This window comes from Astatotilapia calliptera, chromosome 12 (assembly GCF_900246225.1).
Source record: "Astatotilapia calliptera chromosome 12, fAstCal1.2, whole genome shotgun sequence".
Classification (NCBI taxonomy): Eukaryota; Metazoa; Chordata; class Actinopteri; order Cichliformes; family Cichlidae; genus Astatotilapia; species Astatotilapia calliptera.
Genome location: NC_039313.1, coordinates 25,337,260 through 25,475,646, shown reverse-complemented (window position 1 = coordinate 25,475,646; position 138,387 = coordinate 25,337,260). Strand labels below are relative to the sequence as shown.

Here is a 138,387-nt window from a genome sequence, read left to right as displayed (position 1 = left end):
GATTAACTACTGTTTTCACGGAGGAAACCATAACAAATGATTTGTACGCTGTCTAACAAAAAATCACCACGGGGACAGTAAACAGAAAATTGAATCCACTTTTACTTCCTGCTGGGTTGTATTGCGGAAAATACCTCGTGGAAAGATAAGGCTACTGAGAAATGAAAATATGTACAAATCAGCGCCAAGCCAAATACTCTTATGCTTGATGCCTTTACATAATTACTGAATAGTTTGAATGCTTGAATGCCACAGTCAAGGTCCTAATCGAATTAAAGAGTGGTGATTTGTGATGAAAACCTGAAAGCAAAGGGATGCAGTAAAACTTGCAAGAGTGCAAGCAGACCTGCTTCAATGAAAGTACTCAAAAAAAGTGCAAGAAAAGTCTGCACACACAGCTGATTATCTGAGTCACTGTCACAACAGGGGATGATAACTGTACGGTTTTTGCATGTGAGTTCTGCTCAGAGGGAAATTCAGTCACATATTAAGCTCTTAAGTGCTGAGTATAGAAAACTGTCAGGTCACAGAGGCCGATTGTGTAAGTTCTATGATTTGACAGTGTTTAAAGAAATTTGAGTAAAATAGTTTGCCCCATTCATGTTTTTACCGCTCAAAGCATTTCGCACTACGATCCATATTCACCCAAGGATACTTCAACAACAAGGAGGAGCTCCGGGGATCAAACCGCCAACCTTTTGATTAGTTGACTATTCGGTTGCACCTCTTGAGCCACATTTCTATATGAAAGGTGTCTGTTACTACAAAAGTCAGTATTTGGGGGGAAAATGCTTACTTACCTCGTGGTGGGGGGACATCACCCCAACTGATCAAGGTGGATGGCGCACCCCGAATCTGGTTCTTACAAAGGTTTCTTTCATTTAAAAGGATGTTTTTCCTCATGATTGAGGTGCTGGCTCATGGGCAAACTGTTGGGTTTCTCTCTGTGGTACCTTTTCCTGGTTCAGAGTCGACTTTTGGGGGAGGTGACTATGCTTTAAACCATAACCAGTCTCCACACAGACAAGGCAATAATTTTCTGTTACTCTATTAGATAGAAATGTCTTTCTGTAGTTTTTGAAAATTTTATAAACAAATGCTTATCGTGCGTGAGTAAATTGAACAAATAAACGAAATTTCATGTGCAAGAAAAGATGGTCTTTTTTCTAATGTAATTAAGTGCAGTTTTAACCTTATTAACTAATTAATTAAAAAGAAATTTGAGCATTGCTTTATTTTACTGTAATGATTGTAGTGTATATATGTGTATGTACCCTATCTCCCTTTGATGAGTGGCTCAATTTGAACAAAACTTTGCACATCGTCATAATTACAGTGACGATGTATCTTATGTCCATTTTATGTCCATAAATATGTCTTATGTCCATTTCGTCATCAACCTGATACTTCAGTGTCCTGCACTCTGTTTACAAAAGTAACTGTTAGCAGACAAACAGGAATCTTTCACACAAACTACAGGTGATCGTGACAATCGGCCGCTTCCATCAACCTCCCGCCTCCTGGTGAGGAAATACACATTTCGCCCTAGCAACTGGAGGTTGCCAGGAAGTGCTGACCATTGTTTAATCAACAGAAGAACGAATGAGATTGCAACATGTGGTTAAAAATGAACAGTTTCCTTTTGTTGCTTCCCCCTCAGATGTCACTGTAATCTGTGCAACTCTTTCTAATGGAAGATCCACAGCCAGCCAATTTTTTAATGCTGTGTTTATGTCAAACCCATCAAACTGCTACATCTGATATTATTATATCACCATCTTATGATTGCCAGGTATTAGCATTCAGGCAGTCCAGCAATAGATGTGATGTTAAATTGCATCTAATGTTACAAAAAAAGCTAAATAATGTGTAAATGGAGGAGGTCAGGCATTAAATCCACTATTTATTCACATATTATTCAAAACAAATACAAACTTGAAATCTAAATTACACTTTTGCTATCATTATGTGTAAATTTTTTATCTTGAATGTTTAATGCATAATTACTCTATTTTTATAGTAAGAGTTGGCATTTTGGAATTTACATTTTACAACATTTAGTGCTGGTATTTAACATTCTTTCCTGATTTCACAAGCTGTCAAGGCTAACTAATGGCGACATTAATCCTGGCTGGTAGACTTTGTTAAAGACCTTCTTATTTGGGTATCAGGTTTAGATTCAGGTCATTATCCTTCAGCACTCAGAAGGTTTCACATATGTTGAATGCAACAACTGTTCTGAAGACGGCCGGTGGTCGAACGCTTTACTGAGACTTTTTTCATTTGTTATGCAAGTTCAAACTTTAAAAGGCTTGATGATAAAAGAATTCATAAAAAGCATCTACTAAGTTTTAATTAGCAGTGCTTTAGAGCTCATTAGTAGCACAGCTAATTAGCCTCGTAGATTTAAATTTAGTAGGTTAGCAAGAACTTAATACTCACAGCAGTGTTCACGTTTTTACGAGAATCACACAAACACACATGTACTCTACTGAAGGAATGGAAAAGGCCACGCTTGACTGAATTTAGTCACATAAACCGGAGTACATATACTTTGGGACTTTCAGGTCAACGGCTTTCATTTGGAAATCTCGTCATTAAGGCTGAAGTTTACGATACAAAGCAAAGAAGAATAAAAATAACAATAAAAGCCATAATCCAAGAATAATGCTGCATTTTTGTGCTTTGCTTGTTCATTATTTCAGATTTTGTTAGGAAAAAAAGTCAAATGACGAATGTTGTTCAATATTCATCATCATCAAACTGATCAAAATGAATTCAAGATATTCAGCTTACAGCTGCCTTTGATTTGTGGGATGACAATAAATGTGTATGTGTAGTTGATGCAAACATCTATGCTTAAGTCTGGATCTGTTTCCTCCCGTTTTAAAAAAATACATTTGTATATCAGGTCTAATTTTTAATGTTTCTGTAATTCATTTTTTCTCTAATTTTGTCTAAATGTAATAGTCTACTTATAATGTCTTCTTTTAGTTTTGTTGGACTCTCTTGTCTACTAGCTTTTCAAACTTTTATCACCAGCCTGTTTAGAATAGGAGAACACAATTATTAAATCAGCCTGAGCCTGGTTCTGCCGGAGGTTTCTTCCTGTTAAAAGGGAGTTTTTCCTTCCCACTGTCGCCAAAGTGCTTGCTCATAGGGGGTCATATGATTGTTGGGTTTTTCTCTGTATCTATGAAGCGCCTTGAGGCGACTTTTGTTGTGATTTGGCGCTATATAAATAAAATTGAATTGAATTGAATTGAATGGCCTGACCAATATTTTTATTGTTATTCATTAATTCAAATGTAATATTTTTATTTACTCATCGCATGTAAGCATGTCAAACCTGAAGCCTACTATGTCACAAACTGAGTTCATCTGCAGCTCAAGTGAACGAGCTGCCCTGTGTTTGAAAGGTGATGCCAAAATTTTGACTTGCAAATGTATAGTTTAGTATACATTATAATGATAGTATCAGTATAAAATGCTGGTTTTCCATCTACTTACTAACACCAATAACTGGTAACTGATGATCATCATTGTGCAGCATGAAGGTGTAGAAAGCCTGATACTGTTCCTGAAAGTGGAGTGACAATCAAATATTTGGACAAACACATACATGTAAACATATGTGTAACATCTCTTTGTCATAAAAGCAGCATTATTTATGAAGTGGTATTAAAAACAAAACTTCCAACTGTTTTTTGCACAAAGGACATTATTAATAAGAACTTCTCTGACAGAGTGGAGGCTGCAAATTTTCAACAAAGTTCCTTACATTGGAATATGCCCATAAACTCCATAAATTCCTGACTTCTTTGACATAATGTCTCCCTAGTGCTGCTACTAATGTGTTAGGCAGTATAGCATAGTTGCAGTTGAGTTTTAAAGGCACCCCCAGGCCTCCTGGGGTTTGGGGGTGGCCCTGCTATCATCAGTATTTCCATAAACAGTAATGAAATGAGCTATGGGCCATGCTGCGGCAAGGTGCCTTTCCAATCTTTCCTCATGCTGCTTTTCATCCAGAACTTCAGCCATTAAATCTAGTGGACCTGAACCTAAAAATATAGCAGCAGAATACAGTTTTCACAAATAAAGGAGGCAAAACTAGAGGAAACTAGAAGGAATTAGACAATAATTCAAGGATTTATCGAGCTTATTCAAAGAAACGTGTCCTATAAATGTTCAGTAAGACTGGAAAGAGACAAAAAGATAACATTTAAACAGTCATCAATGCAACCGTGGAAAAAAACTGTCAAAAGTCCAGATATACTTGTTTCTAATCTTGTCCATCTCTCACAGTGAAAATCTAAACATCTTTAACTCTGCCATCTCCAGGTCTGTGTTTTCATCAGTGCTACTGTCTCCAAACCATTGCAAACTTTCCCTTTAAATACTGTTGCCATTCTTTACCAATCACCCCTGACGTGGGTGTTTAAACTCGTCCATGTTCACTACCTTTACTCCTGGCAGCTTCACGGTTACACCTGTCTAGCTCTCATTCACGCAAACATATTTTGTCTTGCTTCTACTGTTTTTATTCCTCTTCCCTTTAGAGAATACCTCCTGCTCTCCAGGCTCTCTTCCACCTGCTCCCTACGCTCACTGCACATCATAATGTCGTCTGCAAACATCATAGTCCACAGAGAGTTCTGCCTGACCTCAACATGCCTCCCCATTTTCCTTTGCCAATAGTAGCACAGTTTCCACTTGCACCCTGTTGTCCAACAGTAGAGACAGTAGTTGTTAACCCGGGCTCTGTCCAATTGGTCATGGAAATTTCATTTTTTATGATCCACATGTTTGATTTGGCCACGATTTTTCACCAGATGCCCTTTCTGACACAGCCCTCCCTATTTACCCAGGCATGGGACCGGCACTATAGGAGTGCACTGGGTTGTAGGCCTCTAATGGCTGATTTAATTGCTAATACACCCACAGACACACACATATATATACTGTATGTAGTGATTATGTAGTATACTATTTGCTCTACCAGGTGAGTTTTAGGGGACATTCTGTTTAATTGTGGAAATAATGGTCATCAAGCTGAAAAACTAGGTCAAATATGCTGCTGACATAACTCACACAGAGACTTACCAATTTCATTGTGAGCTGTGAAATCTGAACTGCACCACAGCCAGCCGGCACTAATGACAGAGCTATATGTGTTATGCGTGAAACACATTCCCATGTCTAGATTTTGACAGGCCACCGGGATGGCCTATTAAAACTTATCCATGTACAACACCCGTAGAAAACAAGTGGGATTGCTTTTCACCTGTACATTAGGTCACACTTAATTATATTTTCAACTAGATCTTTAGTTGTTGTCCTGCTCTGCATCCATGGATCCCAAGGCACAGCACCTGCAAAAGCCTTTACCTGAGTGCTCCTTTGGATTCTTTCCAAGTGATGTAAGGAAGACCAGACTTGTCTGGAAAGCACACAACAAATCTTTAATGCTCTCGAAAAATACATACGGTAACATCAATCTTTAAATTCAATGTCATGAGACAAGATGTATTTATAGCTTATTGAGATTATTTAGGGTTTAGAAACAGGGAAAAAGGTGAACATCAGGCAAAGTTAGTAACTTCTGAATTCCTGAAGTTTGGTCACAAGCTGCACATGTGGACAGATCTCTTAATGTTATTAGCAGTAAACGCATTGTTAGACCGTTACACCGTTAAATCGCTGCATGAATAACGTTGAGTGAATTTCAGACGGGGCCACACAGGTTGCTCATTCCTTCAACGTCAGAATAATGAAGTCTGAATGAAATCCTGTTCCTCTGAATTCTCACACGTTGAATATTTACTAGTCTCATTTGGCGGTTTTGTGCAACAGTTGGGGTGAGCTCGACAAAATCCTGAGCCAGTCCCATTCTTTCCACTCAGATCATAAAACTCAAAGTTTTCCTCCCAACAGAATGGTCCTTGTAGGTCCAACCACAGGGAACAGTAAGCCCTACACAGCAAGGCCATGAAATAATTACGCAAACTCTTTCCATACCACATCATATTTATGAAAATATGAATATTTATGTTTTAATAGCTTTGTTGGAGTGCCATCTCATTAGAGCGGAGAGATGTGTCAAAAAAGGCTGTTACAGCAGCAGCTTCCAAAGGCGAAATCACAGCTCTAATAGGCTTGTCAATCAAACACTGATAACAAAGAAGCAACAAGCCGCGGGTGACAAGGTCGACGAAGGTCACCACAGACCCATCCATCATGCCAGGCAGACAGGGAGAAAAGCTGGCCTGTACAAGACTGCGTTTAAACAAAGGTCGCTATGGAGACACATCTGCTACGGACGTACACTAACTGCCAAGATACAAATCAGTGACTTAAATCATCTGATTTGCAAAAAAATACAGATACATGAAAACATTATAACATTTTGTCAAGGATGAAAGTAAATGGGACAACTACCTGAAGTACATTTTATGTTTGACTAATAAACTGCTGACTTCAGAATCCATTAATGAAAGTGCACTAGAAACGTCTTCCTGTGAAGATTTAGTTTAGGGTCATTAATATCTAAGGTTTAAAATTTGAACCAAACAGCAACCCTGAAACTGAACAATCAAGAAGACAATTTAACTATAAGTTTAACAACCTGGTTGATATCCATTAAAAGATACAGGAGCATTTCCCCATGAATACAATGCCCCTAACAGCTTCGTAAGTCTTTTCTGCTTTATTTATAATTCCTAACCTCTCATGCAGAGCAGCCTGGCAGAGCTGGTACGGACCATTTCGTTTTTCAAATTCCTCAAAGAATTTTCTCCATTAAAGTTGAAATATCTGGTTCCTGTAGAAATATAGTCTTTTGTTCAAATCCTCATGGGGGCTCAGAGTCATACTTGTGGTATTTTCCTAAACAAATACCAAATTGTGGTAATTTGTTTAATCAAATTCATTCTGGTTATATATCTGCACTTTCACTACATATTAAAGAATACATGGCCTTAATAGTAATTTGTAACTATTTTAACTAAACAAACAAACATGCTTTTGTCTTCCTGTGTATTTGTACTACGATCAGCTGATTTCAGTTTGCGGAGGAGGAAAATGGCAGAGTGAGCTACGTCTTCTGAGGAGGTGATATATGGACATTACTTTTATTTTTATCCCACAAAAAGACAAGAGCGTGATGTTAAAATGAAACCTGCATCCAGGACATAAACAACCACATTATAGTGCTAACAGAACTTGGACTCTATCCAACTTTTTGCACAGACAGCATGCTAACACAAAGCTAGCCAAGAAGCCAGAGCTATTTTAATGCTGACTGCATGCCGACCACAACCCAGCAGCCAGAGCTGATCGTCAACAGATAATAAAGGAAGTGATGAGCAGTCAGGCTGCAGCCGCCATTTCTGCCTGTTCGTGTTTCTAAAATAATCACTGATGCGATTGCTTTGAAGCCTCTTTGGGCTGATTGCGTGGCTTCATGTTTATATGTTCAAAGCAAAGGAAAGATTGCATGTGTGTACTCTTTAGGATAAAGTCCCTAAAGGAATAAAGCCTCAGATTTATATCACTTTGTTAATAATTACTAATGAATTACTTGACAGTACATTTGAGGTCATTTTATGGAGTGAAGAGAAAGAAATGTAAAGAGTAGTGTAACAAATTACTGTTTCCGGCAAGTAATTAAGTAACATACTGCATTACTTTTAACAAATCTTACGAGTAATGCATTACCCTTTTTTGAGTAATGACCCTAACACTGTCTTCACAATATTATGAATCTTCTGTAACATTATGTGCTTCCCTTATTTGTATTAATTTCTCCTTCCTCTGATAATGTCTCTGAGCCAGCAGTTAGACATCAGACACCCCGTTTTATGTGGGCGTATACAGAGCCTGAAGCGGAAGCTAGGGTTTAACAGAGAAAACTAATTATACACAATTGTACTAACGAGGGTTTTAAGTGTTTTCAGGCAAGCTAAAACTAAGAAAGCCTGACAATCTTGAACTTTCTTTGCATATTACCCCCCAAGAAAGCCTTCAAGTACACAACAGTTTCTTTAAACTATTACTTTCACAGAATGAAATACTCCTTGAAAAAAAAGGTCATTTATTGATTTTAATAATGTAGTCTTTGCCACCTTACCACCTTTTTTTTATATCTAATTCAAAACAATCTGTCGTATTAGTGCCGAGACGGATTTTTACGCACCATGCGTTTACGTTCCCTAGTGCATGCAACAAGGGGACAAGCCCAGGCATGTCTGAGAGCAAGAGCACGTCTGCTTCCTAAAAACGGAACTACTTTAACAACCTCCAATAAAGTACTTCCAAGTAAAGTGCAGGATGCTTTCACAACTTGAGGCAAAAACCCGACATTGAGTACAAACAGGCTATAAAGGTGACGTGTGACCCAAATCTAAATAAATGAGTTAGTCATAGATTTTTTTTCCTATATCATGAGAAATATTCTAGGTCACCCAGAGTACATAAATGGTACACAGTAGTAATAATACAGTACACACTCTGTTAGTTCTAATGTTTTAGATATATTAAAATGTAATAACAAATGATCTGGTCATTAGTCGGTGGAAAAATTAAGAAAAAATGTCATAAGTGTGTCATTATGTGTCAATGACCCTCTACTAGACTTTACAGGCCTCAGTTAAATGTTACATTTCATCACAGTACAGTTAGAAAAGGACCAAACAACTTATTTAGAAGAGCTATTGTGAGAAAGCCTCTTCTCTCTAAAATGAACATAGCAGCACAGGCTCAGTTAACAAAGCTGCATCTGCACAAAGGCTTCTGTAGCGATGTTTTCTGAACCGACCAGAGCAAAGTGGAGTTGTTTGGTCACATGTTTGGTCAACGTGTACTTTTATACTTTTGTATTTAATAGTGTCTCACTGACCCACTGATGTTAAAATCTTAAAGTCTGAATTGATTCCACAGCATGTTATGTTGTATGAGTGCAGCGATAAGATTTAATTGCCTTCAGAGTTACTAAAAAGGAGGGGAAAACATGATGTCATGCTTTTCCTCCCAGTTCTCAAGGGAAACCGCTGTTGATGAAACATCAGCTCATGGAAAAAAAAAAAGGAAAAACATGTCTATTGATGTAATCCTAAAGCTCTGTTTTATTGAAAACTGTAGCACTTGTATTTTGGCCAGTAATATTTCTATCAAAGTAGAGGGCTACAGTTCTCTTTCAATAAGCTTTCATAATCAACCACATCAACGTTCAAGTCAGGACAACGCAAATCTTTTAAATACAATATGTTGTAATATTTGAAACACATGGGGACTAGAATAGTTTGCTTATATGAAAAAGCTGTTTTTAGCTGTTTCTTTCTATTTCCTCTTATGTGTGTGGACATGTGTTCAGAGTTGCTGCAGGAATATGTCAAAGAGAAGAAGACGCTACATTTTTTATCTTAAACAGATCCAAAATGTTCTATACAGCAGTTCATTTCGCTTCAATTCAATGTTATTTATATAGCACATCACAACAGCAGTCACCTCAAGGAGCTTTATATTGTAAAGTAGAGATACTGTAATAATACAGCAGCAATTGGCGACAGTGGGAAGGAAAAACTCCCTTTTAGCAGAAAGAAACCTCCAGCTCAACCAGGCTCTGGGAGGGGCTTTGTCAAAAAGGAAAGCTTTGAGCTTAATTTAAAAGCAGACAGTGTGTCTGTCTCCCAAATGCAGCCTGGGAGTTTGTTCCACTGAAAGCTGAAGGCTGCCTCCTATTTTACTTTTACATTATAGGAACCACAAGTAAGCCTGCTCGCTGTAAGTACAATGCTCTGTTGGGGTTATATGACACTATACGGCCAATAAGATAAGATGGGGCCTAAGTATTCAAGACCATGTATGTGGGGAGCAGGATTTTAAATTAGATTTACAGGGAGCCAATGAGGAGAAATTAATATGGGAGAAAAATGCTCTCACTTTCACTCTTTTCATCAAATGATGACTTTACAGGGAGCTTTTAGGACAACCTGATAAGAATAACAAAAGAAGTAATAAATACATCATCTAGGTTTTGAGCTTTTAAGCATCACTGATGCAAGAAAGCATATTTGTTTGACATGCACATCCTGCTACATCTGTTAACCTATTTACAACATTCACCGAATGTCAGCAAAAAGAACCAGAAAAACTTACCTTTAAATCAAGAAATAGACACTGTTAAACTCGACTCCATTTCTAGTAATAACAGGAACTTTCCTGCTGCAAAACCTGCAAAACCCCAAACGATGTACTGGCAAGCAACCAGGCTCTCAAATTATTAACTCATTCACCAACATAGGAGGCCATCTGTGAAACATTTCCAAACTGAAGATCCTTTCCACACTCTCTCCCATGTGGTAGCAGCTTTAAAATGCATTGATTGGTCACCATTTCAGCATGGGTGCAACATTTTCCCACTGACTTCAGTGTTCCTCCCACCTGCTAGAGATTAGAGATGGAAAGAGACCTAATCACTGCACCAACACGGTGGTTTTGGATGAGATTCAACAATGAGTCAGGCAAAAACGCTGAAAGCACTGTCATTCATGTGCTGACCACATTCAGCTGCAGCTGTCATATAAGACAGGGAAGAAAACAAGGAGGGCATTAGAAAAAATGCCAGTGTAACATGTGATCCATGAGATCTAAGTGGAATCACAGTTTCTTTGATCACAAATCCCTTTAAGGGATTATTTTGTCAAATGAGTGACTACTCCATCAGTCTGCCTTAATCCAGGATGTTGCTGGTCCAGTATCTTTTGCCAGCAACTTTGCTCCACAAACGCAGTTTTACATTCCCACTGTGTCCTCAGGAGGAACATTTAGACTGTTCTATTCACTTTAGGAAGAAACTGAAATCAACATCTGTCAGCCTGTAAACACTGAACCACACGTGATCTGTGCAAAGAAACCGACAGAAGAATGTGAAGCGAATATATCAACAGTACCATGCTGCTTATTGTGGTGATGAGGTTAACCATTACACATATTCAAATATTTGTTGTCTTTTGCTTGATTTCTTTCTCTGTTTCTCATTGTACTTTCAGCACGCAGCCGTTTGCAGTAATTTCTTTTTATTAACTGCAAAAATGCATGAAACATGAGCAAGGTTCAACAGTGCCTGATGTGCATAGCTTTTTTCCTTTCTTGCTAGAAGTTATTTAATAGTGCACTGAAACATTTCCGAAAACTGAGGTATGACTTTTTTATGATTGGCCTATTCCTCGGAGAGAATGAAAACCGTACAACAGCCTTGATTTCAGAGGTGTATTCAATCTGCAGGCTTAAAAGGAACTTATATAACCAAATAACACAATGGAAAATGCTGATTTTAGAATACACAATTACTGGAACAGCTGCATACATAGTTAAGAACAAAAAAAAGGGGAGGGGGGGGGGGGTCATATAACTGTAAGACCTCAGCTATTAACTTGAACACCACTTGTGGCCCCTTTATTTAGCATGAGTGGATTTGGACATGTCCAATAATGGAGATGTCTGCTGCTTCTAAATTTAGGGCAGTTGATGAAAAAAAATAAGGTGGTGGTCGTGGTAGGTTGAAGTTGGGGACTCTTAATCCACACGGGCTGGCCAAATCTTCCCTGCATCAAGGTAAATTCAAGATGGCTGACTCAGCTTTCCTGAGGGAGCGACAAGACTCCACCCACCAGAACGTCACTAATATATGCTTCTTAAACTTTTTGAGCGTTCCGAACAAATTAGCTAAAAAATATTGAGCCCTATTCAATTAAAGTTGCATAAAAGCCAACAGAGCTCAATACTTTATAGTTTGCTCAACTACAAAACGACATTTGAGTGTTATGAGCTTATTAGTTATGAGCTAGAACAACTGTTAGGGATTACAGTGTACTTAACTCTCAAATTAAAGCTATGTTGCAGAAACTTCATGAATTTCTTCCCCATTCTTTCCTTTTTATATGCATCCCAACACTTTTACAGGTTCGTTAACGCGCATAAAAGGTAGTCGCCATCTGCAACATATTTAAGGTTTATGTTCCAGAAGGGAGAATGAGATATCCCATAAAACAAACCCAGCAGCAGAACTGACAACTTTAGACAACACAGAGTCAGAAAAACACAATGATGTTTGCACATATACTATTTAATTATTCAAAGCATGACAAAATGAATACTTAGAGTAGTGATACCATCTTTTTATTCACTAAGGTATAAAAAAGGCTCGAAGCCAGTTAAAAGAAGATGATTGACAATGAAGCCCATCTGCAAGTTTAGAGATGCAGCAATTTGTGAGTCATAAATCACTATAAGTCAGTTTTGGCTTTGCTGACTGCTGCTGACCTGTCATTAGATAGGATGTGATCACCTCACTGTCACATTATCTAATGCTAAAAAACTGAATATTGGCCAGATTAACAGTTAGCAAGTCTTTGTAATACAAGCTGGTTTGAAACAATTTAAACAGCTGACTACAGTTTTAAGAAGAAGAAGAAATTAGATTAAGAGCAGCAAGAGAGGGATAAATTCCTCTGTTGTTATGGCATTGTATGTGTTTCTATGATACGTCCTTGCTTTGAATAGAAAATTATGAAATGGCAAAAATCTTAGTAGAGACAGGAATCCCACATTACCGGCAGGGCAAAATGCAAAACAGGAAGACAACACAAGAACAACAGACAACCAGCCACATGAGACCAATTGAGGAATTTGTAGATTGCTGGCAGCGCTCTCCACACGCACATCATCGTGTTTTTCATGTCGTCTTGTTCAGCCCCGTATGATTGATACACTCCTGAAGTTAATTCATTTTTACTATCTCTGAGCAGCATCACAATGCAGGAATCCAGCCTGCTTCAAACACGTCATGTCCACGATGTGAAGCAGACCTGGCTTTAGTCAAACACCTGGATCTGCTTCCCATCCGTCAGGCTGTTTCTCAGGACGGGCGCTCATTCACGCACAGTTAGGATGTGATCAGTCTGACGTCCCTGCTGTCCAACACCAGGAGAACCGTGCAATCCAAGCCAGAAATAGTGGTGGTGGTAGTGGTGGTGGTGAACCAGTAGCCAGGGGGCAGGGGTTGGAAATCTGAGTAGAGTGTGTGTGAGTGTGTAGCTTGTGTTGTGCGTGATTGTGAATCTCTTCTGTGCCATGGGGGGAGGGGTAGAAGACAGAAGGCTTTTGCTTTAAAAAAAGAATGTGTTCATTTAAGTGTGTGTGTGTGTGTGTGTGTGGAGGGTGGGGGTGCGGGGCTCTGACTACTGAAACTACTACAAGATTTTTCATCATTTAAAAGCACAGAGGAGAGAGAGAGAGAGAGAGAGAGAGAGAGAGAGAGCGGGTGGGTGAGAGAGAGAGAGGTGCAGTGGAGAGAGACAGCCTCTTAGAGCTGTGAGACAGAAGTGATGGATTCAGCCCACAGGAAAGTGACAGTCCTCTCCTAACGGGCCGCGGGCAGCACACAACCTGCCTCAGACTCTCACTGTTGATCAGGAAACTACCTCTGCCACCTGGCTGACGTTACCAGCTGTCCCTTTTTTCTCTTCACAACTTTTTTTTTTTTGTTAAAGTGGATCTGGGAGCAATCTCCTTAATGTTTGAAGATTCGTTTCAACTTGACGTTCTGTTTGGCTACTGACAGTTTCTTTTTTTAACAATTACAACAATAGGCTTTGAAACGCCACCTTTTCACCGGTGGAGTGGACTAAGGTGAGAAAAGGCTGAGTAACTATAGACAGCCAGAGCGCAGAGAGGACTACGCGGGGGTGCAGGTTTCACCCTTGGGATGACGTTCAACCATAAGAAACTTCAGACAAGTCTGGCAGGAGGGCAAAGGAACTGAAGGAGCCTCACCAGTATAGTGCAATTATCTCGTAAGCATGATGTAACCTTGTCATGAATCTGCAGTTACCTTATGATCTGGTTTATTTCAACAGGGTGTTGCATTCATTCAAAAATGACTTTACTCGTTTTTAGTATCTTGAGGTAGCGAGTTGTGAGTAGACTCGGTCTCAATAACTAGTTCTAGTAGTGTGGTTAAGCTCACTTTGCAACAGCAGGCTGAAGTCAGACTTCTGTACTTGGTTTAATGATTTCTGCCTAATCCTGAATTCAGCAGTCATCATGCAGCATCCGTCATCTGACTCACTGCTTGTAGCCAAAAGGTAATTATGCTTTATGGTGACTAACTGGACTGATGCTGACTATGACAGATTTGGCCAAGGGGAGGTTAATTCAGCACAGGGGGATGCTGGTGAGTGAGCCTCTATAGTGAAGTGCCTCTTTATTACTCATTAGGAAAAAAAAAACTCTGTGTTTTCAAAACACAGAGCTCTTAAAGTTTAAAATGAAGGGACATGCCCTGTACGTGTTATATGTATGAAGAGCTCTTTATGATGGTGCCGGACACAAGACTTCTTTTTATTATCTATAAATAACTGCTCATTTATAAAGAGGGGGGAGAAAAAAAGGGACAACTTTACTATGTTAAGCACACTGCAGCTTCAGGATGTTCCCCTGGACTCAAGAGGACAGGGAAGCAGGCGGTTGAATCTAGTCTTTGTTTCTGTTGCCAGGGTGGTGTTTGGATAAGGGGGCTTTGAGGTAGAATGCTGGAACTTATCGAAACAATTCCCAAGACCCCCTGCCTCCCCGTCTGAAATCACAAGAGAGAAAAAAAAAGAGTATTGAGTGGAACAAAACCTACATTAAAAAAACAACAACTTTATCTCCGCTTTTCAATAGACAGTGGAAATTACAAAAATAACCCCAGTTACCAGCTTGGTAACTGGGGTTAATCATGCCTCAAATGACATGTTACACGCTCATAAGGATTACATGCTTGAGGAAAGAATGAGGTTCGCCTCAAGGTAAAGCAATAGTGCAGATTACCATGAGCAGATTGAATTTGACTCTGATCCAACACTTATTGGGTGTCATGCAGGAGACTGCCAGTTCTCAGCAGCGGTGGCGCTAATTTGAACATGCAGCACAAAGCCACGCGGCAAAGTGTCCGCTTCTTTTTTGGCAACTGGCAAATGAGATGCTGTGTAGCCATGTTGTGATCTCCTGTTGAGGGTGATGATGGTGTGATTGTGATGCATTCACACAGAAAGTAGGACAATGAATGAAGTGGGTCAGCAGCTATGGAGCATCTTACAGGTAGATGATGAGGGGCGGGGGGTGGGGGCGTAGTAGTGGTCCTCCATCTACAGGGTCCGGCGCTCTCGGTTCCGCCACTGCCACTGACTCTCGGTGTGAGTATGGCGGCTCGCTCTAATGAGGTGACGAAGAATGTTTGGAATGCCATGCTCAGTCTGAAATGAGAGGGGCTGGGGTGAGAGGCACGGACCAGCCGGAGCAAGGCAGCCCACCTTCTAATTAATATGTGCTGAGCATGACCATGGCGCTGGTCAGAGACACAGTGACCTCGCCCCCTTCACCCACCCATCACACTTAATTTAACACGGAGCAAAATCCAGAAAGAGGAGTCGTGTAAACACAGACTTACCACCTGAAAACAGTGAAACCAAAACATGTTGGTGTGAAGCAGACTCGAAAAAATTACCTAAGAGGAGCTGCCAATCATACTGCAACAAGAAGGCTCACTCATTTCATTCGATCATATGCCTTCAGGCCTAGAGCAGAGTATGTATGGATATGGCACTTTTAAGGACCACTCAATAATTGCAGCGTTTGGTGGTCAGTAGCAGTTTGTTTAGGTGGACTGATCTTAGGACTATAAAGTCCACGGGGTTTTAACAGGAAATAAGGAGGTAAAGGCTTTTCCGCTGATCCCCCTGGCAGACTATGGATAAGGTAATAACATGCTGCCTCTGCTGGGGCAGATGAGACTGGCTATTGTCCCCAGGATACTGAACGCCAGCAAGTGTTGTTATTAGAAACACATTAACAGGGGGAAAAACATTCATAGACATGCACAGACTGCATCACACTTGCGAACACACGTTTCACAGCAAGCTGCAAACATTTTCCCCTCAGCTTTGAAGTGTAGAGAAGCCTAGAGCAGGAGATTCCAGGCTAACTACGTCCAAAATGGGAGTCCTCCACAGCAGGGGCAAATCACACGGCATTTCTCTGAGACAGAGCTCATGTTCCGGGGGGGAGAAACCGCAGGAGCCGTGGACAAATACAGTCATCAGCACATTGCAGGACAGGCCCTGAGCTGCTCTATTATCATGCCGCGGGCTTACTTGTAAGCTATTATTAGTCACTTCTTCAGGGTTTGATCTGTAAGACTTTAAGACTATATTTGTCAGACTTGATTAGAAGAATCTCTTTGCATAGTGTGAAAAATATTTTGACACTACAATTTCGGCGTCAATCAGTAATAGCAGAGATGCCCTCACTGAGCCGGGCTTTGTCAGATGGATTAGCTTTTCTGAAAGACAGAAGAGTTTCGTGCTTTATCTAAAGAAGAAACTGTGCACTTATTTTTTTTATTTTTATTTTTTTGCATAGGTGACGAGTGCTTTAAAGTATTGTATTACCAAAGTACCTCTGAGACCTTGTGCTCTTTTGTACTGTAATTTAAAAAGAAAATGTTCTGGCTGAGTAAACGATGACATCAAAAACACAGGTTACATAAGACTAGCATGAACTGTGCAGAAGATCATTTCTATTACTTTTTTTTCCCCCAGGAAGAAAGTGTTTACACATTTGATTCTAGACAGATAAAGCCAGAAGAGTCAAATGTGCCAAGGGTCATGATCTTGGACAGTGCTGCATTTCTCTTCTCCAAGTCTCCAATCTAATGTGCTGGCTACACGCCCGGATTAACAAGACAAAAACATTTCTGCTCTCTTCCCAATTTTGTGCTCACCGTTATATGGTAGATGGTCTTTTACACAAAGATAAGCAATAACAAATGGAAGTCCTGAAGGCAGGCAATCGTTACACAGCCAATTTAGGTTTCTCTGTAATGCTTTATGATTAGGCCGGCCCACTTTGACTCCAAGGAGGTGTTAAACAGGACCCCTCTGTAATCCAATATGCAGCAGCTTTCAATTATGCTGCCCAAGGAGTTACAGGCCTTGTTATCCTTATGCAGGAGTTACATTTACCTCAACAACCAGTAGCACATTCCTCCAGATCTTCAAAAACTCTGAAAACTTATTTTACTAATAATATAAATGAATTCTAGGGGAATAGCTCATATTTTAATTCTCCTGAACTCTTGAGGAAATGCTTAATTACACACAGGAAATATGATTTTAAAGAGATTTTAAACTGAACTTTATCTCAGATTCAATCAAGCAAAGATGAGGATAATATTAGCTGCCTTTATTCATTCATATTCATGCTGAATGCTAGGGTAAGCTTTCAGTCTCGCGGTCAAAGCAGAAACAGACGCGTTTAAAGTCTGCAAATTAAGATGAATTTCCTTCATGACTTATGATTAATCGTCTGAATGCAACCAATTTCCCAGTTTTGGTAGGAGCTATATATACACAGAACTGATGCAACATGCTCAATACTTTAAACAGAGCTTTGAATAGCATCATCTGGTGGTGTCTCAAATTTTCCATGAGTTAAGATGTCCAGGCCTGCAGAGTGGAACAGATGCATGTTGGAGTGCGTAAGGGACAAGTGGTGGCAGTCGCTCAAGCGGAGCCGACGCCAGAACGACAAATTAAGCTAAGCGCATGCTCCTACCAGCGACTTAATAAACCAAAGTGATCAGCACATCACTGTTCGGGGCAATGAGGTGTATTAGTAACTATCAAACCACGTGTGCATGTATTGCTTTTGAAGCTCGGACTTCAATTTTAAAAAAACAGGCTCAGCACATTTCGTAAATTACACTTAAAGCCAGAGGCAAAGCAACAGTGTCTGCTCACACCAGCAGTGATATGAACAGCAAAGACACTGAGACACTCAGATTTATGGATTACGCATGAATATAATGCATCTGTGACACTCAGCAGGGCAAGTGAGCCATTTTCTTTCAGTTGACTGTATCTTTGCCAACTTCTGCCCAGCCTACACTGACATGTGTATGCATGCTGCTTCTGTACCTGTTTGTTTCTTGTGGTTAATGAAGACAAAACCAGTGTATCTTGATGAGCAAGCTTTTTCTGGTAATAGACCTATGTTAACATCAAGATTCTCTTGATATTGCAACAAAATAAGGTTTTAGTTTATTCCTATTTGTGCTTTTAAATGTAGAAGTAACAGATTGAGCATAGCTGTGTCTTCTGCTTAACAGTTGATAGTTTCCCCCTAAACATCTCCATGTTTTCCATTTTCTTACTTGCATTCTTTAGAGTTGGACACTAACTCATGGAGCCCCCTTCAGTGGTCCTGCTAGGGCTCCTTCTAGTTTATGGACTAGCCTGTGGAGTCCAGCAGACGTTGGGGAGTCGCTCAGACGGCAGCCGTGGCAGGGGCAGTACCCAAGAATTTGAGAGCAGCGAGGAGGGTCTGGAAAGAGATTTTATCTATGCAGGAAGGAGCAAACGTGCTCCAGCTGACCAGCAGCAGGACAAATGTTCCTACACTTTCATTGTACCTCAACAAAAAGTGACTGGAGCCATCTGTGTCAACTCCAAGGAGCCAGAGGCCATGCTGGAGAACCGGGTCAACAAACAAGAGTTAGAGCTGCTTAATGTGGAACTACAGAAGCAGAAGAGGCAGATCGAGACCCTGCAGCAGTTGGTCGAGGTGGATGGGGGCATCGTCAACGAGGTCAAGCTTCTGAGGAAAGAGAGTCGAAACATGAACTCCAGGGTCACTCAGCTGTACATGCAGCTGCTCCATGAGATCATCAGGAAGAGAGACAATGCGCTAGAACTGGCACAGATGGAGAACAAGATCCTCAACCAAACCTCTGAGATGCAACAGCTCACCAGTCGGTACAAAGATCTCGAGCACAAATACCAGCACTTGGCTTCTTTAGCCACCAACCAGTCGGCTCTCATTGCCGTGTTGGAGGAGCAGTGCCGGAGTCGACCTCCTCCTCGCCATGTTCCCGTGCCCCAGCCCCAGCCGCGGCCTCAGCCTCCACCACAACCCTCACCCCCTATTAACAAGCCCTACCAGCCGCCTGTAATCCCACGCATCAACAACCCAATCAGCAATGAAATCCAGAGTGACCAAAAGTCTCTTCCACCAGTTCTTCCAACAATGCCCACTGGTACGCACAGTCCATCTACCACTGACAAGCCCTCTGGTGAGTCTAACAGTCCAACAGAAAACATTTGTATTTGATGCATTGGTACCAAAACAAACCAGCTGCCATGACAAACAGCATTCGCAAAACAAAGACCGTGTTTGTGAGTGAACCTCTTAATCATTAACACCCATTCTTCGTAGTCACAGCAAATTTAAATTTATCCCACACATTCCTAGAGGAGAGAGCTGGCCGTGAGAACAGAAACGCTGTTGTCTTCTGCCTTTTCAGATGCATATCATCAAATTGCCACGATTTAACCCGCATAAAAACACAAGCATGGCTAACTGTGTGCGCCTAAATGGATACCTGGCCCTAAGCCCATTGTCTTTTTGAACATGTGCGTGCAGATTTAAGAATTGATGCGAAGGGCATTTGATGGGATCAGTTGCAGTGAATAGTACACCGCCACTCCTTTTTATTAAAAGACTTTCGTTTTGGTGGAAAAACAGCGGACTATTCCCAGCATTTCCAGTGGGAGCATTTTCCGTTGACATTTCGTGCCACTGCATGCCACTTTTCACCAGGCTGCATGTGAACAGTAGCCTTTGTATGAATTTTTGAAAGGAGGCAAGTAATTTCCTGCCCACGGTCATGCAACTAACACCCCAAAAAGTTATTCAAAACTGTAACAGAAAGCTACACGCCACGAAGAAGTAAAGAGAGGAAGACAGGGATTTGAAAGGCAAACAGAAAACATGAGGATGAAGTCTAACAAAAAAGGGAGGGTGTAACTACAAACAGAAAGAGATACCCTGAGTCAATGATGTCATTTGTTCCAGCTGAACCAGGCAAGACTCGGTCATATGTTCCACCGAAGAAGCAGACTTTATCAGGCAGAACAGAGCAAGGGCAGGGCAGGGCAACTTTCTGGCTTGTATCGGCCCAACACAGACATTCCTGAGAGTAAATGGGTGGCTAAGAGTGGACTATGAAACAGATATCATCCACAGTGATTTCTTGAAACCAGAAACATGTGTATAACAACACGTTCTTTGCTTCTTTCTTTCATATGCTTGCTTTTTTTCCTCGTGTAAAACACTGATGGACCTCATCCTCAAACTCCAATGCTCCGTGCGGCCCATAATTGTCTTTCTTTTTGCATTTAAAAACTGTAACACGGGCCAGTTAGCAAACCACTCAAGCATGCAATCTTGAGAACTTAAATACATTTTAACATTTTTGCAGATGAGTGTTTTTACCATATTTGCTATGCTTGGAAGAAATACAGGCACATGTTCAAATTAGGGTAGATACAGCTGCTGAAAAATAATGCAGTTTTGATGCTGCTCAGGCTGTTCTGTGCAGTTTCTTTCCCCTCTGCAATAACATTAACATCTTGGTAATATAAACACACACGGAACTCTAACGTGTTATACATGACTGAAACGTTTTTGCTATTGTTTCATCATTCAGTAGTCAGGATTCCCTTTGCCCTCATGCCAGTGTTTCTTTTGGCTGCGCAATCAGCAGCCATTTCCCTTGTGATAGTAGAAGCCAAAGTCAATTCTACTGTTAAAATGAGCGCCTGTGCAGAAAACTGGGATTCCCTGTGGTAAAGTACAGTAACTCTTTGTGTCACTCTGAGTTTTTCTTTTTTTCTGACTCTCAACCTTTGAGCAAAGACTTGCAACTGAGTGTGTTTTACATGCTGTGTACACATTATGCTTTAATCTTTCTGTCTAGGCCCGTTTAGAGACTGTCTGCAGGCTCTAGAAGACGGACACGCAACCAGTGGCATGTACCTGGTGAAGCCAGAGAATGCCAACCGACTTATGCAAGTGTGGTGTGACCAGAGGCACGACCCAGGCGGCTGGACTGTGATTCAGAGGAGGGTGGACGGCTCTGTCAACTTTTTCAGGAACTGGGAGACGTACAAGGTGCGGCAACTTCACACCAGATCAAGGACTTCATGGTCTGGAGGGAAGCTGGTTACTTATGTAGGGTGTTTTGACACTAACCAGATGTCAGTGACCAATGAATAGGTGACTGTTAAGCTTTCCACGTGTCTAATATAGTCTGATTGCCCCTGCATACGTCATAGCCTAATACCTCAATAATTTCAGCAATGAGGTATTTGTCTCAGTGGTCTTCTGAGACAAATTCACACATACAAAACTATTGGATTGCATTTGGAAGTCATGTTAGTGTGTTGTATTATCATTACTGACATTCTGGAAAAATACTTTTTGAATATTACACCAGAACTACCAGATAAATGGCTATGGAGGGCTGTGGAGAACATTACCACTTACCCAGGGGAACTAATTTCCTCTATCTCTTGAATGGGAAACCTCTTACAGTGGAAGATGGAGTTCATAGGTAAACATTTATAGGCTGTGACTCCTGATTAAATCTTAGCTCAGAGGAACAAAAGAAACTTTTTTGCAAAAAGACCTCTAAACCACACAAGATCTCAAATTGCCTTTGTGCACTCATCAAAAGAAGTGTTTCCACAATTTGAAACACCACAAACCAACTTATAATATGACCAGAGCCAGAAAATAGTGGCGCGCCAGGATCAAGTATGTTGGCTTTCACACTAAATGCACTGTATCCTGCTGCATTCTCAATAACAACATAACAGTGGAAATCTGGAAAACCGACTGAAGCTATAAATTCGACTCAAAGGGTCCATTTATGATAATGTTCCTTGACGATAAACAACCACAAAAAAAAAAGAAAAAAAGAAAAGAGAGATAAAATTCACAATTATAACCAGAGCAGGAGCAACGACCCTGAATCATCCCCCGGCCGTCCAATCTAACCATTCAAAGCTTTTCAAACAACATTCAGAAGGGATTTACTAATTGTACTGATAATGTTTTTTTTTCTTAACACTGCACTTCACAGCAAGGTTTTGGCAATATTGACGGCGAGTACTGGCTGGGTCTAGAGAACATCTACTGGCTGACTAACCAGGGAAACTACAAACTGCTGGTCACACTGGAGGACTGGTCTGGCAGAAAGGTGTTTGCGGAGTATGCCAGCTTCAGGGTGGAGTCTGAAGCTGATTTCTACAAGCTGAGGGTAGGCCGCTACCATGGAAATGCTGGAGACTCGCTGACCTGGCACAACGGCAAACAGTTCACAACACTGGACAGAGACCACGATGTGTATACAGGTAAAAATCTGGGTGACGTTCCGGCAGATTAGCTCCAATAATTTCTCCATGTTTATGAGCATAGCTTGACTGTTTCTCATTTATTTTCCACGTTTTTAAGGAAATTGTGCCCATTACCAGAAGGGAGGCTGGTGGTACAACTCTTGTGCCCATTCTAATCTGAATGGAGTTTGGTACAGAGGAGGACACTACCGCAGCCGCTACCAAGATGGAGTCTACTGGGCAGAGTTCAGAGGAGGAGCTTACTCATTAAAGAAAGTAGTCATGATGATCCGTCCAAACCCCAACACCTTCCACTGAGCATCCGAGGAACATATACTATACTGTATGCCTCCCTAAACAAACTATTTACAGGCCATTATTATTCTTTTTTTTTTCTTTTTTTTTGGGGGGGGACCTAGAACCAGGTCAAGGTAAATTGAGATAAAAGTGCAATATCAAACATTAGGGCAATACTCATCTCCATGACAACTTTACACATTTGCTCCCTGCTTTTTCTGAGGTGTGTACATTCTCAGTGTAAAATATGAGACAAATGAAGGCGTGCTCATTGCTCAGAAGTTATTATAGAGACAGGAACCTTAGGTGACCCTTTAGGATGTGAGGGAGTAGCTTTAAGTTAGGGACCCTACAATATATAGAGTTGACACAGGAAATGTATCCAGTGATTTTTTAAAAAAATTTCATTCATTTTTCAAAAGTGCAATTTGTAGAACCAGTTAGATTTATTAACTTGTAATAGAGCCTTGATTTTTTTTTTGGCCAGTTTTTTTTTCTTTTCCAATTTGAAAAACTGCACAGTTCATGTACCCGGCGACATCTCCTCTTTTCCTCTTCTCTCTCTGTCTCTGTCTTGTTTTTTTTTTTAAACCTTAAACTGTTAGCGAGTACAAAAACCTGATTGACAGTATTTTATGGAACTTTTTTTAAGATCAACGTTTTTTTTATATTCATTTTGAAATCTTGAATAGCTTGAGCAGGTATCATAAAATTTGCTTGTATAAATCAAGCACTGTATTTACTGTATAAATCTCGTGGTTTGTTGATGTCAGCAGATCCAACAAATTGCGTTTGTACATAAGAAATTTGTAAAATAATGTATTAAAAATTGTCATGACACTTGTAATTGCAATAAAATATGTACAGCTTGTGCACGTTTTTGTTATTTGTGCCTCGTGGGTCAGTAACGTCAGCGAGTAGGCACTCAGTAGTCATAATGTACAGTCAACTAGACAAGGTTTTTTCCTTTTTAATGCAACTTTCTATGTTTCTTATTATACTGAAGCATTAAGAATGTGGCTTATAAGATATAACCTAATAATCTGAGCAATATTCATTAGAATAACTGTGTAAAATACTTTGTGTTTTTACTGCGGATAAATGTTCATCTACGTAAAAGGTTTCTAATCAAATTACCCCAATAACTGACTTATAAGTGGAGTATTGCTCTTTTAAACTTCTTCTGAGTCCTGTGCTCACCGTGCCAGTATTTTATGTTCATCATAATTGCTACCTTGCAGCATACAGTGCTTTTCACAAATTTGCTTTTATGATGTCTTTTACTGCAATAACCACATTCTGTTCTGCTTTAATTTGCTCCAAAACAACTCAGCAGCTTACATAACATCATTAAAAAGCTTAAAAACAAGATGCTTCAAACACTGTCGAGAAAGAATTTGCATAGGACAAAGAGTTAGCGTACCAAATATGACTAATGCAATGTGACAGGCTCGTAAAATTAATGCATCCAGCAGCCCCTTTACTCTGACAGCAGAAACCACCTTTAGCTCGCTATGTGTCAATGAGATTTCTGGAAAACAAAGCAAAAACGACTCAACACTGACATGAACCAAACTCCATTAATGTCATATTTGAGATCAAATTGTAGCTGAAAAGGGTCTGGACAGAACGGAGAGCATTTCAAATCAATTTAAACTAAATTCCTCTGACTGACAGCTTCAAAGATCATCGAAGATTGTCTATTGAGACCGATTATTACGGAGTAAATCTTTGCCACTTGCGGTTTAAATTGCCTCACTTCAAAATTTACCATCTTAGCATTTTTGGGCTGCCAAAGTAAAGATATATGAATATGTGACAGCAGCCAAGACACTTGTTCAACATTAAACTGACAAACGCTGGCTGCTATATCTGGCTTATGAGTCAAAAGTTAAAAAGCTTTCTCCTTCATAACAAAGAGGCTGTGGATGGGACAAAGGAAGGCATTCATCCCAGTGACTGAAACGCTTATAAGCTATGTACTTAGTAAAGACGGATGGGACAGTAAATTTTACTCTGTACCAAGTCCAGTCTTCCCAGTTAGATTAACACCATTTTTTAGAGCAATTACATCTTATAACCAGTTTAAATCTGCTTTGTCAATTAACCTAATCGTGGTAAAACACAGGATGGTGTTTCATCGTCTCCATAAACACAGACGACAGACTCTCTGGATGCCGGGTATGTCTGAGGACTCACCACTATGGAAAACCTTCAGTAAGGGTGGCCCCAACTCCTCAACCAACATGGAAAACCTTGAGCTGACATAGCGCTCGCTCAGCACAAAAAGAACCACATTTCCTGAACCTTCAAACCTGAACCTTCAAACTTGGCGTCCATTGTTGTTTCACATCTGTAAAAGTCAGTGTCCTTGTGTTTTCAATTGAAAAACTTTTTTGTTTCCTGTCCCCCCACCATCACCACCACTAGCCGTTTCACGTCAATGTTGGAGTTAATGTAGTCATAACAATAAAAACCACCGAACAAATTTCTCTCTGGAGGAAATCAACCATGCACATTTCATGCTTTTACTCAGAGCAAAACAGACACGTCCACCAAGGGGACTGTCCAAGTCACATAAGTTGTAATTAACTGTTAATTATTTAGAGCTCAACTAAATATGATGAACAAATTGAGGTGAATTATAGGCTTAAAGAAATTATTCTATTAGAACTCCTGTGTAACAAACGTTCTGAGCATAAAACATCCTTGAACGGAAGATGTCAACACTTATTTTCAGGATGTTAAATGTTTTGACATCCAGAATTATGAAAGGACTGTGAAGGGGAGGTGACTTTTCAACTGTATCCTTTTTCCATTTTCCAGTGGCTGTGAGCCAGTGTCAGGGTAACGCTTTTTTTAAGAAGATGAAGAAGCCAGTATAACTGCAAAATAAGATTGAATAATAAAATCAAGAATGCTGATAGCCTTTTCAATAAATTAAAATAATAAATTATATATTTAATTGAAAATGCTCCATATACAATTTATGACGGCATACACAGTATTTTGTTTAAAGTGAGAGCTCTGGTGTGTTTTCTGGAAAATATGCGCTCATTTTGATTTTTTAATGCCAGCAGTAGGTTTCAAAACAGTTTGGGCAGGAGTAAACTCCCCTCCGTGTTGCATCATGCCTTCTGTTAACAACACAGTAACAATTGAAAGCATTTGGTAACTCAGGACACAGACAGCTCTGGTTTTGAAATCAAAGGGCTAAATAATTTTTTGCTCAACAGGATTTAGGTTGATCAACAAGTTCGGGGCCTCCATATTTCTGATTCACTTTGTGCCAATTGGTGTGAATGGATCTAAAATGATGTTTGGCACCTGGATTCTTTTACTATTAAAGCTCTACTAGTGTTACATCAGTACAGAATGTGATATGGTATCGTCTTGCTTTAGTAAATAGGGATGCTTTGATTCCATACGTGGACTGGAGATAAATCCAATCCTGACTCTTAAAGCTAGACTGAGTATTGGTGAAAATAGGCCAAAGTATCAGGTTGATCTTTTGAATTCAGTTCTATATTATTCAGGGTTTGCAGCACAGTGAACAACTTAGATTATACAGAGAAAGCCAACAGCTAAAGAGTCTGTTATGGATGCTACGCCAACAGCTTTTCTTTGCATGCTTGCAAAAGTTTTCAGTTATTTTCATTTAAATGCAAACTCAGATGAGTTGACCAGTCTGCTTCTCTCTGTACCTCTGACATCTCACAGAAGGAAAAGGTCAAAACTAGTGCAATTTTTCAAAGTGGTCTTTAGCAGTAGTTCTCCTGGCTTTCTGAAGGTTATTCAATGATTTTTTTCAAATTTTTAGTTCAGTCCCTGAACCTGATCACTTTCAGAGGAATATTTTTTTGTTTGCTCAGCCACTTAACGCTGACCTATGAATTATTTAAGCAAAAAAGAAAAAAAGAAACTTATTTTAAGGGATTAACCAGTGTTGAGTCTACACATAAAAGACAACTTCGCAAAGAACTAATTTTAACATGCAGCTTTAGGCACTTTGTCACAATCTGTTGCACAAACACATCATTTGTTACCATTTCATTAGTTGAATCTATGTAAAAATGCCAAAGATAGCACATTCTGACAGGTATAAGTAGAATAGCATTTTTACAGCAACAACGTGATTTCCATAGAGTTCTAGATCAGAAACTTGGCATATCTTGGCATGGTGTGCAGTGTGTCTTTAAAACATCTGAGGAAACTGGAAAAGTGGAGAATAAAAGAAGAAATGGTGGGTCTAAAACACTATCTAGAGCAGATAAAAAGTATCTGAAAGTCATGTCCTTAAGAAACAGGAAAAAAAACCTGAAGATCCAGATGCATCTGGACCTTCAGTTGATCCATCCACAGGTCACTGACCTCATTAAAAATAGTCTCAGAGGAAATGTCGCTGTCAAGAAGCCATTCTTAAGGAAGGGAAAAGCTGAAGTATGCCAAATTACACAAGAACTAGGCTGCAGCCATCAGTAAAATATAATGGAGGTTTGGAGCTGCATTTCAGTCAGTGGCTATTGGGATTTTGTTGAAATTTATGAAACTGTACACACAGGAAGGTACAGTCAGATTTTGAACCACGATGTAATACCATGGTCCACACACACTGCCAGTGCAGTAAAATATTACCTGTATAGAAAAACACACAGCGTAACAGTATCAGTCGTGGATTGGCCTCCCCAGAGCCCGGACATCAACATTACTGCACCAGTGTGGGATCATCTTGACAAAGGACGGAACTAAAAACACCCAACATGCAAACAAGACCTTTGAATGCCCTTCAAGAATTCAAGAACTATTCCTGAAGACTACTTAAAGAAAGGACAAGAACGCTTGCCTAAGAGAGTTCAGGCTGCTGCACCTATGTTTAAGCTGATCCAGATGTTACACATTAAAGAACCTCTCCCTGTTCTTTCCTCAGAATGATGAATAAAATTGATAAATTTAGCAATCATATCAGATCCCTTCCCGAAAACCCAATTTAAAAAAAAAAAAATCTCAGCAGCAGCATTTGTTGCTCTAAAACCTGTATATCATCGGTCAGTATTAATGGGGCCTTCACAGATGTGCACTGAAGCATTTTTGCTGAACTCTATGCTGATGCTCTCTCTCCTCTTAAACCCAGAGGACACAATTTCCATGATTTCCAAAGAGAAGTTCAAATTTTGATTGCATAGACCACAGGAAAGTTTTCCGCTTTGCCTCAGTCCATTTCATGTGAGCTTTGGCCCAGAGAAGGCTGGGTCTTTTTTTCTTTGCATGGCAGCATTTTAATATCCATCAGTGAAGCGCAGTACAACTGTATTCACTCATAGTAAGAAGTGTTCCTATGTGAGCCTTTGTGGTGATTTCCACTACAGGACCATGCCTGGTTTTATTGCAGGGCTGTCCAATGGCTGGAAGATCATGGCTTTTCAATGGTGTTGTAGTTTTGCCCCTTGAAGACATTTCTACTATTACTCTCTTGTTATTCTACAATTCCTGGACCAAAAAAAAAAAAAAATTCTTTGGATGCTATTGTGATACTCAGTCAACTCACTGACCTGTTGTTTCCCATCCCAAGTTTCCCACTGAGTTTATTGTTTGTTTATACTGCTTCCATGATAAAAATGCAATTTCATCATTTGATAGATAGTATTTGTACTTTTATAACCTTGAATATAGGCTTTTAATGTTTCCCAGATCATTGCATCTTTCTGGTGTGTGTGTGTGTGTGTGTGTGTGTGTGTGTGTGTGTGTGTGTGTGTGTGTGTGTGTGTGTGTGTGTGTGTGTGTGTGTGTGTATAAAGAAAGCATAATTGCAACACATTTTAAACTAACGGTAAGAAAGTGGAATCAATTAATCCTTTTTTTTTTTGGGGTCTGCCATCTTTTGTTTAATGTTACTGACTGTCAGGTATCCTGAGGTATGAATGCTATGCTATCGTTTCAGAGTCTGTCTCTGAAATCAGTGCTGACATCTGTTTAATGGAGCATTCCTCTGAAGTGACCCGACTGTGACTCGACTCGAGTCCGTCACTGTCACCATCTCTCTGTCAAAGAGCAAAAGCCAACTCTGTGCGCAACCCAGTACCAAAAGGAAAAGGAGTAAAGATTTTTCCGAGTCGTTTATTTGACCCCTTCCTAATTGCTGAAGTAAAATGATTGTGATGCATATGGGAGTTATTAAAGAAGCTTAAAAATAAAAACACATAATAACGCAGCAAGGCTTTCCTTTGGAAGAATAGCCACGTAATTGTTTATCATACGTATTCAGTCTAACTATGGTGGATTTAATAACATGCCCCCCCCCTCCCACCATTTTTCCCATTGTCCCCATTTTCCAAAGGCTCAGCGTTTGAACTTTGGAGATGTGCAGATTTACTTTTAGCTTTAGAGCACATGTCGTGACTATTGTTTCATATTCTTCCACAATGTCTACAAGTTCTGTGCAGGGCCTTAAGAGGAAATTTCTTAAGGGTCAATAAGAAGAATTTTCCTTAGCACAATGGAAATTTTTATGCAACACAATGCGGAGACCCCCCCCCCCCCTCCTCCCCTCCCCAAAATACTGCAGGCATGGCATCTTTATTGATGGAAAACCAAAAAATCTCTATCAGTGTAATTTATTGCATCTTTGAAGATATTGATGCTTCACTTTCGTGCACCGTAAATTTTTTTCCCATGTGGAACCTGTGACCTCTAGAAGCCAAACTCTGTTCTCCCTGCATTTTTATTCCACTGCTCCCTCAATCAATAATAGCTCACAGATGCCGGACACAAAGACCCACATACGAACTTCTTTATTATCTGGCATTAGTTTGATAAACTCATTTACAAGAAATTTGGAGAGCAATTAATTTTTAGCTGAATCCAAAATCCTAAATGTTTGTGTATTGGTATATAAAAGCAAAACATGTGCCACCGCATGTCTGTTGGAAACTATTAAAATTTAATTTAATATTGTAAAAAGCTGATGGATTTTTGCTGCCAAATACTTAACCAAACCCTCAAAAAAACAAAACAAAGTTCTTATTTCTTTGGTTTACTACTACTTTTCTTTGGTTTGTCTACTCTATAAGAAAGCTAATCAGCCAATCACATGGCAGCAACTCAGTGAATTTTGGCACGTAGACATGGTCAAGGTGACGTGCTGAAGTTCAAAATGAGCATCAGAGTCGGAAAGAAAGAAGATTCAAATGGCTTTGAATGTGGAATGGCTGTTGTTGCCAGATGAACTGGTCTGAGCATTTCAGAAACTGCTGATTTACTGGGATTTTCTGCACAACTATCTCAAGGGTTTACAGGGAATAGTCTGAAAAAGAAAAAGATATCCAGTTCCCTGGCATTTTTGTGGGCAAAAAATGCCTTGTTGATGCCTATGGAACGCCAGGACTGCCATAATGAATTAATTAAATACACCATTAAATAATTAATTAAATGTGGCAATAATTAATTAAAATTGGAATTAATTAATTAAATAAATAGTTATGATATATGTAATTAATTAATTATTGACACATTTAATTAATTATTTAATGGTGTATTTAATTAATTCATTATGGCAGTCCTGGCGTTCCATAGATGCCAGAGGTCAGAGGAGAATGTAGAAAGTAGAGATGGCACGATACCACTTTTTTATGTCCGATACCGATACCGATATCATAAATTTGGATATCTGCCGATACCGATATGAATCCGATATAGTGTTTTTTAATCAACAAAACTGTTTTTTTAAATATCTTGCTGCATTTTGTATAAGTTCATACTCAAGTTTAAAACAACAACTACACTAAAGCTATTCTGTTATACCTGTATGCAAAAAAAAATATTTCATAGTTCAGCAATACTGATCAATCTAATAAACTTAAACCTACACCATCCTCCCTATTCTGGTATTTTAAAGAGTACTTAGCATAAATATTAAGCAACCTAACTAATAGGGTTCCAACTCCCAGCAACAACAAAAATAAATAAATAAAAAATAGGGAACCACCCCTCACGCTCCACCTCATGATGCTTAATCGACGTAATCAACCTTAATTTGATGCAGTGTGAAAAAAAATACACAGAAATCAATTCTTTTTCAAGAAATATTAAATAGATTCAACATCTTTCTTCAACAAAATTGCAGACTGCACAGATGGTACCTTCCCAAAGGAAAAAGTACTATAGCTTACTAGGGTATATTAGACTTAACAGTTACTATATACAATAATGGACTTCTATACATTTTACATCAGATTAAAACTTTGGGTGTAAGATTCAGATAAATATTAAATAATTAAAAGCTCGACATTTTAAATGAGAATAAGAAAGAAAAGTATGTCTTTGTGCCCCCTTTTCCCCGTTAATGCCCTATCGGCCCCCCTGGCTAAACTTTGCTAGATCCGCCCCTGCACAGTTACCAGCCGTCAGCCACGTAGAAAAAGATCCTGGTGTAGAAAGTAATAATAAATAAATTCTAACAACAGCTGATCAAGCTTAAACGTGCTGCTGTTGTTCAGCCGCTGGTTTCCTCTGTCTGGTGCAAAGTGGGCCAAAAGCAAACAAGAGACACGGACTCGCGACAGAAAAGCCGATCAGCTGATCATTAAGCAGTTTCATGATTGAAGTAGCAGCAGGAGAGGCAGTCGCTTGTTAAGCTTAACGCAGGAATGCTTTACAAACATTCAGAGATGGACTTACACACTTGCTTTACTTCTCTCAGGATAACTTTGTCGGAGATGAAATGCCGGGTTGCTAGCGAAGCTCCAAATGCTATCCAGACCACCGACAGGTCCCGCATGCCACAGCCGCTCTATCACGTGATGCATAGTGCTCCGACGTGCTAACGTTCTGAGGTGAGTTACGGCGTGTTGCAAGTTTTGTGAGGTGCTTTCGTGATATTTAATGGATCGGATTACATTTTTTATTTTTCTCCGATATCCGATCCAGTAATTTAGGTCAGTATCGGACCGATACCGATACGTAATATCGGATCGGTCCATCTCTAGTAGAAAGCCAACAGTAACTAAAGAGCATCTCTGAGCACACAACAGGTCAAACCTTGAAGCTTCCACTCCTGTCAGCTAGAGCAGGGCGATATGGCCAAAAATATTTATCGCGATATATATTTGAAAATTTGCGATAACGATATAACTGACGATATAATTGATGCGAGACAAAATACAACTCCACAACATTACTAGCACAAAAAGACAACCTTCCATTTATTTTCACTTAAACAAGAAGCTTTTATGTACATTAAAGCTTTAGAAAAATGTAACAGTGCAAATGCAAATTCCTTGCTGAAAGTTTAACCAAAAGGCATTTCCAGTAGAAATGGGCTGACATATCCTGAGCATAACCATGTATAATATCCACTGAAGTTAAAAAGAGGTGCTTTGCAACATTAAACTGCAGTGTGCAGTACGTATTTTTCGGACCATAAGGTGCACGGGATTATAAGGCACATTAAGCGAAACAAAGCAGTCAGATAAATCAAACTTTATTAAACTCATTCTTCTTGCTTCCTCCACTTCTGTACCATTGATTCATTAATGTTGAATTCTCTGGCTGCTGCTCTATTCCCATGTTGTTGCAGTATATTAATGACTAACCTTGTATTGTGGATGGATTATCTCAGTTGTTCTCCTGACTGAAGTTTGGTCCGTTTACAGCATCCTGCCATGCGATTGCATTTGTCTCTAACTATCAGGAACCTTAACGTTAACTTTTATAAGTGGAAAAGTGTTAGTGTTCGTCCTCCAGCTTCACTGTTTATGTTATGCTAACGTAGCTGTGTCGCTAGCGATCACGTAGCACATCATTATATACCAGCTAGCCCAACTTCAGTAACCCTACAAACGTCACTGCTGTTTAGTTTCCTGTCTTCATTTATGTTGGAAGTGATAGCAGAGCTGTACGTTTGAATTTTTTCAGAAATCTCTCAGTCAGAACATGCAATATCATGCTTAGGTAACTAGCGAAACTAGCGAGCTAACTTCCGCTAGCTTCCTGCTAACTTCTAACTCCGTTAAATGTAATAAATTTTGTTTTCATGGATGCCTGGAAGTTAAACTTCATAGTTACACCTGGTAAAGCAGCAATGCTGATCGTTTTATTAAAGATGAAAGAATTTAGACAGTTTTTAACTCTCAGTGATGCTGCAGTGTTCGTTTGACCTGAATCATATGGAGTTTAGGACCCAGATTACTCCCAGACAGTGTTGCCAACTACTCAGTAAGGAAAATCCTAAAAGTCGCTAGAAGTCGCTACATGACGTCATCGCCTAATTTGCATAATCGGTCATGCTAATCTAATTGTAACCTATGTTGTTGGAGAGAGAAATAACATTGTGGAAGAGACATAAAGTGAGTAAAAAACGTCCTAAATTCATTTAGAGTTTATTTAGAATTACAAATTAAATTTCTTTTAGCAATTATTGTTTTTTTTAATGTCACAATTCCAACCCTGCTCCTTTACCCGGGCTTCGACCAGCAAAAGTGACCCGAAATAAGCACTCTGGTGGAGTTACTTTGTGTGTGTGTTTATAAGTAGTTTTAAACCTTGTGATCCACAAAACAGCATAAGAGTAAAAGAGTAAAAGAAGAACTGACTGCGTTACAGCACCCGCTGCTTGTTGAGAGTAAAAGCGATACACGCTTTCACGTCTTTTTTTAGCGACTTTTTTTTAGAAAAAAAGTCGCTAAGGGGTCTGAAAACTCGCTAAATATAGCGACAAAGTCGCTAAGTTGGCAACACTGCTCCCAGATTTAAGAGCATCTTAGTCCGACAAATAACGACGGCCGCTTGCATGTTCTGCAAAAAAATGTGCTTTGTCCTGTATCTGACGGACAAACACCAAACCAGTTCCACATCACTGAAGTTGCACCATTTTTACAAACCAATTCTGGTTCATCTGTTTCACTCAATAATCGGCCATGTGCGTAAGAAAACAAAGGCATGCGCGTTTTACTCATATTCTATCGCGATATTTCATTTTCCTATCGTTGCCTAACCTTATACCGGTATTACCGTGAACGGTATAATATGGCCCAGCCCTACTGTCAGCTAACAGGAAGCTCAGCAGAGCTGCATGATCTGATGGGTCTTGATTTCTGATACGACATTTGGATTGCAGGGTCAGAATTAGAGATAAACAACATGAAAACATGGATGCATCCTGCCTTGTATTAACAGTTTATGTTGATATTAGTGGTGTAATAGCGTGGGGATGCATTTTGCTCCTATTACTACCAGTTTAGGATGATATGTGTAACTATGTCTATCCCAGTGTGTGTATTTTCTGATGGCTGATGATTATCCTGAGCCGTGTCACAAAGCTCAAATCGTCTGAAAATAGTTTCTTCGGCTTGAAAATGGACCTATAATGACAGTCACCAGAGCCCGTTTGAGATGAACCACATCATGGATGTGCAACTGACAAATCAGTAGCAACTGTGTGATACTGTTGTGTTAATATGGACCAAAATCCCTCAGGAATCTTTGCAATACCTTGAATCTATGCCACAAACAATTAAGGCAGTTCTGGAGGAAAAACGGGCTCTGGCCTGGTGCTACCAAGATTTACCAAACAAAGGGGCAGATGACTGTAAGTTGTGGCCAAATCGCTTATCACAAAGACAGCCTCTACACCATCATAAAGTTCGCGGATGACACCACAGTGGTTGGACTCATCTCAAGGGGGGATGAGTCGGACTACAGAGATGAGGTCAACAGACTGACTGAGTGGTGTTCAGTTAACAACCTCCAACTGAACACCACGAAAACTAAAGAACTTATCTTGGACTTCAAGAAGGGCAGAGCAGACCCGGCCCCACTTTACATTCACGGGAGCTGTGTGGAGAGGGTACACTCCATGAGGTTTCTGGGCGTGCAGATATCTGATGACCTCTCCTGGACTGCAAATACTACAGCGGTGGTTAAAAAGGCCCAGCAGCGTCTCCACTTTCTGAGAGTGCTCAGGAGGAACAACCTGGAGGAGAGGCTGCTGGTGACATTTTACAGAGCCACCATAGAGAGCATCCTAACGTACGGCATAACAACATGGTATGCAGGGTGCTCAGCTGCAGACAGGAAAGTACTGCAGAGGGTCATCAACACAGCCCAGAAGATCACTGGCTGCTCTCTGCCCAGCCTGGAGGTCACTGCAAACTCTCGGTACCTCAGCAGAGCTGGCAATATCATCAAGGACCACTCTCACCCCAGCAACCAACTGTTTGAACTATTACCGTCAGGCCGACGGTACAGGTCACATAAAACCAGGACAAACAGATTCAGGGATAGCTTCTTTCCCAGAGCTATCACCGTAGTAAATAAGCACAAAAACAATTGAACCTATTCCATACCGTCACTGTCATTATATTAATGCTGCTATCCTGTATATATTGTACATACTATTGTTTGAGTACTTACGATTGTTTTTTTTGTACTTTTTATATTTTACATTTATATTTATTATTGAAACTTGCACCAAGGGAGTGGCACTCCAATTTCGTTGTACTCTGTACAATGACAATAAAGGCTATTCTATTCTATTCTCTAAACCGTAAGTTTCCTGTGAGTCAAAATGACCTGATCATGAATCATCGTCATTGAAACAGCTTGACTTAGTTTTAATAAAGGAAAATATGAACAACATAAAAGGGTTTCTGTGGGAAAAGGAGTGGTTTCTGGGAATCTGACAGAGGTTCCTCTCACTCTCATTTTTTTTTTTTTTTTTTGTTAATCTCATGCCAGCTCACGAAGACGCTAACTCACAAGTTACAAAAGGTTTATTTAAAAAGCTGTTACAGATGCTACAAAGGTTGCTTTGGAACCTTTTCAGCCGAGCCTCAACAAATCTATTTAAATGATATCATTCCGAGCAAATGGTACATTTAAACAAAACACCCCGCCCCCCACCACCACAAGATTTCACACATGATTAACCATCAGAGTGGTTTCTCATTAAAACTCACTTTAGCCGATCTCACTGCATTTCTGTCTTGCTTTAGTTGGCATAAAAATGCACTATCCACATAAACAGATGTATTCTGCATGTATTCAGTTACTTCTTCATTAGTTCAACCAGTTCCAACTTTCTGTTGTATCAGGTAAAGATAAAAGACACTTTTTGAAAAGTTTGACAGAGTTTTGAGGCTTTAAGCTTATATTTGTCCTCTAATCACTTCCAGTCTTCTCTGCTTCCTGAAGAGAAGTCCCCAGTTTGCAGTTATGTTCACTAGCTCTGGGCCTTTTTTAAGATTGTTTTTCCACAGCAGCAGGACTGCAGGTGTTATTCATAGCAATGACAATGGCATTACTGTGCCACAGTAAATGTTCTTGTTCCCAGCAGAGCCTTTGACTTGCCACCTTTAGGAAAAACACACATGGATTTAAGGATGACGCAGTATTCTCATCACCTGTGCTTTCTGTGGCTCCACACGTCAAAAAATAAGCTTATTAGGTCATTTTTGATATTAAAAGTGTGCATTTTTTATATGTCAATATTCCAAAGGCATACATATAAGAAAGCAGAAGTTTAGAGATTCCCCAACTAACAAAAATGGCCAAAGATTTCATGTGAAAGGGTGAGAGCAGAGCAACAGCTAGAAGAAGATAAAGTGTACTATATTTCCAAAACTATTCACTCAGCCATTCAAATCATTGGTAGGGTCAGGGGGCGGAGGGTACCCTGCATCCAAGCCTTACCTAACAAAGTGCAACGCAAAGCACTGGATGCAGTGGTGCATTGAACGCTGCCACTGGACTCTAGAGTTCCTCCATCTGACAATCTGATGGACAATGGTACTTGTCTAAATGTGAACTGCATCGTAAAGTTTGGTGAATCAGGGATTGTGGTGTGGGGTTGTTTTTCAGTAGTTGGGCTTTTAGTGAAAAGACCTCCTAATGCTTGGGGATAACAAGTAAAGATGGGAATTGATAAGAATTTAGCGATTCTGATTCCATTACCGATATCACTTATCCATTAGATTTCTTGTCAGTTCTCTTAGCGATTCTCATTGAGTTCTCCCTGGCTCCTCTTTGAGCGTCACCACCATCTCTAAGCAGCATATCAAGTACATTACATTCATGCAAGTGAATTACATGCTGTGTGGTAAATGTTTCTGCATGTTGGAGGTATTTCTCCTCTTGTTGTGATCAGTGTTGGGGACATTAGTAAAAAAAAAAAGTCATGTATTACATCGAAAACTTTTTTTAAGGACAAAGCAGTATGTTACATAATTACTCCCAGGAGAAGGTAATTTGTTATATTACTTACTCCCTACATTAGTTTCACGTTTCTTTGTAAAAAATGACCTGAAACACATAATTGCCATTTATCAATATTAAACTAGAGGCTACAGTCGCACACACCAACACAAATCCTTATCCGAAGGAGGAGACACATACTGTATGATCCTTGTCTTAGTATTTAGGTATGAACACAAAGCAAAGATGAAAACCAGCACAAAGAGACATTTAAGCAATCGCCACAGTGATTCTGCTTTAGAAACATGAACAGGTAGAACTGAAGGCTGCAGCCTGACTGCTCATCTGTTTGTTACCTGTTGAAGCTCAGGGTCTGTCTCCAGGGCTGGGTTTAGCGTTCACTCAGGAAATGTTACTCTGGGTTCTTGGCTAGCTTACCGTTAGCATGCAGATGTTTGCAAAGAGCCAGAGTTGTGTTAGCAGCATAATGCAGTTGTTTCTGTCCTGGATACAGTTTGCATTTTACCATCGCACTCTCATCCTTTTGTGCAATAAAAATAGTCATGCACACATGCATGCTGTAGACTGTCTATTTTCCTCCTCCAACACACAAACTGAAATCAGACGATTGTAGCAAGTGCAAGTAGAATGATAAGAAGAATCGATAAGCAGGCAGACTAACAATTCTAAGGAACAGTAATTAACTTTCACATAGCTTCTGTAATATGAAGATATTAAGAAAGATTGTAACCTTGCCTTGTGGTTGACTGCTTACTTTTCGTAACATCTATTCAGTCACATACTACTGGGCCTAAAGAGTTATGGTACTGTTTCGAGTCAGGAGGACAGATGTCAACTTTGCTGAGTTGTTAGTTAGGTTCTTTTAAACAAGAAATTCATTCAAACAAGACCTGTATTACAGAATAAAGTCCTTTTTTTCTTTAAAAAGACTCCATCACTTATCTTTCATATATAACACTTTGGGATTAAGTGAGGAGGTAAGTCAGGAGTATCTGTGAACTCTAGGCCGTAGCTGAGTCTTCGTGGCCTTTGTGGAGATGATACAAGGCAACTATTCATGACTGAGCCAACAACTTGTCCAACAAACACCCAGCAATCAGATTCTAACTCCAAAACTGTCATATTGACACTAATGAAACAGCTACCCACTATTTACTCGGATCCAGCTCAGTTTGTGTTACGAAGCCGCAATACATCATACTCACAGAATGCAGCAAAAGACGCCTTGTGGAAACGGGACTACCTCTGGGTTCCTGGCCTTGTATTTTGTGGTTCTTTTTATTCTCTTATTCCACTGAACAGAGCACTTTAGGGTGTTATTTTAGGATCACATGTCTTTGCAGTCCTATAACGCTGTCATTTAAATAATTCGTCCAATTTATTAAAACCTCCAGCAACGAGTGATGCATCACCTACTGCCAAGTATTGTGTTATTTACTTACCAAAGATAATTGAAGTTTATGTCAAGCTGATACAAACTGCCTGACAGCGTGGTAAACAAATTCAAAAGAAAGCTTAATCAGCATTCTTGCACAAGCTCACACAGAATTAATGAATGATTAAGGTCTCCTATTCTTGCTTGTACGTACACACATATAAAACCCATAACTACATGGTGCGTATGCAACTAGTGTAATAATCCCTACAACATAGTATTTGATCCTTGTCTTTGTCACACGTGCCAATAAGGAGAATATCTCTGGATTTTGGAAAAGACAAAACAAGGAATTTTAAGACATCACTTTGATCTGTGGTTTTCACTATTTACTGTTCAGGGTATCTGCCAGTGTATTTAAAGCCAAGGGGCTCAATTTTTCCATGTGCGAGGCAGCTGTTGAAATGGCAATGGAAGTTAAATGTGTTACCCGTTCAGAAACACTGCAAAAGTCAAAGCATTCTAGTCGTCAGCATTTGTCTCACACATCCTTAATATTTCTAATGTGACGTCAACCATCCAGGCTACAGGTTGAAGCACGCCGTGTAATGCATAGCAACGCCTGAATGGAAACGAGTGTAACGTGTGCCTATGTAACTGCCAGATCAACTTGTGATACATGTTCTAGGCCTTTTCCTTTCTGTGAAAGAGCCCACACAGGTTTAACATGCACTCAGAGCTCACCGAGGTGCAACAGAGGAAGCTGACAATGTTTTATCACAAAAGCAACACACATGTCAGACACTCACATTTGTGAAGGTTTCGCACATGTGCACTATCATTTAATGTATACATTACTCCCATGACCTTAACACAGTACGGACAGGAAGAACAAACAGTTCAGTTGGGTAAAGACTTTGACTGGTGATAAATGTATCAAAATATTTGAGACTAATCAGGTTTATTGTTTTATGTTTTTCAACTTCTACAAGCATCACAAAAAATCATGCTTACCTAACTCAAAGTAGCTTAATTTTCATATTTCCCATTGTTTGCTTTAAAGTTTTCTAACATTTTAAAAGTGAAATTAAATTTCCCTGTTTTCAGTGACAAAGAATCTGACACACTCTCCTTTCTACGACTCTCCAAACTAATCAGTAACCTTTTGATACTGACATAACTGATATTATATTATTCTCTAGCTCCCTCTTGAGGGTAAAAGTTGCACATGCGTAACAAAGAATCACTGCAGTGCATTTTAACATTGTTCAACATAATAAATAAAGGGTGGGTGAGTAGAGTTCTCCTTTTCCCCGTTTTCTAAGAAAAGCGTTAATATTAAATAACTGATAGATCAGTTCAGTTAAGAGAAACAAAACAAAACAAAAAAAGACAAAGCAGAGCCAAATCAGCGTCTTTATTTTACAAACGCATTATTCTATTGACATTTTTTATATAATAAAAAAGCAATTTACAAGCTTAAGAACCAAAATGAAGCAGCACTGAATGATTATGAGTAAAATATATAATTTGAATAAATATATTTTATTTCATGCTATAAAATAAATTCATAAATGGCAATAGATACAACATCAGCTCTAGCTAGCTTCATTTACTTCATAGTTGTACAAAACAGTAGAGTTCTGAGGTTCACAGTTGGGTTGTGAGGTTGTGTGTAGAGTGGACAAAACAGGAGCGGAGGCATTTCTGCTATCATGGTTCAGTTCGTGGGCTCAAATGCACCTCATGCTTCAGCTCTGTGGAAAATATGGGCTCATTGAGACCTTGAGGCAGAATGTTTGGGAACAACTGACTGAGGACTTGTTTCCCCACCTGAAGAGAAGTGCACAATTATACTACGGACATATGGTAGAACGTATGTCCAGTGAGACCACTTTTAATGCTATATACCCTGAGTTCTACTTTTTTTTTTTAATGTTGTTTTTTGCCTTGTCACCAAATGCACACGAACCAGAGACATACTAGTGCAGAGTTAGGGGGGATTCAAAAACGAAAAGGAACAACAGGTAGACTGAAAACGTCCCCTCTGATCCTGAACAACTGCACCTACTGTCTCGGAGCCTGAGGAGCAAAAGGAGACCACTGAACTTCAACATAGCAACAGAGAGCCCGGTCCCAAACAGTGGCTATATAGCCCAAAATCCCTTTCATTATTTCACTCAGCTGGAGGTGCAACTCTGAACAGTGCCACTGAGTTTGATGACTGAATCACGCGCTCAGTTCTCGTGTTGCAGTTTACCAACTACCACTGGATTTTCAATTGAGCATTTCAACCGCGTTTTCACTTTCATATTTTTTTTTCTAAAAACAAGAAGTCAACCTGTCCAGAGTTTCAGAAAATATATAAAAAATAAATCGATATCAAATTGTCCTGGTCCTACTTCAATTCAACAGCTCCCTGACTTTCAGTTTGTTTGATACATGACAGGCCAATATTTCAAAAGGTTTGATGATCCCAATACACCACTTTCACTTTCAAAAAGGTTATTGCTTCTCTTTTTTCAAAAAAAAAAAAAAAAATACACAGTGGACAGAAACTGACAGAAAAGCTATGGAAGACTTACGATTTCTTTTCTAAGCCTGTATCAGTGTTTGTAAACTACCTGAAGTGAGTTTCTTACAAAAGGAACAGGACGAGTTGCAAGTTTGCAAAAAAAAAAATTATCAAAAAAACAAAGAAAAAAAAAACACAAAGTAGTCTGACAGCCTTGTAAACACTTCTTTTTGAATACTTGTGGCCCAAAATGCATATCCTGTCGCTCTCAGCGAGGTGGAACTACAAGCTGACGAAGAGGGTCCATTCGAGTGTCTATCAAGTTTAGTTGGTTTTTGTAGGTGTGTACTGCCACGTACATAACTATGATACATGAATAACATTTAAACAATTACGCCCCTGTTCACCTACAACAAAAACATGGACTTGCTTGCTGAGGACAGAAAACTGAATTTCAAAGCACCATTCGAGGGGAGAGGTCCTTACAGAAGTGATTGAGGCCTTTAAGATAACTGAGTCCCTAACAGGTAACTACAGAGATAAAGGAGACTCATCGGATAGAACTGGTATGTACTTTTAACCAAAAAACAACAACAAAAAGTAAGTGCACAATCAATGACAGGAAAAAAAAGTTTTTAAAAAATTGGCAATTGTACACAATTTTTTGGCTGAGCAGCGTGCAATTCAGCTACAGTATATGTAGGTAAGATATTTTTCTGCACAAATACTCAGTTTACTATCAGCTAAATATCCTGTCTGTTCTCATGCATCTCCTGTCTCTACTTAAATGCATAAACTACAGTACATTGATTAGATTGTCCTCGGTCGTTAAAGAGGAGGGGATTTAGTATAGCCTCTGACTATGGGGCAGCGGCTTGCAGGGAACAAGTTTGCCTCATCTGATTGTAATCAAATGCTACAAAATCAGTTACACTTTAAAATCAGTTGCCCATCATGTCACAGACTAATAAAATAAAATAAAAATCCAGTGATAGCAAGTGAAAATTAGGGGCAGAGCTTAAGTAGACTAGTACAAAATGGACAAGAATGACATGACTTAATTTCTATTCATTCTTGGCTCCACTTCACAATAAAAGATGCAGCCATATTTCATCATAATCTCTCCATTTATTCCATTCCAAAAGTAAAGAGGCACAAAAATCCAAGTGCCAGAATCTAAAACATAAAGCTTGTGGCAAGGCACTAAGTTTAAGATGCCACTTGTTGTGAAGCAGTCTCTCTTTTTTACACTGGCTTTAAACAATTACATTACCTACTGCACAACTTTTATACCTTGTTTTTATGGCTTAGTATTGTTATGTTATTTATGACTCTGCTACTTAATTTCTGCTTGTTCATTTATTTATTTTCTACACAAGTGATTGTTATAAACTGGGAAACATACATTCTTTTGCAAATTGCAATGAATTAGTCTTACATTAAATTAAGAACCTATTCTTCCTAACGAGCATTCAATTACACAATCCAGCCAAAATTTACCAGAAAAAAAAATCATCCCCTATTAGTCTTTGGTGTTGTCTTTTGGCACAAAAATATTTTAGCAGTTTGTACCCTATTCACAAAACCTTGCTGATAATATTCCAAGAAGAAATGCTTGTTGTTTTTTTTGTCTTCAAATAAAGGGCAAGAATTATCGTAGTGAGGTTAACATGAATCAGAAACTGATTTTGTTGAGGTCAGATCAGCTGGCAACCCTGCGCACATCGCCCGCTGACAAAAATATACTTGACTTGGAAAACATTAATCTAAAAAAGTACTGTATATGCTGACAGACAGACATTGGTGATGATGATTAAGAGTGTTTGTGATAAATTCGTACACTAAAGACAATGAAAAGCTAGCTATACCGATTTTGCAAAATTATCCAAATTTTGGTTTGTCGATGAGTAAAGACGACGAATGCACATTCAAAGGAATAAAAAGGACTGCACTCTTAATATAAAATCTGACATAAGCAACAAAACACAAGATTCTTCCACCAAATGCACACAACGTAGGAAATAATATGAAAACTATAAAATTGTCAATCAATTCTCAATTCATTGACACAAATTCAGCATGGACCAGTTGGGACAAAATAAAAGCATAAAGCAGGTGCTCTTCAAAAATAAAGGCATTAACCAGCTGGATGGCGAGTAAGAAAGCAAAAATAGCACAAAAGGAACCACCCAGCTGAGCTTTAAATTAGCAAATTCTAATCATCAACCAGGCCTTTTAAGTGCCTTTTAAATGTGAATATGAATTTTTAAATCACAATGGAAATAAATCTCTATATTCCCACAACACCCCATCCCCGTAATTCAAATAGTATAGATAAAATGCAATGTTACCATATATGTGACTTGTAGCCAAAAGTATTTATGTGATTGCAGAGTCTCATCAAAGCTCAAGACATTTTTACTCAGAGTAAAAATCATCACAATTAAGACAGATTAGCACATTTTATTACTGGGACAGCACTCACCCAAACTGCTAACTCTGCAAAGTGCATCGATACTTTGGATCATCAGCTACCTCTTAAAACATTTACCTCTTAACCTTGACAATACCATAAAGTGGGCTTGACAAAATGAGGAAAACGTGTTACAAGTCTGCACCTGACCCTGAACAATGCAGAAAATGAATATCACAGATTAACTGTCCAATTGTAGAGGACACAATGGAAAACAAACCCATAGCTCTTTCAAATAATGGAAGAAAAACCATGTCACAATGGCTGAGATTCCTTTGTTCTTTCTGCTTGCATATTGTTCAGACTAGTATATTATAGTGATTTAGGTGAACACATCCAGAGCTGTTCCTGGTGTGCTGAGTTTACAATGAGTACTCCCTGCCTCTGTTAGACACTGAGTATCAAACTGGAACCCCAGGAAAAAACAAAAACATATACAATAGTTCTGAATAAACCTCATACAGGGGATATAGAGGAATACAAATTACTTCACTGTATGGATGAGATTCATCCATTACATGGATGGCAGCATCTAAAACCACGCCTAGGCTGACAGAGTGAGATCTCCAGTAGTGATGAGAGATAAAATCCTGAAGTGTTTTGAAGAAAAAAAATTTTATCTTGAAAAATAACAGAGAAATGTCTCTTACTCTGCTCTCCATATTTGCCCAATAGCACACAAGTAGGCCAGCAAGCTTTCTACTCATAACATAGCACCTTCTTAATCATGTTATCCTGGCTAACCATGAAACATTTGACAAGGACTTTGTCCCTAATCCATACAATCAGCAAGGAATATTTCCCCTAAGTATCAAGGCTTTGTGTTGAAAGAATATTCTTTACAGGGTTTGGCAATAAGATACTGTACAAAAAACCTAGAACGGATTTTAAACGTTGAACACATCTGTGCCTGGTAGGTTCTTGGCTATGAGGTAGAACCTGGTGAGTTTCATTTAAGTTAAAATACTGTCTATTATGAGTATGTAGTTGCATCATGAGGTATTGAACGGATATGTCACACGAAGCTTTGCACTGGCAGAAAAATCATTCCTTGTGTGTAAGTGGCCTCCTGTGGCCACATGTGCAAAAACAGGTTAGGTAAAAAGGTGATATGACAAGCATCTTACCAGAGCTTTCACATTATCAATTATTGCAACATGCCTATATAACTCTGTAAATATGTTTTAAAAAACATGGAAAGATAAAAAGAGAAATCAATCCGGGGGTCTTGATTATTGGGACCACCTTAAAAATAGTAAGTCGTTACTCCCTTTACTTGAACGAATCCGATTTCTATAAAGCACCCATTTTCTCTCTGTATTTAGCATCTAACTTTCACAAAACTGACAGAAACCCTCGATGAAAGAAAGGTCCATAGTAGCGGGAGCTGATTCAAAAAGAGGAGAGTCCTTTAAATTGCGCTGAAATAAACATTTCTTAAAGCTTCCTTAACCTGAAGCAGGACCTAAAAATCACATCTTGATGCTTGAGCCTCCTCTGGACTGCACTTTGAACTCTCCTCCATTTCATTGGCTGGTGCCTCTTCTGCATATTGTGCCTCAAAGGCCATCCCCTCAGACGTATCTTCTTGGTCCTTCTGACCTGAGCTTCCCTCCATCCTCTCTGGAGAGTCCATGTGATTGCTGCCCTCTGATGCTCCCAGGTGCTTCTTCCTCAGGTGCTGGTTAAGGGTGCCCTGAAATGGGAAGCATTTCCCACAGATCTGACAGTGAAAGGGCTTGTTGTCCGTGTGGCCACGGATGTGGTACTCCAGCTGGTCTTTCCTTGTGTACTTCTTGCCACAGAATTTACAAACAAATGGGGTGATTCCCATGTGCAGGCGCATGTGGCGGTCCAGGCTCCCTTTCTGATTGAAGGTCTTTCCACAGTAGATGCAAATGAGTCTCTCATTGTAAGGGTACCACTGGCTCCGTAGGCTACGTTCTCGCACATCGTTTTCCAACCCTGTGGGTCCCACAGTTGATTCGCCATCGTCTGAGCCTGGTTTAATATGACTCAGCACCCCTGCGGGGATAGCCAACGGGCGCTTTGCCCTGGCTCGGCCACCTCTGAAGCCACTGAGAATGGAGCGGGAAGGACTGGTGTTGCTGAGGTTGACAAAGCACGGGGAGGACAGCCCTGAGTAAGAATAGGAAGCAGGCTGGATTACAGGACCATAAGAGCCCACAGTGACAGCCACTACCTGGTCTCCATCCACCAACTCTGTGTGATAGCCATCATCACCAGCTGAGGAACTGTCTGAATAAGTGGGCCTATCGGTCTTTTCTATCTTCACATGCACATCTGTTACTTGCCCATCTTTGCCAATCAGTTCCACTTGCTCTGTTTCTCCCTCCACGGGCGCATCGTGCTCTGACACACTATCACTACTGCCACGATCCGAGTGGCCTTCCTCTTGCTGCTGTCTCACCCGGCCCAGGCTTTTTCCTCCCAGCTCCAAGCGCACTTCATTCCCTGCCTGAGTCTGTCGGGAGTAGTAAGGGGGGGAGATCTGGGTGGGATTTATGAAGAGGTTGCTGTCATTGACCCCGTTGCGGCTAGTCTGCAAGCTGTCTTTCTCTGGGCTGCTGACACTAACTGGGAGGCTGATCTTGGAATGGAGGCTCTCCAGGATTTGGGTGCACTTGTCAATGATTGCCTGCATTTGCAGAAAGCTGGCAGCGGTGAGAAAACTGATAATATCTTTGAGCTGCAGGGACATGTGACCTGTGTAGCAGAAAGCAAGAAGCTGTTCAAACACCTCAGGGCTTTTGATGACTGAAATGGAAAGGCCACTCATGGTGCTCAAAGCTGAGTGGTCACGGAAGTAGGGTGAACTAGCTGCCAGCACGGCCTTGTGGGCTCGAAAGGGCTGGCCCTGAACGTGAACAATGATGTCGCACAGCTTCCCTTGCAGCCGCAACTCATTGAGTTGGGTCAGAACAGTGTTGCTGAACTCCGGCACATCAAACTCGATGTAGCTGCCGTCGTCCATTTCTTGTATACGTTTCTCCAGTTTGTTGACAGCCTGATGGGAGAAGAAAAAAGACAAAATATCAGATGTTGTCATATTAAACTGCAACATTTTAATAGCTTCAAGGTACAAAAAAGCACTGGGCCATGTATACAATCAGCTTTGTGCAGAAACTAATGCCATGTCATTCAAGCCCTGCACTAAATCATACCTTCATTAACACTATAATGTTAAGTAGGTTTAAACTGCTCCTCAAAGCATTTTTAAAATTTGACAAAAAATGAACTCCACTATCAGACAAGCAGGAGAAAATGGATGGATAGATTCCAATTTCTTTCAAGTTCACTCTTTACCCTAACAACCTTCAAACATTCAAGATTTTATGCTTTTCTCATTGGCATTAACCACCAACATGAATATGTGAATAATAATTGTGTTAATTACATATGCATTAGGGTGATTAATATATAATATAATATAATACTAATATATAGACTAATATATCTGCTACAGGCAACTGGATGAATTGACTACCAGTTGGTTTTTGGTTGCACTGCATGTACACACACACGGTTGTCTAGGAATGCAACTGTCACTGCCAGTTGCTGGACTGATTGTGACATGTCAAATTTTAACTTCGGTACCTTACCAAAGCCATTTCTTAATAGCCATTTCTCAACCTGTATGTGCACACACATGCTGTTTAAAAGCAGCACAAACTGAGTGCTTAATACAATGTGAAAAAAGATGCTTGGTTGAACCACGTAGCTCACTTAAATTTTTGCCAAAACAGTGCCCCTGCAATAAATTACAGCAACGAGGCAATTATTAGATTCTCAGCCATGGCTTTGGGTTGGCTGTGGATCACGAGGTAAAGCAGGTTACCTACTAATCGGAAAGTCGGTGGTTCAAAACCTGAATAATCCAGTCTGCTGGCTAAAGTATCCTTGGGCAAGATACGAACCCCAAGTTGCTCTCCAAGTTGTTCAGTGTAGTGTGAATGGTTGTGAATTTTAGATTGAACACACTTAGGTGTAGAAAGAAACTCTGGATGAATGAGGCATGTTTTATGGAGTGTTTTGAGTGTTTGAGTAGAAAAGTGCTATATAAGAACCAGTCCATTTACCATTTATTTCTTCTGATGTGACTGTTAGATAATCCTCTGTCAGGTTTTCCCAGTCTGTGCTGTGGATGACACATCAACTCGCTTTAGTTTCAATTTGGGAACGTCTCCTCTAAGAACGTTCTATCAATTTCTTGGACATTAGTGCAGTAGGACATGTGAAGCAGAGAGAAGATAAGAGACTACAGTTGTTGACAACACCTGAGCCTACTGTAAATGTATATCTAAAACCCAGATGGACAGACACCAAAAAGATCCCAAATGTCAGTAATTATGATGAAGGGAAGTTAGTCCTGGCCAGAGCACTTGCAACTGTACTGCTCAGTTGCAGATAAACCACCAAACAAACAATTCATTTCAACAGATATGGTCAAAAGAAGACAATGAGATGAAACCATGTTTTTGAAGTAATGTCTGGATGGTAGGTGCTTTGAAAATGAACAATGTGGAATCTGATTTCATTCTTTCAGCTCTGAAGAATGTAGCATTATCATGGGAAGATCTCAAAAGCTCTCTAAAATCTTCAGAAAATAATTACGTAAAAACCTCAGAGAAGAGCTTCAAGTCATTTGAAAAAAAGTCATTTCACTGTAAGTACAAACGGCTACAAGTGAGCTCAAACGGCTGCCAGTTTGTCCAGACTTGCTGCTCTGCTGACATGCATTTACAGTTATAAAGCGACACAATGCACTTGACCTGCATGGGAAGCAAGCTAGGTAACAGCCCTTGCAAACTAAGGCCTGACAGTAAATACAACATCACACTTTCTGGAAAAATGTGCTCTGGTGAAACAAGGAGAGGTATATATCGAAAGTAAAGTCAAACACAGACCAGAGACAGTTTTTCAAGAAAACAACATCATAACAACACTCAAACACAATAGTGGAAATACCTTAGGAAATGGGCAACTTGCTGAATCAGCTATGAATTTTGAATCTCGAAAACTGGTTGACGTTCATTTAAAAACATTTTGTTCAAAACTGCTTCCATTTTTGACCAAAGTTGCCTACCAGAGTCTGGTGGACAATTAGGCAATAATGTCTACATTTACTTCTAGGGAGCTGCTCAAGTACTGTATAGTCCATAGTAGTGTAAAGTAGGAGTGCTGGATATCTTGGTAATTTTCTTGGAAGGCAACATGTAAAGTTAATAAAGTGTAATTATTATTGAATAGAGAATTTCAGTTTCCCATGCTTTATCCTATAGTTTAATGTCTTTAAACTTCCTTACATTTACTACTTACTCGCTGCTGCTAGTAAAGAGGGAGTTGAAAGTAAAGTAACTCTAAGAAATGAAAGTGATAGAGAGATTATGTTCCTGTGTCCCGCATACACTGACTGCATTGTGCTATATCAGGCAGTTAGTCGTGCCATAAAGATATGTGTATACCTTGTTTGGCAGAGAAAGAAGAAAATCTGGTTCTGCCTGGAAGATGAGCGCAAGATAACCGTTCTTAAAAAGAAAAACCTTTTTTCATACCTAGCATGAGCAAGAGGAAGTACACCGTCTTTTAAATTTGCTGTTTGAGCTGTTCTTTCTTGATGAGCATACCTCCAATAGCTAAATTAAAAGGTTTACAACCTAAAAGTTGCAACTTTCAGGGTTTCACTTTCATGCCCCCATCAAAGTGGAGGGGCCAATGTTGACAACTGGCACACTAAGCTTCAACAATAATATATTGATTTAAGGTGGATTAAAAAGTATCAACAAATGGAAATCCTGCCTTCCTAGACAAACTAGTTAAACAACACTGGGAACACTTCTGTTTGTAAAAGCGAATACATTTATCTTGCAAACCTTAACTGGTGTGTCAGTTCTCCAGAATAGACTTCCTCCCTCTCAACTCCATCTGCCCTTAAATAATCTATCCCTCTGCACCTCCTCCATCCCTCCTGCCCCCTTGCTGGCAATTCAGCATGATCTTCTGTGCATTTAGTCCCTGTCAGCACTTTGGGAACACTTTATCTAGTTGCCAAAGCGTGCCAAGACACCTGTCCAACAAACCATATGTCGTGATCCTGGTTTAGGAAAGGAGAAGTGGTAACAAAACATAAAGAACCCTAAAGCAGACATGCATTAGTTTCACTTCCTCCATAGGCAGCATTCAAATACAACATCTTCATACACATGCGCAAAAAAAAAAAAAAAAAGATTCTAGCAATGGCTGCCAACAGCATGCATGTGAGAAGGAGCCAAGTGGAAGGGCAGCCAAAGAATGCATGCTCAGTAGTTGAGATGCACATGCTGAGTGAGGGTCACATGCTTGGCTCACATGGGAAAGCTGAAAATGTTTAAACTCAGCTCAAAAATTACATCTGTGGCTCAAGTTCCTTGTCTGGTAATAGACCAATCTGATACAGCTGCTTCATGTAGGCAGGTAAAAAAGAAAGGGATATTTTACATAACCAAAACATCAGCGTAACAGTGATGGAAAGATGTCACACAAAGTTTGGATTCTAAAATGCTGCCATTTCACTGAAAGTCTAAGTCAGCAGGCAAACACTGTATGCTTTCTTCAACATCAGGACAGAAGTGCCTCACAAGCAAAAGGCTCGGGGAGCATTTTTAATGAGATTTAAAAAAAAATTATATATATATATATATATATATATATATATATATATATATATATATATATATATATATATATATATATATATATATATACACACACACACACACACACACAAAAGTAAACTAGATTGTGATACACCTAGGGGAGGGTACGATGTGAGACTCTTAGGAGTGAAAATAAGGCACATTCTGAAAAACGTTAAGGCTTAGTAAAATATCACAAAGCAGAGCTAAATATTGGATGCTTAGCCTTTGGGTGTCTTCGCTTATTAAATTTGTTTGCAGTACATAAGTGGAATTCAAGAAAATGCTCATCCTTCGTTTCTGCCTACTCACATGCTTATGAGATGAACACAGTGGAAAACTTTATAGTAGAAACCATCCATATCTATAATCTTACTGCACTCCCCCCCACACACACACAAAGTACTTACATTCATAAACCACTAATGAGGAACAATTGACTAACACAATCATACAGCAATGTAAGCATTCACATGACTTGTTGGTGACAGTGTGCTCCCCAAAGATAAGATTCTAGATAACATACGAGGAGGTTAATGTTATCGTTCCTTTTTCATCATATGCATTCACTACAAGCAGCAGCTGAAGAATTTAGTTAGGAGTAACTAACCTTAGCACAAAAGGTAAGGATATTTGTGTTTAGTCGATTAATTCTTTACTGTAACAATGCTTCTTTGCAATACATCTTGTAATTTTGGAAAGTTTGCTTATTTCCTCTTAAATGGTGCCATGTTCCTATAGAAAATGAATTTTTGGGTTGAGCAGCAGAGATAAGTATAGGCGTTGCATCCATGAAAAACTTGGCAAATCTTCTCTGCCAGTGCCAAACAGCTTATTCTGTAATTGACTCTTGTTTGGTGTTGTTTATTAGATTGGATTATTAAAATATGAAGAAATGAGAGTTATTGGCAGTTCTACAATTCATTAAAGCTCATTATAAATTAGTACCTACTTGGATGGACTCGACTCCTCTCAGATCAACTGGTTTTCCATTATAATTTAGTGCCTCCTGATTCGTGCGGTCATTATCATGGCAACGTGTAGGAGCGTGCCGCGACATAGTTAATATGCGACAGGAATGTTACAAAAAAGGTGGATGTCAAGGCAAGAACATACCTGGTGTTTGGTCTGTGGCTTTTCATCAGACTCACGGAAAACAAAAATGGCGGTTTTGATTTTCGTCAACTAGACGCTCTCATGACTCATCCTAGTGACACTACTGACCAGCTAATTGGTGCAGTCTGACGATGTGACATTTTAGAACCTGCTTGGATTCCCTGGAAACCTGGCCAAGCAGGTACTAAAAAATTACCTGGTACCAGGTACTTGGACCTAATGGAAAACCCTGGAAACCATGGCAAACTGTGCCAAGTCGATCCTAATGGAAAAGGGGCTTAATTCAACAAACTGGGGTCTCAGTAGCACCTGGAAGAACCATACATAGCCAGAACAGCCTGCCACCCACTCCTAATGCTGGTGACCAACTTGATTACACATTGCTGTCGGATGGCATCCCATGCTTAAACCAGCATTGGTGAGCTAGAGGGGCTGTGTTGATCACTCTAGCGCAAACTGCACACCCAGGTTTATCACACAATTGTTTAACGGGATTCGGGTCAGGACTGCAGGAAGCCCATTCAACCCTCTCCATTCCCAAATTCTGGAGGTAGTCTATGATAAAAACCACTCTGTCAAGTTTTTCATGGGTGCAACCAACATCCTTGACTCAGCAGCTCAACCCACAAATGCATTTTCCTTACAAAGGCGTCATCATTTAGGGGGGAATAAACAGGGTTTCAAGCAGTATAATCTTTATCGCTATTGCAGTGTTACAACAATTATTGATCCACACACAACCTTGTCCAGTAAAATTTGCACAAACTGTTTGTGCCAGGTTTAGTTAAAGGGCAACCCAGTTCACACAAACAACAATACTTTATGACTTTTCCTTTTCTGGATCAGTTGTCACGCATTCCCTGACAAATTTTCTACATCATATGAACAGCACTTTTAATGACCAGCAGCAATTAGCTGAGCCATCACTTCACTACACTGTATTTATACCTGGAGCAAATCTTACACTGTTACAACTACTGATGGTAGCAAAGCAGTTATCGCATGTCTACATTTTACTTTGTTATAAATACTGTACAATTTAATAAGACAATTTAAGGAAATGCATGAGAAAATATTAGAGTTTAGGTTATAATATAAAAGAACATCAACACAGTAACATTTATATAAAGAATTGAGAGATAAACATCACAAATCATGACAAAAACACAGTGGAGAAATTATTATTATTTTGAAATTTGCATGGCACTGTAATGTAACTGAAACAGACAAAATTACTACAGGCAGTCACTATATTGCCCCAATAATCTTCTAAATGACCAGGTTACAACACAGAGCTGTTTTAGCATATAACAATGTACACAGCTAACTCTCCTGCTAACTGTCTTGTGTTTCATAACGCAATATTGCTGCTTCTCCAAAACAGAAAGCAAAGCAAAAAAAACAAAAAACAAAAGCGGACAGTTGGGCGGGTTTAAACCATATTGCCAACTCTTAACTGTATTAGTCCCACTCTGATCTAACATGACTCGTAATATATATGATATTACTACTGTTTTCCGATATAGTTATTAACGAATAACACAAGTTGGTGGTTTCTTTGTAAATTATCAACACATTTAAATGGAAAATATAAGACAACAGCAATAAGCACAAGTGCTTGGTGACAATGAACCCAGGTATTCCTTATAATGTGTCTGACAGCTCGCCATGATGTCTCTGCACTTTGCCCTTCACAGTTGTAACATCACTATGAGTTAGTAGGCACCGACTTTTCCAAAGAGCCCTGCTACATTGATATGTTCTTTAGTCTTTATGTTTAAAACCTGCCTTATGAAAACGAAATTAGATGCAGGCTACTATCTGATATGTAAAATAAATGGGGGACCGATGCCACCCTGGGAACGAACAATAGGGTTAAAAATAAATCGTACCGTTACAGCTAATTTGGTGCGTTAACTTATTATGAGCTCCCTTTACCTGTGTCACCCTGGTTTGTGCATGGGAGAATATTAGCATGCAGCGCCTATCTAACCGCACATGCATGTCTTTCCATTGCGGAGCCAATGCAGGGTGTCTCAAACTTTAATGCAAACGCTTCGTTGATAGTTACTGATTTGGGGAGGGGGGGTCTACTCTGCGGAGCAGCTAATGTTAGCGCTAGCTTGACAATTTACAGCCACCGGCTTTCTGTTTACATCTCCCCTGCTTCTCACTTCTGCGGTATCTTCTAGTTAGATTAAGGTGGGTTACAAATTTGCTTCAGTTCACCGGGCCGAGACATCCAAAAGTATCAAGCACCGCTCAAGCAGCGGCTAACTAGCCACATTAGCTACCCTAGAATCGAGCTTTATTCCAGAAAAAAATACATAACTTTCAAAGAGACTTTATTCCTGTGTAAGCTAACGAGCTGAACACGTTTTCTGTGGCTTTAAAAAAGCTTGACACCCTCACACGATTTAACTAGGCAACAACGTCGAACACGGGCACAAACTATGTAGGCTGTCATATGAAAGCGGTATCATGCTAGTTAGCTTATGCTAACAGAACTAGCTTTAGGAGCAACCGCTCAGTAGCGACCAGTGCTAGCTAGGAGCTAACGTTAACTAGCAATTAGTTGCTAGCGGTCGCGGGTAATAACTCCTCATTATTCACACTGCGAGAGCACAGAAGAGCCGACTTTACAAGCGTATTTATGGTCACCAGTCCATGCCAGATCTTAAGTCCACCAAACTCACCGTCTTGCAGATTAGCATTAAACGTTGTCCATTCCCTTCAGTGGTTCGCTAACGCTACAGCCAGGCCTCCCCCCCTCTCTAGTCCAGATGTGTCAGACAGTTGCTGCTGCAATTTTTGCATCAACAGGAAGTGTTCTTTAGGCTCTTTACATTCATTCTATCAGCGTGGTTTGCAGCAGCCCCTCCCTTGCTTCATGTCAGCGTTGCATACTGTAACATCGTGTTCCCAGTATAGAACGTGATGGAGGACGCGCACAGGCGGAAAAATAAATGTAAAGTAACCCACAGTCGCGCTCTGATTGTTTTCTACAGATAACGTGGCTATACATTCTCTTATACGTCTACGCCCATAACGCGGCAGTGTACGTCAGATTCGCGTGCTTTCACTTTTGCTAAGCTCTATAAATCTGTATTTTTTATCTCTATAATCTTGTAAATTTGGTAAAACTATCGTTTGCTTTATTGGAATCAAGTTATACCGGCACTTTCCAGCTGTGTAGAGACCCCCACCTCCCCCCCCCGCCCCCAAGATGCACACACACACACACACACACACACACACACACACACACACACACACACACACACACACACACACATTTTATTGTTTAGTTTAGAAGCATAAGATTATTACCAAAACATCTGCATTATTACCAAGTGTCTTAAACTCTGACTCGTTTGATCAAACTGCTTCGACAGCTTTAGTCAACTCTGCGTTCATAAGAGTTGGTAATATATGTATATATATTCTTACTTTATTATATTTTTCCAACGTGCTTTGTTAATACTTCTGGTAAATCTACGATAATCTGGCATTATACATTAAAAACCATTAATTCCCTTCTACCACAAAGGGGCGCCAGAGACTAAATTGATGAAACACAATCTCGACCTCTCACAGTGACGCGCAGCTTTCAAAACGTACATCGGGATAGCAAGGGAATCATCCAATTTAAACAATGACATTATTGTTAATAATAAAAATAATAGTAAATTGCTAAACTGAATGTAAGTGATGTGCAAAAATGTAAATGTGTTTCTCTGGCTTTGAACCATGTGGTGAATGCCCATGGACGAGTGAGGAAAACACTGGAACTCAGCAGAATGAGGAAATGTTCTGTTTCATAAAGCCCAGTGTTGGCTCACATAGTAGAAATAAACATTGTTGGTCGTAATTCTATAATTAATTTAATAAATCGACCAATAATGACATAGTATAAAAGAATATCAGTGTAGGAGGAGTTTAGGTAAACACTATTTTAATTTGGCTCTCACTGAAATACTGATTTCTTCCCTGCTGTAATCTGTTTTATGTGCACTTAACGGTATTCAAAGAAGCCCCGCAAGTATATATATATATATATATATATATATATATATATATATATATATATATATATATATATATATATATATATATATTTAATTTTTGCATAAAAGCTTTGCTCATTTCATTTTATCTTTCATAACCCATTCATGTGTAAATATCAAATGTAACCTCCCCAGATGTTAATATTATTGCTCTTTGTATCAAACTTGATATGGTGTCTGTTTTTCTGTTGGTAAAAGGGACAAACACACCTGTCTTTGGTCTACACTTAGAAAGACTTTCTATGCTCCTTGTGGTGGAGAGGAATGAATGTGCGCTGTGTGTGTTTCTTTCTCTCTTTCTTTTAAAGTGTGAGTGACAGGTTGGCAGCTCAGGTGAATATCTGACCTAATCTGTGTGCAGGTGGGTGATCGGCGTAGAAAAAGGAATCGCTTTGTCATTGCACGTGCTTCTTGTTAAACAAGTCACTCCTCTATCCTCGACCATGATTTGCTTTTTTTCCCCCATCTCTTTTTTTCCAGGAGCTTGATGCACAACTGAAGGTGCAGCCAAGGTATGGTGATTAGAGATGGTTTTGTTGATCCGCAAGAATGATCGTGGTATTGATAACATTTCAAACAAACTCATAATCAAAGGGTTTCCTGTTGGAGTTGTAATCTTTTCTGAAATGGGGCCTTTGTTAGCTCGGTGTCATTTGGTTGACCGGGAATTATTTGGTGGTAAGCTAATGGGGCTGGTTTTGAGTGGTGCAGCGCCAGGGGATCGTATAGGGGGCTCCAGGTGGTGTGGCCCGGGGCTCTGATGTGCTGCTCCTTTTTAATCCCAGATGACATTGCAAAATCCCCGAAGCCTGCCCCCTGTGTAAGACTGTATAGGAGCACAGAGCAGATGATTTGTTTAAGAAGCACATATCATGTATCAAACTGTGGAAATAAGGAGCTCCACTGTTTTATGTTAAGCCTGAGACCAGGTTATTACTTTATATTAAAGATAGGTATTTCTGTTCTTTTTTCGAAAGAGGGACATTTGTGCGATTTCGCTCATAAAGCATCATAATCCATGGTTTTGCTTCATCGATTATATTTGATCAAAATTTGAGCTTTTAATTGGAAAATTGTATTTATTTATTTATTTTTCGCAATTATGATCATTTCGCACCAAACAGGTTGTTAGGTAATGTTGAATAAGTAGCCCAATTTTCAAGCTTAACATGAATAACACATTGTCCTTTATGTGTGCCAAGAGTCCCAGAATACCTTGGCTGTCGGTGCTGGTGAGAACAATGGTCTCCCAGTCCTCCTGTCCAGAAATAGTCTATAGCTCACTGATGGAGAACATATTTCCCAATAGCAGGTGTCTTAGCCATTCAGTGCTTGATCCTCACCATGACTGTAAATGAAAGGGCCAGCCCGTCCAGGTGCGGGAGCACCCCTCGGTCCCTCTCAGGTTTCTCCTTGATGGAGGAGCTGTTTGTGGAAGACTGGGCAAGGTAAATATTGACATTATACTATGTGCATTGCTATTAAAATGCATTTATTATCCACTTTAGAATATGCAGTTGTGTGCATAAGGGTAATTTACTAAATTAGGGTAATGACACTAATTGTTATACTGTGCATAGTTCATTTCTTTTTAATAATCGCGAGTCTTCTTACAAAAGATAGTGTGTGCAATGACTACACTTTAGTCTATTTTGGACAAACTGTTGAAGCAACCTAAATTAAAATTGTCTTGTGCTTAGCGGTCACTATTAAGCCAAACACAGTATAATCTTATGAAATATTCATATAGCACATTGATAGTCAGTTTGACATATCTTTATTTCATTTTAAGGATCAGCTGGACTCCAACCAAAGCCATTCAAGGCAAACCTTCAAACGCTAGAAGAGTTTTAGCAGTTAGTCCACTGCGAGGATAATGAGCTCTCAGATGTGTCATGTATTTGCCTGAGAAATTAAGCCAATTTGTGGAAATGGTGGCCTGGGGTTGGGGGAATACAGAGTGGCTTGTAAAGATGAGTGATATCTGGCACAGCATGAAGAGAATGAGAGGTGTGCTGCCCGGTGCTTAGCTCAAATGAAAGCTCTGATTAGTGGAGCAAAGATCAAAATGACAGAGCGGTGGAGGCTTCAGCTGGGCCTTTGTTATTGATAAGTCTGTCATCTCCGCTGATATTGGAGCAGTAATGGCAGCTGATGATTAGGCCACTCCTGAGCTATTAACTACATTTCTTATCCTTTTACTGGGGCCCAAGAGAGCCCGCTCGAGAGACAAAGGCCTCCTTTATGAAGCTGGCTTCTTAAACGGCGTCCACCTGACCTAAAAGGCACAACTGTTACGTCTTTCTGCCAGGCCAAAGAAGTCGGGGACGAGATACATGTCAGAGGTCGCGGTGCGCTGCTGTTTGAAATGAAGGGGTTCTGAGTGAGTAAGCTGCTGAAAGAGGGCTGCAGCGAAATTACAGAAAATTGGCTGTTTTGTCAACATTTCATCAGAAGATTTACAGAAAGCTGACCCCGACCCTTTCTCTCCCCCCGCCACGTCTTTCACAAGGCTAAGGAGATTGAGTGGGTCGGAATTGACTGACAAACAAATCTCTTCTTTATTTCTTTCTCGCTTTCTCTTTCCCTTTCTAGAAGTGATATTCAATATGATCTCTTTTTAATGATCCTAAGTGGCTGAAATTACATATCCTCAACACATATTGTTGAGGTTGTTCTCATACCAGCGCACACTAAGGGCATAAAAAGTAATTATCAAAATGGCTTAATTCTCCGGTGAAAAGAGAAATACGCCATTTATTTTGTGTTATTATACCATAGTGTACGAAGATCAAGTACGTCCTTTTTAATATTTCTGTTTATGTGATGGTACATCGCGACTGTGTCGGTGATAATTATCATGTGTGGCCTGGGAATAATAAGAAAGGCAATATTTTTTTAACTTGGCTTGCCAGAGTGCACTAGATTGGTGATTCCAAGCCAGGGGTACTTGTACTCCAGAGGTTTTAAAGGTGAGACAGGGAGGACATGGAAAATGAAGAAGAAGAAGTTCAACTAGTACTTAAAAAAAAGACAAAGCATTAAACACACGTAAAAAACACAAAAATCAGACAAAAGTATGGCAAAGTAAGGCGAGAGAGCTACTTAAACAACTGAAAGTTGGTATATATAGCATAACGTGCAGAGATAAAGGCGGTGAATACATTATTGAGGATAAATTGATCAGCTAAAGATGGTAAAAAACAGTTAAGTAAGATTTTTAAAGGGCAAGTAGCTTAATATAGCTTCAGGAGAGATAAATAAATAGTTTAGAATAGCTAAAAGTAGAGGTAAGCAGTTGATCTTCAATGCTTGTTTAGCTTCTCCCGATCAAAATGCAGTCAAAGCATTACTGTATAACAATAATAACTTATATAACAGTTTACACAGCCAGTTTAAATGTTTGGAACGTGACAGGTGGTGTCAGTGCAATGGTATCTGACTTAATATCATAGTCCTCTGGTCTGGACAAAAGTTTTTTGGGAGGGGGGGTTACTACGCTGCATACAAGCTTGTTTTGGGCATAGCGTTTCTGTCTTCAGCTGCGTGCTTTGTCTCCGACCTCAGCTCAGTCTGCTCTCTGTCTTTGGTATTCCTCTACAAAGGCCAACAGGAATCCTAGGCTTGTTGATTTAGCCCCCAGTGGCCGGAGGCAAAGCATCTTTCATTAACGTCTAAAACCTCAGGAATGAGATACTGGCCTCGTGATAAGATCTGGTAATGCAGTAACATGGAATTATGGAAGAAGAAAATTGCCATTTTGTATATAAGCACCTGTGATCTCCCACGAAAGCTCGTTGGGTTCCCCGGCTTGGTTCAGTCCCAGGAGAGAAGACGGTCCTGGAACTCAATCTGTCCAACAGAGGAGAGATTTTCAGGCTGAAGGCCTGGAGCAATGGAAGGTGCTACTGTCTGCTGAGAGGTCAGTGCACAGGACCAGACAGTGAACCTGTGTGCCTGTCAGAGAATATCACTCTCAGGAGAAATACCCCCGGTGTTCATGGTTCTGTTTGTGGTCAGCAAATGTTTTAAGGTCAGTACAAAAGCATTTATGAGATCCTCTGGAGATATCACGTGCTGCTTAGCAATAAGTGTGGAAAATCAAAGAGCTGCAGTGAGAATATGGGAGTTCTTGTTTTCTTCATTGCACTTAAAAAGGTATGTCAAAGTCACCGCTTTGAGAAAGACATTTCTTTATCTGGGCCTCTATCAAGAGAAATGTCAGGCACAATAGAGTTATGTGGCATTCTGACATTTCAAAGGAGTTACATACCCTTATACCACAGAGCTGAGGTCAGATTCAGAGTACTTGGAGCCTGAGTGCAGTGCAGGTGTTCTGCTGGCAGCAAACGGCCTGAAGGACAAGAAAAACCTCTCCCTTCACTCTTGAGCCTCCTTCATCCTTACAGTTTGTGACACTGTTCACATGGCAATCACAGTGATGAAGTATTTTAGGATCTTTGGTTTGTAAACTTGGCATGTAGATAATGTTGGTCACTTACACATGATTGCAATTACAAAAAAAACTATTAGAAGCTAAGCCAGTAATTTCATCATTCCCACAGGGCTTTTGCTGTGAAAGGCTCATCTGATTTTCCCATGCTTTCCAAAGCCATGACCACAACCGTAACTCTGAATGTGGAGCTGTCGTAATATAAAAACAAGGCTGCTATAATGAGTTGAGCTGTAGACAGATCAAGTGGAGGGAAGAGGCTAGAAGGAAGCTAGAGGAAAGTCTTATTGTGGCAGAACTGATGTGTTTTTGTCTTCTCTGGATAGTTTCTTCATCACCTCTTTAAATTTTAAAGCATTTGGCATGCAGCCTGTGGCAGGTTCTCTTGAGGAAGCAGGAAAGCAATGAGGGTCAATGGTGCCATATATCTTAGACTGTCCACTTTGGAATCTGACATGGACACTTGAGATATGCATATTTAATAGAACGTTCAAGTCGACGTGTCTTGAATGGCCAAGTCAAATGCTTTTCATATAAAGAGAACTGTTGCTAGATGTTAACAAGTGAACACAAACTTCTCTATAAGCTGGAGAGACATATCGTCAAACGGTCTTTATTCTGTGTCTTCCTGTAATGCAAAATAGATAAAATGGCACATACGTCCCACCTGTAGGTCTTTTGAAGGGCTCGAGGGGGGAAAAAGAGCTAACAGCCATGTTTTTGCACCTCATTCCACTGCAATGCAATAAGTGATGTAACCTGTGAGACTCACAATATAACCAGCTCTCTCAGAAATCTGTCTGTCCATCATGACTTCACTTTACTGAATTAATGCAAACTCTGGCAATACTAATGTTTTATATATCAAGACAAAAACTGAAACGCTTAAACATGTGAAAAATCTAATCAGTAGCTTGTAGAAGCATCTTCCAGCAATATCTTAAAGTACCTTGAAATAGTTGTTTTATGTAGATTTGATCAGTCTCAGCATTGTGGAAGGACGACATTGAGGTTTCCAGGCAATTGGAAACACGTTATATAACAGCTGTATCACAAACTTGCATTTGCCTCTAGAATACTTTGGTATACAGGGAAGTTTACGGTTGATCCAATGGCTGCAAGGTGCCCAGGTCCTGCAAAACAAATCCAAATCATCAGCCCACCACCACTGTGCTTTAGTTTAGTTTAGTTGGTCTGAGGTGTTGGGTTGTGCTGTTATGCTGTGTGAAGTTCTCACTAAATGTTGTTCTGTGCCCAAACATGTCCGATTTGCCACAGCGGGGTTTATTTTTGTTTGTTTTGCTTTTTTGAAAAGAAAGGGATTTCTCCCGACAACCCTTCCAAACAAGCCCTACTTGTTCAGTCTTTATCTAATACTGTTATCTAGTACTTTCCTGAACTTTAACATTTAACATGCTAACTGAGGCATGTCAGGTACTGTCCCCTGAGGGGAAGACTGGCAACTGTTTTGAATGTTTTTCACATGTGGACCTCAAATTCTTGGAAATTGCTTCTCTAAGATCATTCCTCCTTAGCATTGCAATACAGATGGTCACATTTCCCAATCATTAGTTAATCACATGCATTTGATTATCAGCACTTGGCTGTTACTTACTCTCTTATATCCTATGGAAGTTTTTCCAGACACCGTTTCTGAACTTAAACACAGAGTGTGATAGGTCATGTGTTCTTGTCCACCTCAGGTTGCTTTTACAGTATTTAATTTTAAGACTTGTTGATCATTTGATTATTTTTATTAAGTCTTGACACATAAAAAAAAATGACTCCGTGCAATCTTTTAGAGGTGTTATTTTGTAGCCAACACAGCAGGTTTACCATGAATGATCTTAAACAAATCTCCTTTGATTGCTGTTCCATCGGTTCCCCAAAACAGCACCAAAAAAAAAAAAAAAATACAGTGCCATCATTTTGGCTTCGTGCAATTAGCCATCCATTTAATTACTGGGCCTTTTTGTGGTTAAAACATTTGACACAACCACCATTTGCACTTGTAGATAAAGTGAAGCAATTAAGCTCCATTCCGAAGTCTGAAACTAATCTATAGTTAAGGAGAAAAAGGGGAAAACACTAAGCATATATAATGTAAACAGTTTCTGGCAACAGAGCAGGGTATAAGTTCAAGACAATATTTGGAGGCTAGAAGACTGACAGTAATTTAATTAGACAGGAATCCTCACTCGTTCCGTGGGTCAAAGTTATCCATGTTAATCAGCAGAGACCGGAGACATATAAGCTGCTGGTTTCCTGCTGGGGCTTCTCTGTCTGAATGTGTGCTCGTACCAGACTTTGCATTTAATATAGAAACTTGTGTTAATACAAACTGACCATTAAAAATGTAGATGCCATTAATTTGCTGTTATATATGATTATTTTTAGTTTGTTTTTTTTTGGTATATTACATTTAGCAACATACCAAAAGGAAAGCAAAAAATTATACATAAAGGTCTTTTATTACCTATGTGGTGTTTTGATAGATTAATAGATAAAAAGGATTTTATGATAACACAAATCATGAAGACTGCAGCTCTTCCTTTGTGAACCATTTTCACAAGGTTTCAGATCTATTTTGTGTTTATGTTGGTAATCTCTCATCCAGCTCTCCAGTACACCTAAATTTGTTGTTTGTGTGTATTTTTTATTTTTATTTTTTGCCATGTGTCACAACCCTGAACACAACTTGGTTGGACCCTTTCTATTACCTGTTTCAGTCTCAGCATTTTTGTTATTTTCACAGACTGAAAGCTGATTTTCTGACTAAACCCAAGTTTTGAGGATGATAACATTTGCTATTCAGTGTTTTTAAAAAAACATCTTAAGAACTGCAGCTTTTCCTTTGTGTTTCAGGACATGTTTTATGAATACACTCAGAGAGAAAGCAAGGGTGAATATGAAGATTGTATTTCAAATGGATTTCTGAACAGTCCAGTGAGCTGCATCCGCAGAGTGAGCTGTGATCCTCGGAGTGCCAGAGTAAGAATGTGGCTGTCGTCTGGACACTTTGCACCCTGGGAGATGTCTGCAGAAAGCAATAACTTCAACCAGGCTGCTGTCAGCTTGGCCAGAAGCAAATGATCTAATGTCTGAAAAAAAGGTCAACCAGCGTATCAATTATTTAGATAAGCCAGTGTGAGTGGAGATGGGTATGGATAGTTTGATATTAGGAAAATAATTAACTGGAGTGTTCTGATTGTGATGATCCCAATTACGCCAACAATTAGTTCTACCTGTCTAGGGGAAACCTGCCTGCACAAAGAACAGGTGCAAATTGCTATAGTCAAAAGGAGTGAACACAGACACACACGGAGAGGACCAGAGCCAGAGCTGTCATCCTGCCTTTCAGGATGAAGTGGGGGATTAGGGTGGAGGTGAAAGCATGCTGAGGACCACGGTGACAGCGAATGAAAAACTCCAAAACTCCTGTGGAATTCACAGCAAAACTTTTGGTGTTGCCACCAGAGCGCTGGATCTTTCTCTGAAGTATTTTTGCCAGATAAAAACAAAAAAATCCCACAAATTAAATCTCAAAATGTCTTTTGCAATGATTGAATGAATCCTACCACAAAGAAACTGATATTTCTGATATATACTTTTCAAAGTACCCCCTGGGAGCATAACAAATTGATGACAATCTCTCTGTTTTGATCCGTTATAAAACATGTGCAGTGTGTGTCAGAGTGGAGGAACCCAGCACAACACCATCCAGGACTCTGACAACACTGATATTAATACCCAGAAAATGATGCCTTACAAATTACACCTTGTATTTGGCATATTCTCGCATGCAGCTGTGTGTGTGTGTGTGTGTGTGTGTCATACTCCTTTCTGCTGGTGTTACGGCTATGCAGGAATGCACTTTCCAGTGTGTTTTCCTTCCCTGCCAGCTTTTAGCTGTGGTGGTCCCGCGGCACCAGCCATTCGTCCTTCCACAGACACGCAGACTAGGCCAGCTCGGGCTCAGGTATCTCCACTAACCTCCCCTTTGTCCCACTTTAAAAAAGACTCTTTTGTCTGCCTTTTTCTGCAGGTCATTGTGAGGAGCGCTTCTTAGTGTCAGCTTTAATTCACACTGTAACCCTAGCCGTGATGACTCCCAACTATCCACACTGCCTGCCTGGCATTTAGCTATTCCGTGGAGAGCTGAGGCTGCATCAACCGATCCCCCCACACACACAATTCCCCCCACCCTCCACCCTATAACTGCACCCAAGAGACAACTTGCAAACTTTGTTCCTTAAATATTTAAATGCCCCTTTAATTGGCATCTGTCAAACCTCGGATCAAACTCCAAGAAAATCCTGGTGTTGCTTTTTTGTCTTCTCCCCATTTTTGTCTTTAAATGTTAGAATACAACAGAAAGCTACCCCCCTTTATGTTCAGTGGTGTAGATTTATGCCTTTAAATGACACTAAGGGGGCACGGCTCAGCAGTGTATATTGACAGTATTTTTATAACCTCTGACCTTAGCATGAACCGCAGTCAGAAAAACGGTTACATTAAAGGGTCTTGGAGTCCATTCTTCAAACAACAAAGCCATGTGAAGGGATTTGTCCACTGGATAATGTAAAAATGAACAACGCAGAAGGAAATGCACCAAAAAAATAACACTGGTATTTTTCTCTTTGGAGCTTAACCTAAGATCCCAGCTGGGGAGATCCAGCTCCAGGCTCTGTCTGCCTGCCTACCCTTGAAGAGGAGAAGAAACAACAAGAGGAAAGGAAGAAAAAAGAGAGAGAGAGAGGCTCATGTTAAAACAGCAAACATCATAACCTGATATCAACACTCAGCTGGGGTTCGCTTTGCTTCTGCAGTCTCAGTTTTTCTCTCTTAGGAGGGTGCAGTCTATAAGGGCTTCCTCAAACTATCTTCATGGCTAAAAATAAACCCTCATATACGGTACGCTGGTGTCAGGAGTTTAACAAGTTTTCTGGGGAAAATGTGCACATTTTTCTGTATCAGATTACATATTCAGATTAGGACGTCAGACGATAGGGTGGGTTTATGTACAAGGTGTTTTTGAGAAGAGGATAATAGGCGTTTTACTTAAAAACATTATCTTCAAACCTGCAATTGCCTTCGCTGAATGAATGCAGCCTCATGCAAGCCAGTCAGCTGACCCTGAATCAACCGCTGCAATGGATATGTAGCTTAGAAAATACATTTTATACCAGTGCAATACATTTGAGACTATAACTGAAGACAAGAATAAAAAACAACTTTATTTTGTCTTCTGTTGAAATAATACATTTTGGTCAGTAGAAGGAGACGATGTCTTATTTATGTTTTTTCCAGTTACAGAATCGATACAATTAGTCAATTCCAATCATATGAGTGCATCTAATTTTAATCTTATCCTAAGTATACTAGAATTCAAATAATGTTCTCATTTTCGTCATTGTCATCAAATCTCAAGGCAAATTTTGAACTGTTCTTTCTTTCCTTAAGTTTCCCACCACGTATGTCACGCCCAGCTCCAAGTTTGTACTTTTTGTTTTCAGTTTGTAAAAGCCAGTTCCAAATATAGACTGTGTCACACATTGTAATAATAATTGCTCGTCATTAGAAAATTAATAGTTAAGTAACTCTTTAGTAAATAGTTACTGTTAGCAAAGAACGAAATTACATGGACTTATCGTTAATTATGTTGGAATTTTTTTCTTTGACCTATATAGCACAGTTGTGTGTAACCGTTTCCACTCACAATGAAGGTTATTATTTATTTTTGGTTATCATTTATTTTTCCATGCATTTCCCCATTCCTCCATCCACCCACCTCCAGCAGCTAATCAGAATTTTACACACCCATACTTCACGTAATTTCAACTTGGACTTCCTTGTTTGTCTTGTTTTCCTCTCAACTCTGTATTATCTCTGTGTTAAAGCCATCGCTGGTCCATAGCTATCACCTCAAAACAAAAACAAACAAACCAAAAAGTTATTTTTTTTAAAATATTAGTTTGTTTAATAAATATTTGTTTTATGAATTATAGCCTATATTATGTATGGTATCATAATACACCATCTGTAAACATGACTACTGTTGCACGAAGTTGTTAATGAGCACCAAATATGGCTTTGGTGTTTGGTCTTATTAATAATTAGTGGATACCAAAGCTGTTGGAACCTACAGATATGTACAAAGTTTCCTTGTTCAGTCCTGTGATACACATACCTAAGAAAGTAGTTTTGGTGCCTGAAGCCAACCAACAAGCAGGCGAAAATGAATGTAAATAAGAAGTGAAACCAAAAGTCATGTGACAAACTCATTCATCACTGATTATTTATGGCAACTCCACCTGCCAATTAGAAGCTCTTTAAAACACAAGTTACAAGTTTTTTTTTTAATATCCACATAAATGTTTATAGATGGATTACACTGTCATGTTTAACCATCTGAAAATTTAAACTTATAAACTAAATATTACCATTTTTAATCATGTAGTTGTTTATTAATGTAAAAAGAACATGAATTTATTGAGCTGGTTAGTTTTATACCATAGCGATAATGTCACTGGCTCAAATTATACAATGGCCATGTCAGGCCGCTATATACAAAATACTTAGTAGGATCAACTACTTGCTGGTTTTGGTCTGTTGAGGATGTGAACATGCGTGTCAGGATGTGTCACTAGCGATGGGTCTTACCTTTGACTGGGTAAGAACAGGAAAATCAATGACATGGATTATTGCAAGTTGCTAAAAGATCGCTGAAACAGTGTAGAAAAACATTTGCTGTGATCTCTTTTCTTAATTTCAGTGTGATTTACACACAGATGAAACATAACTACAAGATCATAACTAATTCAAGTGTGTACCACAAATGTAGAATTTTTAAAAAGAAGAGAATAAAGCTTTGACTAAGATGGTAGAGTTAGAGATTCCAGTGAGTCACCGCAGTAAGGTAGATTCTCCCCTCTGACGGGCGACGGTAGAGTCTCTCTCTGCTGGGGCGGCTGTGGGATGGAGCGGAGGCTTGTGGGAGCTCGTCTCGGCCCAGTTCCCCCGCTCAGCTCACATTCTCTGGGTGAACCCGTGTCCTGGGGCCAGTTGGGCAGCACAGGCTCATGTCTCAAGTCCTCACAGTTCACTGGGCCCTTTAAAGTGAGCACACCCACCAGGGGCCCTAAAGACTACAAAAACTACAAACACTCGGCTGTCCAAGCTCACTGAGACACACAGATGCACACTTGCATGCATACATGCACACACACACCAACTGTTAACAGCCCATTTATCTTCAATACAATGGAGAGACAATAACAAAGACAAAGATATTATCTGCCTCGGCTGTTAGTTCCACCGGACAGGAATTTTGGCCCTTTCCGTCACAAAATGTACGACATAAATGAAGTATTAGCTTTTATTTATCAGATTTTTTTTTCCCAGAGAAAAGATATAGATCCTCCGATGGTTTTGGGAGGACAAAGTCAAAGAGCAGATCAGTTTTCAGACATGGCACACTCCGGTGAGCATACGCGCCAAGATCAAAGCTACCCCTTTGCCTACCGCAGTGCATCCCCAACAGATCTGACAAAGTGTCCCCATTGTGTGACACCCCCCCCCCACCCCCCCGACCCATTACTGATAAAGAATTGCTTCCAGAACCGCCCCCTCGGAGGCCGAACCGGTCCTGCGTGGAGCTGCAGTTCGTGCTCTGAGGGGAGCTGCGGCACGCTGATGAACACACACGATATGACATGTCAACTTTCATGCAGTAAGACAGCATCAAAGAGGCTAGAAGCGACGTGAGGCTTTTCTTTGGCATCGACGAATTCCTTCAAGAATCTGACTACACCAGAAAACTTCACCAGCTGTTCTAATTACTCTATTTTTTCATGGGATTATTACAAGAGTATGTTTGAGCATTTCGGAAAAAGAACAGTTGCTGGGTTTGGCAAGTTCCTTCCAGTTGTTTGGTGTTTTTACTGAAGCAGGACTTCACATGACTTGGTTTCCTTCCTTGCTTAAAATAAAAAATATTGCAGTCAGGTGTATTACACAATCAAACGTGACATTTCCTTCAATTGATTTGGTTTGTTTGGGGATCGCTTGTATTTGGAGAAATAGGCAAATATGTGCACACACCCACGCCACGCACACCTGAGCATTTACACTTACACATTGTGCTGGCTTGCTCTGCCACGTCCACAGCCTCAGGCATGTTCTCGGTCCCTCCCTCCCTCGTAATTACTTTGGTGATCAAGGTCAGAGCAGTAGTAAAGCACACTAACCCTTTAACCTTCTGTGAACTCTCCCATTAGTCTACCTTGGAAGCCGATGCGTGGTTTCAAACACTGTCGCCCACGATGAGCCAGTGAATTAGTCTTGGCATGAATCTAAGAGACAGGTCTAAAGGATTGCCGGTGTCTCTGCGTGAATCCGACGCTGCTGAAGAGACAGCAAGAACGAGAGGGGGTCAAAAATGCAGTGTTATCAAACACCCCCACCTTCCTCACCGAATCCCCTGCCTGGGCTCACAGAGAAAGGACAGACTCCCATAACGCGCCACGCCGTTCTGCCAGCCCTCGGGGCTCCTCCAGAACAGCTCAGGAATTCAGATTTGGGGTTCGACGAGGTCTACAGCTGGGAGGAGAATTTCTACCATCCTCCTTCTCACCCTCCTATTGTCTGGCAGTGGCATCCCAGTGTTCCCTGTCTGGCTCAGTTGTTCTCACAGCTCGCTGTTTTGATATTAGTTTTGCTCAAGGGCAAGGGTCAGCCAGGCTGTGACATCCGAGTTTGACGGGAAATGAATTGCAAACAGTGATCACGATAAAGGTGAAAATTTAAACTGGGATCGACTGTGACAGAAAAAACAGAGGAGAAGAAGAGAGCTGTTGTTACTAGCAGATACGCTAATAATAATGATATCGCCACTGCAGTTATTAATAATAATCCTGGCAATTAATATGTTTGTGTGTGTGTGTGGGTGTGTGTGTGTGTGTGTAGGTGGTCCAACAGACATCCTGACATCATTATCATCATCACTGTGTCCTACAGTGTCACAGTGGTCCAATGCCAAGCTTTGGAAGCCCACAACTTCACTGGAGGCTGATAAGAGGACTAAATGATAAGTCCAGGGGGCTGCCATCTTTTTACGTCCTCATCCAGTTTTGCTGCATGCAGTACACAGACTATTTTCCAGGGGGCAGTATTGAACTAAGAGAGAACCACACTGGTGACTGTTGAGGCAGCAGAGACACTACTTCTGAGGGTGAACACAAGGTTTAAGGCAAATAATCAAACTCTTATTGATAACTCTGTGACATGGATAAAAAAAAACATTTATATGGATTGAGCAGCTGAATGAAGTCTAAAACCCAATTTGGAACATGATCATCATTTCGCTGACCTGTGAAATTGGAAACCTGACTTTCTGTCCTACAACATCTTACATCTTTTTGAGTGACATAATTGTTCGAGATTGTATGTTTCTGGGAGCGCTGATGAGATAAGACACAGTAATTATATCACCTCTAAGTACTGTGATCTTTCTATACCAAGTTTTACCATGTAAAAGCACCAGGGTCGATTCTTTTTTCCCCCTTCCCTTTTGTCCAAACAGCAATTATACAGTACTGTAGAATGAAACAAAAGGGCAGCATTGGCCTTCAAAACCAAATTCTCATCTTCAGACATCAAACACGTTTGGCATTTAAGTTCGTTCGATCGCTGCTTTATCTCAAAAAATCGGCTGGACTGCAGCACGGCGACAGAATGAAAAGGGTGTTCACAGCTGAGGCCACACTGTTGCCTTCACATAGAATTTGATGGACAGCTGAGATGGACCGGGGAGATATTAAGAGTGGGAGAAGGATATGACCAGGATGCAGATGAGGCTTGTCAGAGCGGGTTGGAGGAGGAGGAGGGGTTGGTCGCTGGAGGAGGGGATGGACAGAGGGTGGTGGTGATGTTCGGGGAGGGGGGGGGGACTGGGTGAGCAGCAGTATGCAGGTGGTGACTGGCTGGTGCTCCTCAGCTGGGCCTGCCGCCAGCTTGGCCCCCGGGTGCCCTGCTTTGAATTCAGTCCTTTGTGCTGCCCTGTGTAGGTCAGACAAATTCATGTCTCATCATCCTCTGAGATAGCCAACGATACAGGATAATGACTCAGCTGCAGTTTCAGCTCTGTCGCCTCTGCTGTAAAATATGTTCATCAAAACACTCGGATCTTGCCTGATTCCGTCATGGGGAAAGTACCTGAAATGAACGCACACACAAACAACATTTTTATCCGTTGCTGCGTTCGCGACAGACAAAAATGTGGCATTGGAGGAATTTAAATCAATTCATTGCCGCTCCGTTTGGTTCACTGATTTTGACAAATCTGTATTTTTCAGACAGAGCAGTAACATATTACCTCCAATGTTGCCAAAATAAACTGTTAAGTTAGTGGAATTTCACAGTAAAATATTCATGCATACATACTAATCTGACAGTAAATTGAGTTTTATTTCATGTCTGAATTAAACTGACAACTTAATAACTGATAAGCCTTCTTGAGAGCCCACGCAGTCATAGCTCAGCATACTCACACACTCACTCACACACACACACATACATACCTTTTTATGTCTTTGGGAGGAACCAGTGGGTCAGTGGCCTGGGTGTCGGCCTACTTAGGCCGAGTCAGACTAGTGGACAGGCTCTAATGAGAAGCAGGAGCAGTGAAGTGGGAGTGGGACTGGCTCTAGGGAGGGGTCACATAGGGTTAACTATCAAAGATGAGTGCAAACCTATCCCTGTGGAAAAGACTGAAGAAAACATCGCCCCGCACACGCTAAGCTCCGCAAAGTGGGAGTTCCTCATCTTAATTAATCCAAGACACAAGGTCCTCCCCCTCCAAGTAAAAAATTTTGCTTCGCTCTACAAAAGTATGAGTGTTAACACACCTACATGCTGTTTAGTTTGTAGAGTTTTTTTCTAGTGCATTTTGATTATGTCACTTTGGAAACAGGGTAAGCCTCTATTATTAGCTGAGCAGAAGCTCATACAGTAGACGAATAACAAAAAAAACAAACCAAAAGTGGCATTTAGATATTTATTGAAAACATAAGTAGAAGAAAAGCTAATGCATATATGGGTAACCACAGATGAAATATGAAAGCAAATTTATTACCGGAGCTGGAGAAATTTTGTGTGGGTTCGTCGAGAAACACCCAGCAAATTTTGGAAAACTGCGCCGTGATAGACAGTTTAAACCCGAAGGAAAACAAAAACAGATGTGGAAGTCTAGAATTAAACTCGTCACAAACTATCGGCAGCTACAGACTTGTCTGAATGGCTGATTGTACAAGGAATCACTTGCTACATATTCATGTAACACAGCAATTCAAATCAGGAGCTTGTCCAGTTTATCAAACGGGTAGAATGGGAGCAGTTTAGATGATCGCACATTTTCACACATCTGCAAGAATTTTCAGCAAGGTTTGTTTTTTTAATCAATTACATTGATCTAATTCAGTTTGGCTGTCAGCAGCTGTCAACCCAAGCCTCGGTGTTTGTTCCCCAAACTTTAGAGTGCATAAGAGCTACTGGGTAAATCTTACTTTTCGAGCATATTCATCATACATATGAAAATGTCGGAAGCGTTCCAAACAAACCAGTGACTCGAGAAGTTAATTAGAACTTCTTCTTTTTTTTGTAATGGCTTCAGATGTAATTTTGAAGGAGCTACCATGGTGAACCAACACTTTGTTGTTTAATAACACTAGCTACAGTATGGCTACTAGTTTAATTTGCAATTGATCCCATCTCCCCCTGCAGCTCTTTCTGCAACTCTCACAATGAGGACCTTTCCTCACAGCAACACATTAGTTTGCCTCCACTTGACCAGACAAGGATTTCACTGGTAATGGCCCCTTTAATGGCCTACGGGTCCTTGGGTATTGGCTGTAAAGGCTATATTATTGAACGGTCACTACTTGACGGACATTTTGTGTAAATGTGTAGAATTTTCCGCGCCGCAACTGTAACCGACTGCTCAATCAGGCGAAATGAACGCGAGACCACCGAGAGTGAGAAAGAGAATGTGAGCACCCTGCGAGAGGACAGGGCATGTCAGTAAACCAGAATCAGCTCAACAGCCAGGACTCTGTCAGCTTTCACTATCTGAAACACGCCGGCTTTCTGCTGCAGCTGCCCCGGAGCGAACAAAGTCGTCTGTTCAGACACGCCGAATGTTTTGGGCACCTCCTCTTACATCAAAGGGATTTAATAGACAGGCAATGATCATTAGCTAATTTGAATTACATGATGACTGAGAAGAGAGATATTGAAGTCATGTGTGTCCTAGTTTGTCATTGAGTGTAAAAGAATAGTAACTCTGCTCATTACGGTGCATTGACAGTTTACAAGATCTTTTGATATATTAACATGGGTAGTTTCTTCATATCTGCCTCACATTACTTTATTGTTTCAGACCTGGGTTCCTCCTGCTGAGATCATTTACTGTTTTAGATTGTCCTAGGCTGAAGTCATACTGAAATTCAAGCTCCCAGACATGGCAAATTAATCCAGTCTGATCACAGTGATCCCATTTGCTGGAGTATCTTTGTTGTAAACACTAAAGATGGCTGGCACCTGTCTCCTCACATACAGCACAGCATTGGCAAACTCATCTGCTTTGCATATTTATGTTTTAATTGCATTGCAACCCGCACGGTCTATTAATGTTGCTCTGTTCCAATTGCTGGAGTGACACAAATATGCCATGTTCCCCGTCAGCTCTGGTGTGCATGCGGCAGAGGAAGCAGAGCGATGTGCTATTCAGGAGGCAGGGGTATCTTTCAAAACCAGCCTCAGCTTTGCATGACCTCATCTGTGTTTTCCACTACGAAGTGCAAAGATGTTCCTCACTTCAAGGCGTCACGGCAGCACGTTAGAAACTGCGGCCAGCGTGTTGTTTTGGGTACTCAGACGATTAATGACTTTGTCCCTCAGTTGAATGGCAACAAAGTGGTTTTTATCTTCTGCATCGTTTCACGTAGTTTAAACACAAACTTTGGACCGAGAAGATGGAATTCAACGTTCCCAAGGCGAGTCAACAAGAAATGTCAAGAAGAGACATGCACCTTCAAAGGGAAAGCCACAGGCAAGGGTTTGTGGGTAGGTTTCTGTGCAATGGCAGCTCTTTGTCAGGGCTTGCTGCCTTCTCCCGAGCCTCTGGTTCCCAAACACCCGAAGAAGAAAATGAGGCCATTCTGTCAATCTGCAAAGTTGACACCACTGCTGCTGCTGCTGAGTGGCTCAAAATCCTCCCTTTGTGTTTGGATTTGTGAGCTCTTTTTAATTATGTATCAAGAAAGACTCAAAAGAACAAATTGCATCAATACTCTGACAAGGTTAACAATGCCCTATAATACAGATGCAGGTACACATGCAAAACATAGAAAATAGACCCAGAGCAGCTGTGTTAAAGGCAGTGCTAAACACGAGCAGCTATGTTTTCTAGGCAGTTGGACTGGTTAAAATAGAAACTTATCTGTTTCTTCCGATGTGCATTGAATGGAGGCCTTAGAAAAGCGACGAAAAATGCCTCCTGTGCTGACATGCTGTAAAGCTACTGCCAGCAGTTGGTTAGTTAAGCTTGGAAGAAAGACAGGAAAATGGGAGAAACGGTTAGACAAGCCAAGCCTGAAGGTAACAACGTCCACGATGCCTGGCACCCTCATGGTGCTGAAATCATTCAAAATGTTAACACCAGAAAAATCATAACTTTTTGTTCTCAACGTTTTGAAACAAACGAGATATATATATATGTAGATATGTAGATAGACAGAAGTAGAGAGCTGTGTAGCTAAGGAAAACCCCTGTTGTTGCCTTTTTCAGTGGTAAAACTAGCTCACTGAAATACATAGGGATCTCTGCCACATATTAGTCAAACATCACTTCCTGTTCTCAAAAAGAGCCTGTTTAACACAGAAAGCTGCTGCATATTCTGTATCACGAACCTGGCAACATTACGCATTAAATAACAAAGTTTTACTAATTTTATTTCAATGCCCTGCAAGGTTCTTAGCGCTCAGCGCCAAGGAGTTCGTCACGTCCCGCTTGTCAGCACAGGAAGTCAGCAGAGCGCTTTCACCGAGGCGGGCACAGCGAGTCTGATGACATGCATAAAGGTGGGGATGAGGAACATGTGAACTCAGAAACTGACGTGCCTCCTTAGCAGCAGGGACGCCTCTACCCCCGAGGAAGCCCTGACTTCAAGATTCGGGGCAGCCCGTTCCGATGCAGCGCCATGCGAAGGTCTGACTGCACTAAGCAGGAGCTCTGAGAAACTCGAGCCTGGAGCAAAGGCACGCATGCTGATACGCACAGCAGAAAGAACCGGCTGGGGCAAAAGCAGGGCTGAGGCTCGGATTAGATCACATGTTACTTTGAGAAAAAAAAAACACCATAGTACACGGCTGTGTTGTGCTCGGGTGGCTCTAGTTAGCCGACGGACTCTAGTGTAATCAATATTTACTCATAACGGCCACACAGGGAGGTCGCGACCTTTGGTGTTGGTGGCTGGTTATAATCTTGAGTTAGGGCTCGTAGATCCTGATCTATTGGAACGCTCAGTGAACAATTTCATTACAGCTATCAGTCATGATGCATATTACAAGAGCTGGTGATAAAATATCTTTACTCATTCATCAGCGGAAACCTGTTATAACAGTCTTAAAGCTAATTATTTGTCCGTTCAAGCTATCGGCGTGCTTCCTATGGCAAGGACTTAAAGGTCACGCTGTCTTTATTACACACAACATTTCATCTCTAAATCCATCTTCATTAAAACAGTGGGAGGACAATGGCCTTCCTTGAACTCCCAACACTTAACCTCGCCAGGCACAACAATATTGTAAAAGTGCAAATCTCTCTCCAAAATGGCCCCACAGTTAATAATTAAGCCATGACATTTGGGGGAGACACCAAAAAATCCATATGGTGAAATTTACTAACCTTTTGAAAAGCTAGCAAGAGGAGGCAGTTCATCCGCAGTTTATTTGGGGCCGTTTTAGTCCATATAATAAAAACACACCGAAAGGTCGGGTGGCGCACAAAGGATGATTGTATGCTGTTAACTGGAAGAGAGCAGGAGGCTAATCAATGCTCTCCACATCAAAACTCTATTAGAGGAGCGCTGTCTCTCGGGAGGGGGATTGGACAGAAAGACAGGACGGACAAATGATATTCATATGTAACACTATGGATTATAATTGTCATGATGTAGTGATAATCGTGCTGGTTCTTGCTACAATGTAAAAGGTCAGTTTGGGGCAGAGTCACACTGACCTCTGTCCTCTGAAAACACAAATTATTAAATTACAGTGGGTCAAATGTTCAAACGGTGGGAGTCAAATGTGGCCCAGTGGTCATTAGATGATCTCAGTGCAATAGCTAGCATGGCACTCAGTAGATACTGATTTACAGTTTTAAAAACATCTTACTAATTAGCCGGATTTAATTTATTTAAACAAACAGAAAAGCATCTTTTATAACCAGTTAGGTGGAGGACGTGGGTCAAGCTCTATTTTGAGAGCAAGCGTATGTCTTTTAACTCACTGACGGTCTCCAGAAAGTCATTAAGGGTATATAATAAATAGGGTATACATGACAGGAGGTGTGCCAAATACAGAATTCCTAACAGTTTGGTTTAGCCCGCACTGGCTGTTGACTTTCAGATTTACTGTCCACGCTCAACTCTGAGTGTACACTGCGAGTGATTTATCAGCCTCACAGGTGAGTTCTGTCAAAACATCCAGGGCTTAAATATACAGCTCTGGGCTCACCTTTTCCTGCATCGTATCCTACACCCAGAGGTAATGTTTGTGTGAGCTGCTGTGAACAGCCAGGGGAGACTTCCTCCTCTCCTGTTTGACTTCATCCACACAAGAGTGAAGGAGTTACTCTGAATTCAGACTTTAACAAGCTTTCAGATTACTTTTATATGCACACGTACTTTGGGAATAGGAGTAACTCAAGTAAAAGTCTTTCTTTCTTTTTTTTAAGGCTCTCTTAATAAATTGCCCGAGAAACCTGAACTGTATTGCACTGCACACACACTCTTCCTCCTAATGTGTTTAATATGATTGCTGCATTTATCTGCCAGAGTGACGAACTTAATTCTCTGCTCCCAGTTTGACAAATGCACAGCGCATCCACGACACACCCTGTTGGACAAAGGTTTGCTTGAACTGTGCCGGTGTCTATTTTCCGGAAGGTAACTTAACACAAGGAGTAATCATAAACACAGGTATCAGCTGGCCGCGCACGTGATGATTTGGAAAACATATCAGTACTAATTACCAATCGCTCTTCATGTGAGTGAAATTTGATTGACCTAGCTTGTCATTTAGTCCTCAAGAGAATGCCAAAATTACAAGTGTAATGTGGGAGCATAAACTATCCTCTGCTAGAGCTAGAGTTGAAAGACAGCATGGGGATTGTAATCTGCATTATTACACCGCCGCACAGCCTGGAGCTGGTACACTGATCATAAAAGCAAAATTCACTTTGTGGACAATTAGAATATTTGCCTGAACTTTAATTTCTTTGAAGGCCTTATTAGTGCTTAGTATTACTTCTTAAAACATCTGAAGGGAGAAACGAGGCCTCATATGAGTCAATCATTGTGACGGCTGCCATCTTTGGAGCCAAAAGTGACTATATTTGGACATGAAGGTTGAATTTTAAGTCGATTAAAGTTAACTTGCTTGGCTACACTAAATAACCACACGCACAAATAACCTAGTGGAGTTTTACTCCCCACAGTTAGCACATCTGCCGCACAGCCCGCCATATTATTTGTTAAATAATTGCATTAAAATTGCTCCGCAAACAAAGCTGAGAGGTTCATGTATTTATGTGTGGGCAGGTGAAGACAATAGACAGTCCATGGTAAAAGACGAATGTAAGCACCGTGATGTCACCCCTTGGTTTTACAACCCACATTTTGAAGCTTCAACCTTGAAAATTTTTATACTGACTTTCAGAGCCAGAAGTCACCACAAGCCGGATGAGAGGGTGGAGAGCTAACGCTAGCCAGCTTGGTTAGCAGCTGCATCAATAAACTGTGTGGGTGAAATGTACAGGCACACATGTTTGCTAATTAGTGCTGCAATAACAGGCTGATAAAATACTAGAACGTTCCTCACCAGAACGGAAGTACAAACTTCTTGGATGGTCTGTACCACAGGGCGAGCTATAATGCTAACCAGGTAATCCAATAGAAATGCTCTAAAGCACACACATGGTGAAGAGATCCAATGCAGTTACTGGAACGAGGCAGACGGACAGACAGTGATTGGCTGTCAAGGTGGCCACGCCCATAACTGTTGGGAACTATCAAAAGCCTTTTTTTTTTTAAACTATCCTTTTTAACATAAGAGTTGACTTTTAGAGCCAACCCACATGGTACCCCTGTGAGATTATCACATAGACTAAAACTGACATTTTAACTTCATCAGTGTGCATGTCTACTGCTATACTGACATTCACATCTAATTCAAAACTTTGTTGTGCCTTAATTATGTAGTGCATATCATATGGGAGTTATGTAGCTCCACTTTTCCCTTTTTAATAGAATTATAACTGCAATATGCATGACTCTGCACACTATGACTAAGGCACAAATAATAAAATGTTATGCTTAAGATATTACCCAATTGTCAGATGATGTGGCAAATTTGTAATGTCCCTGGAGCCTGGGGTTGGAGAGAGTGCAGGACTTAGATTCCAACATCAAGGGAGAGGCTCCCGGAGGGTGAGAGTGCTGCCTTGTGTCGGACCTTAAGGTCACCATTCCTTCGGCTAATGCCCCTGGCATCACCTTCCTCCTTGACTTCAAACACCCTGGCTACGCTCCTAGACCATGTACCAATAAGCACTAATAATGCAGAAAAATGAAAACCAAAACAGATGGGCTCCAATAGAGGTGGGGATTACTCAGCCCTATCCAGGGCTCTATCTACACCCCTGGGCGCTGAGATGTGAATCCCGAGCTGTTTTTTTCTCAGCATAAAACAAAGGCAGGAGGTGAATAAAACAGTTGCAGCAATATGTTTACGTGTGCCAGAAATGTTTATGGCAAGGTTCCAATAATTTCTTTTTAGATGTGAGAGGATAGGACTGGATTTTCACTGAACCCTCCTTCGAATTGTGGCTTTTGTATTTTATTTTAAAGTCTTACATACTACAAATATGCTGACCTCTATGAACACTGTTCACATATCTATGGCACGCAGTTTATGGTGCTACAGTACACTAGTTGGTTACAGTGAAACCAAGAAGTACTGTATGTTGGACATGTAACTTGCATATAATGTGTCATACAGAGGCACCAATGTCTTGCGCCGCTGACTGACACAACAGGGCAACACACTGCTGTGAGGGCATGCTCGGAGGTTTGGCTATGACCTCTCACTCTGGTAAAAAAAACCACACTATAGCCTTTTATTTGATTATGCACAAGCCCTCAAGGCTCAAAGAATATGTGTCAGACGCTGCTTAAAAGTCTCCCTGAACAATTAACCACACGCCATGGAAAATGCCCAACAAAAACACCCCCAAAACCTCCCCCAACCGTCTCAACTGGGGACTCGCTGTGAACTCCTGCGAACCCTGGGAAATCATGAGAAGAAATCTAGACAGTGCTAAAACCCACAAACGTCTGAGTGTCTTTGGCCTGGCAAAGCAACAATTAATTGGATTTGGTTGGAAAGAAAATGTAACTGTGACGCTCAGAAATGACAACTGGGAATGCCAATTAGAAGAACAGTAAATTTTAAACAATGGGCATTTCAAAATAAAATTGAAAAAAAAATGGTTTGGATGAGCCCCTCCCTGACTGAGTGAGTGCGATGAAGTAAGGGTTGGATGTGCGGCCCTGTTGTTCACTCTTCAGCTACTGTCTCGGGTCACGTTGTGCTTTTATGGGGCAGCTGGTCAGAAACTTGCTTTAAATTACCCCGAATAACAAATCGAGCTCCATGTGTTTTTGATGGGCCGGGAAAGAAAAGCTAACAGTTAAGGAGACTAAATGAACCACAAACGTCCAATTACGTCTCAGGTAGAAAATTTCAGGATTTTGGTTATCTAATGAAAATATTGTCACTAGACTCATTTCCTACGTGGTGCCAGAAAGGTAGAAGAGAAAATGTGTTAACAGTATACTGAGGGTTGACTCTTTAACTCTTGGTGAGTTTGTGTCTCCAGCTCAGGTTTCAGGGTGACTGTTTTTATATCGGGGCCACGCTTACCTCAACCTCTGACGGTCTCTTTTGGCCAATTCACAACCAAGTGCCAGTGAACAAGCAGTGACATGGATTATGTTTGCTCATTACCGTGACTTTTTTGGCAAACGAAAAGTAAAACTGTAGGGAGATAGTTGATGAAACACATGTATTTGCTTGTGTTTTTGTTTTTAAGTCTAGTCTACTCCACACCTGGAGGAGATTGGATAGAGTAGATATTTATATTATAAAGATTATGACAGTTTATGACAGGAAAGAGTTTTATCATAGGAAATAATAAAAAATGGAAGCTATCCCTTTCCTTTGTTTGAGCTAGATTAGAATTTAAATTCAGTCAAGATAAGCTAACAGGGTAGTGGCGACAGCTACATGTTTACCATCCAGGCATATTGCCTTCTAAATCTTGACAGGAGAGAGTGCCGTGATGAAAGCACATCACCACAATTTAGCTAAATGATTATTTTCAGAAGTTATTCAACAAGACCAATCTAGTTCTAAACCAAAATTCAGGACATTCTGGACAAACATGTTGAATGGTTGATTTTGTTTTTTTTTTTCCAAAAAGGAGAATTAGACAGAACACTGGTTCATCCCTTAAGTTAAGTCTCTTTTGAATGTTTCACAGGTCTGAAAATGAGTGAAAAAGCAGCCAATGTTCAAAATATGTCGTAGGATTTATGGTTTTTGAGGTTTACTCTCATCTTTTCCACTACAATGTCAGCAGTAGGACCTTCTGTCCTCCTCCACACCTAAACACCTTTCTGTAAGCTCACCTGGCCTGGCCTGAAAGGAGAGCGCTTGAACCAACTGTACCGTGGCCCCCGTGCAAACACAGTGTGTGCGTAACAGCCTCATTCATGTTTACTGTAAGTGGAAGTCTTTGTCATGTCTGTTTACTCAGTCTTTCACATCTTTCACACTTGAATCCACATATATATTAGAAACCTGACGCTAACATGTTCGTTGTTCTCATTAAACCTGAAAACAGACACACACTAAGTCAAGCAGACAGTCGCAAACAGACGCACACACTGTTCAGCCTGACAGTTTATCATGTTTGCTATGCTTTAGTTTATCTGCTGCATGGCAACTTAAGCTGACCGTGCCTTTTATTCACAGCTGGGTTTGACGAATATTTGGGGTGTTTTAAAACCAAAATCTCACCCGTCCAATGAGTACCCAGTCTAAGACTAAGATGATGTCACTGTAGGGCGTTTCCTCCTTGTGGAATGACAAGCGAAGATAAATGGCAGTGTAACAATTCCAACACCTGGCTGTCAGATTGAAGACAAGATAGCCATCGACAGTAAATGTTATATAAAGGTAGATGGAGAGAAGACAGTGCAGTCATCTTCTGTTATGTTCTAGCTAGTTACATTTTGCGAAGCATACCGAGACACAATAAGACACAAGATCATGCGTGTGTTGATTAATCTGTTTGGTCACATGACTAAACAGACTGTGGGTGGAAGACTGCCTGGCAGCACTGAGAACTGTCGGTGAGATGAAGGAGCACCCAGATGGTACTTCCAAGCAACCACCCGACAGCCCTGAGGTTATAGGTGGGGTTTGCGCTGTAGTCGTGCAGCTGTACTGGTATGTCACCTGAACTTTTCTCCGACCTCACCCTCAGCCCACATAGGTGTTTATGCCTTAACGTCCGCATTCTCTTACAGACAAGTCATAAACTGGAATGTTTTCATGCTTACTCAGGTCTGCTACTGATGTTGGACAAATTAGCTAGGTTACAGTTGAGTTGTAAATGTAGTCAATGAGTTGTAAAGGACTTACATAAGTTCTAACTAATGCCAGTGTTATAAAATGTTCACAAAAAAACTCTAACACGCTAATGTAAAGTAGTTATCTTTACTGTTTTCACAATTTTAGTACATTATAATGTTTACTAAATACAGAAGCATTTAAATTAAGTATTGGTGCTAAAAGAAAAGTCAAGTGACCACCAGTTTTATTAGGATTGAACTTTTTGGGACCAATAATGTCTATTATTTTTCGAGAACCATTGATAATGCTGCTAAAAATTAAAGATGAATTTAATGAATTGTGCATAAAGGCCATTAACTGAAGTAGCTCACACGTGCTGAGAATAGTGTGAATATAGAGTACTGTTCTCACAGAACTGAAAAACTAAGGATATGTAGCACAGAGTTATAAGCTAAGGCTAGCTAGCTTGGTCAGCTAGATGTTTTCCTTGGGATACACAGATACCTGCACATTAGTGAAAGTAACAAACATATGATATACAGATACTGCACTAACTCTCCATACTTGCTCCACTGTGGTATTATTTTTTTTTTTATTCTTTTTTTTTGGGGGGGGGGGGGGGGGGGGGGTTCTATGTTATGTTTGCACCAACTTGGAGATATCTGTGTCTGCATGATGCACCCATACAGTCATGGATTCACCTTGCTAAGGCCTTATTCATGCAGGACTATGGACCAGTCAGTAACCCCCACTAGTTGCTAGGGAAAAGTCTGTGCAATTTGTGAGAGGTATACGGGGCTGCACTGAAAACCTTCTTGCTTTGGTCACTAGCACTTTGTAAGGAAGACAGCAACTTGTCTGCAAACACTGGCAAAGTATTCACCAAATTCTAGTATAACTGGGTAAAGTATGATGGAAACCATAAATGGAGACTGTTCATCTTCAAAGTCAAAATTGGGCCTTTGAAATGTGTTAGTTGTAGCAGTGAGGCCCAACCTTTACTCTGAAGGTGAACAGTCTCTGTTTCCAGTTTGCATTGCACTTCTTCAATTTTCTGAACAGGTTGGAGAATAAATGGTGGATATTTGTAGACAAGCTGACGTCCTCCATGGAAACTACAGGTGACCCCAGCAAAATGCTAGTGACCAAAACAATCACAAAAAGGGCTTTGGTGCAGCACCTTTGTTGGGACCAATTTCAACTAGCAGCAGCCAACGAATTGGGCAATATACCAAATTTTTCCCTAGTGATTGGAGATTTCTAGAGGTTCACTTACTGGTCTCTAGATCTAGGTGTTTGATGCCTAACCAAGTTAATACCATGATTCAAAGTCTATTAAAGTTTCTCGAGTGACATCCTACACACATTGATCAAGAGTTGTCAGTTGTATTACACATGTTACAACCATGGTTGCTAGGGAAATGTGTTTTACCCTGACTAGATGGCAGCAGCAACAGTGGCTGTTGCTGAGAGAGATTAGTTCTGGGTCCTGGGGATAGCTTCGGTTGTTATTTCCACAGTTGCCTATAGTTTTTTCCTGTGTCTACAAACACTTGTTAACTACTAGCTGAGCAATATAAAAACTTGAAAAACTGTAACACAAACCAGAAATGAAAGAAGGTTCATCTTCAAAGTAAAAGTTGAGCCTCAGTGCTGCAGCCAACATGTTTCAATTTTTACTTTGAAGACAGATGGTCTCCATTTCTGGTTTGTGTTGCACTTTTTCAGGTTTTACTACAGCTCAGCTAGTAGTTTACAAGTGTTTGTAGACAAACATGAAAAACTTTTCACAGTTTAACTGCAGCTCAGGGACTAGCTGGCCGGTGTGTGTAGACAATTCTGCCACTTCCATTCAAACCACGATTGCAGCAGTATGCTAGTATGCTTGCCAACCAGTTGGGGAATACACATTTTTTGCTAGCAACCATTGTTTGAAAGGGGGTCACTGGCAGGTCTGTTGGCCTGCGTGACTGGGGCTTTAACAATCATTTTGCCAGCGACTGCCATCAACCTCCAGCAACTACCAATAACCAGTCAGGCAATACTAATTTTCCCCTCACGACGAAAGATTACTGGATGGTCACAGACAGTTCTCTAGGCCGGTGTGATTGGGGCCTTATTCATACCATGACTGTCACATGTCCAAAATGATAGACAAGTTAACATCAGAGGGTTAATCACATGTCTGCAAAACATCAAAAGGACTGACTTTCTTTTGAAATTAGCCTCAAGTTGTCATTTGAGCAACTGCAGTTTTTGGCACTCCCACACTGGCTTAATTTTTGAGCCCCAAAAGTTGGTAATACTTGATGACTTGTCACTGATGGTATTTATTTATCATTATCAGGAGAAAGACATTGTTTATTCATCAAACCAGTCGACTTTGGTCAATTAGCAACTTTAACATTTTGATAATGCACATAGGACAATGACAACAAAAGGTTTATGGTCTGTATGAAATAAATAGCAACTTTGCCCATTTACAGCTTGGCTGAATAAAACAAAAACAAGAGGGTTAATCTTCATATTAAAAAGGTATACAGATGAGCTGTGATACTCATGAACTCACTAATTCCTCAACAAAAATGCTCTCCTTTTTAAATAAAGCTTTTCAGTTTTAATATGTACCTTCAAGAGCCTGTTATAGTTAAATAAATAGAATGCTTTCCATTTTTAACATGCACATCCAATTTGCCTGGGGAAAGTATTTACACTTCACTGATCCTACTTGTCCACCAAATTCTCCACTTTTGTCTCAGCTAAACAGTTCTTTCTCTCATACATACACAAATGTACAGTCACTCTTGCAGACATGCTGCACCTATTTACTATTAACACAATATCTAAACCTATGGAAAGTGATCAAAATGCTAACGGTGAACATGGAATCCCATGTAGTGTGAAAGAAGAAACAGTCCAAACACCACATCTTAACTGGGGGAGGAAGGGAGGGAGGGGGGAGCTTACAAAAACTTTTTGTTTACAATTGATCATGCACTGTATAAATTCTTTGTGTTATTTGGCTTGAGAGTGTGTAATCAGTGGCTTCAATATCTACTTATTTCCTTTAAGTGAACAAAGAAAAGAGTAATATTTCCTGTGACAAATAAGCAATCCTACCAAATAATCTCTAACAATATTTAAGTCTTTCCCCCAGGAATCGTCACTGTCCTACAATAAGTGGTTTTACTATCTTTTCAGTAAGCTTCCACACATAACCAGGAGCTACTGCAAGGAGGTGTTTCTTCTGTCATGTCCATGTTAGCGTAGGTCCTGGCCATCCATCGCTCTTCAGGTTGAGATGGGCAGTTTATTCTGCGCTAATGTTAGCTTCCTCTTCTGTTTTCATGACGCAAAATAAGAGTTCTGCATGGAGTAGAGGCGGTCGATGGGGTTCCCCACGCGGGCCTGCAAGGAGTTGACTTCTGACGATGCCATGAAGCAGTCACTGAGGCTGGTTAAGGACGTGTCACTGTCTATGTCATGGAATGCAGAATCATTACCTGCAGAGAGCGGATACGGAAAAAGCCGTCAGGATTCAGAGGCAAAGGCGTCATTCAAAGAGCACAACACCCTACTCTGGCTGTGAAATCGGTGTAATCTTGTATTTGAGATTTATAGCAGCGTTGGGAAATTATAATTACTAATAGTCCCTTTGAGAAACTGCTGTTATGTGTCATCACAAATGTGAGAACTGTTTTGTTAGATATCATCAAAGCTCACTTTTTGCTGCGCTCACTGGGACAATTGCGGTCTGTGAGGGAGCATGTAAACAAGGGGCATCCTCCTAAAAGATCTGGTTAATAGCAACTGTTTACGCCTTTCATAAAACCTCAACATGTTATTTCTCTGGAGGGAATAGTTAACTTTATTACACTCTGGATCTTAATGATAGTGTTGCACAAAATGGGGACAGTGTTTTGAGACATATCTTTTAATGCCTTGCCAATATTGTTCTTTTCCCCAAACCAAAGGAGAGTGATGAGACTGGGGATTTGGTTCTTACTACCGAAGAGAACTAAATGGAGGCAAATTATAAGGAAGTTATGAACTTCAGGAAATGGTCCCTCTGGGACATGTTGAGGACATCGCTCGAAAATGTGTTATTCCAGTTACATCCTGTGGACTAACACTTGATTGACTGATTTTTTCTTTTTTCTTTTCCCCCCTCCCGCCTTTGTTTGCGCTCTAATTCCTTCCTTTATCAAACAGAAATCTGAGACTTGTTGTTTTCCAATTCTGATTCATTAGCTCACACGGTCTTCAATCATTATTTGCAGTGCATTTTATCTTAAGCTGCCCACATAGACCACATGTTTTTACCAACATTCGGAAACATCATCAGTAACGGGGCTGGGGGCAAGGAGTTAAAACCATATTAAACAGATTTGAAATTACACTTCAAAACCCAACGGCTTATGAGAACACTTGTGTTATCTCATGTGGGAGGAGAAGCTGCTCGTTCTTCTCTGTGAGCAACTTAAATCAGGGGGCTGTGGCCTGAGCACATGTCCCACACTGGGGAGCTTTGAGGTTGATCAAGGGACAGGCATGTGTGCGCTTTGTAAGCAGCAGTGGGGTTTTTGGGGGGTGTAGTAGTGTGTGTGTGTGTGTGTGTGTAAGGGAGGGGTGGGGGGTGGGGTAGATGCTCACCATATGGGTTCATATGGTCCCCGGGCATCTGTGGGGGGGTGAGCCCCTGTTGGAACGGGTCTGTGCTGTAACCATTCTGATCCATGGCGACCAGCTGCTGCTGCGGCGGAGCCAGCGGTGTGAAGGAGTTCATCATCCCTTCCATTCGATTAGACATCACCTCTGCAAGGCAATGAAAGCAAAGGGGCAAAGTTAATACAGCCAACAAGAAGACTTCAGATGAGTCTGCAAAATATTAAATGCCACTACGCAAACAGAGAGCCGGTGACGCTGACCAAGAGAAAACTACAGAGTAGGTACTTCCTGATAGATTCCTATTTGTACCCCAAATATGTGGATTGCTCGCCCTTGTTGTTTTTATGGAAACATACGGTAGTCCTCGCTGTGGCTTCTCTCCCATTTCCCTCTACAAACAATGCTCTTGGCTAACTGAATGTGGGACACAAAGTTCTTGTGGCTTCATCACTGGAGCCCATCCCCATTCGCTTTCCTTTATAGTGGTTAGGTGAAATGATGATGATTCATTTCATTTGGCTTCCAAACTGAATTTCCATTTTACCCTTCATGTGAAGTGCCCTTGTTTACACAGTGACATATTTGTAATTTGTAATTCAGCATCAGTAGCAAATACAGCTTTGATTAGAGCGCAGCGTAAGCGAGAGAAGAAAAGTTCCTGTTTTGAGATTAAGCAATTGGTACACCTTCTCCCTATTCCGATGTCAACATCAACAACAAACTATTGCCGCAATACAAACACTCTTGACCTACTTGGAGATATGTACAAATATCACTTTAAGCTTGGGGCTGCCAGAGACAATGGGCCTCCATTGTGTTTGCAGGGTATGTGGAGCATCGTACCTTGGCCAAGTCTTTGAGAATTCTGTTGTTCTTGTTGTTGCTGCTGTCTTCTTGCCAACTTCTTCATCTGAAACGAAGGAGTCAAAGTTGTGAGGAACTCCCAAAACTAACATGCTCTCTTTAATTTAAAAAGGATGCTCCTCGCTCTTCACCCTTGAATGAACTGCGTAAAATCTGTATCTGAGCGCACTTCATTGTCAAATATCAAAGGTTTTCACAAGATAATCATCAGAAAAGAGGAGGGCGTAGACATTTAATGCAAGAGTGAGCTAGATTTGCAGCTCCTTGCTCTTTTGCATTTGCAAAAGGAATGCAGTGATAAGTTTAACACACATAGTTGTGGTGATTTACTAGCTGAACTCTAAAATGGACCGAAGCTGCTTTTTTTGGGAGTGGGTAGGGTAAGGACACAAAATGCAATTTGTTTTGTGGTATTTGCTCTCACCTTAGCTCTCTGGTTCTGAAACCACACCTGGACCACCCGAACACTGAGTCCTGTCTCTGCAGCCAGAGTCTCCCTCACCTGAAAATCCAAACAAAATACTGTGAGCATCACACAAAAAACCGAAACGCTTCACAGCCCTCTGAAATCCCGTTCCGCCTTAACATAACTGCCACAGTTCCTAACAGCCGCACTGCTTCTTTGATTTACTTTTAAGTCAATGCTGACTGAATGCAGTGGTCTTTTTGGACCTACTGGTTATTGCCGCTTCAAAGTTCGGACCAAGTGCAGCGCCTGTTTTAGGGCCCGGGCTATGGAGGGAGTTCTCCTATCTCAGTGTGACATTTGGTGCAGACGGAGTGCGTTACACCAGACTGCCTCGGTTAACACAGAACAGAATGCTGCTTGCCACTTCAAAGCTGAGCTTTGAGGTGGGGGAGATTTTTTAATTTGAGAATTTTATTTGTCAAACTACTGTAGGGCTCGTGGTTCGCATCTCAACTTCTATCTAAACCCTTACCAGGGAATTAAAAAAACATAAATCTCAGATTTTCTTTACTCAGTTGCAGCTGGTTATTAAAGCTTTGTCTTACCTTTCTGCAGGGCTTTGAAGAGACCTCAAAAGAAGCCTTAAAGGCCCGTCTCTGTTGAGTGGTCAGAATGGTTCGTGGTCTTTTGGGCCTCCTTGGATCCTTGCTGTCATCCCCCTTCCCCTGGCTCCCTATGCCTTTCTCTGGCTTGATGTCCAACTCCTCATCGTCACTTTTCTCTGTAAAGAGAATCAGTTCTCTGTATCATGAGCACAAGCTTGAACTGCCTACACCCTTATTTTTTTTGTCTATGACAGTCTGCTGATAAATATATTTTCATTCTTCCCTATTTCAAGAGATTCACACACCACAAGTGCCTAATCAAAGGAGACACATGTGTTTTTGATACATTATCAATTTATTACAAAAGGAAAAGGCCTCATGTATGATTAGACCTACAGACATCTATGGAAAGCACAGTGAAATATGCACATTTGTCACTGAACTGGACACAATGTCACTAGTAAATTATTACTCTCAGCTTTCTCTGATTTACACAGAATCAATCTCTGATAAGAGTACTACATCAAGTGCAACATGAAACAGGCAATGAGTACATATGGGAAATGCATCTCCTGCAACACAATATGTAAGATAGTCTCGATTCAAACTTAACCTTAAAATAATGACGGAATTTATACACTTTGCTAAACTTTAACTGTCAAGGGCAGGATATTAAAATCTGGGTCAGTAAAATTGCTATCATTTATATATATATATATATATATATATATATGTGTGTGTTCAGACGTTAAATTGGGACAGAGCTGTCTGTTGGGAAGCCCCACCATATTCACTTTTCACTGTTATCAGGGAATATTATGACAAGCACCCACTGATATTGATATTGCTTAGGCGAGATAATGTCCATTTTGCTTCACAGTTTTTACTTGTTTCAGTGAAGTCACCTATCTTTCTGATGCAGCAACCCACTGCACTCATGGTGTCGCAGACTATATAATAATATAACAGTTATTTAAATAAAATGCAACATGAACAACTGTAAACATAATGGAACAAAAAGAAGGACTATATTTCACAGAACTTGAATTTGTATTTTTCTGTCTAATTCTTTAAAGAATAGCAACAATTTCATCACTAATTTATTTACACCATTAGCTCTATCTGGATTTAGAGTAATTAAAATTGAGCAAAATATAAATAATTAATGTGTTAGCCCTGCGACAGACTGGCGACCTGTCCAGGGTGTACCCCGCCTCTCGCCCTATGACAGCTGGGATTGGCTCCAGCGCCCCCCGCGACCCTGAAAAGGATAAGCGGTAGCGAATGGATGGATGGATGGATAAATAATGAATGTTTCATAGAGTTTTCCGTTTCCTGAGACCTGATTTTGTTTAATAACTGAAAATAATTGACCTGCTAATCTGCTTCCACAACCTATGAGTTAATTATACTAAATGCTATTTAAAAAGAGGCAGGCCCACTGAGTAAAGAAGCATTTCCATCAAGCTAAGCTAAACTGTGAAGCCAGCAAGCATGGTTTGAACAGAGTATCAGACCAACTCAAATAAGACAGTAGTTTGAAAGCTAATTTACTGAATTGCAAGTTGTAATAGGCTAAATATCTGCACATGATGCAATATTATATAATGTAACACCACATAATGCTTTATACATAAACTGGTTTGGGCTGGTCACATCCTTTAGCTGATTGCTAGTAGATGCTGAAAAAACAAAAAACAAATGACGATAGAATTTTTATTATTCAGTTATTACATTTAATTTTTTTTTTTCATATGAGGCTAAAAGAAAGTGTTTACAAATCAAAACTACAATTGCTGTTAACAAACCCCAATGACTTCAGGGCGCAGGCGCATGCTTGATGGCTTATTGTCTCCTGTCATCTGGTTCTGATATGTAACCAATGAAAACCTACATTTCATCTGCCACATGCCGAGGTTAACCTCTATTCATGTCAACATTTTCTCCATCTTTAAATTCTGAGACATGCACAAAAGACATGCCTGTGCGATACACTGGGATACAAGCAAACGAGGAAGACGTGGAGCAAATATTCCCACAAGTTGACAAAAGTTGACACAGGCACAGATGTATTTGACAAATTCCCTGCTTTTGTGCATGTTTAAATGCGAGCCAGATGGTAGTGAACAGCGAGGCTTGGCAAGATGCCTCAATGTGTATGGAGGCTATAGGAGAGGAACACTAGAGCTGATAAGAGTGGAGGTGCAGGCTTTCTGCAGAAAGGCCTCAAATCCCTCTGTCACTCACCGTGATACAGTGATTTAATTCTTTCCAGCACCAGATCCTGCCCACGCATGGAGCACCATTAATACAGGGTGGCTTGGCTTTGTCCTGCTTCCACTTCCTACTGTATCATAAACTTACGCTCCCTGCTCGAATGAATGCTACAAAATCAGCCACTGAAAAGCTGCAGATGGAGCTACGCTAGACCTTTTACGGCCTGGGCTGTAAGCAAGACCTCAGATGTCAATACATCTAGTATCTAGAACTGCTTTATTCCTTTGCTATTAACAAAACTAAAACTAAATCAAGTAAGATTCAGAACCAGGTTCCTCGTGGAGGACGTCTTAGGTGGCCACAGCTGTGATGGGACAGAGCATACAGAATACAACACCCTGGTGCCATTTGACGATCGCACCACAGTGTCGTTCTCACTCTTGTGTGAGAGGGTGCAGAAGGCTCACCTGAGTCTGAGTCATCCGGGCTGACCGAGCTGAGTAAGTCTTTCTCCCTCTCGTAGTCAATCTTGCAAAGCAGCTGACCCTCCTTCAGAACAAACTCATCGCCCTTCCTCAGCTGGCGGTCGCACACGCAGCAGCAAAAGCAGTTCAGGTGGTAGACGCACTCCAGAGCACGCATCACAAACTCTGTGGGGGCGATTTTCTCCATGCAGCCGCTGCACTTGGTTGCAAACAACCTATAAAGAAATAAAAGAGAATATGGTAGGAAGTGTGGTGATTTAAACAGAACACCCAAACCGAATTTTGCTGTTCAAAGCAGCACTTGTGAAAAAGATAAAAATAACACAAGTAAAAAAACATGCATTTTCTAAATGGAGGTATTTATTGTTAAGGGGGAAAGAAAATCCAAAGCTACGCGACCCTGTGTTAAAAAGTGATTGCCCCATAAGCCTAATAACTGGATGCAGTCAAGCATCTTTTACAGCGTTGTGCAGGAATTTTGACCCACTCTTCTTTGCAGAATTGTTGTAATTCAGCCACATTGAAGGGTTTCTGAGCATTAACCGGCTTTTTAAGGTCGTGCCACAGCACCTCAATCGGATTCAGGTTAGGGCTTAGGTCACTCCAAAGTTTTTTTTAAGCCATTCAGAGGTGGACTTGCTGGTGTGTTTTGGTTACCTTTGTCTATCATTAAATTTTGTTGGATGACCGGAAACATCTAAAGTGTGACAAATATGCAAAACACTAGGAAATCAGTGAGGGGGCAAACACTATTTCACACCACTGTATACTTATATCTGGTTTGATTATGACTGTTTCAGTATCTTGGTCCTGTGTAGTGTCCAGCTCATTTGGCCTTCCAAAATATTTAACAATAGCCTGGAAGGCTTTACGACAAATTATTATTCACACTTCCATAAGCATAGTCCCATCTAGCCCGTTTTGGTGTTTTGGATGTAGTTATTTCAACTGCCAGGGAACTTCTATAAACCTCACCAAAACAAAGGCTCGAAACCAAACATAACAAATCAGGCTTCTTCAATTGGATCTTATCAAACGAATAGTTTGTCTAATCACTGCGCAAAGGACAATGAAACACAAAATGTAATCCATCCTCGGCAACACCAACATAAAAAAAGAAATAGACACTGCTTTATATATCTGCCTACTTTAATTGCCAATTGTAAAGTTCTACTTCTTAACTTTTGCATTCGGTGTTAATTAGATTTTTCTGCATTGTAATCATCTTTAATTTGAATGTAATTTCTAAGCGTTGGTTTCCCTCCACCGTTCCTTATATCTTAAGATTTATTTGAAAGTATTTATGTGCCACTTCAAGTTATCTCAACAAACATAATTTAAATTCGGAAACTGAAAATATTGCAGGGACCTCTCTCACCCGACAGTAATTACGTGCACGATGAGAGTTGAAGCTATTCTTCCTCGGGGACCTGAATGTTCAACAGGTCTTACCAACTTACATCTCTGCCTATCTGCTAATTGTCCAGGGTTACAGTGTTTGCCGTGCAGCGAAAGAGGTGCCTCCTTTGGCAGCTAGTCATCTGTTAAAATTTTAGGCTGAGCCCAGCCTTGCATCATTCCAAGTGAGCTCAGTCATGGGGACTGACCCCAACCCCCTCACAAGCCTGACCAAACCCCCCCCCCCAAAAAAAAAAAAAAAAAACAGGCTAGATCATGCTCCAGTGCAGCAACTACTAAACCCTGATGATCTTAATCAAGCCTTTGTTGGCAGTTTATGCATTTCTTTCATATCCACACAATGCTCTATATGCATCAGATATCATATCATGATTCATTGCTGGTTAGTGGGCCTGGTCTGTCTGTATCTCATCTTACTGTCTAATATCGTGCCTCTGTGGCGCAACACTGCCTCTATCACCATTTCCTAGACAACACTTCCATCTTCTTTTATGTGCTTTCAGGAAGATGTTTGCATTGTTTTATTGGTGACTGAGTGGCATTTAATTTGCCCTCCGTTGTTTAGAAGAAGCCACATTAAATGGAGCAAGGAGGCAGGGAGTGTGGTTGATCTTGTCCAGCCGTAAAGCTGGATTTATTAGTGGCCTCTTTGTTTGCCCTGGTCTGGAAGACAGCTGGCAACCGCCTATCTATTTGTGGTGAACATCTATTTCATTGTGCAAGGCAGGGAGGTAGTGAGAGGAGCAATTGACATCATCTGCTGGTTCGGGACGGGGTTGAGCGATAGTGATGAATATAATGTGTAAATATGAGAAGAGGGGAAACCAAAGGGTGGTTTTGTTATGGTAATGGTGTTATAGGTACTGATTGAGTAGTGATATGGTGTGTGCGTGCGTGTGTGTGTTCACACATGTAAATGCATTTGTATGAACAGCTGTGTGCACGCTGGTAGCAAGTTTGGTTTTTGTTGTTGCCTCTGCAGCTTTCTAAAATAATTGCTTCACTGCTGCTCATCAGATCACAATCGGGAGAGCTACATTTTATAACATCGTAATCACTTCACAACAATTAATAGCCTATTTTACTAGTTTCGAGATATCCATCCATCTATTCATCATAATGAGCATTACAACCTGGATCCATAAACTAAGGATGGTTAGACAGAGCATCTTCTTTTCTTTATAAAACAACAGAGATGTCAGCCCAGGCACTCTCTGGGTTCATAAAATCCTTTAATCTTTCATTTATTACAATAAGTTAAGAAGATTATTATTGAACTATGGAAAAACCTCTAGGATAATCCCCTGAAAAAGAAATTTCGGCATGTTTCTCAAACAAACATGGATCTTGTTTAACTGACCTGCCAACCTGGATCGGTTTTCTAAACAAACTACCCAGTTTGGCTTATAAAAAATAAATTAGAAAAAACATTTAGAACATTAGAAAACATTTTAAACACTGACTTATTCCCGCAAACGGCGCATTAATAGGCCAGTTTCTAGGTTTTAGAAGGATCGTTATAGGCTGGGCTCATCTTAAGGAGGCGATGGGTTTGTCAAGACAAAGTTCCAAGCTCTAAGTCTGTTTGGCTAAAGGTTGCCAGCTTAGGCTCAGAGAGAGCGCAAAAAGTTGAGGAAATGACTTATTAGCGCGGTTTTGATATGTCCAGCACTCCGTATTCACCTACGACCGCTCTCTAAAATCTTCTCATCTAGATGAAAACATTCTCATTCAGCCCTCTTTCCTTTCTTCTTTCTCCTTTGCCGAGTCTAATCTTGTAAGCCATTATTTTTCTATTTCCCCTCTCTGTCACTTTGCATTATTTTTGCTGCTGTAATTCCCATTCGTCCCTTCTGGAATCTTCCTGTCCTGCTTTGTCCTCGGGTCTAATCCGGACTTTCTGCCTGTTTTCAGTCCCCGGTCCCCTTTCTCAGTGGGGTTCAGATGGAAAAGCCATGCATGACGCCCCTTCTATGGCAACCACACCTCCACAGGAAGGCAACGCCGACTTTTCGGATGGGCAGAGAAGGCCTTTGAGAAGCTGGCAGCAGAAGTAAATCCTTCTCTAAGGAACAAGGAGAATTAGCAGGGAGCAGTGGACTAGGGATTTAACCCTACCCCTCTCCTTTGAAAGGCACAGTCAGTCCCACTCCTGCGGCTAGCCACAATCAAACAGAGGAGGAGTGGGGAGGTGGCAGCGGAGAACACAAACTCCCTGAATGACACAAGCAGTGGATTGTGGAGGAGCCTAATCCCACTTTAATACCTTTCCAAGTTCAGCTGCTAAAGAATGCTCTTTAAAACAACACCACTGTGTGAGCAGTGAAGGTTGACCAGAGGGAGGCACGCCATTCAACCTCCCTAACATTACCTGATTAGTGGTTTGAGGAACAGGCCGCTGCCAACAGGAGACAGAGAGGGAGATGTAAATGATTATTTTATATATAGAGAGAAAAACATATCAACAGGCGGTATTTAACTGGAAACTGCACCAAGAAAGAGACACCGCTCCCTGCACTGATCTACAGGGATATTAAAGATATCAAAGAAGATGTAGCTGCGACTGAAAATCAGACCTGAACTGATTTAAGTGATCAATTACCACTTTGTCCCTCTAGCTGATCCCAGTGACCAATCACATTAAAGCTTGTATCCACCTAAAATCCACTTTCTGGACGTTGAGCTGCTTTCGGTAACTTGACTCCCAGTGTTGCAGAGGTGAACCAGCATCAGTATAAAAAGACACCACAAAGGGGACCACCAGCGCGACAGTCGCGTCCCGGCTCTCGCCTTTCCTCCTCCCACACCTGAGCGCACAGATCAAGTGATGAGACCCTCCCGTGTGGATCAATGGCTGCATCTCAAGCCAAGAGAACTGTCAATATTTACCCAGGCCTCCCCGGGACGGGACTCATAAATGAAAAGAAGAGGCCATCTCAGCACATACCTCACTCCCGGAGGAATCATTACATCCCTCTTTTTAATCCTGTGTCCACATACCTGTAATCCCTTGTCTGTTCTTTTTTTTTTTCTAAGGATGTCGCTCTCTCTCCGTGACAGATTATCACACTGCTGAGGCTTGTAAGGCTTGCAAGAAAATGCACAAAATGCAGCATCAACAACAGCAGATAGGACCCAACCCCCCAACCCCTCCACACACACACAAAAAGAACAATTATAAAGTGGGCAAAGGCCAGAAACAAGTGAACACTTAAAGTGAGTAAAGTGCAGCTGAGAAACGTCGGCCTCTGTGTCGTTCATCTTCTATCCTTTCTGTTTTTGCAAGCGCTTTGGAGAACTATCCACGCTCCCTTTGAGCAGATTATGGGCAACTTAAAGTGTGACAACATCTTAAGCTCTCACCACATGTTGCCAGTGATTGCCCTTCTACAGACATTACATTTAATGCTTCTGCTGCAGTGATAAGCATCAGGAGGACTGGATGGGATAAAAGGAAACCAGAAGAATAAGAGAGAAGGTTGGAGGGGGGCAGAGGGGATGAGTATGGAGCTGCTTATGCTGCTTGATAATCACGCTACATTTAGCAACACGTGCAATAGTCTCACCTAACTCCTCTTTTGCTATTGAACAACACTCTCAGAGACAGCAGAAGAATTTAGGAAAGAACAGCCAGAGCTATTATGTCACCACAGCCCTTCAAAGACAGAGGGGATGAGGATTATCCCGGCAGCAGCTGTAAGCTATTACTTTGAAGATGGGCTCTCGTGTTTGGGCAGGAAACCTGTGGCCATGCCAATCATGCAGAGGTGAGAGATGAGGCCTGTGAGCCAGGTCAGGAAAGGGCCCTCCGGACGGGATGGAGAAAATGACTTACTGGCTAAAGCTCAAGTCAGTCATTTCACAGACTGCCTGACACAGCTGATGAGCATGTTTCCAGGACTTTTTTACTTTCAAGGCAGACTAGTTCACTTAGATTTTTTGGTGGTTATGCTCATTCACATTCTTGCTAATAAGTCTTTTTTTTTTCTTCTTTTTTTTTTTACTTTAAAGCGAAGTATGTGAGTAGAACCAGTGTCCAGGCAGACTACATTAGCAGAAATACTACAGCACAAACCAGGATAAAACCAGAGAATATATAAAAGATAGCAGTAGCCTTTGTGACCTCTCCCAGCGAAACATGATATTCGTTGTCTTTTGATCTAATGGGGCTCATAATATAAAAAACAAACGTCGTGATGTATTCAAACACAGCTGCAACTAGCGATTGAGGTGATAAAATCATTGAGGAAGTCTTTCCTTAGGTCATAAATCAAGTGATAAGTAGAGTCCTTTTCTCACTCACTTCCACAGAATCAGACTTCTATTTAAAAACAGTGGAGTTGCCCCCTGCTGGCAATAAGAAAGAATGCAAGTTTGTTGCAAGTTGCCGCTCCACTGGCTTTTCCATCACAGTGAATGAAATGGATATGGAAAAAGTTACTAGCAATAACATTTTACACTGACCAAGGTTTGTAGGTCAGACTCTGATTTCTGTTTAAATGCAGGAGAAGTCAGTTACCTGTGGAAATGGTTAGCTTGGTTCAACCAAATTTAAAATCCACCAAACATGAGTCAAAAGGACAGAGCTTATCTGTTTTTGATGCGCTAATGCTACAGTAACATGCTGTAGCCCTGTTTTATCTAATATTTATTTTCTCGCGGATCTCAAAGAATTATCTTGACAAACAGCTAGTGTATCAAACGAAAAGCTTGTTTCTCCTTCACGTTTTCAGATTATATTCTGTCCTGTTTGCTGTCTGAAAAGCACCAAACTAATCCGTCACAGCAGAGACTTTCCAAACTGTTGAACAGCCACTATTTTAGTTTTTTTTTTCACAAGACACGCCTTAATAAGGGATAATTGGTTTTGTAGCAACTGTATCAAGAGCTTTGGCCATAGAAGAAAACATTTGATCCCCAGATGTTTAGCTACATGTGAAAGGGAGGACGGCAAACCTTTTCAACTTCGTCTCAGCATTGTGAAAATTACTTTGCTATGTACATTTACGCTGACCTCTGCACGTGGCAGACACACAAGCCTAAAAATAATCTGAATTTGGCTGATACGAGTGTTTGATTGCTTGCAGAGGGGCCTAATGATAAAAGCAGATTCGAATAAGGGGGAGCCTGTACATTAACGCACCATATTTTTGTGTGTAAAGCAGATAAAGTGTCATTGATTCTTTCACCATGAAAGGAGCCTGAAACAAACTTTCGGCCTGCGTGAGCAGTAAAGTGTTAAAAAGTAGTAGCGATGATGCCGTCTGCATAAACAACCTCTGTGGCTGACCTTGTTTCATAGTATCAGCATTTCTCTTTGGAGCATAGATTCATGGAGAGTAATGAAGCCAAATAAAAAGTGCCATGCTTCTGCTCCCAAAGGCCAGCTCCAGTCAGCTCTAAAAGCTGCTTAATCACCATCCCGTGCTTACTACATTAGCATAATAATGGCCTTTAAATTGAGGCTCTTTGTTTTTTAATTAAACTCCCAGCAGGTAAAAGTAAAACACATTAACGGGAAATGTGTACACCACTAATGGCCCAAAGGTGCCTTCTTCATCACGTAGCTCTGGCCACAGGGTTCTGCTTGTTTCCTGCACCGAAGCGCAGCACCGGCAGCCTGCGAGCTCACAGGGGAGGAATGAGACAAGCTGATTGCACTTGGCATAGCAAAGATAATAGCAGGAAGAGGTGTTCGATGTGTTCGAGTATGCATATATGCACCTGCCCTGCATCTCAGAGGGAGCGTGCGCGATAATAGCTGCTGAACAGAGCTACACTAAATCTGTAAAAAAAAAAAGGCGGATCTTACAGTGAATGTGGAGTCAAATGTTTCCAGGATCATCTATCCCACATGTCCACTATTGTGAAAATAAATACGGCCACTTTATTTCTATGGCAGCATGAGCTCCTATGTGCTGGAATGTACGGCTCCTCAGACGAGTCTCCCCGCACCCCCCCATGACTAGACGGACATCCCAGGCATATCTGTGTGTGAGGCTATACTGCACAGCTGCAAAAAGAAATCCTAACCCTTAAGTCATTATTCAAATGATCTCATTCCATGCGCCGTGCTCTTCACAGATTACGCAAATCCCGAAATACAGTTAAGAGAGAACGTGTTGTTCGAACAGACTGCCTCTAAACATGCAGACCACGTCTCAGTTTTCCTCGACTATGCTCTCGTTGAAAACGAGCGTTTCTGCTGTGTGGTATCAAGCTATATGGCATACGACAGAGTCAGTGCCATGCCGTGTTCAAGCTCTGTCTTGCAGCATCAGTTTACCCAGTGCCTCTCTCCTTTACACCGATCTGCTAATGAGTCACTAGGAAAACAGCGTGGAAATAATCCTCCGCTGCCACACAGGTAGAACAAAGCTCATGGAGTGAAAAGGACAGTGTATTGGGCAGCAGAGGAGGCTAAGTACACATCTAAATACAAGAGTAAGCAGGCGAGCACACACGATGCTGTTTGGACAGCTGGTCTTCCTGAGTATGTAAAATGAGTGCAACATCGCATTTAAGTACGGTTTTTAGAGCTCAGAGCAAACAATATGGTCACACGCCCCCGAGTGACAGTGTCAGTGAAGAAATTATGACACTGGAGATTTGGAGATTTATTCTTTTACTTATTCTTTAAAAACATTTTTTTTTTAAAAAGACAGTAATTTAAAAGGCGGTTTATTCCGCCTCCTGTAAGAAGCCATCACTGATAGATTTGACAGCTTTACGACACAGACACGAGAAGCAAGTCTGGACTGCTCCTGCTGAGACACCCGTAAAAATCACTCGCACCCTTTTTGTATATGTTTTAATAGCGCTGTTTGTCCGTCCTCCTTCCAGGCTGATCTGCGTGAGGTGAAGGGGACTATAGTGCTTATGCAGGACTGCGATCGACTGCTGCTTCTGAGGGAGCGAGCAGAACGGCGAGAGCGATGGCTAGTGAGTGTAATGGCTATCAGATGTTATATGACTACAGTTTAGCTTTTTTTTTCTTCGTAAGCAACAGTCAATTTGAAAAAGTTGCAGCAGCGAAAACAATTTGCATCTCACGTCCAGTAAAATAACACAGATTAGATTAAATCATGATGTGCATAATTACAAGAGGTTTGAAACACGGTCTAAGACACTTTACTTTCTTCATTATAAGAAAATAAATGGACTCGGCTTTCAGATTCAGCGCTGGAATGGTTAAAAAACAACATTTGGATTGGAGGGCTTTATAATTACTATTGACCCAGAGGTTCTGGGTCTAAGAAATAAAACAAACAGTAATATGAGGTGTTCAAAAGCACAAGTCTGCAAATATGCAAAGACAGGGTCTGGTGGAGAGCATCGCGCTTCGGCTTCTTTTCTCCGGCTCCTAATCTGTGGGCCTACACAATATTAAGACGGCTTTGGAGCCACTTGTGACCCAGCTGTGCACTAATGAAAAATTCCACAGCTCTGTGCGGAGGCCAGTGGAGCTTGACCCCTTTCCACCCTAAACCAAGCAATGTCCATCTTGAGGAGTTTACTAGGGCTCAAAGATACTAGATTAAAAGGTAGAAAAAGGAGAAAGAGAGACAATCTGGGAAAGTCTAGAAAAAAAAGCCCTTATGTGCTTCCCATCCTTTTCTTCCTCCAGTCTTTAGTATATTGGTGTGGAGTAAAGTGTTTGCCCAGGTTTTAATGGACAGAGATGATCTGGAGATCATTGTGACTGAGGATGGTTGCATAAGGGGGTCTCTGTTTACTTATCAGAGATTCGGCCTAAGCCCAAAATTACTTTGGAGCGAGTGAATGTGAGGCAACCGGGAATTAGACGTCGTTCACAAGATCCGGATCCATGTGTTTGTGATCCCTCTGCCCTTGATTCTCTGTGTCCGCGTCTCAACCGAGACAAAAGTCAGCACCATAGAAACAGATGTCTAAAGAACACCAAACATGAATGAGTCTGCTGACTGCACAAGCGTATACAGTGATAGCAAAGATGTTAACTACTTAGAAGGGTCAATAAGCAGTGAGAGTTTTTATAAGGATGTATACATTTTAGGCTTGTCTATCTTTCATTATCTTTTCTGTTTTTTTCCTCCTCCTTTGCATTTATTTATCTGAACTTAAAGATAATTTAAAGAACGCCCACTCATCTGCTTTACGTGCTATCATGTGGCCTCACAGATACACAGACATGCAGATAAGATCTAGGAAAAAAGCCAAGAAATGCAAGGGGGGGGGGGGGGGGGGAGAGACACAGACAAAAAACACACAATGAAAGGAAGATGGATGAAAATATGGCTCACATAATTTCATAAGAGTGTTTTTTAAAGAGCTAGTTGGGGATTTTAATTACTGTATAACATTGTTCACTGATATCAGAAGACAGTGGCGGCTGAACGATCGCAGCAGGATAGATCAGCAGAGCAGGATCAATAGCAAGCACTTTACCGGTCAACTCAAATTCTCATCAGAACGAATGATAATAATCCTCCTCTCCAGGGGACTCCGAATCATTGATACTCTCAAATTGTCACATACTTTAAAAGATGAGCGCGGTATTCCTTGAGGGAATGGACTGCAGAGCTAAACGTGCAGTGGGATTGAGGTGGCGCAGGGGTGAGAGGAGATAAAAAAGAAAAGAAAGGAAAAAAAAGCAAATGAAAAATAAACATTGTTATTGAAAGACAGGATGCTCTAAGACCCGGGGGCTGCGGATTAGCATTCAGATTAGCATTCAAATAATATATTTGAATTTCTGATCAGCAATCCTCTTCAAAGAGCTAAATCCCAAGATTAGCAGGTGTTATGCTAAAAAGCTGTGGTTTTTTTTTTCCTTTTTTTTTTGTGTCGGGAACGTAGCTACACTAGCCAAACAAATATGTCTTTGAGTGTGAAGAGCTGGCATGGATATGGTTGTAACCATGGCGACTGACTGGTAGTTAGGAGCCCTGGAGAAAGCTGCAGTGTTGGAATGTGTCAAACAGACAGAGGGGCGCACACACACCGCAGAGCAAACCAAAAACCTGCTGTTTCACTAAAGACCATCGGCTACATTGTTGAGACCACCTACAAATTCCCAGGAGATTCAGGTCGAGAGCGAAAGAAAGGTCATTTTGCATCATCATATAAATATATTTAGATATATTTTTAAAATATATTCTTTTCCAATTGGTTTGATTTAAGGATGCCTGGTCCAGCCAAGGGAGTCAGATGTGAAAAATGATGAATTCATGCTTGTCTGGTTTCCACAGAAAGATGAACTGAAACAAAATCTGCTATCCTTTTTCCCTAACACATGTCCCTTTATATCACAGTATATAAAGCAGTGTAATGTTACCACAGTTTATGTTATATTTCAAGAGGTACACTATCAGCAGCAATGCAGTTAATAATATTTTCTAAATCTCTGTGGACTTTACATTTGTATAGGCTGAAAGTAGATTGAAATGCCCACTGCACGACTCCCGCGAAAAGACTTTATTTGCTCTGCATAAGGCTACACATATCCACATAACACACGTGACATATTTCACCTCATGTTCATCAGTCAAGTAGGTGAGATGTGTGTTAAAATATGTAAAAAAAAAAAAATAGATAAATGAAACCAAATTCCTCACTGTATGCAAGATGCAAATGTGTGATGTTTTATGACATTACATGCGAAATGTGCACTTAAAATTAAAATAATGTATCCAGAAAAGTGTCAAAGGACAAAATGTAACTAAATTCATTTGAGCTACAGTTAAAAACAAACCTTTAAAGACATGTTTTATGAATACAAAAACATATCAGGACACTGTATAATACATCACAAAGCCTTTATTTTACCGACTACAGTAAAATAACAAACGAGCTGCATATGTAACCGCAGTCACAGAACTTTTTCAGTGTACTATCATAAGTAACTGTCCATGCCGATATGAGAGATTTTGTTAATTTTAGTCATTCTAAGGGTCTAAGTTCCTCTACCAGCCATATAATTAGCCAGTTTACAGCAAACATATTGAAGCAGCTACTTTGAGAATCAGTATGTATACCTGCGTGCAATCCTGCAGTATTAGTCCCTACGCTATTTTCTTTTCTTTCTTTTTTAGCTCTACCTTCCACACAAGATACAAATAACTCTAGAAGAACAATATAGGAATTGTCTGTACAGGCTGCAACATGCGTTGTGTACGTGGGTGTTTGTGTATTTAATCTTGAAAGGGAAATTCTCTCTCCATTGTAGCAGCTAATGTTACTGCGAAACTATTTTGTTCATGACTTAAAGTACTCAAGCATGCATTTTGCCCTGGGAGGTCTGGCAGAGGAGTTGTCTGATGCCCTCACTGCTTCTTTCTGTCTACTTTCCACTGTTTTTTTCCCACACACCCACCCACCCACACACGCACAACAAACATTTCTCTGTCATGTGGTTGGTGGAGTGTAAAATCTCATCTCTCCAGCTGGAAGAGAACCGGTTCTACAAAATTTCCTTTTCTTCACGTGGAGCCTCTAAGGCATGGAACGGAATGGCAAAGCATGGCACGGCACATCTGGTCCTCTCCCTGAACCGACCGGCAGTGTATCTGCATGGCCCCGCGGCGCTTACCTCGAGTCAACTCAGTGGCCTTACCACAGCCTCTTAGTGACTGCATTATGACCCCTAATAGAGCACTGACATGGTTTATTTTCCCTTTGCTTTGGCTCTGGACTCGGCAAATTGACAATGCATTGTGCTGTAGAGCACAGAGCTACAGATGCCTCGACTCGGATGATTCATACATATAAGGCCCGCTTAAACAGCTTGATATGAATTCTCAAGAGAGTATGATGCGCAGCAGCTGTAGTTATGCATATTTGACTGCGAACAAGGCCAATCTCACCGGTGCCCCAGCCACTCATTGTACACCCAATTCGGCTGATATGGATCCTTATTTGTCTTCAGAAGTGATGACAATGTCTCCCGCGACAGTGACACCCGTGGTCAGCCCTCTCAGCATGGAAAAAGGTTTGCATTCACCAACCAATTTTACACTCTCTTTGGGTCCAGGAGTGTCTTTGTGTGCTGGGGAGCAGCCCATTCTCCGTGGCTGCCTGAAAAAAGCAGCTGTTTCTATAACGCTGTGGCAGCACTTTATGTTGCAGAATGATAAATGAAGGGGACGAGGCAGAGCTGAGGTGCAGCTGAAGCATGCAGAAACAATGGCGGAGGAAGACCCGTGCGCTACATGGATATGCTCTGTGCGCCTTTCTCTTTCAGTCTCAACTTCACTCTTGCTTACCCACACACACGCATTCACTCTCTCTCTCTGTAGGTTAGACTCTCGAGCTCAGCCATAGCCAGAGGTTATGAGAGCGTGTTGAAGCAAGGGGGGAGGCTGGGGGGTGGGCTAACAGAACTGACACGTCCCACCAGTCTCCGTACAGACCCAGGGGAGTGGGAGGTCGCGGTCGCTGTCCCACCGGGACCTGTCGCTCCTCTGTCCTCGGGGCAGTCATCTTCCTTTCCGCCACCGACCTAATGACAGAGCCCCGAGGCCTCATCACTCCACCTTCACCCTCCCCTTCCTCCTGCATCCCTCCCTCCACATCTCCTCCCAGCTCCACGCTTCTCTCAGTTCTCCCTGTTGTCCTACCCAGGTGCCTGTCAGAGGGTGCCTGCTCTGCGACTGGTGTAGCTGTCCACATAAAGGAGATCCACCCCTGCTTCCCCCCTGCCACCCACCCTACCCCTTCTTCTCCCCATGGCCCCAGGCTCAGCCTTTCATTTTGAAGTGGCGCGGGCCAGCTCTGCACCAGCCTGGGTCCTCGGCCTGCAGCCTGCACCATTGTTTGGCCTCAGAGAAAGACTATTATTTCAACTCAATTTACTGTGAGTAAACACTGAGTGATAAGGCCCCCTGTCCTATCCTTCACACACACACACACACACACTTTTTCTGATCCCTCCCTCCCTGACCGTGGGCTGTAATATACGCTGCCAACAAATCACTGCTCTCAGCCCGTTGCTATCACCAGCTTTAGAATGGAGCTTACTAATTCACTTTCCAACACAGATCAGAGGACAGGCCTCATGTGTTTCAGAATATGGCTCCACCACTGAGTGGCATTTAAAAGGACTTGTGGCCCTATGGTGGACTGTTATAAATTTTAAGTAACAGCATTCTCACATCCTTAAGATACCATTCACATGCTAAACCTGAGCTAATCTGGTGTGAATATGCAAAGACATCAGCCGGGAAACAGCGCCGCGACAGTTTATTAAAAGAGAGCGTTTTAATCATTTTTCCACATCGGCGTTATGAAAGACGGCCCGTATGATGTATGGCTCATCGGAATAATCGTGATGGTGGCTTTTTGTGTTTTCTAGACAATGGATGCGGAGCGACTCGCAGCTGCAGGAGTGAGGCGCTGTGGCCAAGTTAACAATATTAGACTCTGCATGCAACTGAAGCAGCAGACTCGACTAAAGGTAAAATTCTTCACAGATAAATGTGAGGCTGGACTGATTTTTTTTTCTGGTGGTGGAGCCTCTTTTGCTTTAAACCTAAAAAAAAAAAAAAACACCTCACAAAGAGCCCTGTTCTGTTTTTCATTGTTTCACCACAGAAAAGCCCTCAGTCCCTCTTCTGAGTGAGGAACTGTACTATGTCTTAATTATACGGAATTATCAGCCAGCTTTAAATAGCAGTCGTTTGCACTGTCTTCGCCTTATGTGGCTAATACAATTATTGGGAGCCTACTTTATCTTAGGCAGAAAGAGGCTGACACAGTAGCACAAACTAATGCGATAAAAGCTTAGCATATCACGGCTTGATTCGAGGATTTTAAAGGTAAGTGTTTATGACAAGGTAATAATGCCTCATGCAAAAGGCTGGCCTGTAAATTGGTTAGTTAGGGCATGATGGATGAGGGGGAGCCTAACCTTATTTCCAATAGAGCCTCTTGATTTCTAGAGCTGAGGATAATGAATTTGATTTAATTACACCATCCCCTCATCTAATTAAGAGTGGGAGAAATCTGACCCTGCGTGTAGTCTTAAAAACAGACACTACTTTGAACCATATGGACGTATCCAAACAAAGGTTGTAATTGAACAATTTTGAGCTAAAAGAATGCTTCTATAAAGAGGCATCACATTAGTCATGACTCCTATTTATCCATCCCGCTTTGCATGAAATAAGAAAACTTAATGAATGAATTGAAAAAAAAAAATATCGCATGAAATAAAAACAAACTACCAGCCCATTAAGAACTGAGATGAGAAGATAGGACTGGGGATCAGGCAACAGCTATAAATGCCCAATTAAAGTAGTGATTCATCATCAGATTATTAATGAAGCTTGTGAGGGTCCTCTGCAGTATTGGTAATGGGCTGGTTGGCCTATCGCTCCCTAAACCCTTTGGGTAGACTTGCTCCTTACACTGCCAAGGTAATCTCTTTAAAGGCCAAGGAGATCCAGCCCACCATTCCCCCAAAGGCACCCTTGTGACGCTCCCACCGCCTTCTATACTCTCACGCTTCACCTCACAAGCTTGACAACTCTCATTATGGCTCCAACTTTTCTAGGCTTCACCTCGGAGAAACAAACTCTCTCAACTTGATCATTCTGACAGTCCCGGTTGTTGTATTTGTCATCCTCCGACTAACTGGAAGTGCTCACAAGAGCCGGGGATCTGAGGAGAAATGATGTAGAGCCTGCCTCACTCATGATTTTCTTGAGGCTCTCATGATGACGATAGGTGTGGGCAACTAAAATATCCTAAATCAGCCATTATTAGCGCCTACAGTATGCTGGAAAACCTTATAGTACTTATCACTGGCAATCTATCACCTAGTGCTCACTTGTAGGCTGAAGAACCAGCTCACAGTATAGAACACCATAGATATTTAGGTAGCCACCACCACAGATCCAATTACCTGTAACACACACTTCAGTTTATCTCACTCCCAGTCATTATCTAAATTGCCAACATATTATTAGGGTACCTGCTTGAGAAGTGTGTGTGTGTGTTTCCTTTTTGTCTCCTAATAGAGCCCAAAGGGAGTGTTGTTTTGCACATAACCCTCTGCAGGCTGTAAAAGAATGGGTTTTTCTAACCGCTGTCCAAAACAAAAGGCACGCAGGAAGCACTTCACCATTATACACCGGCCACAAACCTATCTGTCGTGACATGATGAGTAGTAGAATCAGGAGATTAATTACGTGATTGTAGAAAAAAGAAGCAAAGCTCTCAGTCAGAGAGGTCCCTCATTACGTTACCTCGTCCTCCACAGGAACCCAATTGACTTTAGAGGCAGGCAGCTCCTCCACAGAGGATCTACACTGATTGAGAACTGTGGCAACTATCAACAGTTGATATCTGCATGGCCTCAGAAGCTGTGTCGAGCCAATCAAATTGCAGAGGTGAGGCGAATCATTGGAACAAAATTTGTTAGCTATACAACATTGAGGGTTTTGGGGCCTAAGTGAACTCAGAACAAGCAAATACATCAAAAACCATGGAGCAATTTCATTGCGTGTATATTGATATATATCAGCATGTGTGTGGGGAAGTGTATCACTTTTGACTGCCAACATTCCTCTCATGATCGCCGATATTAATAAAATAGTACTCTCAGAGCAGAGAACCTTCAACTGCAATAATAGAGTGGGCGGTTTCGCCGTTCTATTTCCAGTTAGTGGAAACACCCTCCTTTCTGTGCTGTGTTTTGTTTTCTACGCTGGCACTTATTTAATGAGCAGACCAGCGCCGAGACTGTCACAAGCCCACAAAGGGAGAGCTGAAAGCCAATCGCACTTCACATCATTCAAATCAAGCCCATGCAAGTGAGATGTACTCTTGACACTGGCCGCTCCTCCGAGAGCCATATATGCAATTGCAGAAAAGCTGCGGCTGAAAATGTCTCATCCATAGGGACGCTCACAAGCAATAACACACTATATGAGAGACAGACAGCTAGATTGAATAGAGAGACAGCTAGACAGGCAGAGATCAAGTCCAATCCTGCTCCCGTCATCTGGCTGTGCGTTTCACAGGTCAGGCTTAGTTAATCTAATTCCTGGGCTTTCCCACAAAAAAAAAGAAAGAAAAAAAACCCAAGTGCCACTCAGGAGAAGTGTCAGGGAGAGAAAGAGAGAGAGAAATAAAGAGAAGGGTTGTGAAGTGGCTGTGGAGAGGGCTGTTGGTGGCGGTGGTGGGCTTGAATAATTATGAATCAGGGAGCTTAACCTTCTGGGGAGTTAATTTGAAGAGCACTGGGGATAGGGGAGTGGGACTCTTTATTTCCCTGGGGTGCCCCTAATGCCATTGTGAGGGAATGGAGAGATCAGGACACGCGGCAATATCGTGTCTGTTAGCCACCATATGACGAGCTGACCCCAGGACCGCGCTCACAATCACACCTGCCGTCATCAGGACTAATTTGTTAAACATATCAATAGTGCTCGGCCGGCCTTTTCTCTGCCGCATCGAACCATTGATTCAGCGTCCGCGCTGAGTGACAACACGCTGCCCCTTGATTTCACTCCCTCCTGTCCACAAACAGACACATTAAATCACCTTACTATCTCTTGGCTGTTTGTTTTGCTTTTATTTGATTATTTTTTAAGGGAATGAGGGAAAATAAAAGTCTGAGGATTAAAGCACAAAATTGGCACTCTTTCAGCAGATTCACAACAGCTAAAGTGCACCTACTAAAATGCGCCTGTTTATGTCCATGACCTTTTTTTAAATTTTGCCTCCACCCTGATGCACAGTAGGCAGGGAGAGACACAAACTAAAGAACAAGGAAAGACAAAGAGGGGATAGAGACACAAACTGAAGGTTAGATAAATCACAGCGTGAAGAAATGATACTTTGCAGCCCTTGGCTCTGTGAGCTGGAATTCTTTTATTTGGAGTGGGGGCCTCTGTCCCAGGCTCTCACTGGGAGAGTCTCCTGTCATGTTTGCAAGCATGGAGGTTGAGAGATTGGCCGACTAGCTAGCTGGCAGAAAGACCCCGTTGTGTGGCTATGGCAGCAGCAGCAGCAGCCTATGGCAGCACAGACGCCGACATCTGGATCCTGTTTGCTCGGAGCACACTCAGACAGGCCTGACTCTGCCAAGGGGAATCTAAGCCCTTTGATTTCTACTCCCATGGCCTGCTCTAATTGTCATCCCTCATTATTTAGTCAAAGGTGGAGGATGAATCATAAACTATTACAGAGAAATGACATTTTCTGCTCCGAGAGAAATCCTCCTTAGTCTCGCTCCCTGTCTCATCTGAGCTGATAAGGACAATGAATTCTATACACGGCTGGAGTACAAACATCTCTCATGTGTGCTTGTGTCATTAAGATCTGGCCGAGGGGGTCTGTGTTCCTCTGAAACTACAAGTGATGCAAGCGGGGAAGTGCAAAAGTCACAATAGATTTGATGACAATTCTCAGTTAGAGACTTGGGGGGGGGTTGGTAAATTCTTTTTCAAAATAAAAGTCTGTGCAATTGGAGTGATTCCACAAGAACTGTGTCTAAGTTGGTGTATAAAGGTTACACATGTTAAGAGTTTCACCCAAATGATTTTGTCAATCATAGGAAACGCTGGCAGCAATTTATAGCTAGCAGGTAGAGCACATTCATGTTATCTGGAAAAAAAATCACGTAAATATATATAAATGTGACATTTGTAAATAAGTGAGAAAAAAAAATCGGGCAGATTGACGAGAGGGCAAGAGCCGCGCTTGGCCAAAAACAACAGTTTTCTAATCCAATAAAGAAATTTTCAAACACATTTCTTTTTGAGACGTCATTGTCTGAAATGAGATCGAATACTGTATAACAAATATATAATAATCTAATATGCGGTTGCTTTAATCACAGGAACAGCTGAGTCTAGCTAATAATCTGGCCGGTAATGACAGCTATATGTTTCTGTGCACAGCACGGGGCCAAGTGAGAACAAGTTCTGTTGATATAAAATGACTGATAGGGGGAGAGCTACCTTTGATAATTCCCCATGTTTGTTTTGGAAACTCACTGATGTATGACCGTGTCCCACGCTTAAGTGTATTTGACTACAATATGTGCCCTGTTCATTACCTGTGAAGTGGAATGTGTCTTGTGCTTCCGACGACACCAAACGGCGTCTGTTTGTCAGTCAATCAACAGGGACGAAGAACAGTGATAACAGATTGCTAAATTCTAAAGTGAAGCGCTTCTAAGCTCTCCGGTATCAATGTTTTCCTGGGTGAGACCGGGTTTCAGTGCAATGCACAGCTTACTGTACATTTGCAGGAATTCTGAATGAGAGAGATGCATATCAGCCCCCTTCTCGCTTACACTGCTTTGAGTCTTCTTCTTTCTTTTTTTTCCTTTAGAGCCCATCATTCACTCACCATTCACTCACGAGCTAGATGAGCAATTTCTCCTACTGAACGTTAAGCCTGCTATCAGATTAAGTAGTCTCTGATTTCAGCGCTAATTGTGCACGTCCACTTAAGAAGCTGACAGGCTGGCGAATGAGGAGGCTTGCAGGCCTCTGCAGCACGACACTCATCCATCACAGCCTAACCGATTGCATCCCTCTGAAGGCTCAACACGGTAACACCATTAGCGCTACTGCTGGGCATCTAACTAGCACATCACTCACACGGCTACATGCTAACAGCATTACAGCTAATGCTGCCCCCTCTAACTAACACATCCGTCATAGGCCTAGAAATCCTACGGCTCTACAGAAAAGCCGCGGAGCCGCACTGTCTCTCGGAGACAATCACCCACATTATTTTGCCTCGGTTAGTTTTGTTGCTCTGTGGCTAATACCCTCATTTGTCTCAGAAGATGCTGAACGCCACCAAAAGTAAGTTGTTTTGATTCTGTTTCCTTCTGCCCACAACAGATCTAGGCACACGGTTGAACGCGCAGGGCTCTGTGAAGGGAGCCATTCAAATCCGATTATGATTTCATATTTCACACAGACAGTACACCACTAGGATGATTTTTAATTAGGACCCGAATCTGTAAAAAGAATGGGGCACGGAGACAATAAAATGAGGAATGCATTCATCCATGGGATGATTCTCTAGCTTTATTTAAGATCTGTGCCAATGTGCTAACAGCATTAATGAAGTTATAAAGAATTATGAGGGGAAATCAAATTTGCCTCGCCACTTGAGCGCCACTAAAATGCCAAACAATAAACTACCAGATTGCAAATTAGATCAGTAAAAATATCAAACACATTGCGGTGCAGGAAAATCCATAATTGCATTTAGTGCCTGGCCTCTCCTGGGGGAAGAGACACTAAAGATCATCAGCAGGCTACACGGGAGCCGCTATTGACAGAGCGGTAAAAATCGACAGGCTAACTAAATAAACACTCCAGGCTCCATTAAATATTCAAAGGCTGAGATTTGACAGTCTAGCGTGCCTGCCTCTACCCGTTGCCTCCACTGGATTCTCTCTGCAGCACATCTTCTCCCTGTCTCCCTTTCCTCCTGCAACCCACCGCCGCCCCCCTTCCACTCGCCCCGCTTCTCTCCCCCACCTCCTCTCCACTGTGACTCCTGACAGCAATAAATGATGCGGTGCCTGAGGGCGCTGCTCCAGTGGGAGACCTGGGAGGATAGAGCAGGAGAGCAAAAGAAATAAAGGGGAGACAGCCTATGACCAATGGCCATTAACCAAGAACTGAGACAGGGCCCTATGACATCCACTGACACCCCACCCCCTCGACACGCTCTCATTCTCCCCCGGCAGACTGGCATCCGCGAACACACTGTTGCAAACGTGATACGCCGCTGCCTCTTCTCCCCGTTTTGTTGTTTATGTTCTGGTAACACAAAGACAGCTGAGCCACAAAGCTCTGTTTACACAGAGCGATAGAAAGGTGGTTTCCTCTTTCAATCTGCAAACTTAATCATAATCAAACAGTTTATCCTGTGTGTTTGAAACAAAACGGGCACCTAAAAGGATGTGAAGAAACCCCTCCAATCGCACAGCGTCTAAACTCTTGCAGCCTCCTGACAAGATCATATGCATTCATCTGCTGTGGCGAGCTGAGCGGGGTTATGCAAATGAGAGATGACAGTGTTATTGTGTGCGGAATATCAATGGAGTAATTACTGTTCCATGTCGGGCTATTGGCCCTCCGCTGCCGCGCCTAGCCAGCGCGCTTCATTTCTCAGCCGCCCTCTCAGGGGAGAGATGAGCGCTGTGCTCTGGAGAGCAGAGCTAATAATGGCAGCTCGGATACAGGCAGGGCTTAGACAAGCCCTCGGGTCCTGAGCCGCAGTGTGCTAAACGTTGCAGGGGTCTCGGGAGAGCCCCTCGGCAAAGATGAAATGATTAAAAAACCACCCAGCCTGACTGACAAGCTGACCGACCACCTATAACTCTTTGTGTGGCGAGTCCAACCATTACTACTCGCTTCAATCATAACAGCAGGTGATCACTTCTGGACATCAGCTGGCTACCTGACAATGATTCTTAGCAAAGAGATTTAGAGAAGAAGAAGACGGAGAAGAAGAAAAAAGGCAATATTGGCAGATGAGTAAGAGAAAATGATCCAAGTAGTGAAGTGCTGCACACAACAAGTTTCACCACGGATTGAAGGGATTTGTAAAGAAAAAAAAGTGATAGAGATAGGTAAATATAAAATCATCCTCTGAGTACTTTGCTTTGATCATAATCATCTGGCCTGGATTCTCTTTAGTGTCTTGGCAGCTGTCCAATGAGCGAGCTCCTCTGGCATGTAAAGTGTCATCAAATTTAAAGCTCAAATTTGCTGGGGTGTTTAACAAAGCCCTCTCCTCGATGCGTGAAAGCGCCGGCCGACTGTAACATGTCAGCGTTGTCATTTTTTACATGTGAGGGGTCGTCTAATAAATAAAAATTGTGAGAGGCCGCGGGTTCACCTGACGGAGGGAAGGCAACGCTAGATAGAAACTTGGGGGGAGAAAAAAAAAAGAAAACACAAAGGCTGGTAGAGACCCCGGAGCTGTGAATTATCATACCAAGCAGGAGGAATGTTTCTCCCACACACACACACCTCTGCGAAGCTGCAACCTAATCACTTTTTTTCTGAAAAAAGAGAGCGAGCAGAGGAGTGAAACCTACAATTGTGAGAGTGTGATTTGTTCAGAGTTTAGCGAAAATACATTTTTAGACGTGAGTTCCACCCAGGACTGGAAATGTAAATGTTTTTTTTTTTACTTGCTGCACATCTTATTCCAGTGTCCCCTAAATTAAACTCAGTACTGACCAAAACATTAGTCTATTTATAGTCAGGTAAATGCTATCATTTCAAACTTACTATGCTTTGTTTCCTGAAGTTAATATTCTTGATTCTTGATTCAGCTTGATTCATAACCTGCTCTTATGAATCAAGCTGTACTGATATTAACAGGAGATATTGCAGGGAGAGGACTGCAGTTTTATTCTCAGTCAAAGGGAGGATCCTAATAAAATATTAACAATAAAAAAAATGATGACTCTGAAGCTTAAACCCCCTTCTCCTTCTTTTCCACATTAATAATAATTATACATTCCCTATAGCTTTATTATTTTAACCTAAACACCACATAAAGTCTCATAATCCCCTCAAAATATAACTGCCTGCACCTCCTAGTGCCTGTGTCATGATCTGGGGGTATGTACATACAAAACAGGGACTGAGTGAAAAAAGAGGTTCATGTGCTGCACTTGCACCTTCGCACCATTCATTTCCAGGTCAGGTGCACCTCTCGCCATGTCCAGACACCTCATACATCTTGCAGGCAAGGACCGGCTTATCTCCATACTTATCTTCCCTGTAATAATTCCCACTTAAAGCTTTAGCCGCAAGCAAATGACTCGGCAGGACGAGAATGGCAGGCCCGAGTGGTACACCACTCCCATTCCTTCGAGAGTCTGACAGGTTTCAGTGAGGCAGAAGCTACCAAAGGGAACACAAATAAAGACGTGTCCGTGGCCACTGCAGCAAGTCCTCGCAACACAGCTAAACTCCAAAACCCAGTTTGAATGTGAGCAAGTAAAAAAAAAAAAAAAAAAAGCATAAAAAGAAAAACACCCTGTCATTTAACTCCCTATAGGTCTAAAAAAAAGTGATATTTATTTACTTTTACTTTACCCTAAGTATAATCTGGCACTAAAGCGTGCACCGAGGTGGGGGATTCAAGGGGAAGAAATCCAGCTACAACAGTCAACCCAATCAGCCATTCCCCGTCGATGAAAGAAAGAGCCGGAGCCTGCGCTGAGTCACACACAAGGTTCTTGTCTGACGCTAAAATACTCTTCCTCGTAAGACAGGCAGAGGGCTGGTGAGCATTTCCCTCCCAGCATACTCAGAAATTCATAGAGATTGAAAAAGTCAAACACAGTTTTCATCCAATCAGTGTCTCATTTCAATCCCTGGCAAAGAGAAAGAAAATAACCCAAGAGCAATATAAATGGCCAAAAAAGGATCTTATGTATATTTGTGGTGTGAAATCTCAAATGCTTTCCTCTCCTCCACGGTGCAATTGTTCTACAATTTACTCGAGCGGCCTGTTTTTGTTGTGTGTTTTTTTTTCTCAGCAATAAAGAAGAGACTAATAGAAATCTGCCTCTCACTGACATGGTTTCTGCATATCATAAATCTGATTGGATGACTAACCGACTGTTTTGTTTATTATTCTTGTTTCTTCGCTTAATGTTCTTACAGCGAAGCTTTGATCCTGCTAACCTTATGGATCCTCACCATAAACACTTACCTCCTGAAGACGTTTTTATCACGCTGAGGCTCGATGCCAGGCCTCTGCGCGGAAGTACAGCAACAGATAAACTTGACAGTTACCAGCAAGGGCAAAGAGGACAACAGACTCTCTTAGTGAAATGTTTGAAACCTTCTGGTTTCTGCTGATAGCTTTGGATTCTTGTGGACTGTAGATCTGGCGTTAAACGACATCTTGCATGTTTTTGTTCTGTTTTGTTTTTTTAAATCTACCCCACTATGTAAACATGTGACTATCTATACACTTAGCAAAATAACCACAAAACCTCTGGATTGCAAATCACAGCTCCCATGCCCTTCTAGATCAGGGGTGTCAAACATACGGCCTGGGGGCCAAAATTTGCCCATCAAATACTCCAATCTGGCCCACTGGACGGCTTTGAAATATCTGAAGACTTTTCAATTTTAACTGTGTTTTTATACATTTTACAGCTTTTCCTATTGTTAAAAAGCTCCCATTCATACTACAGCAATATCAGTGAGTAATATATAATTAAATAACAGAAGGCTTCTAGGTTTTTTTACTATATACTATAGAACTTTATGACTTTTACTGTGGGTTCACAGTAAAAAAAAAATACTGTCAAAAAAATTCCATTTTATAATTACGGGACAGACAAAACTTTTCTGTAATTTTACACATTTCTTACTTTTTTGTTACATTTTAAACCCAAAGCAGCATTTCTTATCATGCATTAAAATAAATGAAAGACAGTTGTTGAAATTGCACTTCTTCTTTTTGTGTTAGCCCAGGGATTAAATGTGTAATCAAACTTTACACTGATAGTGAAGGGAATTTCACTCGCCCTGCCCACTTAAGATCACAGTGGGTTCTAGACCATCAGAACATCCCATTACTCCATTTCCATATCTGACTAGGAAAACCAAATTATTTATATGCCATTTTTGGTAAGATACAGATTTTTTCGTTGTTGAAGCAAGGGTGGGCGTGGGGGGTCATTTTAAACACAAAAGCACACACATTTGAACCCTGCATGTCTGAGCATACATGCAAAAACACAAACCACCCGTGAATACGCAATTGTTGCCAGTGATGTCTCTGTGCGCAGGAGACCACAGGAATTGTTTATCGCTGTAGATCAGAGTAACTAATCAAAAGCAGGCTCTTTCTTCTTGAACCTGTGCGAGGTCGAGATGTTTCCTCATCCCACACTGAGACATGTACGTGCCACGGCATGACCTTCCCCGCTCTTCCTCCCTCACAGTGCCTCGCTGGCTCCCAGCATCAAAGCCAGAGCGACATTAAGACAGCGGCTCTACGTACCTGCTGCAAGTTTATTCATCCCCACCTTTATTCTTAATAATTAGCAGATAATTCATATTTTTCCCCACTTTTCTCTCTCCACCATGAGTTCAAACTATATCGAAGATGCAAACAAATAATTATGGTAAAAAAAAAAAGCACAACCAGAGTGAAGGGAAATGTGATTACTCTGCAACGTAAGAGTTTCCATTAGCATTTGCCAAAGTACCATTAAATGTTATGGGCACATCAAGGCCCACAGAGCATGTTGGTCAGCACAGTGGGAGTATGACATCTTACACTGTGCAGGGCCTCATTCTGGACCATGCAGTCAGCTTCAAAAGAATTTAACTGTCAAGACAAACAGTCTGTAGGCTGAAACCACACGGCAAAAAAGCACCACTCACAATGAGATAAATGTTGAACCGGGTTACCCTCGGGGGGGAAAGCACGGCGCTTGAGGTATCATACTTGGTTGTCGCAACATTTCTTCGATATAAACAACAACAAGCTGATCATAATATCCGAGAGAGGCCAAATGCTGTTAACAGACAGAAACAAGCTGACTGCTACAGAAACAACAACGCAGAGCCAAGTCACTGTGATGGAAGTGATAGAGCTCTGTTGCCCATGAGGGATGTTTCAAAGACACTCGAATGCTTGTCAGTGCAGTTTATTACTTCCTTGAAATATCTGTGAAAGAGAAACCATTGAGCAAAAGAAAACTGTTTAAGAGCTGAGAGTGTAAATCTCTTTTAATGCTCCTGATCCCTGTGTTAGTGCCGCTTCCAGAAACCGCTCACTGCTTCTCCTTCCCTACGGTTCCCTCATTACGCATCGTCTAGGAGAAACGGCTACCTCTTCACTTCACCTTCTCAAATATTGCAAACTATAAGCAGTTTTCTAAGTTATAACTGCAGGGCCTGTGTCTGCCAAGAGTCTGTCGCTTGTGCTTAGTTTTTTCTCCCCTCTTTAGTTCTGTGGCTGTTGGTTAAGGGAAGTCATACCGCAAAGCCAAAGTTGTGACATACAGAGGCATGCTGTTGTAGAATAGATATTTTGATACCGCAAGAAGCTCTTAGAGGAGATTCAGATTCTTCTGGATGACTAACAGTCTGAGTCAACATTCTTCAAGGAATCCTGATTTTGCCAAAGAAGTGAATGTTTTGTTTTTTTTTCCTGCAACTTTTCTTGCAGTATGGATAGATTTTGACATGAGTCCTGAAGCCCTCCATCTCTGCCCCAGGTTAGGTTAGTTCCTGGTGGGATGTTTTTGTGTGGAGAGGCCACCTCTCTTTCTTATCTTCCTGTCATCTCTGTGGGACGGCAGGGCACGACTCCTTCTCTGGCTCCAGAACCACAGGCTTCCCCTGGACACCAAACCACCGCTCCCCGCTAGATGTACTCTTTGAGAGGGTGATTGTTTAGGGTGTGTCAGAACTTATTAATGCCAGAATGTGTGAAAAAAACAGAGCCGGGCGAAACAGAATTTGCAAAATACTTTTTTTATGGGTTGCTTCGCTCATTTTAAGTGCCAGCAGAGCTAGGTTTACCACATAAAGCAGAGCAGACGGGCAGAATTTGGACAATTGCGGGGAAGTATGTGAAGGTTAATTTACTCTGTTCGTGACTGACGGCTTACCTAACACCGTCTTTGTGTTTGTGATTTGGTTAACCTCATCCCGCTGATATTTAAGGCTGGATAATATAAATAACACGAAAGAAAATTCATGCATGATTCTGACTTTTGGCTGGAAGTCAGCGTGCATGTGCATAAACACTGTTTCTACTACAAAAGCAGCAGTTATGACTGGTTTTCTGTTCTACTCACACAGCCTGTTAGATGAACTTCAAGATGAACCTGCCCCATTCTAAATATGTTCGTTTGAATTACCTTTAAACTGGATATGTGGTCATTTCAGCAATTTAATTACTGCTTTTACCAAGTATTTTAACCGTTTTTCCATTTTAGCTCCCTATTACGACTTTGCATCCATTAGCATTAGCTTTCCAACCAATTTTATGGTTACCTTTAGCTAACTTTAAAATGATTTATTCATACCTTTGAGAAATTTGTGCCAGTCATCAGCACTGATTCTAGTCATTTGTCCTACAGCAGCCCTTAGATGCAAAACACAACAAAAACACAGATAAAAATAAATAAATAAAAAGAAAAATAAATATCATCAAACTAAAAATCATTGTTTTATTTAAAAATATGTGACTCGGCACAGGAAAAATCTGCCAAAGACAGACTGAGAATCCCAGCTGAGCACAAAAACACCAATGACACAATCTAGAACAGCTGGAATTTCCAGTATTCCCAGTGTTTGTTGTCTTAACTTTGCTGTCTGGAATATCTGACAAAATTATATACCTGATAATATGTAGTTTAACAAACTGTTTCTGATGCATATACTGTGCCCCACATCCCTGTCTAACAAGGATGCATGCCTGGAGGTGGTTCAACTCGACCAATCCAGGCAGGGAAATTTGCCCCGCCCTCTTCCAATGATACAGGTGAAAGTTAATCAGTTACAAAAGTGCTACAAGTGAATTTGTATCCATTTGCATTATCATCAGACTGCAATGATTCAAACAAATGACATATTTTGATATTTTTAAGCTAAAAAACAACAGAAATGAAATCAGCTTTCTCACATGTTAATCTAGAAATGTTGGCATTTTGGAAAACGCAAGGAAGTAGAAAATAAAAAAGATGAAGCCTTTTGGCATGCCGAAATTTTATTGTTTTTTTTGTTTTTGTTTAGTGAAACAGCCTTGCAATGCAAACATTGTGTAGTTTTGCAAATATCTTTTGTTAGGAAAACAAATTCTTATTCTAAAATGGTATCCTCTGGTCAGTTTTGCACATTGAGGCCACCGTACTTAAGATATGTTTTTTTGTGTTTGTGTTAACATCAAACCTCTATTAAGTATTGATGATTCAGTATGTGGATCTTTTTAATCACTGGATGGACATCACCACCCTACAGCACAATGACATGACAGTATTTTTTTGCCAGGAAAGATGACCCAAGTTGCCCACAGACACAATAATGACGACTAAAATACACGTGAGCACAAGTCTATGTAGTTCCGAGGAGATGGCGAAATTTGAAATGGAGAAAGAGACACAGTGAGAACTACTTATTCCAATGTATAAATTGTGGTGAAGCTAAAACCTATAATAAAATCATGAATGGCTGTGTGTAGATAGACCCTCACATAGACATACTTGTGGGAAACAAGAAAAACATACACAGTGTACTGAGGAGGTGAAACTGCATGCAGCTTGGCGAATGTTAATAAGGATTATGGTTAATGCACTTATAGTATTCGTTCCAATGGCCAAACATGTTTTGCCACTGTCTTTGTGGAGGTTGAAGGTTCTGCCAAGCAACACAAACCTTGATGTTTATGTTGTTAAAAAAAAAAAGGTTTCTCCGAGTCAAATTTAACTAAAAGAGAGTAAAGAAAGTCTGGAACCCTCAAGAGTATTAGATAGAAATTCCTTCTCTGTCAGACAGAACAAGGCTGTAAGTGCCATAATAATTTTTCTAACATGTAAGCCATAAAGCGATGTTGATGCCAGAGAGTGTGCTGTGACCTCTCTAACCTTGTGCATGCTGCCTGGCTTCTGGTTAGTGTAAGCAGCATCCAGCTGAAAGCTACCAGAGGCCTCAAAGTGTATATGTGATGTTTCCAAGGAGAGATGGACCAATTAATCTGATTATAGTCGCAAATCCTCTGACATGTGTAGGCCCATCTGCGACCATGTGTGCTACAGATGTGTGTCCATGTGTGTGGAAGCATGCACGTACCTGTGTGCGTATGAGATAATGGGATGCAAAGACAGAGTGAAGTTAAGAGTCCACGCACAAAACTCGCAGGACTTACACAAAAATCCAGCGCGAACTTATTTTTTTCTTAAATCAGTCTGACAAAAGGGAACGGACCTTTCTGGGAAGAAAATGGTTGCATTGAAGTTGCATCTGTATTCGCATGCATGCCGTGGGTGAGCGGTCATTCTTCGGAAGTCGGAGAGAAACAGTTGAAAGTACCTGAAATCAAATCCTGGGTGAAATGGTAAACCATCTGTCAAAGCTTTTCGTGGTCTGTTTAAAAACACAACACCCGAGCACTTAAACAGCCCCTTTTTCATTGGCAGGGCTATGAATATGCCTATTCTGAGGGTGATGCTTTCATTTTCAAGCCTGAGATCCGAGTCAGTCACAGCTCAACGTATGTTTGTGCCACTGACGGCGGCCTGTGCCGAGGGGCGGGAGGAAGTCGAACGAGGAGCTGACAGACAGGGCCTGATACTGCACTTCCACCACAGGCCAATCCCCAGCTAACCCCTGTGCTGACAGCCAGGATGTAGCACTCATCCACAGGCCACAGCCCAGATTCTGGGGCCCAGGAAAAGGAGAGCTTGGAGAGCAGAGAGAGGGCTGCTCGGCTGATGATAGAGAATTGGGGGGGGGCGTAAGTAGCTGGTGGTTTGGGTGGCATGCACCACTTTTTGCACCTCCAGAGCTGCACGACCAAAAAGGAGAATCCAAAGAGTGGATCGCCTGCCAACAGCATGTCTGGTGATTGGCTGACAGACAGACTCAGGCATGGGATGCGCACATACAGCTACACACATGCAAGCACTTTCAAACAGGAATACAAAGAAACATCACTAAATGCACTATAGAGCTGGAACCCATCAGATACAATGAGATAAACATTTCACACCACAAACACTCAAAGTGGCATTTTTCTTAAGTCGTAATTTTTCTGGTTTCTTCCCATAATAAAGACTTTGAGTGAAAGCAGCTACGGTTACATGGACATAAAGGAAGGAATTTTAACAGTGTGATGCTACTGATGCTACAAGTCATTTGCAGCATTCATCTACTATTCACAGTCTGTCTTAAGCTAGATGCAATTAGTTACATGACCTCATCAATTATTCTTTTCTGCAGTATTTGTTGTGAGACAGAAACTTAGAATAACTGAAAGACGAGGGGTCAATAAATATTTCAGTCTCGCTTGGTGCTTTGCAGAAGCACGGTGGATTGATGAGTGCTGAAGGCCGAGAGGCCACCAGTGACCCCGGCTGCACACTGCGAGAGGGCTCCAACTCAGACCCGGCGCTGTCTCTCCAGCTGGGATCACAACACAACGATGGAGCTCTGGTTTCAGATCACAAATCTGGCCTGGGGGCTGGGACAGCGCTCCCCCTGTGATGCTGGGCCTGCAGGGCCAGCGTTAAGGCAGACAGAAACCCTGGGGGGGGGGTGGTCAGTCAACCCACCTACTCTCAGGAGGAGGCAGCGACAAGCACAGAGGCCAAAGACTGATTGGGGCGGCCTTGGCGCACAGATTTGCTTTTTTAACTGCTGAGTTTGGGTTTGAGCCTCAGCCTACTACAGCTATTTCTGTTCAACGGGGTTTCCAGCGAGCTGCCCCCAGAGGCAAATTCTGCGCATAAATAATGTGCTATGAGGCCAAGAGGTGGAATCAAACAATACCGCGCGCCAGAGGAGGAAAATTTAGATGAATCGAGCAAACAACTCGGCCTTCACCTGCAGCAACGCATTTTTCTTATCGAGGTGGCAATATAGAAATTTCCATTCAGACACAACTAGAAAATCACACGTGCAAAAAAAAAGACAAAGACAACTATCTTATTTTTTTAAAAAAAATGTTGTATCCCCTTATCCATCTCTTTCATAGACACCGGATCATTTTTCAGCGCTTTGGAGACATGGAAATTCCCAGGAAGATGTATTGTAGCAACTTTCTGGGAAATATTAATATCCAACCAGCAGAGGAAAGGTAAAGGGAGAAGAGAAGGGATCGGGGGTGTACAGCGGGGGGGGGGGGGGTTACAAACGATCAGTATCACGGCACGGTACCTGATCATAAAACGCCTCGTCTATTCAGCCCTTTCCAACCCACTGTGCACTTTTACCTCCCTGTTTGACACGTTTTTTAAGCAGAACACACTGGCTCTCTCCTAAAGGACAGTGGAGATTTTAATGGGTGCTAAGAGCCCAGAATCATCCCCCCCCCCCCCCCCCCACACACACACACACACACACTCCCTTTTCATAACGGCTGCACTGCAGATTCTCCACATCTGCCTTGCCTTACATCGCTTAACCCTGCTCTTACCAAGCCCCCCCATCATCTCTGCCTCCCTCCCGTGTCTCCACTCCCCCATCAGGATCATCCAAATATTTCCCCTCGCTGCTTTTTGAAGCTTCTATAGGTCACGGGACCTCATGCACAAATCATGCTGGCTTGCCGTGGGGGGGCCAGTCAGAGAGGACGGGAGTGAGTCAGACGCATAGAAATCCAATCTGCACTGTTTTCATACGGAGTTATTTTTCTTGCCAAGACAGCCATCACCAATCAGCGGCCGGTTCTAAACAGCAAGTTTAGGGAGCTCTCGCTCTAGATGCCGGTGCTGGCAGCTGATCGCAACCATATTCCCCAGCCACGCCAAGGGGAAGACACGAGGAGTAAATTCAGAGAGCCCTGACAGCCTGCAGTGGTTTAACATGGGGGTTAGCCCCAAATACATAGCTCTGGGTTTATGTTGATGGATGGATAACCAAATCCATTTCACTGTTTGCAATAAAACATAGATGTTAGTTTTTACACTGTGACACCACACTTGCTATGGGTGCTGAATTACGACGTACTGAGAGAACAAAAAAAATTCAGGAAGCCATCAGTTTTTAAAGGTTGTATTTTTGAGATGCAAGGGAGAGAAAAAAAGGAAAAGCAAAGTCAGATACACAAAGATAATAAAGGATTTATCAGCTGTACGGTGTGTGGGCACAGGAGGTTCAATATCTAATGCAGGATTTTCATAACAGACGATATTGGACAGGCCCTAAAACCATGCCGGTAAACAGGACAGACAGGGGAGGATGAGCCAGTGTGGACCTTCCCTCCCACCTGCAGAGCAAAACCAGTTCAGGGTGAGAGAAGATGCTGGGCAGGAATCTGCAAGTGCTGGTTAAAGTAATCACATTGGTCTCACTGCATCTGATCTGCAGTCTAACAGACTTCCAAACAGTTGAATGAGTAAATAAAGTGCCCCAGGGGACTCCTGCTGGAGATGGATTACCACAAGGGTGCACACACAAAAGGAGCCGAAGCCCCACAACCCGATGTGAGCTGCAGACAAAAGCCTTGCACTGGACCTCGACCAGGGAACTGGCAAACTTTATTAATCTCATCCTAGACTGAACCTCCTGCTACTGGAATTTATGCACTTGTAGGCAGGACTCATGCTTGCTGTGAATCTGAGCAGGTACACGCTCCGTGTGTGTATCTGCTCAGATTCACAGAGATAGGTACACACGCAGGTACGTGTCTGTGTGTATCTATCTCTGATTGTGTGCATAGGTAGGAGAAAATCCCGCGTGTGGTTTGTACTGTGCGCAGATGCTGGTGCAAACTTTGAAACATGCTGTCCTGCAGATGCAAAAATGCGTGCCCCTGTGTGTGAGTGTGTGTCTACTCGAGTGCACAGACCACATAAGATGACTCTCATGCTCACTTGGCTGTGTAGCTCGGGTCTTGAGGGGACTAAGGGCCACGGCATTCTGTAGCCCAATCCCACCCCGGCCCCATTCTTCCCTCTTTCTAGGCCTGACACAAATAAAAGGATTAGGAGCCCCCGTTTCCGTCAGGCCCTCCATTCAAAACAAAGCTCCGACCAGCTTAGTGTCACACTTAATGATAAAAGTGCAAATCTCTGTCAGTCACTTTGGGCAGGAATACCGGTATTTGGGGGCTAATCTCATTTGATGAAGATTAAAAGGGTTAAAAAGAAGACAATGAAATGTGTTATGATGCATCTGTGCAAATAAATAAATAAAAATAAATCTACACTGCTGTAATTCAAAGGACCAACATAACATGACGAGGTGCTGAAATGTGTCTTTTACAACGCAGTGTGAATGAGAGGCAGTGGATCTTGCTTAGATTAAAGACAAAAGACAGAAAGGGGCTGAGAGAGAGGAAGCAAGTGCCCATGCACATGCGCCCACACCCTCACAAAAAAAAACAAAAAAACGTGGGGTGTATGTAGACAAACACACTGCTCTGCCCATTCCCATGTAGAGCTAGAATGTGTGACGTGAGTGTGAGAGTAAGCCTTGGGCACACAACAGTCTGAATGCAGCACTTGCCACTATGATGCCAATCCTCTCTAGTGTATCTGTGAAAAGCCTACGTGTTGGAAAAACATTCCAGAGTGGGATCACATATACACAGTTGGGGCCAGCGGCAATATCACGAGCCAGCAGCAGAGGCCATGTCTCAATTTCTCATGCCCGTTCGACCTGCCAGCCTGAAGGAACAAGTGTGGCCTATTTCCAGGCTATAAAACCAGACAAAAGATGAAAAGATCTGAAATGTAATCAGAAGTGTTGCTAATAATTAGGAACTGTCACCCTCTCAGTGGCACGTGGAAAACGATGCGTCCTTTAAAAATAAGTCATTATAGTAGCTGCAAAAATCCGGCTACTGAAAATGCTTGCTGTCCTGATTTAAACATGTAATCTGGGAAATCAAAATTGAAAACATTTGCTGAGCGTGTGTATTTTTTCGGCTGGCTACTTTAAGGAGGCCATTACAGTATTTCACTGATTTAGCCAAAATCTAATTTGTAAATTGCATTTAATGGTTTGTGGTTGTCGTACTTTTTGTTATGAAGAGTTGTCACGCTGTGAAAATAAACCTGAAGGCCCGAGGACTTGGAACCGGTAATGAAAATCCCTGCATCGCCGAGTCGAGGGCTTTCTCTCGACCGTCGCTGATTAGCATTCCCGACTGACTGACATGTCCCACTGGCTGCCTAACTGCTGGCTTTAGGAGATGAGGTTAAATTGTGGCTACCAACAAATTGCACGCCTGAGTTCCTCTGCACCCCTCTGCTATCATCCAGTGTAATGTGAGCACACCAGGCAGATCCCTCTGCAGATCCTTCTCCTCCCCTGCACAACAGCCCCCCCACACAAAGCCACAGAGACCTCTTTCCACATCCCTTGCCACCAGTCTGGCCTCTAAAGTGGTGATGGGCATTACCGTGGCTGAGCCTCTGTGGCTTCCCATAGCGTCCTGCAAAGTGCTTTGTGCTCCAACTGTTGCTACACACACACACACACATACACACACACTACTCATCCCCTGCACCCAGGGAGGACTAAAACACTGGGGGGAAATGCCTTTAGAAACAGGAAGATCAATGACATCACTCGATTTGATAACAAAATACTTGAACTTGATATTTACTGATAATGTCAGAAAGCCACTGGCAGACAAAGCCAGTGAACTCTTTATGGATGTAACTTAAAAACGTACAACACCTTTGTTTTTTAACATGTAGAGCTCACGGAAAAATTAAATATCACACTTTATGGGAACTAGAAAGGACAACAAAAGAAGAAGAAAAAACCCACAGATGCTGGTAGTGATGCAAATAAACACACTTTAACAGGTCTTTTTAATGGTCTAAATGTGTTTCGGGGGCGGGGTGGGGTGCACAGTTAGTAAACCATGAGATGACAGATGATGCATCCTAGTATGCTGCTGGGACAGGCCGAGCCATGTTGACATAAAACCCAATACTTCCTTGCAGAGGAACGGGCCAGCTTCAGCTAGCTCCTTGCCGAGCACTAAAAAATCCCAGCAAGCTGAAGCAATATTATCCAGTTTTGTGTTTCTAACATTAGAATTGTCTCTCCGTAGAGGTCCTCTCTTATTTACCCAAGAGCAGCAGCTAAAGACACATTTTTATCCTTTTTAGGCAGAATTAAGGAATAGAAAGTTAAGGAAGCCTTCCACACACAAAAAACAGTAATACACACTCGCATCTGCCTGCAGAGCTGCCTGTGAAGCACTTTAAAATACACAAGGACAGTCTTTAACTGCAAAACTACCCAGCTGCGCTGGCAGCACAAAAAATTATTTTTATTTCTTTATTTTTTAAATGTTTGCTATCCATATAGTGAGTGTTCACAAGTGCCAGGCCACACGGGAGTGTCCTTGTGAGTGTAAAACACACACACGCACACAAAATGGGTGAGCTAACACAGAAACCCAGCCGTCAGCATCTATCCGGCACACACACACACACACTGCTGCCGCTGCTGCGTCCCAAGCACGGCTAATTAAAAAACAACAATTTCACAGGAGGGCGCTCCAAACTGTTCTAAAAAGCACCTCTCAGCACACCGGGGGATCGTCCTGGAATACATGGGAGGTAAGACCAGTTTTGGGAGCTCTTCTTTTATGGCTTCATCACCGCTGTGTTTTTCTACTGCTCATACTACCGTGACCTGAATTAAATTTAGCCTCCAGCACGTGAGGTAAAAGATTTAAAAAAAAGAAATATGCAGGCTGATGTATTTGGATGGCTTACAAATGGAACATTTTAAAATAACATGTTGCTAGACAATAAAAGTTTATAGAGCATGAGGAAAAAAAAATCCACTATGAAATGAGAGCTTTTTATGCATCAGCGGCACCCAAAAGTAGGCGGCGTGGTGTATAATATAGTTAGTTAATGTTATGTTTTGTAGATGGAGCCTATGGCAGTTTCTAACAAGACAGTCCATTACAGGGGTGTTGTCCAACACTTGGGTTCAAATGATAAGCCTTATTACACGGCTGCTTTCAAAGCATCTGCTCGGCTAGAAGAAAAGCCCCCCCCCCCCCCCCCCCCCCCCCCTTGGGGAAAAGATCTCTCTCTTTCTAATGATGTATAATTGACCTCCGAACACCAGGGCACAACAAACTCGGTCGGATTGGCCCGATTCCACACTACCTTTCACATACCGCGTGTCTCGTTTGAGCTTGTTGCTCCTCCACGACTACACCTCTCGTCCAACTGACAGCTCTTTGCCCTCAAAATATTCTTACCGTAAATACATTACATTTAATTTTTCATTTTACCTCACATGGCGACAGCCTCTTTAGGACTCTTAATACCATCAAAAATATTCCTCATTCAAAAGAAATAACAAAACAGATAATGGCGAGCACAGGTCAGTTACACACACTCGTGCATACACTCTCAAAGCCAACATATGGGAAAAAGACTAATAAAATCCAATCTTGTTACTATATAATTGCACTATATGGAGCAGGTTGTGTTGAACTGGGTTGGTGGGAGTTTTAATAATACAGTACACAATTGTTTTCCCCTGTCTGCACTTAAACCTGTTCCAAAGGTGTGAAAAAAGACTGCTTGCCAATTCCTTGATTTATTATAGCTAGTGAGAGCTGATTACGGGGCATGAATCAGTTGCTGTAGGAATGTTATTAGGCACGTAGACCTCTGTATGGCTAGGAGCTCTCTTCGCAGCCCAAAGCAGTTTGTGGGCTGAGAAATGCATCTTAAATGGATGTCATAAAAGTCAAAAAGGTGCCAATTACATCTTTAAGTATCCCATCAATGCAAATGGAATAAACAACGTTAAAAAAAGAAAAAGAAAAAAAAGGCAGGGACTATACTTGTGTCGGTGTCGGTGTCAAAGACCAAAACCAAACCTGGGAGGAGTTAAAACAAACAAACAAACAAACAAAAAAGGAGGTGGGAGAAGAATAAAAGACGTGATGAATAATAGCGTGTGAGAGCAGGACGGCACCCAGCAGGTTGTTGCGTTTGGCTGCAGTGATCAGCTTTGCCACACAAGCTCACCAGGCAGAGAGGGAAAAAGAGGGAAATGGTCAGCTATATTCCAAATATGGTTCCTCTAGAGCATATCAGAAACTAAACGACACTATCAGGCAGGCAGACAGAGCCTGCCAGTCTTGGCACGTCTGTCTTTATCTCTTCTTTTTACACACACCGAATTCATTTCAGAAATTCTCCAAATGGACAACGCTGAAGCAGGCATGAGAAAGAGATCCCTTCTCCCTCTCTCTCTCCCTCTCGCTCCCTGCCGGACTGTCTCAACTTCCAGGCACCTCTGAGCCGTGACGCCGTGACTCTGGTATCCCCTAGTTACTGCTATGAATTTTCCATTGTTATCAGCCGACTACACTCCTGTCACAGAGCTGGATGAATGGCACGCATGGCAATAGATGTAACTCTTTGTTGCTTGCACGGTATCTAACAGAGAGCCATAATGTCCCGGTAATCGAAGTAGAATTGTTAAAAAGGCCGGACACAAAAAGCTGAAAATTTAGTGACAAGCATGAAAAGCGCTCATGCAATGAGAAACACAGGCCACCCCAGGGTCCTCATAGGCCAAACAGCAACCCTCACTATTGTAATACTTGTGTTATTTAAGCTCACTATTTGCTTCCCTATATCTGCCATCTCTGCTGGTTTGTTATAATTTACTGATTCCATTCACTAATTTATTCTGCTTCACAGTGAATGCTTGTCCTGCTTTAAGTGTTTGCATGGGAAAAATTTAACACCTGCAATTTAACTTACATTTTTTAAAATGATTTCTGTCTTATGCCTGAATTAAAACATAAAGCTATTGTAGCTTTTAATTAAAAAAAACAATGGGACAATTCCTTGTAGTTTTAAGACTGTACTAGTCTAATTGCACAAAAAATAAATACAATTCTCCTTTGTTTTAAAAAATATATATATGAGCATTAGCTGTAATAATAATTATGGTGTTTTATTTTCTCAAGCAAATGTCCAGATGAACAATCTGCACTCAGTCTGCTGATGTAATGCCGCAGTATAGCAATTTAACTTACAGCCATTTTTTTATTGTAATCATTATTATTATTATTATCATTATTGTTTAGATATTTGGAAAAGCTGAAAATTTAATGACTACACCAGATTTATACATGCATTTATATATAATTTTATCTATGCACTTCGAATCGCGCTTTTGCACATGGCCGAACTTTTAATTATAACCTCAGCTTTGCAGGTTGGTGTAATTCTGTGCAATATTTTGCGCATATTGCTTTTCAATAAACTGTTAAATGCCTGCCACGCATTTCTAATAAACCAAATACGAATAAGAAGAGTTGGAATAACTTAAAACGGTAATAATGATATTATTATTATATTATTATTTTAACTAGTAAAATCTGATTACATCAATGAAAAAAAAGTGATTTAAAGAATGAAGGAGCTGATCGGAAAATAAATCGTAAGAGCGCCGTAGTCTCAGACTACGTTTTCCATATTTGAAAAACTCTGATGCGGCTGCTGGTAAAGTGAAAATGTATGACAATAAGCGGAAAAAATAAAAATCAAGACTGCACCACGCCTGCATATTCTCGGGCCTGAGTGGGATCGCATCTTTTTGCTATAAATGCATCCGCTGCGAAGAGACAAACGTGGAAATATCGTGGGCCAGTGTGACAATAATAAAGCCAAGTACACGACAATAATATATGACCGCTAATGCGAGCAGCCCGAGTGCGAGTCTGAGCACTCTTATAATATTAAATATATATATTTTTTTCTTAACAACGAAAAGACATTTGGTTTAATTCCGTTTTCTCTTTTTTAAATATGCATTTTACATGAAGTAAATATAAACCAACGGAGGAAGAAGCGGTGGCAACAGGTTAGTTTAAGTCTCCTTATTTCCACGGTTACATCTTTTTAAAAATTCAAATAGCATTTCATACTACAGCTGAATGACGTTTCAGGTGCACTTTTGCGCACAGGAGGCCTCTGGGTCAGGTCAACAGAAACCACCCAATGTACCCATTTTTGAAAAAAATGATTTTAAAAAAATCACTGAATCACCAAAACAATGCGAATAAATGCACACAAAGAGAGAGAGGGAGAGAGAGAAAGTGAGACAGAGAGGGAGGGAAAGCGAAAAGTCCTTCCCGGAAACTGTGCTTACTGTTGGTAGTCGTGTTTGCAGTAAAGTTTCCTTTCTCTGAAGTAACAGCTGTTGGTGAGGGGCTGTTGACACACGGTGCACTGCAAACACTCTTCATGCCACGAGGAATCGTTGACTCTCATCAAGAAGCGGTCGGAGATGGGACGCTGGCATCCTTCACACACGGATCTGTGATGACATTCAGTCCCTGGGAAAAGGCACAAGAGTTTCCCGTCAGAAAGAAAGGAAATAGGCCTGAATCAAGGACTGCAATAAGTGATAACTGATAAAAGCCCCCAAATCACTTCAGATTTTGCCAGTCTGTTTGAAGAAATCCGCTGAGGTTTAAGATATTATTATAAAGGAAACAGGGTTGTAATTGGTTTTATTTACTCTTCATATAAGGCCCGAATTACGCCATCATCCAGACTGCAACAATAATAGTAATATATAGAGAGAGACATTTTTTAAAGGGGCTATTTCTCTTTATCTGGATCTGTTATTATATCCATTTGCACACATGAGTGCGACCTTTCGTCGATTTTGCATACTTTTGAACTGATATCAGGAAATAAACAGCAGTGTGGGCGCATGCAGAGAAAAGAAAATGAAATATTATAATGACATCCAAACACAAGCGAGCGTTTGATCGCGCAGATCACAGTAATTTACACAACAGAAAAAGAAGACTCACCGAGCATAACTCCGAGTGTGGCTTGTCCCGATCGCAGGGGGTGATCTTCTATTTTAATGCCGTCTAGCATGATGCACGTCTCGGACTGTTCACCCGCGGAGAGGCGCTCCAGTGACACCAGACCTGTTGCAATATCCATAAGAATACGGTCAGACGTGACACGAAAATCCCGGGCACACAGTGCTGATCGGAGGGGGGGAAATGCTGTGTAGGAAGCCGTCTGAGATCCGTGTGGGATACAGCCTGCAGCTCGGAGGAGGAAAGGGGAAAATAAACTAAACTGTGAGGAGGAAAAACTCGACTTTGTGCTCGCAATGGCTAAAAGGTAAAGGCAGTTAAAAGCTGGCTATGTAAATCCCTGATGTGTCAGAGAAGCGTGCAGGAAGACAAAGCTAATAAGAAACTGTGGAAACTCTGAACAGTCACCTGTTATGATAAGAGGACCGAGGAAGCTTTATCTTCTCGCCCCTAAGCCGACGGGAGAAGTCTGGAAAAATGTCTTCACGGGATTACAGTCTCGCCAAGGAAAAAAGCGCAGAAGTAAAAGTTGAGAACAAATCCAAAGATAGTATAGTGTATGTGTGTGTGTGTGTGTGTGTGTGTGCGTGTGTGTATGAGTGTGTGTGTGTAGGATGTCCCGGCAGTAACTCTTTGGAAGTAACAGAGACGGTTGGTTGGTTGTGCCCCTGTCGCTGCAAAAGTCTGAGATCGAGATTGAAGCGAGTAGATCCTCCCACTCCTGCATGCATGGCTACACTTTTTTTTTTCAGTCCTCCATTCACTGCTATTGGGATGCTATTGGAGCAGAGTACAGTGAGCTCCACACAGTCCAATAACAACACACAGACAGGCAACCTAAAGCAGACAGCCCAAAGTGATATTTTACTGAGGCCTGACCTGCCATCATAGCAATAATAACAACAACAACAACAATAATAATACAGATAATAACACAATTGAAGTATTATTACATTGTGTGGTGGATTAAATAATGCGCCTTTTTGATGCCATAAAATGCCCTCCGTGGACTCAGTGGACATTTGTTATATACTGTGAAAAAAAATGCATATGAATTTAGGCAGTGCGTGTATGTGTGTGCTTGTGTTTCCACGCTCTTTTGTGTATTGTCTCCAGTGGAAGCTGCTGTTGCCTTTCAGCTGATGCACCTGGCGATCAGTGGCGATAACAGCGGGCTGTCCGGCACGGAGGTCGCCTCTGCCAACCACAGCTATTCATCTTAAGGAAGGTCAGAGAGGAAAAATAATAAATAAATAAATAATAACTGACACGATCTTCCTGACAATAAATACAACCTTCTTATTTAAGAACTGATCTTTATTTTACTTTTATTATTATTAATATTATTATTTAATGTGAGGATCCCACAGCAAAACAAAACAAACCCCCATATTACAAATACTTGAAATTATCAGTTAAAAAAAAAATCCACGTGCTTTTTAAGGTACATTAATAAAAACCCATGAATTCAGATTTCACAAATAGAAAAAAAATCAGACATCATCAGAAAAAAAATCCAAGGTGCGATCAAGATGTTTAAAAATCTGCGGAGGGGTACCCTAATGCACTGAGGCCTGCCTGAAATTACAGGGCTGCTAATGAGATCGTCCACTGTGTCCCGTGACACGCTGCGTGGCACAATGTAATATACTTCTATAGCTACACACCCCGGGTAGGCAAAAAAAAGAGTGGACACATGGAGAAGGCCGGGGAACAGTAAATATTATATTATAGTAAATATTATATTTATATTATACTGGGGTGAGCTATAGCTTTTTGTGGACTTTATTTAAAGTGTCATAACGGTTCCACGTAATAATAATAATAACAATATATTTTTAAGTAAACTGTGCAAATAAACAGGTATTTGTTTTTACATAATTTAATGCAATATTTCCTCTCAGGAAAAAAAAAAATCATATGTCAGTATATCACATCTCCACAGCCAGTGTTTACCTTCAGTCCAAAGGCCTGCTGTGTGTTGTTTCTTACAGCCTTTGTGAAGCATCAAGGCGATGACCTGTAGCCCAGTTTGGTGAAACAGAGAAGAGATTGTTGGCGTTGCCCTCTGCTGTTCAACAAGAGAACAGCTGCCGATCACTAAAACAGGCGCAGAGAGGAGATTTCACCAACAGTGGCAGTTTTAGATGGATTTAACCATCGCAGAAATGTTTACAGCACACCGAAATCTAATATAAATATTTAAATTCGTTGCATTTCTCATCGGAGGACTCGTGTTCTTGCTAAAATGAGGACATACCTGCCACTCATGAAGTCATCCACCCCCGGTTTGCTTGGTTTCCTTCCAGCGCTTCTATCAACATGGGGTCAATTACCTCCGCCCACTATATTGGATTATCTTACCACTAAGCAGCATTAGGAGCGGAGGACTACCAATACAATATAATCAATACATTTAAAGAAAAGGAAAGGAAGAAAAGCATGTGATACCTCTCCTCCCTCCATTCATTTAGCAGTTATCGGCCAGGTCACTCGCGTGAATGAGGACATCAAACATTCATTCAATAAATCAATCCGCCGACTTTCAGCCTGCGGTGTTTTAATGAGGCACTACATGACAAGCCCTCCCTCGCCTTCCAGGGCGGAAAAAAACGTTGCAGCAGGTGTGCAGAACAGAAAGCAATGGTCCCTAAAGTTAGGCAATTTACTTTAAGCTAAGCAGAACTGTTACGTCCATCGGAAAGGTAAGAGATCATTATAATGCGCCCTCAGAGAGGCTAACGTTCCTGCAGGAGTTCGCTGTAATTCTGGTTTCAGGCTTCACTTAATAATTCTGAAAGTAAAAACATTAAAATAAATAAATAATAATTTTAATAATAATTTTCATTTCAATTGGGGAAGTAGCAAAAACGTGATTCCACACTGGAATTATCGCGGAAGGAAAGTTTTTTTTCTTCTTTGAAGCAAAATAAAACTGCGGTTTTTGCGCAAACTTTTGCCTTCTTTAAAGTCAAACTTTTCAATTTCATTAAGGCAGAATTTAAAATATATATATAAGGAAAGTGCACAAGGAAGAAAGGAAATAAATACAGCCCACTCGCAGGAGTAAAATTAATGTATCATAATTAATCAGTGTAGGCCGATTAAAAAAAGAGAAGAGAAAGCCTACTGCAGGAAAGGGAACGAAATAATTACGATAATTTCATTAAATTAAAACACCGTTTTAAATTTAATAAAACTGAAATATGGGCACAAAAAATACGGACAATCGTTCTGCTTTAATTACATTTACACTGCGGTGTGTTTTTGGGAGGCGCTCACAATTCATTCAGTTTCCAGCTCAGAGGATAACTCCAGCAGTGCCCGGCCTGCTCTGCTTAAACCCGGAGGCTACAATCAATGCAGCGACGCAAAGTCTCACCTTTAAAACGTAAAACTATAATCCATATCACCCCGCATGTGTGGGCCGGTAATACTGCGCTGCACCTCATCTAATCCCCCCTTTTCTTTACCATTATAGGCTCATTTATACTAAAACGCTCATATTATTAATTATTCCTAAAACAAAGCTCGCCGAAAAGATTTTTTTTTCTTTAGAAAAATAAATAAAACACCTCAGCGAAATTGGGACGAGCATTTCACATCCTCAGAGGTAGCAAACCAAAGCCATAATGGCTCCCTAAATTGCAGGGCTTGAAGACTTTGATAGTTAACTCACTTTGATCTTTTAATGAGTCTAAGCTCTCCACGATGCCCCCTTTTTTTTAAACTCGAATGAAAAAAAAAACGCTCACACACACACTTCCTTTATTTTTTTTGTTGGTGCTGCCGATCTGCACTTCAACACCTACAAAACCTTCACATTGAGCAGCAGCGGGCAGTTTCTGAGCCTAGAGAGATTCAGCGAACTTGGGGAAGAAATGTGTCATATTCTTCTTTTGTCTTTTTGGCCATTACTGTGGCTGTGACAGAGTTTCAGAGGGAGATCACTTAAAAAAAATTGTTGTTTTTTCTCCCCATCAAGTCAACGGACAGGCTGAGCCTCGTGGATCAACAGGGAGGATTATTATAAAGGTTTGAGCGTCAATTTCCGATCAATCAGCGGTAAATTAATTTGGGATACTGAATGTTTTCTGCACTTCTTCGTTGGTTTCACGGGCTAAAAAAATTCATGCAGCTATAATGTGATTTCAGACAGTGAACAGTCAGTGAACCACTGCAACAACAAACAGTGAGACAGCCCAGGGCCCCATCGGCCTGTGAGAGCCGGGATATAGGACTACTAAATTTACCTCACTTTTAAATATTTATTTAGTTATTTATTTGTATTTTACATGCCATTATTTTAAATACTATTCTTCAAATCGTTGGTGTAGTTACATAAATGTTACCATGCAGGATAACAAAGGAGTCATTTGAACTGTCTTTCTACCCACTCTGTCACATTTTCCCGCTTTTTACTCCACATTGAACCACACGGCCTTTCTTATTTTATTGAGGCAGCCCCGCCATCACCACCACCCCCAAAAATGATAGCCCAGTGCAGGATAATCCCAGCTCCCCGAGGATTAAGCCAAAGTATAATACAGCACTGTCAACTCATGGCTAGATTTGTTTATGTTATGATTTATTGAATTCTGCTTTTTTTCTCTTCCTCCTCCACTGACAAATTTATTGAGTTCCTGACAAATGGCCTGACAGGCCCGCGTGGCAGCAAGCTGACATACAACTTTTTTTTCTTTCTTTCTTAAAAAACCCCCCCCAAAAAAACAAAAAACTACGGTAGAAATCTGTTTACCTGCGTTTAGGCTACATTTGCTATGACGCAGTGAGCAAATTAAAGCTGTAATCGAATTAAGCTAATATGTAAAAAATATAGTCCCACTTTCTAGCCACACGCGTATACCTGTAGCACTTCTAATGATGTACTGGATGTAATTTTTATGAACAGTAATTCAAAGTTGAGATTATTACTATCTGTATTTGTCTACATTTCCTAAAATAGGAAGCAAATCTTGTGAAAAGTACGCTGCTAGCCAAAAAGCATCGTTTAAGAACGTTTTAATAAGTCACCGTCATTTTTAAGGCGCACTTACACGCAGCGCTGTCGGTTTTCGTGACGGACCGGCTCATCTGATGACAGTGATCCACGATCGAGTCAGATTTATGCACCTGGTCTCCTGACTCAGTCCGGACACATATTAATTCACAGCTATAAGGCGACGCTGGAGAGAGAGCCACAATACACACTATCCCAATGACAACAGCACCCCCTGCTGGACAAAACTAACAAGTACAACAGTGGCTGCTCATCCACGGCAACGTTTTATCGTCTCTTAAAGGTACATTAACACGAGAACGCAAAAGAACAGGTTAATACACATTATTTATTTATGTACTGTAAATACACTACAGTAATAAAAGATAATGTGATGTAATGTTTTCTGTAAAACCAAGTGAGCACAGCGTTTTAATTTTGCTTTAACTAATTTTGTTATTACTGTGTCTGGCTTTCAGTGAAGTATATACATATAGTTTTTATTTATTTAACTTTATGTTTGTCCTACAAGAACTCTCACCCGTATACTCTATTCTATTTATGTATTTATTTACTTATTATGGGCGTCCAAAATGTTTAAAAAGTCCTTGCTTTAATTCTTACAAAGAAATTTAAATGTATAGTTCAATGTCCGTACTTCTAATAATAAAATTACAATGTCTTATATTATTATTTCTGCATTTCTTTTGTTTCTATCAATTTATATATATATATATATATATATATATATATATATATATATATATATATATATATATATATATATATATATAATATAACATCATCATTTTAAAAACAAATCTAAAATATATTATTCAGTTCAGTCTGAATAAAAAACATGTAACTTATAACTATAACTATATAACTATAACAGCAAAGAAAGCCAGCTGTTTTTTTGTTTGTTTTAACAATAAATATAATTTTTTAAACTATTTTACTACTTATATATTATAAATAAGTACTGAAAGCATGTTTCTTATTGTATTATTACCATATTATTGTATTATTTGTGTTTTATGCATTACTTTTCAAATTTTGCCTCATCCTACATATTGTTTTGATAGAGTTTTTGTTTGTATTATTCAATCACAGTTCACGAGACACAACAAAAAGCATGCACACCTTCTGTGTACTTTTGCAGAAGTCAAGGACCTCTCACTTGCGAGTTAATGTCGCACCGAGCATTTAATTACCAAAGCAAAAATGGCAATCTTCTCTAAAGATTAAGAGTATAATAGGAGCATATAACTATATGTAATTAATTCATGAATTTACATAAAGTTATTGAATTATTTCCATTAAAATTTCTGTGATCATCTTTTTCTTTTCTAAATATAATTAATATTTTTTTTTTTAAACTTATTGTAATTTGGCTGCATTGATGCCAAAGTAAAGAAGAAAATAAACGTTTCCTTTCAACATCAATATAATTACTATCACTTGCACATCATAGATTCATAGTTTTTCTTCTTTTCTTTTACAAAAATGCAAATTGAATAAGGCCTCTTCTGCACTGGGTTATGCAAAATAATAAAAAACAAATATCAAAATGTTTCATGAAAGCCTAATGATTACTTTTCATTTTCGAACGGATTACCTCCAAAACATTTTAAAAGGCTGGTCAAAGTTGGACCACAGATGGCAACAGATGAACATTATGAAGCCCAGCAATAACAACATCTTTCTATTCTGTGATGTGGGGATCTCCCTCTTCCCTTTCTGTTTAACTTCACACACAGGCGATGGCCAAAAAGTCTTCATGTGAGCCTAAGCTGTTGAGACACATGAGGAACAACTTACTGCATGGCAATTTCAAACTAAATTAAACCATGGTCTCCAAATGTCTCCATCTGACGCACACACACACACACACACACACATGTATTTGTGACTTTCTCTGTTGATGAGTTCCTAAAGATCTTAAGCCTTCGTCCAACGAGGGCCATTAAATTTCCCATGCAGAGGTGCAGAGTGTGTGCAGTACCAGAACAAAACAATGAGAACACTTTAAAAAAACACTTTAAAAGTTTGGCTTTAAAACATAAGCAACAGATGTTATATTGTCGTGGTGGAGCAGGATGCATGGTATTTGTTGTCACGTGGTTGTTTTCATCTTTATTGCAGAAGCGTCTCAGCCCAAGCAAGAACTGCAGCTCCTTTCATCGTGTTATTCAGTGGAATTGTCTTCGTAAAAATGTTTGGGCATGACTTTAGAATGTGTGCCATTAACAGCAACCATAGCACTTCATGTGGAATATTAAAAAAGTCTGTGTCTGTTAAATAAACTGCAGACTTTGTGGCTAAACTAGGCTAAGATACTGTCTCATGATATAGACCTACATATGAATGGCTCCTTTTTAAATGGCAACAGTTTGAGAACTCCATCCATGTTTTGCTGCATGAGCAACAATAGATACAAAGAAATGATACCTAAAATGTGAAAAACAGCAATGGCAACAAAATATGCAGAAAATCTTCCAGGCGAGGCCAGCAGCCATAAAAAACTCCCTACAATCACACATCTGTATATGTGTGATTATTTCCCTGTCACAATCAAACATGGTGGATGTGTTCGCTGTGCGCGCGTGTGTGCACGTGCACATGTATGATTGCGGGTGTGTCATTAATAGGCTGCACTTCAGAGAAAAAGGTAGAAATCCGCCAGATGTTTTGCAGCTGGGTGGATCTGGTAGTGAAGATCTAGACAGCATCTGTCACGGGCGAACATTTCTAATCTGTCTTGAACATTAGGCAGAGAGCACTAAAAACCCATCACTGCCTGCTTGTGCGGCTCAGTTCACAACGTGTTCACCCGAGACTCTGAAGAGAAAGTTGAAATTAGATGAGAGCCAAACATATATTTATCAAGGCGAGTGGTAAAGGAGAAATTTTAACTACTACTTTTCCTGTATGGGTTATTATAAACTCCTGTGTGTGTGTGTGTGTGTATTTGGCTGAAAAATTTTCAAAAAGCAAAACAGAGGCAAAATGAAGTTATTAGGGCAGAGTGCCTGAGGCTAAAGACCGGGGCTTTGAACTAGAGATCCAGCAGAGCTTAGTGAGGTCAAGATCTGTCAAACAGCAAGCACAACTAATTTCACCGTGCTCTTCTGGAAAGAGGATTTGGTCCAATAACCCCAGTTGTGCATTGTAAAAGCCATATATAAGCTTTTTCTTTTTAATATTTAAGTACAGTGCACTTTGCCATTTGCAGTTTAACTTCATCCAGCCAATAAGGCTAAGACCTGTTACAGATAGATGCAGCCCTTTGTATTTTCGCTGAACTTTCTAGAAACACAACACGGATGCTTTTAGCTGACATACTTGGTGTTTGGAACTGTGGGAATCACTCCAAGCTGACCTTGATGCTCTCTAGATATTTCCATTCCTGGGTTCATGTGCCTAGTTACCAGTTGGTCAACCTCGTGCCCTGTGAACTGACCCTGTCCTCCCTGCGAGGTTTGAAAGGAAAAGAAACCCAATCCTCCAGGGAGCGCTCCGACTAACAAGAAAACTGCTGGCCCGAATCTCTCAGAAGTGCTGTGTTTTCCCACTGGACCACTTTCAGCTTAATAAACATCTTAACTAGCCAGAGGTCCCGCGGGAGCTGCTGGGAAATCCTCTGGGCAGCCACAGAGCTCAGGAGCTGGCCTTTTATTGCATCCAGGTGGCTGTTAAAAAATGCTGGCTGGCCATAAATGTCCAATAAAATGCAAGTGGCACCTTCGAGGGTGGACAGGGTCAGTGCACCTGTCTGTGGATGAAAACTCCATCCACTTTGCCTTGTCCAATCAGTTAGATGTCGCATGTTGTGCCATCACAGCACCGGTGGTTTACTGAGTGAGAGTACTGGGCCCGCAGGGTAGAGGGGTGGGGGGGACGCAGGCCCAGAGGTTTAACATTCCTTGTCGGAAAGGCAAACAGACGACCACAAAGAGATGCAAGCAACTGCAAGACGACTCAAAAGTGCTGCAAAGAGTGACCAAAAAATGCAGCAAACAGATACAAAACCAAGTGCAAAACAGATGCAAAAAGATAGATAATGATCATAATCCCTTGCAATGTCTTCAGTCTCAAAATGACTACAAATGAGACCCAGTCAAAGCCATTCAGGGTGCCTCGCTGTACCGTGTTGGCCACGTGGCAAAAAACAGCACAAGTATGTTAAAATGAAGTGTTTCTTCTGCCACGAAGAATTAAAACCATCATACTGCCACAATAATGCACAACGAACTGGTCAATTAGAGGAAAGCTCATTGAAATAGGGCCAGAGAACCGCCCGTTTATGTCTACTTGACACGAACAGTGGCAGCAGCCTCCCTTCATCTGTCCAGTCTGGTCCTTGTCCAAAGGGAGACTTAATTGTCCCGGGGAGGTTTTGGAAAGCTCTGGACGGTGTATTGAGCCTTTGATCTGACTTGAAAAGAGCTAATTGATTTCTGTGTTACAGGCAGCGTTAGAGGAAAGGGAGGGGGGAGAGAAAAAAAGATGCTTTCTGGTCATTTCACAACATGTGCCGAAATAACTGAGAGAAAAAAAAAGAGAGAGAAAAGAGGCTGGGAGGGGGTGAAGAGAGAGATCACCTCACACCCGACTACACCCCTGCTCAATTACAATAATTTGACTCACATGGGCTGGCCGACCACGGCAGAGGGAGCGGCGAGGAGAGCTGCTCTGGGAGATCACTCACCTTGCCTCTAGCTGAGGTACGGAAAGACAGAT

At 41.1% G+C, this 138,387-nt stretch overlaps 3 protein-coding genes and 1 long non-coding RNA gene across 6 annotated transcripts; 1 reads left to right on the top strand and 3 right to left on the bottom strand.

Moving 5' to 3' along the window:
- The first annotated feature begins 13,361 nt into the window (after nt 1-13,361).
- Nucleotides 13,362-23,446, top strand: angptl2b (angiopoietin-like 2b). The gene is made up of 5 exons (XM_026188167.1): nt 13,362-13,853; nt 18,267-19,171; nt 20,858-21,051; nt 22,025-22,295; nt 22,396-23,446. Exons 2-5 carry the CDS (start codon nt 18,283-18,285, stop codon nt 22,593-22,595), a joined length of 1,554 nt encoding a protein of 517 aa, XP_026043952.1. The 5' UTR covers nt 13,362-13,853; nt 18,267-18,282; the 3' UTR covers nt 22,596-23,446.
- Nucleotides 23,447-39,557: 16,111 nt separating this feature from the next.
- zbtb34 (zinc finger and BTB domain containing 34) lies at nt 39,558-53,994 on the bottom strand. Of its 2 annotated transcripts, XM_026187788.1 has the most exons (3): nt 53,650-53,994; nt 47,243-47,301; nt 39,558-46,170 (listed from the first exon to the last, which is right to left on the bottom strand). In XM_026187788.1, the coding sequence occupies exons 2-3, from the start codon at nt 47,243-47,245 to the stop codon at nt 44,608-44,610; spliced, it is 1,566 nt and encodes a 521-aa protein (XP_026043573.1). In that variant the 5' UTR covers nt 47,246-47,301; nt 53,650-53,994; the 3' UTR covers nt 39,558-44,607. The 2 variants fall into 2 exon arrangements, with proteins under 2 accessions (XP_026043573.1, XP_026043572.1); XM_026187787.1 differs by lacking the exon at nt 47,243-47,301.
- Nucleotides 53,995-68,435: 14,441 nt separating this feature from the next.
- Nucleotides 68,436-76,696, bottom strand: LOC113034041 (uncharacterized). Its single transcript, XR_003274113.1, has 3 exons — nt 76,633-76,696; nt 70,054-70,178; nt 68,436-69,688 (listed from the first exon to the last, which is right to left on the bottom strand). It is a non-coding gene; the product is annotated as an uncharacterized LOC113034041 (long non-coding RNA).
- A 6,098-nt stretch (nt 76,697-82,794) lies between these two features.
- lmx1bb (LIM homeobox transcription factor 1, beta b) lies at nt 82,795-129,857 on the bottom strand. Of its 2 annotated transcripts, none has more exons than XM_026187335.1 (9): nt 129,054-129,857; nt 128,628-128,870; nt 127,955-128,141; nt 89,682-89,914; nt 86,998-87,173; nt 86,408-86,485; nt 85,963-86,029; nt 85,105-85,266; nt 82,795-83,954 (listed from the first exon to the last, which is right to left on the bottom strand). In XM_026187335.1, the coding sequence occupies exons 2-9, from the start codon at nt 128,764-128,766 to the stop codon at nt 83,797-83,799; spliced, it is 1,200 nt and encodes a 399-aa protein (XP_026043120.1). In that variant the 5' UTR covers nt 128,767-128,870; nt 129,054-129,857; the 3' UTR covers nt 82,795-83,796. The 2 variants fall into 2 exon arrangements, with proteins under 2 accessions (XP_026043120.1, XP_026043121.1); XM_026187336.1 differs by having other exon boundaries at nt 128,628-128,750.
- Between the last annotated feature and the right edge of the window lie 8,530 nt (nt 129,858-138,387).

Coding starts and splice junctions, on each gene's coding strand:
- angptl2b (XM_026188167.1), top strand. CDS start 18,283: ATGGAGCCCCCTTCAGTGGTCCTGCTAGGGCTCCTTCTAGTTTATGGA. Junction 19,172..20,857: donor TACCACTGACAAGCCCTCTG/GTGAGTCTAACA, acceptor CTTTCTGTCTAG/GCCCGTTTAGAGACTGTCTG. Junction 22,296..22,395: donor AGACCACGATGTGTATACAG/GTAAAAATCTGG, acceptor CACGTTTTTAAG/GAAATTGTGCCCATTACCAG.
- lmx1bb (XM_026187335.1), bottom strand. CDS start 128,766: ATGGATATTGCAACAGGTCTGGTGTCACTGGAGCGCCTCTCCGCGGGT. Junction 89,915..127,954: donor TGCAAACACGACTACCAACA/GTAAGCACAGTT, acceptor ATTTCTTTATAG/GTTGTTTGCAACCAAGTGCA. Junction 87,174..89,681: donor CCCGGATGACTCAGACTCAG/GTGAGCCTTCTG, acceptor TTCTCTTTACAG/AGAAAAGTGACGATGAGGAG.